Source organism: Lemur catta, chromosome 9 (assembly GCF_020740605.2).
Source record: "Lemur catta isolate mLemCat1 chromosome 9, mLemCat1.pri, whole genome shotgun sequence".
Lineage (NCBI taxonomy): Eukaryota > Metazoa > Chordata > Mammalia > Primates > Lemuridae > Lemur > Lemur catta.
The window spans coordinates 60925651-61069829 of record NC_059136.1 but is presented as its reverse complement, the minus strand read 5'-3'; the positions used below and the strand labels follow the sequence as shown (position 1 = coordinate 61069829).

General features: G+C 39.7%; 1 protein-coding gene and 1 non-coding gene across 2 annotated transcripts; one reads left to right on the top strand and one right to left on the bottom strand.

The window, feature by feature from the left end:
* The first annotated feature begins 34305 nt into the window (after positions 1-34305).
* SDC2 (syndecan 2) lies at positions 34306-135732 on the top strand. Its single transcript, XM_045561803.1, has 5 exons — positions 34306-35025; positions 121395-121506; positions 128503-128636; positions 133420-133555; positions 134457-135732. The coding sequence occupies exons 1-5, from the start codon at positions 34966-34968 to the stop codon at positions 134618-134620; spliced, it is 606 nt and encodes a 201-aa protein (XP_045417759.1). The 5' UTR covers positions 34306-34965; the 3' UTR covers positions 134621-135732.
* LOC123645303 lies at positions 132333-132437 on the bottom strand. The gene has a single exon (XR_006737496.1). It is a non-coding gene; the product is annotated as a U6 spliceosomal RNA (small nuclear RNA).
* Positions 135733-144179: the final 8447 nt, after the last annotated feature.

The window sequence follows — 144179 nt, the reverse complement described above, 5'->3', positions numbered from 1 at the left end:
GAAGCCCTGGCTAATAGAAGTGCTGCACCATCTGTGTGCTCAAACCCTGTGCTGGGCCCTGGGGAAGTGGAGACGAATAAGCCACAGCTGCTGTCCTGGAGCAGCTCACAGATTGTATCAGTCAGGGTTCTCCAGAAAGACAGAACCGGTAAGATTAGAGTGTGTGTGTGTGTGTGTGTACGTGCACGCACGTGTGCGTATACATGCATGTATATGGAGAGACAGAGACAGAGATTGATGTATTTTAAGGAATTGATTCATACAATTGTGGAGGTTGGCAAGTCCAAAATCTGCAGAATAGGCCTGAAGGCTGGAGACCCAAAGAGTTGTTATTGCAGCTTGAATCCAAAGACGCAGAATTCCCTCTTTCTTGGGGGAGTTCAGTGTTTTTCTCTTAAAAATTTCAACTAATTGGATAAGGGCCATCCACATTATGGAGGGAGATCTGATTTATTCAAAGTCTACTGACTTAAATGTTAATCTCATGTAAAAAATATTCACAGTAACATTGAGACTAGTTTTGACCAACTATCTGGGTACTGTGGCCTAGCCAAATTGACACCACAAACTCTAATAGGGGAGGAAGACAGGTCAATAGATATTTTCTTAAGATAAGCAGTGGTTAGCAATACTGATTCACATTAGAATCATCTGGAGAGCTTTATAAAAATACTGATTCCTAGGCCCCATCCCAGATCAAGGACATCAGAATCTCTAGGCGTGAAGCCAGACAGGGTATTTTCACAAAATAACCCCAATGCTTTCAACGTACAGACACAATTGAGAACAACTATATTAAGTGCTCAAAACTTAAGAAAATGCTCCGGGAAGACAGATGGAACCATTACCATTGCCTGGGCCATCACGAATGGCTTCAAGGAGGGGGTTCTGGGTTTGATAGATAAGCAAGAATTTATCCAGTGGGGAAGGCACAGGAGGAAAGGCATTCTAGGCACGGGAAACAGCATGGGCCAAGCCACAGAGCTACGAAAAGGCACTTAGGAAATGAAGTTCAATGGATAAAGCAAGTCTATTGTGCCACCTTACACACGTGTGCACACACACACATATAATTCAAATATAAGCAGTTTATCTTCTATCGTTATAGCAAGACTGCTGCTAATAATCTAAACCTACATAAAGCTATATCAAGAAACGGTGGAAACTATTTGGAGATAGGGTCTTATCAAGGAGGAAACATGCAAAGAGGGAAATTTCAGGGGTGCAAATTGCATTTTAAAAAGCATGTGTTATATGTCTCAGTTTACATATTGAGATTTTGATATTATGCAAAATTGTGCCAAGCAAAAAAAGTCACCCATAAGTAAATCCCACCAGAATACAGTATTTTACATTCAGCCTGGACTCTCTTGAGTCCAGAGATTTCTTCCCTATGTGGCTGTCCAGGTTCATGTCTGACTGCTCTCCCTCTGCTCCCCTCTGCCTCTGCACTCAGCAACCACCACCTTGTACTTGAAGCTTTAATAGCACTGAACAGATTCAGTGCCAGATTGTTGCTTCAGTGCCTTTGCTCGTAGCATGCTTTTGCCAAGAAGGTCCCACTCTTTGCCCCACTCCACCCTGGTTAACTCCACTCATTCTTCCGGCCTCGGCTCAGATAGCACCATTTCCAGAAAGCCTTCCCTGAAGGACAATGCTTAGGTTGGGCCTTGAAGATCTTTTACCCTGTTTGTAAATTCAGGACGCTTAGCATTTTTCTGCATTATCTTTGGGCATGCAATAAAGGTTTATAATTTTTTTCTTTCTTAATTCTGGAGCATAGGTCTGAATGAGATTTTTGAAGTTTATGTTATTTCAGAAGCTTTGTGGAGCAGCTGGAATCCCCAGTGGTCATTATTCTTCAGGAAGCAGAATTTGAAAGATTGTAGCAAATGGGTGTTTGTTTTTCTTGAGCACTCCAAGAAACATTGAGGAGGGCTTTAGAAACCAACAGGCTAAGCTGTGGCAGGTGGTGTTCTGCCAGAGAAGAAATTAGGCATTAATGAGGATGGTAACACTAGCATCAGATGTGTATCTTCTCTCCGTGTTAGGAAGTTGCTGGAAGGATGCCAGGGTGTTCCGTGGACACATTCTAGGCTCTCAAGAAACAGAATTGGATCTCAAGAGGCTCTTTAAGGGGAGAGAGAAGTTTTTTAGCCATAAAGCTGTTAACCAGAAGTGAAAACCCCACATAAATGTTGATTTTTCTCTCTCCCTGGAGATCCCAGTGGCACAGAACAGAGAGAGAGATAACACGTACACGTAGAAGTTTTAACAGAGCAAGGAATTTAATCTGGCAATGGGGCAACCATAGGTGGTGTGAATTTTTAATGATGAGGCATTAAAACTACCATCTGGGACAAGAATTGTTGAACTGAGTACTGCCCTGCTTAAAGGAAGTGAATGTATACATTCAAATAGCAGGCCGTGCTTGATAAGATGTTCCGTGAAAATAAAAGTAAGCTATAGAAGACTATATTTAATGTCATCCTAACTCTGTTTAGAAACAGAAACAAATACTGCTTACAAAGAATGCTGTGAGGAAAGGAATGTCATCAACATTTTAACAGTGGTTGTCTATGGGTGTTAAGACTACAAGTAATATTTCTGCTTGCTTGCGTATTTTGGTATTTTATATATTTTCTATACTAAACACAAATTGCTTTTGTAATAGAAAAGCAGTAAAATTTATTAGATAATAGTGAATTAAAATATGAGGATGTGTGTGCAGGAAGAGAGCCCTGGATATTGGTCTAGTCAAGCCGTGAAGTTGCAGAGCGACAGCATAGCCAAGGTCATTTCTTATTCTTTGCCAATTTGACAAATATTGTAAAAATATAGTAACTTATTTAATTTTGATTAATTTGAATAACAGGTGTTGTTGAACATTCTCTTTAGAGAAAACACTAAGGAAGCACCTCAGGCTTCTGCCAGAGCATGTCATCAAGCAGGATACCCACAGTGATCTCTGTACCCACAAAAGTTGTACTTTACATCCTCCGTGAACTTTCCTTAAAAACTGTGGATGAATTTCCAGTGAGTGCATAAATAAGCTTTGTGGAATTCTGCACTCCACCCGAGAATTGTCAGCCTTATGTGGTAACTCCATACTCCTGTGGTTGGTAGGCGAGGTGGCTGGGCTTTGGAGAAGTGTGACTGTCCAAAGAGGGGAAGGTGGCAGGCAGACAAGATTGCCCAGTTTTCAGAAGCAAGGCCAGCCTCTAATGAAGAGTCAGGGTTTGATCAGAAAATGACAAGTGAAAAGGAGATGACTCAAACTTCACAGTTATTTCTGCCATTGAGAATATTCCTAGGAAGCAAAAGAATCCTTCAGTCCTTTAAAGTCACACTGATGTGTCACTAGGGGCATCCCTTAGGAAGTCCTTGCCACATTTTAAGACATGACTTGCTGACATTCATGCCAAGGAAGAGAGTCACTGTTAATACCTGTTAGGCTCGTCCTATACATATGAACCCTTGAGAAAATGCTTCAGGGTTTCAGACTGCTGTTATCGTAATCGACATCATCATCGTCACTGTCATCATTACTAACTTAAAGTAAACTGACTGCAATCTTCATAGCATTTTATAGCTATCCTTAGCTGAACCAATTTTCTGAACAAAATCTTCCTAGACTGACTGTAGGATTGAATGAGGTTTTAACATGCCAACAGCAAAAAAGAGTTGGCATGAGCTTGGTGGGAGGTTTAGCAGGTTTGGGGAAGTGAAAACTAGGAATATACAAAACAATTAGACAACAATCAACAACTATTATTTACAAATAAACACTCAATGATAACAATATGTCAATGGCTAATTTTTATTAATTTTTATTTTTAAAATTATCATACAGTAAAATTGACCTTCTTCTATGGTGCTTAGTGCTATGAAGTTTAATGTATGTATGGATTCATGTAACCACCACCACCACTACAATAAGGATACAGAATAATTCCATCACCCCAGAAAACTCCCTCATGCCACCCATTTGTAGTCACCAGGCCACTGATTCAGTTCTCTGTCACTATAGCTTTGTCTTTCAGAGAATGTCTCATAAGTGGATCCTACACTACATAATCTTTTGGGACTGACTTCTTCACTCTGCATAAGTCCTTTTAAATTCATCCAAGTTGTTGCATATATTAATAGTTTGCTCCTTTTTATTGCTGGAGTAGAATTCCACTGTATACATGTAACACAGTTTTTATGCATCCATTGTTGAAGGATATTGGCAATTTTTGGCAATTGAGAATAGAGCTGCTATAAATATTTGTGTACAGATTTTGTATGAACATGTTTCCATTTCTCTAGGGTAAATACCCAAGAATAGGATTGTTGGGTCATATGGTAAGTCTATATTTAACTTTTTATGGAAGTACTTGAGTGGATGTACTCTTACCAGCACTCAGTATTGCCAGCATTTTTTTATTCTGACCATTGTATGAGGTGTGCAGTGATATCTCATTGTGATTTAGATTTACATTTCCCTAATAGTTAAAGATGTTAAACATCTTTTTATGTGTTTATTTGCCATTCTTATATGCTCTTTAGTGAAGTTTTCTGTTAAAGTTGTTTGCTTATTTTTAATTGGTTTGTTTTCTTATTGTGGACTTTTGAGGATTCTTATATATTCTAGATATAAGTCATTTGTGGAATATTTAATTTGCCAATATTTTCCCCCAGTCTGTAGCTTGTCTTTTCATTCTCTTAACAGTGTATTTCACAGGCAAAAAATTTGCTGAAGTCTAATTTATGATTGTCTTCTTTTATGAATCATTCTTTTGTGTCATGTCTAAGAACTAAACCAAAGTTATATTTTTTCTTATGGGTTTTTTAAAAAAGTTTTATAGTTTTAGGTTTTTCATATAGATCTTTATCTAATTTAAGCTTTATATAAGGTATAAAGTTAGGTCAAAGTTCATTTTCTTGCCTATGGATGTCCAATTATTTCAACACCATTTGTTGAAAAGACTATCCTTTCTCCATTGAATGGCTTTTGCATCTTTGTAAAAAATTAATTGGCTATATTTGTGTGCGTGTATTTCTGGACTCTCCATTCTGTTCCATTGATCTATGTGTCTATATTCCTTCACCAATACCACCACTGTCTTGATTACTGTAGCTATATAGTAAGTCTTAAAATCAAACAGTGTGATTTCCAACTGTATTCTTCTTTCTCAAAATTTCAGTGAGCTCATTCTCAATGAGCTTTTGCTATGAATCCAACATTATGCCAAGCACTTAACATGAATGATCTCATTTAATCTTCACAACAGACCTTTGAGGATGTAGGTCAGTTCAGGTCCACTAGGAAGCAGGTGGATTCAGAATTGCAATGGATTAATCAGGGGAAATGACTGTGGAGGATAAGGGGAAGAGGGAGTTGGAGAAAGCCTTCAGATTGTGAGGCTGATCTGACACCAGTGAAAGGAGAAGGGAAGGAAGGAAGCTCAAATAGGAGAAAACTTAGACTGTAGCACAGCTCTGAGATGGCCTCAGCCAAGGTTACAGGGGAATTCCAGAGCAAAAGTTTCCCATTAGAGGAGTTCCATGTTGGGCAGGACTCACCAGGCTCGGGTACTCACTGTGCTTAGTCATTTGTTGGAAGCAGTCTGGGAAAAGTGTGGCTTCAGTGTGAAAGCTCCAGAGAAATTAAAATCCAGATCTATGTGATTCTATCGATATTTACCCAAATGCACATTTCACCTTATGATTAGATGCAATTATAATATTAGAAATATGTTAAATAATTTGAATCTTCCTGGCTCAAAAATGAATATACCAAGGTTGGTAGAGTTATAAGTTTACAGTAGTTTTCTGCTATGCCAAGACCCAAATATTAATATATAGTCAGCCCTCCATAGCCACGGGTTCCACATCCACAGATTCAGCCAACTTCAGATAGAAAATATTTGGAAAAAAACCCACAACAATAAAAATAAAACAATAAAATGATACAAATAAAAATACACTATAATAACTATTTACATAGCATTTACATTTTAGTAGGTATAAGTAATCTAGAGATGATTTAAAGTATACAGGAGGGTATGTATAGGTTACATGAAAATACTACCCATTTTATATAAGGGACTTGAGTATGCACAGATTTTGGTATCCGTGGGAGATCCCGGAACCACTGTAGCTCAGTATAGTGTTTTTGTGATGGAATTTAGATCAATTCCCCTGGATAGAAATAGTGAACTGGACTGAGAATCTTTTTCTTGTCCTGGATCCTTGTTAGTTAATGTTTCTTTCCTTAATATTCTTGCTCATTACCATTCTTCCTTTCTTCTCCCTCTCTATAAATTTCTCCAAAGATCAAAGTCATCATCCACTCATGTCCTCCTGTCTGGTTAACAGAGGCCAGCTGTTTTCTGCTTTATTAAAATGCTACATTCAGAATCTCTTTAATCAACCGTCCCATTTAGCGTCTGTAATAAAGTGCTATATTCTTGCATAGACGAGGCCTCCATGCAAAGCCTATCACTGGCAGATGTTTCACTGCCCTCTGGTACTCTAGACACATCCCCACTGAACATTTTACAGCATCTCAGTTTGTGTAAGATGTTTTGAGGGTGTCCTAAACATGTATACTGAAAAGCAGCAAAGAATCATTTCTCCATTGATTTTTCACTGATCTTTTCTATTCTTTAAGAAACAGTGACAGATTTAAAAGGTATTCTTTTTAGTAATAACAATAGCATCAACTTAAATGTATATAGTTCTCTTTATTCTGGAATGTGTTTCCTTCTTTTAATCCTGAAATGTGTCTGGGAGGGAGGCAGGACCAGTGTCATCACCCCCTTTTTACAGATGAGAGCACTATTGTGCAGAAAGTTAAAGGGACATTCAAGGCTCAAATCATGCTCTCTTCTCTACACATGAAAGCCTGTATACAGCATCATAATATGTAAACACAGAAAATATACAAACTTTTAAAAAAGGAAATAGTTGACAGAAGGTTTTGAGTGTTTGTGAACATGGACCACGCTAGGCACATACATGTTTATGTAGGAGCCCTGTGACTCACGCTAACGAGAGAGTGGCCCAGAGATGTTCACTCTCTGAATGGATGAGTGAATGAATGAGTGAGGGACGGCCCCAGACGCACAGCCACGGCCAGCATAGGGGATCAGAGGGTAACTACAGGGTTCTACTGTCCCAGAACATCTCTTCCTGTGTCATGATCTCACCTTTCCCTCCCACTTTCCCTGAAAGCCCTGCAAGGAAGCCCCTGCTAACAGTCCGAAAATGTAGGCAGCGTGTTTTCCCCAGCCCTGGACAAAACACACTGTGATCTGGAAGGAAATGGAAATGGTGGATCAGCCTTTCTAGTGAGCATATTTATGGCCATTCAAGTCATCCGGAAAATGTATTGATTTCCTTATACCCTTTTCCCTGCATCACCACCCCTATCATTTAACTTACCACACTGCCTTTGTGTCTGTCTTCTTCATCATTTAGTGACCAACATGATTATAGGAATGCACTCACTCATCTTTATGTTCTAAAGTGCCTATCATAGTCCTGATGTAGTTGGCACCCATTAAGGCATTGTCCAAATGAAGGAATGAGAACTATATGTTAAGCATTAGGGCTAGATTTTTTTTTTTAAGCATTCAGATGAGGAGGAAGAGCAGGAGGAGGAGGAAGAGGAGGAGAAAGACAATATCATCAGCTAATATTTATCAGCACTTACTATACACCAGAAACCTTGCTACATTTTTTACATGCACGATCTTACTGAATTCTCATACCAACACTCAGGAGGTAGGAATTTTTACTAGTCACATACACATATTAGGAAATTCAGGCTTATTGGGGGTAAATAATCTGCCTGAATATGTAGCAGAATTATGTCTGCTGGATCCAGGGAATATAATCTTAACTTCTATATTGTTCTGCTGGCCACCCTGTCCACTTTAGAAAGCTGATGCACGGTCCATACCATGATCTTTCAAAGACGACAGGAAAGATTCCCTGGAAAATCTTAGAACCAAGTCACTTAGCTATAGGGGGAAATCTTACGTAAAAGGCAGAGTGCCATATTCAAAAAGCTTACAGCTGTAATAAGGAGATGAGACCAGCACACGCATTAATGAGAGAATGAACATGAAACTGTCTAGATAACCACTCATTTATCTAGACAGTGGTCCCTGTACCAGCTGGTGAGTGTAACCTATGTTAAGTGCTTTACATTTGTTATCTTAATAATCTTTCCAACAACCTTTAAAAAGTATGTATTATTCTCAATTTACAAATGAAGGAATTGAAATTGGGAAAAGTATGTAATTTGCCTTAGATCACAAAGCTAAGAACGAGTGGTGGACTTGGGCTCCCAAGCCAGGCCACGTGACTGCAGAACCCAGATCGCACAGCTCATCTTTCCTGCACTCTGAACCAGAAGGAGTGGCAGAGAGGTGGCCGCGATGCCACAAGAGGAGAGTGTCTCCAGAACATACTGCTAAATGGAGACATCTTTACAAAAAATAAGGATCATTAGAAAAATGAGGATCTGGTATAGACTAGTTTTTTCAGAATAGCCAGTAATTTAATCAGAATCTTATGGCAACGGGACACAGATTAATATTTTATCTTCTGCCCAAAGATGGTAGGCCTGTAAAAAGGCCACATGAGGCATCCTGAGTAAATGGGGTGATGACCCATGAAGGGATGGGGGTACGCATGGTCCTGGCCCATGGACCCTGGAAGTTTGAAGGAAGCAGGTCTGCAAGTGGGAGAGGGAATGAAGCCCAAGTCCATGTTTTAACAGGGGCTGGCCCTGCTTAAAGGAGTTGAAGAACTGTATTTTGGAGACTTATTCTTGGACGTTATTCTGCTTATTTTATCATAAAATGTATTTTTAATTAAATTTATTATTTATAAATGCATATAAATTATTTATAAATGCATAAAAATTTTAATTTATGAATATAAAATTTTATTTTATGTTTTTATAAAATAAGCACAATATTATCTAGTAAACAGCTAACATTTAAGGCAATTAACATATGTGCTGGGCCATGTTCTAAGTAAGCTTTACATGAATTATACCTCATTAAATCCTTACAACCATTAGGGGGTTGGCTCTCAACAAAGACAGTTTGAATAAATGAGTATTATATAGACTAATCCGTGGCTTTCTTTTTCTTTAACATAACAATATACTGGGAGCTATTTCTAGGATATAGTGATCTGCTACATTCTTTCAAATGGTCACACATTATTCTGTAGTATCAGTGTACCATGATTTACATAACCATTATCCTATTGTTGGATGCTTAGGACATTTCTATTTTCTTTATACAAACAATAAGCCAATGAACATCTTTGTTCATACAACCCTGTGTATGCTTGCCAATATTTCTATAGGATGGATGCCAAAAGTGAAGTGTCATAGTTCTTTTTGAAAAAAATCAAACTCCAGGCTTTATTAATTATTGAGCTGATGAACTCAATAATTGAACTCTTACTTCTGACCTATATTGGCTTTTGAAACATTCTTTTTCTGGTTTAATGTAAAGCTGAAAAACATCTTTTTAAACATAGAAGGTATGAATTATAGGCCTTCTCTTTGAGATAATAGACCAAAAAGCTATGTGTAATCAAAATTCAGCCATAAAATTCTATTCTTCTTTTTTTTAGCATGAGGCAAAAAAAAATTTTCAGAGTAATGAATATAATTTTGGATGTTTTGATGACAACTTCAAGCTTTATATTTTATAGTAATGCTCTTCACTACTCATATTTTTAATTTTTTTTGTAGATTTGTTTTTTCCACATGTCATACCAAAATATGGGGAAAATGTACTAGTACTTTTTTACCTTACTTTGCCTTACCTGTGAATGCATGGATTCAACTATCCTCTAAATACCTGAATGTGTCATTGCAGAATTAGAATGCAGTTGGTGGGGAGGCCCAGTTACAGATGAAAAAATAAAGGGCTGACCCAAAACGTTATCTGTGGGGCCCTGCTCTTGTAAAGAAGGCTCCGACTGTGAAAGAATTACAGATAAACAGACCAAATGTCCATCAATGGATGAATGGATAAACAAAATGTGGTAAATACACACAGTGGAATAGCGTTCAGCCCTAAAAAGGAAAGAAATCCTGACACATGCTACAACATGGATGAACCTTGAGTACATTATGCTAAGTGAAATAAGCCAGTCACAAAAAGGCAAATACTTTGTGATTCCACTTATAGTCAAATTCATAGAGACAGAGAGTAAAAGGGTGGTTGACGGGAGCTGGGGGGAGAAGGAAATGGGAAACTCTTAACACGTATAGAGTTTCATTTTTGCCAGATGAAAAAGTTCTGGAGATCGGTTACACAACGATGTGAATATACTTAACACTACTGAGCTATATACTTAAAAATGGTTAAGATGGTAAACTCTATGTTATGTGTATTTTACCACAAGTTTTAAAACTTACAAATAATCTTACCCAAATAACAAGGAATCTGCAGACAGAGATGCCTTGACTTTGCGTAACTGGCCCCCATGTGCTCATATTTAAAATTGCATTCTCAAATTTAGTTGTATTACTTGGGGTAGCCTACATCGTAGTAGCAAGTTGACCCTGAAAATTAATGTGGCTAAAACACAATAGAAGATATTAATAATTTATCTCTCGTGGTACACTCTATGGTATATGGTAAATAAATGCATACTAAATGAATAAATGAATGAATGAATGAGCAAATGAATATGGCTTATAAGACATGTATACAAGCCATAGCACCAGATATGGATCTCAAGTTACCAACTCATATGTGAACGTAATGTAACTTTATTCTTTCATAATTAAACTTAAAATATATTTTGACCCTCCCTCCTTCTGCTGGGTCAGGAGGCCAAAATTAAATATGAGACAACTTGCCACCCTATGGTAGGCAGAATAATGGTCCCCCAAAGATGTCCACATCCTAATTCCCAGAAAGTGTGAATATGTTACCTTACATGGCAAAAGGGACTTTGTAGATGTGATTACGCTGAAGATTTTGAGATGAGGAGATAATCCTGGATTATCCAGGTGGGCCCGATATAGGTGCAAGAGCTCCTTGTAAGTGAAAAGGGGAGACAGGAGAGTCAGGGGAGATATGACAGCAGAAGCGAGGGTCAGAGGCAGAAAGATTTGAAGATGCTACACTGCTGGCCTTGAAGAAGGAGGAAGTGGCCGTGAGCCAAGGATTGCAGGCAGCTTCTAGAAGCTGGAAAAAGCAAGGAGACAGATTCTCTCCTGAGCTTCCAGTAGGAACCGTGCCTTGCTGACACTATGAGATTAGTCCAGTGGAACCCATTTCAGACATCTGGCCTCCAAAATTGTAAGACAGTAAATCTGTGTTGTTTTTAAGCCACTACGTTTGTGGTAATTTGTTGCAGAAGCAATAGGAAGTTATTATACACCCTATCCCCACTTTCTTGGCAGTGAGAGCTGGATTCTGGATCAGGGAGGAAATGGGGAAACAGAGAGGCCACAGAGTACAGGGACTCAGTAGGCACCGCCTGAATCCAGACACACCTGCGTGGTGTGTACCCTCAGTGAAGTTACGTGACTTCTCTCTGTGGTAAGCTCCTCATCTGTCAAGTGGGAATAAGAACAGTATCTACCTCATTGTGTTATTGTAAGGATTAAATATGTTCATTGAAGTAAAGGGCTTAGTACAGTGCTGGCATGCAGTAAGCACCATAAAAGTATTAGCTATTGTTGTGGTTACTCTATTATTATCATCTGGTCCTAGGCCTTGATTAGTCCATCCTAGCAAACTCTGTTCCTCAGTCACAAGCCCATGCAGGTTTCGGCCAAGTGTGTCCTCACCCCAAACCACTGGCTGTCTCAGGTCTGCTTGTATTTCAGTGAATTCTGCTGCATAAATGCTTTCTCCATTCTGGAAACATGATGCTGATTCCCATGCAATCTGGAGGCAAAAGATGTTGATGCCCCATCTGTATCCGGTGGAAAGCCTCTTACCTATTGATTGGTGTGTTTGAACCCCCAGCTTCTGCAGATGCTTTGGCTGAAGGCTCATCCTTGCATCCATGGCCAGAGGATGGCCTTTTGGTAATGGAAGCCACCTTGCCCAGAGTTGACATGTCTTGATCTGTGTTCAGGAACCCCTGGGGGAGGATGTGAATGTCCTATTCCCTGTCTCAAGGCAGCATGGGCTCTGCAGTACAATTTATGCTCCAGAGCTTTGGAGGACCTGGTGGAAGCTACACCCCTCCCCTCCCCCATCCTGCTGCCTCACTACCCTACAGGTGTCTCCTGAGAGAACTTCCTTGATATGTCACTTGCACAAAAAGTTTTGTCGTAGGATCCGTTTTTAGGGAACGTGACCTAAAACATAGCCTTAGAGGCCTCAAGACACTTAGTGGGAGCTGTTTAGGCTCATGATAGGTAGCCCAGGGGACAACAAGGATCTGTAGGATTGCAGAGGAAGGAGAGATTCGGACTGGAAGGAGAGATTTCAGCAGGGAAAGCCTCCCGGAATGGGCTGAGCCAACATTCGGCACAGGTGTGCACACCTAATCAAAAAAGCACACATTTAGACTGGGCTTTGTTCTTTCGGCCACCTTCAGATGTCATTGTGTCCTATGCACACAGAATGTGTAATACTATTTTCAACCCAGCCTTAATTGTCACAAAGTTAATTTTTTCCCTCAAAAAGAGAAAAACAAGCAATATTACTTCCACCCATTAAGGCCTCCTTTTGTCCTGGATCTTAAAAGTAAAACTTAAAAGTTCAAATTTTTGGTGCACCAAGAAACCCAATAAAAAGTTTCTAAGACAAGTAAAATTATATTTGTAGTTTTTCCTGAAGAGAGAAAACAAAGGAAAAGATCAAATAAACCATTACATTGTGAGACATCACAGCAATTCATACTATTATCTTTTTGTTTTATTTTTCCTTTAGGTGATATACTGCTTAATATGTAAGCATTTACTGCTCTAGTGTCTCGGTACTTTATGATTTGCCTTCATTACATTTTCTGTAGTCTATATGTTTATGTTCCTTCCTGACTTCCCCCACTATTCAACTCATGCCCCAATTTCAACTCTTTTCTCACATCATCCATACAAATGCTGCTCCTCCTCTCCCCTATATACCTTTCTCTTTAAAAAACAAAAACAAAAACAAAAACAAAAGAGCTATGGCCATTGGCAAGCTACCCTGGGAGCTGTAAGAACATCACTTCTTGGATTCACTGAAAAATTGGACCGATTCACTGAAAAGGACACTGACTATATATTCCAGTGGGGGTCTAGACAATAAATCTAAGGGACAGCATCCTCCCCAGGACATAAAAGTGTGTGAAGAAAGGAGCTACCAACAATGACCAATTATCTGCCACTGAAGAGGGCAAGAAAAATGGTAATTAGTGACTCCCCACCACCCATTTGCTTTTAACTCCCTTCTTATCCACCGCCTTCCTATCTTTTCTGAACAGTTGCCAGGAATCAAACACAAACCAAACTGAACTGTGGGAGCTGTCCTGAGCTGACCCGGGGAGGGACAAGGCTCCTGCAGGCCTGCCGGGTGACTAGGGGTGACGGCCCTGCCTGGAGAGGCTGCCGCAGTCAGGGTGGCTGAGAGGTGCCAGTCTTCCCCGGGACAAGGTGCTTATGCATCAACGGTGGAACGTGGAAGGCAGGAAAGAGAAGTCCTGCCCCCTGTCAATTTCCAACTTAGAAACACACTGGTATATTTGTTGACACGTTTACATCAAAAATCTCCAATGTAAGTATTTGATTTTTGCCTTTTAGGGTATAAAGTTGAAACTTAAAACAAAGAAAAGATACTTTTACTCCTTCCTCTCATTTCTTTCTTTAAAATATACAGTAATATATGCTTTGGGGCTTTCATTTACAAAATCTTTTCTATAATTCTTTGTTTTACCCTTTTTAGTTCTGAACCGAGAATGGTGATAGACCAGACCCCGGATGCCTTACAAATTGCTTCAAGGGAAATGAAGAATTGCGTCAATAAACATAGCATACAGTACTTAATCATACCAAACTATTTTTATTTCTGACAAAGGCTTATAAAATATGGTGGTATCTCCATTTACTATACTAACAAAAAAGATGAAAAACAGAATCAAGATTCATCATATTCATGGCATAAGGCATAGGCAAAGACATCAAGAACTATTTGATATGAACCCAAAAGAGCTTGTATAGCTTCTAATTTAAGGGGGGAAAAGTTGTCAGTACACATGTTTGAACATAAAATGAAAACAGAAATATAATTTCTAGTCTATTGACTAATTCTCAGAGAATGTAGTCTCCAGTGTTAAAGTCTATTTCAACATTTGAATGGTTTTAGCACCAGCTTTGATGGAGCCTTTGTTTAAATTAACATTAGCAACATTACTATAAAAGAGATCTTCTAACAAAAAAGAAATTAAATGCTTATATATCTCCTTCCTCTCCCTACCCCTAAATGTGCATTACTGTTTCCTATTGTACATAAAAGCAATAAAACTATCATCAACAATTTCCACCTAAACCAATCAGTGCCTTTATGATTCACCTCTTGGATATCTACTTTGAGCCCCTGAAGAGGTGCAGAAGAACTCTAACTCAACCCCTATCCTTTAAAAAAAGTATCCTTTAGCTTATAACGAAGGGTCTGCTGTAAGAATGTTAAAGGCAAGCAAACTGAGAGGTACCAAGAAGAAAATCTTACCAGGGAATAAGAACATCAGAATATATGCAGGAAGAGATGAAAGAATTTATGGCCTTTCTTAAAATTATCAGGTTTGGGTAGGTTTCCAGGCTTATGTTTATTTTAATACTTTACAGATAAGAAGACATTTATCACATTTATTATCAGATAAAATATCTGTCCAAGAGAATGATCTTGTATTTAAGTTAAAAGAAGGGCTTCTTTTTCTATTTTCAGCATGTAATTGGTTAAAATAGAAGCTATTTAATTATTTTGCCCCTGCTTTTCCTGTTATCTAAAAACCTATGAATTCGATTTAAATTCATAATTTGTAATTGAGTTTTTGGTTGTCATCACTATTGTTATTGTTTAGAACTATTCCTGTTTCTAATTCCATCAGTATATTTATTGTCTTGTCTAGGTTCATTATGGCTAAACATAAATTGGGTTAGTCTTACATGAAATTAAACTGAATGTAATATTTTTCAATTGAAAAAAAAGACCCACCTATATTCTCTATACTATTAATGACCCCTACTATCAGCACATCAAAGCTATGACACAGTCCAAAAGAGAAGTAAATGTTTTATAGGCCGGTAAAAGTTTTTATGGAGTCAGGTTCAAAACCTTTATCTGAAATAATTTAAACTAATGTGAGTTTATGATCTTTGGGGAGACTGTGATACATATGCAAATTATTATTCCAATAAATTATTTCCCTATAGGGATTAATGTAAAGGAAATGAGCATGATTTTATGACTAGGCAGAGGGGAAACTTTCTAACAAAAACAATCAAAGGTTGGAATGAGAAATCTTTTCCCCGTGACATCTTAAAATAAGTCAGATACTTATTTGTCCTGAGTGATTTAGTTTAAGTTTCTCTGGAGGCTGATGAATTCTGTAACTCTAAAGGCTCTTCCCAGTCCTACAAATCAATGATAAATCTCTGGATGGTACATCAGATTTGTGTTCTCATAGACGGATGACATGGCCTTTGCCCCTTTGACTCTAATGAGAAAAATATATATTGAAAGGTTTTCTTCTTGGGCTTTCTGTCACTCTTTCTACTTGAAGGCAAAGAAGACAGACACATTATTTATAAAGAAAAAGGACAATAAATGAAATTGGATCCCTACCTCATACCAAATACAAAAATCAATTCTAAATGGATTAAGGATTTATATGTGAAACACAAAACTTTAAAACTTTTAGGTGAATACCTTTCTGAACATGGATCTTTTAAACAATATATCAAAATGTGCTGGCCATAAAATAAAAGCTTGGTAAATCCAACTACATTAAAATAAAGAACTTCTGCTCATCAAAAGAGACCTTCCAAAAGTGAAAAGCAAGCTACATGCTGAGATAAGGTCATTTGTAATATGATAGACAATAATATTATTAGAGTATATAGAGAACTCCTTTAAGTTAATAAGAAAAAGACAAATAACATAATAGAAAAATAGGCAAAAGATATGGATGAACAGGCACGTCACAGAAGAGATAATATACATGGCCAAAAAACGTTTGAAGAGATGCTCAAGTTTATTAGTAAAAAGGGAAATGCAAATGAAGACCAGAGTGAGATGCCATTTTATATATTTTCAGTTGGCAAAAATTAAGAAATCTAACACTACCAAATATTGGAAAAGATGTGAATTAACAGGATTGCAGGTAGGGCTGGAAATTGCTACATCCACTTTGGAAAACAGTTTGGAACTAACAATGTAAAGTTGAACATTCTAATATCTCATGACCTGGCAATTCTACTCCTAAACATATACTTGTGTACTACCTGAAGATTCATATTGATAGGAACACCAAAAACTGATCTTCACACTAGCAGAATAGATATATTATTCTGTGGCATATCCACCCAATAGAATGAATGAACTATTGCCACCCACAACAATATGTATGAATTTTAGTAACATAATATTGAGTGAGAACAGCAAGTCTGAAATATGAAATAAATAAAACTAAACAACATATGGTTTAAGTACATACAAAAAATGATAAGCACAAAACTAATGATGGTGGTTGTTTCTGTAGTTGAGGAAGATTGCATACAGGTAAGTTTAAATTGTAGGATAGTTATAATTTCAGATTGGATGGCAGGTTCATAGGTTTTAATTTAATAATTAAACAAAAACAAATAGAAAAATAAATAAATGAAAAGAAGAGACAGCTTACCTAGACCAAAGATCATGTTTGTGAACCAAGGATTGATTACAATTAACCCAATTTTGTACTTGTGCGGTCCCCCTATATATAATTCCCAAGAGATGAATAAAAATAAAACTTGTGATTTTATAATTGGTTTATTTGTACTTTTATGATATTTCAAGGATTATTAAGTATTTTACAAGTGTTAGTTCATAAAATCTATGCTACTTAAAGTTCTTTTGCCCTTCCCCCCAACACTTTTTCTGTTTTTCCTTTTTGGCTTATGGTTGGAGAAAGAGGCAAAAAGAAAATGCTTAAATGTTATTCTCAAAAATCAATGGTGAACCTAGAAAAATGACTTCCTAAGCTTTTATCTCTGTACCAATAATTCACCAGTGTGTATGTCACCCTAATAGCAGCAAGTGACATACAGTTTTTTTTTTTTTTTTTTTTAGTTTTTCATTTTTGCCTGTGGGGCTACTTAGATTTTAGCTTGTTTCCTCAAGGCTCTAACATTTACCTTACCACTAGAAATCAAAATGGTCTTTGATGCTGTTGGTAACTGAGGAGCTACTGGGACTTGAAGAGGTCATTACTAAGATATGGAGGGACTAGACATGGCAAAATGTTATCTTTTGAACCTTAGTGGCTGATCCACCGCCTCCCAACCCTCTACCCACTGGGCAACTGGGATGGGACCCAGTCTGGCACCTTACTCAGACTCCAAAGGCAGGCAGGTATTTTATCTGCAGCAGTCTGAACAGGTGGAGCAAGAGGTGAGTAGGATCCAAGTTTTTACAGTGTCTTACATGGTCAAAACTGGCAAATCTGAGTTTAGCCACCAAATCCACAGGCTGAATGGAACCAAAAGAAAAGGAAGACAAAGTCAATAGCTCAGGAACCAGTGAAACTCAGGTTGGAAATAAAGTTAGAGTCCTGGATCATCGCAAGGAAAAGGGTTAAAGTACCCTAAAATGTGAGAATGAGTCAGTTTAATTCAGTTTAGGTTAGTTTCAAGGCACAAAATTGGGGCTGATATTAACAAAACCCCCACTGTTTTAAGTAAATTCTCTTAGTTCTCTTTTCCAGGACTGCTTATTAACATAATTCAGACCTTGATTAGTAGCTAGTTTTTCATCTTCTTCAAATACTTCTGAACAGAGGCCATTGTATATTAAAAGAGGAGGGAAGATTCTATGATTGAAGCAAGTTAGTCAGGAACAATAGAAGAACAAAAAATGTTATATGGGCTCATGCCAATGGTTCATCCAAATATTACATTGTTAAGGACCATTTTGTGACATATACTTAATTTTTCCTAGGAAAGAAACTCAGTGTTTGAAGGACAATTAAAAGTAATTCACTGTAAGCATTTAGCCAAATCTGCAATGTTCCCAACAGCAATGTGAGGGTTCCGATTTCTTCACATCCTCACTAACTCTTGTTACTGTCTGCCTTTTTGATTATAGCCATTGTGGTGGGTACAAAGGGATACCTCACTGTGGTTTTGACTGTACTTCCCTAATGATTAATGAACTTGCCTCTTATTGCCTTATTCCTGGTTGTCTTAGTCTGTTCAGGCTGCTATAACAGAATGTTACAGACTGGGTGGCTTATAAACAACAGAGATTTATTTTCACAGTACAGAGGCTGGGAAATCCAAGATTAGGGTGCCAGCAGGTTCAGGGGCTGGTCCACTTCCTGGTCCATAAACAGCAGTCTTCTCTCTGTTTCCTTACACGGAAGAAGAAGCAAGGGACCTCTTTGGAGTCCCTTTAATAAGGGCACTAATCCCATTCATGAGCGCCCTGCCCTCATGACCTAATCATCTCCCAAAGGCCATACCTCCAAATACCATCACACCAGGGATTAGATTTGAACATATGAATTTTGAAGGGACAAAAACGATCAGTCTACAGCACTAATCTTAGAAGGAAAGCACTTAATATTTCATAATTAATACTTGTGTTCACTGAAGGTCTTTCAAAGCTATTATGGCAGATATTTTTCAAAGATGGCTGCAACAATATATTTTGTCCTTCATATTTTTCCAGAACCCTGTCACTTTCCCAGTAAAAGGTAGAGTCTATTTCCCCTTATCTTGAACTTGGGCAGGCCTTTGTGACAATCTCAAGTAATAGAGTATGATGGAAATAAAGCAAGAGACTTTGGAGGGTTGGTCATAGAAATTGTCATGCTCTTCTCCTTAGCACTTATGGGACTTTCATTCTCAGAACCCCATTGCCATGCTGTGAGGAAGCCTAGGAAGCCAGTGTAGGGTTCCATGTGGGAAGGAAACAAGGCCCTTAGCTCACAGTTCAGCTGAGTTCCTGCAGACAGCCAGTAACAACTTGAGAACCATGTGACTGAACCATCTTCAAGGAAGAGCCCCCAGCCTTGAGTGAAACTGCCCCTGCTCACATTGCATGAAACAAAGATGAATCATAACCATTGAGTCTTACTCAAATTGTAGATTTGTGAGTAAAAAAAATTGGCTGTTGTGTTTTTAAGCCAATGAGTGTTGGGGTGGTTTGTTATGCTGTAATAAATAACTGAAATAGATGCTCATTATTATACTGAGAAAGTTACTTTCTATTGTTCATTTGCTTAGAGTTTCTATGATAAATTCATATTTAAAATTTATCAAATACTTTTGTTTTGTCTATTGAAATGATAAAATGTTTTTCTCCTTTTTTGTGTTATGGTAAATTGCATAGATTGATTTTTTAAATATAAATCCATCCTTGCATTCCTTATTCTTTTAATATATTGCTGGGTTTAATTTTCTAATATTTTGTAAAGATTTTTGTGTTGATATCATAAGCAATATTTGTCTTCAGTTTTCTTTCCTTGTAATATCTTTGCTAGGTTTTGTTATCAGGAATATGCTAGCTTCATAAAATGAGTCAAGAAATGGTTTCTTCTCTTCTATTTTCTTTCTTTCTTTTATTTTTTTAAACAAAACTGAAGTTTTCTGAGTTTCTGTAAGATAGATATGAATTATTTAAATGTTTGATAAAATTTACTAGTCAAACCATCTAGCCCTGAATTTTCTTTGTGGGGAAGTTTTTTTTTCCTTAATTTTGTAATAATTCAATTCCTTTAATAGATATTGGTGTATTCAAATTTTCTATTTTTTCTTGAGTCAATCTTAGTAAGTTATGCTTTTCAAAGAATTTTCTCATTTTTTCCCTCAATTAATGAATTTACTGACATAAAGTTGTTCATATTTTCTTGTCCTTTTAATATCTATAGAATTTGTGGGGTGCCTTCTTTTTTGGGCCATTTGTGTTTTTTTTTTCTTTTTTTCTCAATCAATTTTGGTAGAGGGTTAATATTTTTACTTATCTTGTCAAAGAACTGATTTTTTTGCTTGTTAGCTTTGTCTACTGTTGTCTATTTTCTGTATTACTATTCTTTTATTTTTATTTTTATTTTTAGTTTTTTTATTTCAGCTCATCATGGGGGTACATAAGTTTAGGTCATATACATTGTCCATGTCCCGCCCATCCCCCCGAGTCAGAGTCCCAAGTGCGTCCGTTCTCATTCTCCAGACAGTGCGCCTGGTACTCATCATGTAGTCATACCTCCATCCCCTCCCCCTGTATTACTATTCTTGACTTTATTATTTCTTTCATTCTACCTATTTGAGTTTAACTTGCTTATACTTTTTAAGTTGGAAATTTAGGGAGTTAATTTGAAACTCATCTTTGTTTCTAATATGAGCATTTAAAGTTTTATAAACTTTAGTATTTTCATTTTCATTCTGTTCAAAAAATTTTCAATACAATTTATGATTTCTTCTTGATCCATTGGCTATTTAAAATTATGTTGTTTAATCTCTAAATATTTGGGCCTTTTCTAAGTATCATACTGTTATTACTTTCTAATTTATTATTAGTTTCTAATTAGTTTCTTCTGTGACCAGAGAACATATTCTGTAAGATTTAAATCTTCTAAAATTTATGGAGGCTTATTTTATGACCTAGCTTATAGTATGCTTTGGTGAATATTCCATGTGTACTTCAAAAGAATATGTCTTCTGCAGTTGTTGGGTGTAGAGTTCTGTAAATGTTAATACAGTTAAGTTGATTAGTAGTTTTGTTTATATCTTCTATATCCATACTGATTTTTAAAATCTATTTATTCTCTCAATTACTCAGAGAAAGGTATCAAAATATTGTCTTCCATTAGTTCTGTCAATTTTTGCTTCATAACTTTTGAAGCTCTGTTATTAGGTACATATATATTTAGAATTGTTATATATTCCTGATGAATTGACATTTTTAACTTAAGAAATTTTTCTTTTTATCTTGTGTAATACTTTTTGTCTCGAAGTCTACTTTGTTTGATATTAATATAGTGATATAAGCTTTTTTTTGGCTGTTTATGAGCCTTTTAAAAAAATTCTTTTACTTTCAACCTATTTGAGTCTTCATATATAAAAATAATTTGTTTAAACTGCATATAGGTCAGTCTTACTTTTTTTATCCAGACTGACAATTTCTGCTTTTAATTGGTATGGGTAGCCCATTTGTATTTAATGTAAGTATTGCTATAATGAGGTTTAATTCTACCATTTTGCCAATTTTATTTCATTTGCCTTAAATGTGAGATGGGGCAACCAACCATTCTGGGAAAAACATTGGCCCCAGGAAAACCATCATAGTTGGTCTCCCTCAGATCACATTATGCATCCTTACTTTATAAAAATCTAATTCAAATTAATATTTTACAACTACACATAAAATGTAAGAAGCTTACTGTAATTCAATTTACCTTCATTCTTTTTGCTATTGATCTCATTGATTTCACTAACACATACATTATAAACTCCAAACTAAAAATGTAATTACTTTTTTCTTTAAGTAGTCAAGTGTCTTTTTAAAAATTAAGAGAAGAAAACGGTTTTTTTAAAAAAAATTATGTTCCCACTAGGATCAGGAATAAGGCAAGATGTCTCCTTTCACTACTGCTTTGCAACATCATACTTAAAAGGTGTACTGATCGGGAAGGAAGAAATAAAATTGTCTCTGTATGCAGATGACATAATCATCTATGGAAAAAATTCAAAGTTTAACAAAAAACTCCTGAACTAATAAACGATTATAGCAAGGTTGCAGGATACAAGGTTCGTATACAAAAGTCAATCACTTTCCTATCTTCCAGCAATGAATAAATGGAATTTGAAATTAAAAATATAATACCACTTACATTAGCACTCTAAAATTAAATATTTACATATAAATTTAGCAAAATATGTATAAGATCTATATGAAACTTTGATGAAAGAAATCAGAGAAGAACCAAGTAAGTAGAGAGATATATTCCATGTTCATGGATAGGAAGACTCAATATTGTCAAGATATCATTCTTCCCAACTTGATCTGTAGATTCATTGAAATCCCAATAAAAATCCTAGCAATTTATTTTGTGGATATTGACAAATTATTAATAATTCTAAAGTTTATATGAAGAGGCAAAATACTCAGAATAGCCAACACAATATTGAAGGAAAAGAACAAAGTTAGAGGACTGGCACTACCTGACTTTAATACCTACGATAAAGTATTTAAGCTACAGAAATCAAGACAGTGTGGTATTGGCAAAAGAATAGACAAATAGATAAATGAAACAGAATAGAAAGCCCAGAAATAGACACACATAAATATAGTCAAGTTATCTTTGGCAAAGAAGCAAAGGTAATAAAAAGGAGAAAAGATAGTTTTTTTCAACAACTGGTGCTAGAACAACTGGACATCTACATGCAAGAAGAAATGAAACAGGTGTGAGACTCAGGCCTTACATCTTTTGTAAGAATTAACTCAAAAATGTATCACAAAACTAAATGTAAAATACAAAATTATAAAACTTCTAGACAATAGAAGTTGGAGAAAATCTAGGTCTGTGCTCCCCAACCCCTGGTACCAGTCCATGGCCTGTTAGGATCCAGGCTGCACAACAGAAGGTGAGCAGCAGGGGGAGCTAGTGAAGCTTCATCTGTATTTACAGCTGCTCCCCATCACTTGCATCACTGCCTGAGCTCCGCCTCCTGTCAGATCAGTGGTGGCATTAGATTCTCATAGGAGCACAAACCCTATTGTAAACTGCGCATGTGAGGGATCCAGACAATGAAATATGATTTAGCACTAAAAAGAAAAGAGCTATCTAGCATGAAAACAGGTGAAAGAAACTTAAATACATATTACTAAATGAAAGAAGCTAATCCGAAAAGGCTACATACTGTGTATGATTCCAACTGTCTGACATTCTGGAAAAGCCATAACTATGGAGACAGTAAAAAGATTAGTGGTTTCCAGGACTTGGGGGCAGGGAAGGATGAATAGGCAGAGGACAGAGGATTTTTAGGGCAGTGAAAATACTCTGTATGATACTATGACGGCAGACACATGTCATCATAAATTTGTCCAAATCCACAGAATGTACAATACCCAGAGCAAACCCTGTGCTTATTTTTGCTGCTTTTCTGTAGGACCTTCAAACTTCCTTTACACCTCTTTCTGATGCACAGCAACCCCAGCTGCACCTGGTACTCCAGGTGAGGATCCATTATAGATACATCCAAGAAGAAAAGAAACATCACATAGCAAAGATATGCTGAGTTTACACCTTAAGATCCTCTTTTGCTCAAAACACACAGTGATGCCAGATAGAAATATCCAAATTATGTTCTCTAATGGCAATACAAGTCATTTAGCACATGATAATAAAAAGATAGAATTTAAAAATTTACAAATGGGGAAACTAAAAATCACATTATAATACAAAACCAGAAACACCCTCAGTGAAATATTTATGAATTTTGCTCGAGCCTTTAAAAAGCTAACTGGTAGCTAATGCCTCCAATTCCTGACCAAGAATAATTTATGGAAGAGATTTCAGAAGACTTTTAAAGCTCCAGATACACTGGCTGGGAATCTTGGCTCTAAAACTTACTAGTTGGGTCAACTTAGGCAACTCCCTGAGCCATAGTTTCTTCTATGCATTAAATGCAGACATTTTTTGGTTTGCATGAAGTTTTCCCTGAAGTACTCACCTTACAAAGGATTCTTGCTATTTAAACTTTCTCTGTTCTCACTAAATGGGCTTCAAGCCCAGATCTATTTGTCTGAGTCCACAGCCCTTACCATTTACCCTGTCATCATTTTGTTAGTATATTTCCTTTTCAAAAATATAAAATAAAAGATAGCTTAGAGGGGTCCACAGTAGTGGTAGTCCTGAGCACACCCCCATTTCCCCTCATGTGTACCCTTGATTTCCCCAACAATGATCCAGAAGAGAAATGGGCTATGCAGTGTCTATGATGTAGGAGACATTGCCTGTCCCATGTGCATATGCTAAGTCTTCTCGACCCCCTCTGCAAAGCCCAAGAAGGGTCAAATCTTCCCTGCCCTTCAGGGTGAGGACCAAGGAAGGGAGAGGCTTTCTCCAGGTAACTGGCAGGGAGGCAAGAGAACTGGCAGCAGACCTGACTATTGGGGCAGAGACTCCTAGGCAGACCCCCTTTGCCTTCTACCACCTGTGCATCCCATTGCAGGGATACTCCATCAACCGGATCTGAGACCAAATCAGTCAACAAAGAAATACGACACCTCATCAGAAAGTACCCAGCAGAGAGAGAAAAAACAGAGAGAACAATTAGAACACACACCCAAGGAAATAAAACTGCTGGAGGAGACAAATAAAAACATAAGTTTAAAGAAAAAAATACAAGGCCAGGTGCACTGGCTCACGCCTATAATCCTAATGCTTTGGGAGGCCGCAGAGGGATGATACCTTGAGGCCAGGAGTCCAGGACCAGCCTGGGCAACACAGTGAGAACCTGTCTCTACAAAAAAAAAAATTTTAAATTAGCCTACAAAATTTTTTTAAAAAATTAGCTGAGCGTGGTGGCATGTGCCTGTAATCCTAGCTACTTTGGAGACTGTGGCCAGAGGATTGCTTGAGCTCAGAAGTTTGAGGTTACAGTGAGCTATGATTGAGCCACTGCAATCTATCCTAGGTAGCAAAGCCAGACACTGTCTCTAAATAAATAAATAAATAAATAAATAAATAAATAAATAAATAAATAAATAAAAACACTTAAAAAGCCTAAGTGCATCCATAAAATAAAGAAATAAAATTAATTCATTAATAATAAAAACCCATGATTTCCCATTAAAAAAATTCAGAAGGTTAATTAAAAGAGAGAATGGCTGGTGCTGTTAAGATCTGAATTAGTAGTGGGGAAATTCATGAATAGGATCAACAAATAATATTAGAAGTTGGAAATCATGACAGAAAAGATAAGGGATTTGGAGGATATCTATTCAGGACATTTAACATACAAATAATAGGAGTTCCAGAAAGAAAAAATATATTGAAAGAGAGAAAAAAATTTAAAAATATTAAACAAACAAGAAACCTTTTACTTGAAAGAAGAGCTGAGTCTGTAAACTAACAAATACTTAGTCATATCATAGTGAAACTCCCAAATTCTAAGGATAATTGGAAAATATTATAAGCCCCTAAGCAGTAAGGACACATTATCTATAGGGCAAAATGCATAGCCTCAAATGCTTTTATTATTAAAGAAAGACAAAATTAAAAGAATTTGCAATTTCATTTAAGAAATTATAAATAGATCAATCTTAAAAATAGACAAAAGGAATAAGAATTAACAAAGATAAAAGAGAAAGCAAACAAATACAAAAAGAGTTAGGATAAGTAAATGTGAAAGCTTCTTTTAAAATAGATTAATAATAGAAGAAATAAATCCCTCAGGAGCTTGATGAGAAAGAAGAGAAAGAGAGCCAAAGAAACAAGGTAAGGAATGAGGAAAATATGCAGAATAAAATAAAAAAATGAAAGAATATTTCTCTCTCTAAAAGCAAATGTATGACAGCAAATTTTAAAGCCTACAGGATAATAATGATTTTCTGGCAAAATACAAATGGCTAAAATTGACCCAAGAAGAAATAATGAACTTGAATAGAGCAATTATGACAGAAGAAAGAGTAGTAAAAGAGCTACCACTTAAACAGGCACCGAGACCAAATGGGTCTCTAGGCTGGGTGCTCTCTAAAGAACTGATCATTTCAATGCTATTCAAATTAGTCCAGGACACAGAGGAAATATAGAAAACTCCCCAACTCATTTTATATAGTCAGCATGACTTTAATGCCACAACCTGATCTAGTAGAAAACAGAACGAAAAAAATTATAGACCTATGTCAGTTTCAAATAGGATGCAAAAAATTCTAAACAAACATTAGCAGATAGACATCAAAGTTCTCAAAAACTGGTACATTAAGATCAAGCAAGTTTTATTCAAGGAATGTGGGAGTGACTTGCTCTCAGAAAATCACTCTCAGTTAACATCAACATAATCTATTACATCAACAAACTACAGGATAAAATCCATAGGATTATATACCACTAGATTTTGAAAGGGCTTTGATAAAATTCAACAACCAGTTCCAACTCAAAATAAATAATGAAACTTTTTAATCTACTAAAGACTATTCCCAAACCAATCATAACTGTCATTCCAAATTATAAAACACAATACACTAAACCATTTCCATTAAAACCAGGAACTTGTTATTAAAACTTCTGTTATTAAGTAACTGGCATAGACATTAGAAAAGATATTATAACCACATTTTTTGCTGATGATGTAATTGTATACCTAGAAATCTATGAGACTCTAGTAAAAAAATGTACTCGATTCATTAAAAGATTTGGTAAGATGGTAGTATATGAAATACATATTATGAGATAGACAGTTTTTCTCTAGCTGTAAGTTCCTAAATGAAAATGTGGGAAATTCTATTTATAATAGTGACACAGTATATATAAATAATGGGAATATATTTAATAAGAAGTTCACAGGATCTATAGGAAGACTGTAAAATCTTATGAACAGACATTTCAAAAAAAGATCTGAACAAAGTTGAATATAACATTTTTTTGGTTTCAGATGACTTAATATCATAAAAAATGTGACTTGTCCCCAAACCAATACATAAACTTAGTTTAATTCCAAACTGAATCCTAAAATAGTTTATTTTAATTGTCTAAAATATCCTTAGAATTTATACGGATGAAAAAATGCCCCAAAATATCCAAGAAAGGCATGGGAAGAAAACAACAATAACCAGTGTGTGGTTAGGGAGAGCAGGGAGGTTGGTTTTGGGAATATCAGAGGGTACTATAGAGTGTGGTAATCAAATGAATATTCTACAATATGGAAACAGACAAATAGATCAGTGGATAGAATAGAGAATTGGAAATGACTGCAGTATATATAAGAATATAAGATGGATTTATAGCACAATAATATTAATACCAATCATATAAGAGCTCTTCTAAAAAAAAAGTCACATTAACATGTAGAAAGATGAGGAAAGGATATGAACAGACAATTCACAGAAGACCAGCTCCAAATATAACAAACACGTGAAAATATGCTCTAAAGTACCAGTAGTCAGGAAAATGTATAGAGCACGAGCAATGAGCTGTCACTTCATACCCACCCAACTGGCTGACAAGAATGCTAACACCTACCGCTGGCTGGGATGTGGAGAGAGGAAGAGGATATTCTCAACATCACTGGTCCGAGTGTGAGAACTTTTTGTTGTTGTTGTAAAACTGTCAAGCAACATCTCATAAAATTAAAAATATTTAAACCTTTCAACCCAACAGTTCCACTCTTGGGAATCTAGCCCACAGACAGAAAATCACCAGCAATTAAGGAAATATGTAAAAGGTATTTCCTGTAATACTGTTTGTAGTAGCGGTGGAAAATCTCCACTGGAAACAGAAGGGATGCTCATGATAGGGAAATGTCTGGATCGAGTATGAAATGCCCATTCCAAGGGGTATTTTAAGGCAGCCATTAAAAACATGAATAAAGCTCTTATCAGGTGAGTTGGAGGAACTTCTACAAGATGAAGAAAGTGTGATTAAGGGGATCTCAGTTTTGTAAAACAAACAAGAATAAAGCGAGCATAAAAGCTCAAGTGTGTCGTGTATGTGTGAGTGTACACACACAGGGTTACAGAGCAGAGTGGGAAAAGAGGTCACTTCATATTGGGCTATTCACATAGGTCACTTTGAGGTGTGGGGTGTGCCTGTGGTGGACAGGGATTGGGAAGTATGGGAGAGACCCGCTTTTATAATGTGACGCTGTAATAAAGAGTGCAGAGAACTCCTGTCCTTTGTTGTTTGCATTACTAATAGCTACAAGAAAAAGAGCAAAAAGTAGACATTTTGAGTTCTGATTCATGATAGATTATATTTTTCCTTCCTTCTCAGGAGCATTTTCCCCCTTTCTATCTGAACTCAAAGGTGTGTGTTTTTTGTTTTATTTTGTTTTAACAGTTCCATACTCTTTACTGCTACTTCAGAATTTGCCATTTTGGAATTTTATACTCTTTTCTGGGTTTTTATTTGTGTTTAAATGTGTTATGGTGCATTTTTTTAAAAGATAGAATGGTGTGTGTATTCTTGTTTCCTATGCCCTTCCTAATACTATTCAGTTTTTTGTTTATAGTTTTAGTCATAACAGAGTGTGTTTCTAAGAGCCAGTTTTACAATGACTGAAATATTCTATCCTAGGTTATAACTAATAGATGAGAATTAATTATTTTAAAGGTCTGTTGTCCAGTCTAGGGGGATCAGAGAAGGCTTCCTGGAGGAGGTATGCAACACATAGTAGACATTCAGCTATTTGCTAATGAGGACACTTAAACTGACATTTAAGGGACAAGTAGAAGTTAGGCAGGAAAAGAGAGTTGAGAAAACACACAGGTTATTCCAGGCAGAGAAAATACTAAACATAACCGACATTTATAACAACTGGGATTTATTAAGAGAAAATACTAATCACCACAACTGGCATTTATAACAACTAGCATTTATTATTAATAAAAATTCACTATGTGCAAAGTAACTTGCTAAATACTTTATATGTAATATTAGCTCATAAGCTCCACATGTTAACACTATTATCTCCAATCTACAGATGAGGAAACTGAGGCTTAGATTTAGTGGCCTGCTCAGGTGTCAAGGCCTCTAAGAACACAGTAAGATGTAGAACTGGGATTCAAACCCCAGTCTGTCTGTTGTCAAAGCCAATGGTTTTAACCACTGTAAGGCACAGCCTACCCTAATAGTGGGGCAAGAGCCTACATTATGGCTTCTTAACATATTGGGTTACTTAACAACTCACCCAGGCATGACCATCCTACCTATTTCTCATTTCACTAGCTAGAAGAATTTGGTAACATTTTTGCACCTGGCTGTTTGTGTACTTTGCCTTCTAGATCTTTCAGAAAAATGTTCAATGAAGAAATTCCTGGCATGAGCTTGTAGGTGTTATTAATACTATTTTGTTCAGGATATTCTTAACATCACAGAGTATCCTAATATGCTATTTATATTATTTTATTCATAGAAGTACCTATGCATTCTACTATGGTTTTAGAATTTTTAAGATACCTAACTTTACATGGAAAACATTTCTCCAAAAGTAATTCAATAATTAAGACATCTTTTTTTTAAAAGTTTTTTCTCTGAAAATCTAAATAATTTTAATAGAAGTTTATTTCATTAATACTATTCTTTACCAATACATGCCTCATAAAGTACCAAATGGCAAGATTTCCATTCTATCCAGAGTAAAGATAAGATAGCCAACACTCTTTGCTTCATTTTCATCTCTGTCTTTGGGATCATCTGTTTACCAGGAACAGAAGCCCTCTTAAACTAGCTAAAGAAAAATGAGGAATTTACTTTAAGGATACCAGAATATCTTGTAGATCCTAAAGGAAGAAAGTTGATCTGGGCCTCAAAAGACGCTAGAGAAGGAACTGGAAAAAAAAATCAGAACCCTGTATTATTCTGGAGCCACATGTCCTCTGTTGCTGCTTCTGTCTGTTCACATGCTTTATTCTTCCCACTGCGATAAATCTTTTCTATTTTGGCAAACAAGAACCCCTTCTCTGTTTTGGATGACTCTCAGGTCAACATAAAATCAAGTTAAGACTCTGAGTCCCTTGGTTTAAATGATCTGAAAGGTGAATCTGATTGGCCACAGGACCACTCATAAATTGCCTCCCCCACTTCTAGCCCTGGTCTACATAACTGTGAACAAGGAGGTATGAAACCATTTAGTATGTAGCATGCTGGGCTCCCCTCCATGGCCTTGGAGAGGATGGATCGCTAAGAACAGTGAATGAGGTTAGGGCTAGCAGCCATTAAAGCAATAGTCTACAGACAGTAGCAATAAGAGTAGTACTGTCCATCAACAGATAAATGGATAAAGAAAACGTATGGGTGTGTGTACACACACACATACACAGAAGGAATATCATTTAGCCTTAAAAAAGAAGGAAATCTTGTCATTTATGATGACATGGGTGAACCCGGAGGACATTATGCTAGGTGATATTAGCCAGGCACAGAAAGACAAATAACACATCACCCCACTTATATGTGCAAACTAAAAAAATTGAACTCACAGACTCAGAGTAGAATGAGGGGTTGGGGGTGGGGATTGGGGAGATGTTGGTGAAAGGATATAAAATTTCAGTTAGACAAGATGAATAAGTTCAAGAAATCTATTTTACATCATAGTGATTATAGTTAATAACAATATATTGTATCCTTGAAAATTGCTAAGAGAATAGATATTACGTGTTCTCACACAAAAAAATAATGAGTCTGTGAGGTAGTGCACATGTTAATTAGTTGATTTAGCCATTCTACATACAATGTATACATATTTTTAAACAGCATGGTATACACCATAAATATATACAATTTCAACTGTCAATTTTAAAAAGTACCATTTTACATAAAATCAATTAAGATTAGATTTTTCTGTTTAATTAGATATATACAAATGAAATGCAAATAACTTGAAGATACCTCTGTGGTACCTTCCTAAATTTATATATCCAAATGTTTGATGCCCAAGAACAATGTTATTCTATAATGTTTTTCTTTAAAATATATCTGATTTTAGGATGAAGTTCATCACATACCTTAGTCAAGGACTTATGATTGGAGAACATCTCAGGTTAAACATGTATTAACTCTAACATGTTCAAGAAAATGCATATGCCTACCCAGTGAGAGTACCTGGCACACAACAGGTGATTCATACATGTTTGTTGATTGAATGAATGTCAAGTTTTGTCAGCCTTTTGCAAACCACATCACCTGGTTATATGGTTATGTTAGGGAAACTGATGCTAATGTTTTGTCTCTTGTCTTATTCAGATGATAATTTATGTATTATATAGTTCCTTGACTTTCCTGTCTGTGTCCTGCTGTCCAAAATGTGACAATTTTGTTCAACATCAGCACCATGGAAATTTATAAAACTCAAATTGGCCAACTTCCCTGGGAAAAAGTAGATGGAGGGGAATAAAGAGAACAGTGGAAAGTCTGAGGCTAAAAAAGTGTTTTTGGATTGCCTGTAGATTTTCGTTCGTCATGGCTTCAGCTCACTTGCCATTATTAGCAATGGGTCATTAATAGTTGGCTGGCTGGATTTCCTCTTACTCTCAGGTTTTATCATCTTTCAAGTGAATTTAGTCAGGGCTGATCCTACCAAATTGATTTCTAGCCTAGACCCGTGGTAACATTCCAGAAAGTGGCGAGTGGAACAACAACCAAGAACAGCAAAGAGGCATCTTTTTCCTTTTGCAGTTTCCCCTACTCTGACAACTCACCTTGGGACAAAGCACCTGCTTGTCCATGATTATAATGTGATATAATTAGGTACCATAATGACAGAGTCCAATATGTCCTCTTAGGTTAAAATCTCTGTCTTCAGCAGCTTTCATTTCTATTTTTTTATTTGTCTGGTTTTCTTTAATTCCTATTTTTTACATTTCTGCATCCTAGTCTCTATATTCTGTTCATTTTTTATATTTTCTTCTTAGAGTCTTGAAGTAGGGTGTTTATTCTTTTAGCAATCAGTGAGGCTATTCAGGAAGTGATTGGTTAAGCTGTGTCCCTGAAAGCATGGCCCTCAGACTGGAGGACATGAAGACATTTTAGCAAAGAACCTTCGGTTCTAGTCACAAGCTGTACTTAGCGTATTAGATATACTCTACAAAATTCTACCAAATTTGGGGCCCTATCAGTTTTTAAAAAATTTTCCAATTAGCAAAACACACAAACAGGACTTTACCGCTTTCAAATTTAGACATATTCCTGGCCAACACCAGTGGACGTCCCCTGCCCTCCACCCCCATCCTCCCTCAGCAAAGGTGACCTATTTGCAGCCAGCTCTTGTGTAAGTGCTTTTTACACTGACAGAGTATCCTTCTTGCCACACCTGTTAATATGTTTGAACATTAGACCTTGAATATTTATTTGTTTTCATATATTTGATATTGTGTGACTTTCAAAAGGGTACCAATTCCCTTATTACATATACTGTCAATGCTGCATTATCATCTTTAGAGAAACAAGTCACTGAGAGATTCATACACGCCAGGAGCCTAGGGGTGTGCCTTCAGGGCAGCAGACAGATGTGTCCCTTCAACACTTGTATCTACTTGTTCATTTTTATCACTGTCTGCCCAGGCTGAATCACAGAGAATCACCATGTTTCTTGTTAGGTGGATCCCCAATAAACAGCACTAACTGTGAGAGCCAGCGAATGAGTGCCTTTTCCTGTTTTACTAGAATTCTAATTTATTTAGTGAATTCTTTACTGCTGGGGACCATGCAGGTGTGTGATCTTACCTCAAGGCTGGTGAGAAGACCAGGTCCCTATGGGGACAGAAGACATATTTTATGGTTCTTCGAATTTCTCCCACATTGTTCATTTTCCTTTGGAATCTTCTTTCAGAAGTCTCCCCATCTCATGAAATGCTTCGACCTACAAAAAAATCCATCTTAAAAAGATGGCCATAGTTCATTCTTTCAAAAACCAATCTGAACTCACATTAGCACAGGTGCCAGCTCAGTGTCAGTGGAATGAGGAGCATCCACTTGATGTTACAGCTCCAGCCTCCTCTTTTCTTGGTTTCTTTCCCCTTTGCCCACCCTTCTATTCCTCTGTTTTACCTTTTTGGCTGCTAGTGGCACTTGTAGATTTGCCCATGGGCACTTACAGCTTATAAGTTAGCACACAAAACCAAAAAGCTGGATATCTCCAACTTTGAGTGGTAATTTTCCAGTTAAATTTCTTTCTTTCAGATTTGTTACAGTAATAGGTTACTAAGACATTGTAATTCTCACTTATAGTTCAACTGTATTTTATTCTAATACTGAGTTCAAAAATTATTATGGCCTTATATCTATATATCTAGATTTGTGTATTAAAGGCTCACAACTCCTATTTGGTATAGATTGAGCCTTAAAGAATAATTTATTCAAAGTATATTTATTGTGTGTCTTTACGTACCAGGAATGAGAATACAGTGGTGAACAAAACAGAAAGGTCCCTGGTCTCCTGTAGTGGGCATTCTAGAAATAGAATGGCTCCATAATACATTCCATAAGTCAGAGGAAAAAAATGGTGGTAGAAACTGGAAGGGCATATGCATTTGCCATGTTCTATAGTATGCCATAGACAGTGAATTGAAAGAAGATAAGTAACTTCCTAGGAAAATATTTCAAATCAGTTACTTTCATTCAGGAAATACATGTTCATTATTTTCTTCAAACTAGAAATTACTTTATCCCTCTTTTCTTTGAAGTTCTCTTAAATCTGTTATTATTAGGGGTTCTATCCAATTTCTCATCAAATTACCCTATTTGTAGCTTCCAAACCTTAACACTTCTATGCTGAAATGGAGCCTATAAAATGCCTTTGGGGCATAAACCATGTGTGAGGCAAAAATGGTATTTAAGCCCTGATTGAAATTATGAGCTTTGAAACTGCTGTACTTGGGTTTACAGGAGCCTTCCTCCACTTCCCTTTATTTTGGGGGGATGGGGGGATTCAGAAGGGTGGAAAATATTCTTACCACACACTTGCTACATTTATTGTCTTCTCTTTTAAAATGCAATTTTCATCAACTGGCGGTTTAGGAACACTGAACACTTCACATTGCTTGAAGGCATCTATAAACTTTTTTTTTTTTTCTCCTGAACTCACAAAGCGGTTTCTTTCTACTGGTCTAATTCTCAAAGGCAGAAAGGCTAAATATGTGTCTCGTTTCTTCACCTCTCTTTTCTCCAGAAACGTGAAAATGAAGAAAAAGAGAAAGAGAAAAGAAAACAGGGAAGAAAAGAGCGTGGAGGAAGAGAGAGGAAAAGGGGAAATAAAAAGGAAAAAGGGAGCAGGAAAATGAGGGCGCACTGGTTTGCGGATGAGCAGACCGACAGCAGCCACAGCGCGGAGCCGCCGGCGCCCACTGGTCCTCGGCGCTGCCAATCCGGGGTGTAATCCTGTAGGAATTTCTCCCGGGTTTATCTGGGAGTCACACTGCCGCCTCCTCTCCCCCAGTCGCCCGGTGGAGCCCGGAGTAGCAGGCTCGGGTGGGAGGAGGGAGGGAGCCGCCGGAGGAAAAGAGGAGGAGGAGGCGGAGGAGGCGGAGGACCCGGGGAGGGAGGCGGCGGCGCGGGAGGAGGAGGAGGGGCGCAGCCGGGGAGCCACTAGCCCCGCTCGGACGCGCTTCTCTCCAGATACTCCCGGAGCTCCAGCCGCGCGGATCGCGCGCCCCCACCGCTCTGCCCCCAAACTTCTGCTGCAGCTCCATTTCAAGCCATCGAATTTATTCCTTAAAATCAGAAACTGAACCGCGACACGGGGAAGGAGTCCGTGGAGGAGTAAAACCACAGCAGAGCAAGAAGAGCTCCAGCGAGCAGCCTCCCCGGAGCCCCAACTCCGTGTCGGGAGTGCAGAAACCAACAAGTGAGAAGGCGCCACGTTCCCCGGGCGCAGCCGCGGGCGGCGGGAGCAGGCGCAGGAGGAGGAAGCGAGCGCCCCCGAGCCCCCAGCCCGAGCCCCCGAGCCCGAGCCGCAGTCGCTGCGGTCACCCCGCTCGGGATTCCTCTGCGCGTGCCGCGCCGAGCGCTAGGCAGGAGGCTTCGTTTCACCCTCGTTGCGAGCAAGCGGCGGCTGGGAGCAGCCGGTCCCTGGGGAATATGCGGTGCGCGTGGATCCTGCTCACCTTGGGCTTGGTGGCCTGCGTGTCGGCGGAGTCGGTGAGTGGGCCAGGCGGGGGACGTGCGCGCTGTTTAGGGTGCTCGAAGCCACGAGAGGAGCCCGTGGCGCCAGCGGGGGACCGAGGAGCGCCACCTGGGGGACCCCCTCCCACGGCACTCAGCCCCTGGGAATCCGCCGGGACAAATGCGCTCACTCTTCCACCCCTTTCCCCCTTCCCTTCCGCAGAAAATTGCTGCTCGCTGGAATTGCCCCCAGCAGTCCCCAGGGATGGGGGCAGGAGAATTAGTTTTGCGTAAACCGCAGAGGCCCCTGAAGTCACTCCCAACTTCTTCGCCCTAGCGGTCGGGGGTGGGGGGGTCTTGCAGCGTGGCCCGGGAAGGATGGAGGGGAAAGGGTGGCCGGAGAGGGAGCCCGTGTGGGGCCCGCGAGGGAACTGCTCCGCTCTCCGAGACCCAGGGATGACCTGGAAACTTTGGGGACCCTTCGTCCGCACACCATCCTTCCACGTCAGCTTTCCCAGTCGACTGAATGCACATTCTGGGGAAATGGGGCCCAGATTTGAGAGATTCGCGAGTGTCCGGAGAGAAAAGTTTGCAAAAGTTCTTTTGTTTGATGCTCCCTGTGGCCGGGGTGAGGTAGCCGACACGGCGTGGAAACGTAGCCCGCGGTCCCTGAGGGCGGTGCGCGGGGTGCGCGGAACGTGCGGGAAAATGCCGGAGCGCCCGCCGCTGAATCCCAGTCCTGCGGCTGCCCCTCCGGGGTGAGAGGCAAAGGGCGGCCCGCGGGGCCCTGGGGGCCGGAGGACATTTTAATACGGGAGTGCGGCGGGCAGGGCCAGGCGGGTGCGTGTGACCCTGCGCTCGGCCTCGGGCCGCCGGGCCACTAGAGGACGGAGGCTTCCCTCCCGCCACGTTCGTCCCCTCGGGCCCCGGCGGGGCGCTCCTTGGCCCGGAGGAGTCTCTCCTCGGGCGGGGCCGGCTGCGGGAACCCAGCTTCCCTCCCCCGCCCTGGCAGTGAGAACTTGATTTTTCCTTTGGGTCGCGTTTCTGGGGCCAGAGCTTGTTTCCCTGCGTCGCCCAATGAGCGCCCTCTAAAGGGAACTGCCTCCCGGGCCTCCTTTCGTCCGCGGCTGCCCCTACCTGGTCGCCGGCAGCTCTGTGCGGCCAGGTGGAAGCCCCAGCACCCCGGATTCCGTCTGCAGCCTCGGTGCCCTCTGGGGTCTGGGTTAGGGAGTTCGGCTGTTTCTGCCCCTCTGGTTCCCCATGCCCCTCCCTCTGCCACCTAATAACGTGTCCATTGCTAATCAGTTGAACTGTCTCTTCCAAGACAAATTATATTATCTTTAGGTGGTGTGAGTTCCCCCCTGCCTTTTTTTTAGTTGAGGCAAATTTAGGATTGGGAACCCTCTTTGGCAGTGAGTAACAGATGGGCATTTTTAGTCAGTGTGGGAGTCTGTGTGTGCTAGCAGGTGCCCATACGTGGCTTGAGGTTGTTGGAAAGCACATAGAATTGGAAACTGTACAGACTAGGTGAGTATTTGGATGCTCAGGCTGTAAAATAGACCTTCCAGCCTTATCAGTATTTATTTCTCTTTGGCAAATGATGGTTTAATCCGTTGGGATTAGTAATCTACCAGCCAGTTTATGAATTTTGGCTTGTTGGACACAGAAAGAGAGCGATTCTGTGTTTATTTCAGAAAAACATTATTGCTCATCTTGTTGCAAAACAGGGCAAAGGAACAACTTTTATCTAATAAATTTCAGGAGAAGCTTGCCTAAAAAAATGTGTAGGGTTAAGGAGGACTATCCCCCCCCCCCCAGTCTTGTTGTTGGGGGATTTGCTAGGAAATGTTACTGTGTTGGTATTCTGGAGAAAGATTCTATCTTCTGCCCCTCTGGGTTTTTGCATAAATCTGACAGTGCTGCTTAAGGAAATTTTTTGGCTGAAGTATACCTGTCCTGCCTGGTGACATCTTTCCCATGAAATGTGTATCTTTGGGCTTCTGATATTTCTCACTTCAAACCAGAATTGGATGCTTTCCGAGTGAACTGCTTCATTGTGGTAGACACTGTTTTTGGAAATTGGAATATGATTCAAAAGGGTGATTAGATATTTTGAAAATGTCAACTTGGAGACTCTTGCAGAGAGCCTTTGTTAGGCAGTGAGTCAGTCTTTCTCAGCAGAAGCTGTTTCAAGGCCCAGGACGGCCAACAGTCCATTTAAATTGCTTTTCAGTTTCTATTTGTTTCATGCATAGCAGCATAAATATACTTGAAGTTGAAAGGCTTAATTTTTAAAAATTTAGCCCTTATAGAATATTATTTCCAGTACTTTGCATTTTAATTTGAAGATGGCAACTGTTTCCTGGGGTTAGAAGTGTAGTGATCTGTGTTTAAAGCCTCTCTTTAAAAGGAAGAAAGGAAAAATGCCTACAGTTAGTGGATTCTTGAGTTTTATACTTAGCTCTGGGTTTGAAAAAAAGAGATTCTCAGGGACTGAGGCTCAAAGCTGCCTGTGAAAAGGAACTGGTAGCCTTTATAGATGCTGTAGACAGCAGGGAAAGCCTGTTCCTAGTGATCCATTCATACTTTCCACTGGCAAGTTAGGACTTTTCGCTGCGGGAGCACCGGGCAAGGGGAAAGACCGACTGAGTGTGGCAGTAGTGATATGTTGCTGGTTTCCTATCCATTTTTTACGTGACTGTTTATCTTTAGAAATAATATATTGCAGACTGCTGTAAACACATAATTTGAACTGGAAATATGTTTAAGAAAAGGAAGCGTTTTGAACTAGAGGAATTTTATAAACATACTTAGATGTCTGTGAATTAAAAGAAAACTGTCAAGTCATTTGAACCCATGCATTATCTCTTGGTATGTTATGAAAGGCAGCTCTGGAAAGTTTGCATTAGAAGGGGTAGTAAAACTGAAATCATATAACCTTTTGCAGTTTTTAAAAAAATATAGTTTGGAGGCCAGGGCTGGTGGTTCATGCCTACAATCCTAGCATTTTGGGAGGCCCAGGCAAGAGGAGTGCTTGAGGCCAGGAGTTCAAGACCAGCCTGAGCAACATAGTGCGACCTCCTCTCTACAAAAAATAGAAAAATTAGCCAGGTGTGGTGGTGCATACCTGTAGTCCCAGCTACTTGGGTGGCTGAGTCCAGAGGCTTGCTTGAGCCCAGGAGTTCAAGGTTGCAATGAGATATGATGACGCCACTGCACTCTAGCCTGAGCAACAGAGTGAGACCCTATCTCAAAAAAAAAATTTATGTATATACTTTGGCGTTTGTAGTAATGAAATTACCTTTGATGGGGAATTTTATAGGAATAGTGGCTCTCTCTTAGTTGGATATTAGCAGTACACAGACATCATTTAAGAAGGAAAGATTTTATAAGGTCAGGCTTGCAGAACATGATGTCCAAGAAGGAGTTTGAACATGCCTTTCAACTCCTGTTTCTGGGACCTGGTATTATCTAGTTTTGATGGTATCCACCATTCAAAGGGCAGGCTGTTGGGGACTGTATAACATGATCATTCAAATGGCACCATGGATAATCATTAGTTTGGAAAGGATTTCAAAAGGTGAGCTAGTTTTTCCCTTGGCAAAACTAGTTTTCAAGTCCCCAGAGACATGATTGGCCAACTAGAGGTGGTTTGGAGTCTCCTTAGGTTGGCAAGGCCCTTGAGGCTGACCCAGCCACCCAGAGCCTGAACAGTTCTGTCATTAAGGTTTATAGAGAGTCTACTCAAGCCACTGTGCCATTGGCATGTCTGCTGGCAGTGATCCAGTGGGGCCTGTGAGAAATGCCATATGAGCTTAGTTCTCACTAGATTGTCCTTTCTCCATTGCCAAAAATCAAACTAAGAGATCTCGCCATCCTTTTCTTCTTCCCAAGTCAGAAGACCTGCCATTCATGCCACCGTCAACAGTGTATTCCAGTAGTTCAAAATCACCTAATTATTTCATTGACTAGAAGCCAAAATAAAGCCTTAGAGAAAAGTCAGAAGTAATGAAGAAGAGCCTTTGCTGAAAACAAGCTACTCTTATCTAACTTTTTTAGTCAACTGTGCCGGTAGTGTTATTTTATTTTATTTTATTTTATTTTATTTTATTTTATTTTATTTTATTATTTTATCTGTCATGAGACAGTACTGTTGTTTTAATTCTGGTCTTTTGGATTTGAATCTTGAAGAAATCCTTGACTCATTCATCTTTGTTGACTTCCACATCCAGCCTCTAAATGCACCTGTGCGTTCATTCCACAAATATTTATTTAGCACCTACTAGGTGCTTGGGATAAAGCAGTGAGCAAGGCAGGCAAATCCACCCTGCCTTGTTAGGCTTGCATTCTGGTGATCTAGATAGCTTTCCCTTCAGTTTTTCCTTTTCTTGGGGACTTGCCAGCTTGTGCCTCTATGTCAATAGCCTTGTAGTTGTCATTCCTGGCCCAGAAGCTTGCCTGCTTTGTCCTCTGCTACTTTGATCATGTTGCCCGTGGTCCAGAAAGCACCGTGTATCCTTGTTATCCTGGTGTGGAGTCAGTATGCCTCTGCCAGATTTGTAACTGCTCCTTAATAGTGCTCCTTCCTAGTTATCCCTTTGGTCACTCTCTATCATGTCTCCCAGCCCCAGCTGACTGGTGTCATTGTCATGAACACTCCTGGTCATAGCCACCTCTTCATTGTTTCTCCTTTTAAATCCTGTTGTTAAATCCAAGCTCCAAATAGCTTTTCATGGCTGATCCAGCCCTGTTTTTTTAATCCTGTAAATAGGCAGACTGATGATCAGAGTCACTGGAAGTATGTAAAAATACAGATTTCAAGCCTCATCATAGACCTGCACAATCTGTAGCCTGAATGGGGGTGGGAATGTGGGGGAATCTGCATTTTTATAAAGCATCTAAGATGATTCTAACGAATCAACCACATTTGGGAATCACTGGTCTAGAGCATAGTGTTACCCCTTAAGTTTGTGCTATTGTGTATTACTGCTAGGGCCTCAGCAGTAGCTAGGCTGAGGGCAAAAAGGGCTTGGGCTTGGGAGGTAGACAAATCTGGGTTCAAATGCTGGTAATCTACCACATAATGTGTCAGAACTTGGGTAAGATACTAAAGCTCTGAGTCACTTAAAAAATGTGTGTGTGTGTGTAAATTGGACCTAAAAATGCCTTTATAACATGACTGTTGTGAAATTAAATTGAGGGAGCCTATGAATGGTGTTTGAGACACAGAAGGTACTAAATGTTTTTTTTTCTTCCTTTCCCCTCTTAGCCTCTGTTTTTTGGTGATGAAATGAGGGAGCTGTATAAGATGTGGTTTAAGGCCTCTTACTCCTCTTATATTCTAGAGAGGTCAGTTTTCTCTGGCATCAAGATTGACGCTGAGGGAAGGGACCGTGTTTCCACGGCCTTGGCCCCAGTGCAGTGCTGAGCTCAGGTTGGGAGCTGGGTGAACACCTGTTGACGCAGGTGCCCATGGGCTGGGGCAGTCCAGGGTGGGCCGGCACTCCTGCGGAAGCTCAGTTTTGTGTTGAAGACCACCGAAGGCGGTATGTATGGTCTAGAGTCCGCAGAATACACCAGCCCCCAGTGAACCTGGGCTAGTTTGCCAGTTTTGACACCTCTGGAACACAGTCTCATCAACATTGCAGGGTTGGTGTGAAAAGTAAACAAGACGTTGATAGAAAGTCCCAGCACATCAGCAGTGCACACTCTTGCTTTCTCCTGTTTCCTGCAGCTGGGTTGAGATTCCAGCCCATTGGAAAGAGAGCGTTAGTCCTGCATCACATGCTGGAGTGCCGCTGGTCGTCTAGAATGGGTGGCAGCGGTGTTGAGTGAATGTTGGGGCACTGGGGGCAGAGAAAGGGAGTATTTGTATTTTTTAAGGCAGAAATGCGTGAAATTTCTCCTTTTAGTCATTTGAGCTTCAGGTCTTACTCTTAAAAATTTCAATTGCATTTTGATAAGTCTGTTTCTAGGGCAGCATTAGCTTTAGCAACAAGGCTAGAGGGGTGATTCTGCTTCTGAATAGGAAAGAACACTGTTGAAATAGAATTGTGAATGTCTGTTTTTCTTGAGTATCTCAAAGAATTGGGGGGACTGAGAGAAGCCTTTAAGTCTTTGGAGAGTTCCCATTTGAATTTCACGTCAGTGAAGTGAGGCCATCTAGCACGCAGCCAGTGATGTGATAGCCAATCCATGGTCTTGGACTCCAAGCTATAGAAATGCATTATTAAAGACAAGATACGTTTTCACATTTTTTCCTCTATCATTGAATCTATTTCGTGAAAAATATCACAAAGATGCAGTAAAACATGCCCTTTTATGAAGCTTTTCTTGTTTCTGTTTTTGAGACAGGGTCTCACTCTGTTGCCCAGGCTTGAGTGCAGTGGTGTGATCATAGCTCACTGTACCCTTGAATCCCTGGATGCAAGCAATCCTCCCACCTCAGCTTTCTGAGTAGTTGGAGTACAGGCGAGCACCACCATGCCCACCTAATTTTTTTATTTTTTGTAGAAATGAGGTTTCGCTGTGTTGTCCAGGCTGGTCTCAAACTCCTGGCTTTGAGTGATCCTCCCACCTTGGCCTCTTAAAGTGCTAGGATTATAGATGTGAGCCGCCTGTACCTGGCCCTACAAAGCATTTTGATGTTTATTTTTCTTTCCTTATGATTATACAGGTATGTTGAATACAAGTAGTACTGATATTTAAGGAGTATGTGCAATTAATAGAATTGAGTCTCATGGTAAGAATGACACATGAAACAAGATACACAATTATTAAAGGAAAATTGTTTTTTCAAGCTCTAAAAAAGGAAAAGTTAAATATGTATTTTTGTGTAACTTATTGTTAAATATAAATACAGTAGAATAAATGTACAGCATTTTATGTCAAGGCAAAAGTGTGATTTTACACATATAATTAACTGTCTTAACACTTTTGGGAACTCAGTTTCCCCATCTCTAAAATGATGGAGTTGAACTAGAGGAACTTTCTGTCTTTAATATTTACTTTTTCTGTGCTTCAGAGTATGGTTGGAGAAATGTTAAGATTAACCTCATCAATAAGTAATTTATTAAGCCCTTGTCAAATACTTCTGATTTTATTATAGAAGCAAGAAATTCATTCACATTACAGAAAGGCAAATCATTTCTAAATGCTGATGGTAACTTGTTTCCCTGAACTGAATATTCATCGTGTACTAGGATTATATACATTGTTCTGAATATTCACGATCTAATGTCTAGTGTTTTCCCATATATTTTCTGATATAAGCCACTGTAGCTTCAAGAACAGTTGATGTGGTGCAATTCACTTCCACTATAGAGAGAAGACAACATGACTTGTTGATGTCATTGGGGGTGCTTTTTAAGGCATCAGTCTCATGAAGCATCTCAGGCTCCTCATTTGGTTTCTGGCCTGGACCTCCATTTCCAGAGCGGAGGTTTTAACTGGTGCCTTCCATTTGGTTCCTCTCCAGAGCACTGGAGCCTGGTCTGAGTGCTGTGGAGCCCAGTGTCTAAATCAGCAGGGACTATGGTAGTGTTGTCTAGGTTTGAACATACTTACTGTGTAACCTTGGGCAGCTTTGTTTCTTAACCTTTCTGGGCTCAGTTGTCTCATAGGTAAAATGGAATATCCTAAAATAAGTTCTTAGGTAGAATTATGTAAGACAAAATGGCTAGCACAATGGCATATCCCTGCTCTGTGTCACATGTTAGTTATAGTTCCTGGATTTCTGCTTCCGTAAAAGAGTAGAGGCTTGGCACACACAGTAATCTGATGAGCTCCAGCCCTGAGGGTGGTTTAGGATGTGTATGATAGAGCCTGCTTAGTCATATCTGGAGCTTTCTACCCTGCTTTGAGGTAGACCAGCTCTCTGTTCAGATATCGGACATATGTTTGTAGTCAGCTTTTCTCGAAAAATGGGTGATGTGAGAAAATACGCCATTTATTATTTCTGGCTGATGAAAGGTTCCTTACAGGGACAGGACAAATCTGTAAATGTTAAGATGTGAAAAGCTCATCTTTTCCAGTAATTTTCTCTCTACAAATCTGTCCAAAGGAAATAATCATAGCCAGATAAACAGTGTTTATAAATGTATTTATTGAAGCCTAACTTAATGATAGTTAAAAAAAAAAGGGGGGGAAACAACCTGAGTGTACAAGAATAGAATAATGGTTAAATAAAAGCTTCTAATTCGTACATTAAATATCATATAGCTATTAAAAATGTATTTGAAAGATATTTATAACTTGAAAATGCTTTATAACAGACAAAATGTTGGATATAAAACTATAGTAAGACCTTGGTTATATTGAAAAAATTTATGTATATATGTATATATAAATATAAAAATAAAGGTAATACGTATATACAAACCTGCACCTGTGATAGAATTGTGTAGAACTAAATACACACACAAACACACACATGAATACAAATTAAACTGGAGAAACATAAGAATAAGATTGGTGGATTGTATCAGTGCCACTATCCTGGTTTTGATATTTGCTATAGTTTTATAAAATGTTGCCATTGGGGGATATTAGGTAAAGGTTACAAGAGATCTCTCTATATCATTTCTTACAACTGCATGTGAATCTACAATTACCTCTATAAAAATTTCAATTAAAAAATGGCACCTGAGCTAGATGGTTTTACAAATAAGTTCTGCTGATCCATCAAGGAGCAGGTAATTGTTGTTCCAGAGCTTAGAGAATGATAGAAGGCTATTCCTTTCCATTTTATGAGGTTAGCATCACTCTATGTCAAAACCAGACAAAAAGAGAACAAAAACCAAATCTATAGGACAGTTTCATTTATCATAGATGTCAAAATGTTAAATATAGAGTATTATCAAATTGAATGCAGTAGCTTATTAAAAGAATAATAATAAGTCCTTTATCCAAGGAATGCTTTAACATCAGAAAAGCAATACAATTATTAACAGTTGAAGGGAGATAATAATATGATTATCTCAAAAGCTACAGGAAAATCATCTGATGAAAGTGTTAATATAAAGGTCCCTAAATTCTGGTTAACTGAAGTTTTGCTATATTAGGGTTAGTACATCTGTGCTGGTGACTCAATTCACTTGACATGTTTAGGAACCAATAGGCCACTGTTTACCGAGTTGTTAGGCAACAGTCTCTAGTTGCATGGGTGACAGGTGTGTGACAGCCCAATAAAGTATGTGTTATAACATATATAGATTCCAGTTCACATGGAGTTGTAGTTCTAGTGTTGCCAAGGTTCAGTTTTGTGCTCTCCCAAATTAAGATAATGCGGGAGATGTCTTCAATATTTCACAATTAGGTAAATTGGGGTTCAGTTTCTGGTATTACCACTTAAAAGGCATGTGGCCTTGGGGAAGTTTCTTGTCATTTCCAAACTTGTTTCTTCAAACCTGGGGATTATAGTATTTTGCTTTTTGGTTATGTTAAAGATTAGCCTCAGTAATGACTAAGAACATCTAACAAAAAGCCTGACCCATTGTAGGTGTTTTAAACATATTTGTTTCTCTTTTCTTTTAGCTTTAAGCTTTGGGATTCTGGAATATATTATGTGTGTGTGTGTGTGTGTGTGTGTGTGTGTGTATAAAATATGTATGCATATGTTTTGTGTTTCTCACTTGCATTCTGACCCTTGACACCAAGGGACATGTATTTTAGGACCAGTTTATTTTTTAACCAGGCAAGGTGTGATGCTGAATTATACTTTTTCTTTCCCGCATAACCCACATTTCCTGGAGGTTACACTTAACTAAAACTTGCATACAAGTTGGAAATTTAGGTAAGACTGGAAAATCTATGGTAGTACTTGGGATTGTAATTATAAAATGCTTAAAGAATGGTAGCATTAGAACCTTAAATGGTGAATGCTAATCTAAGTTTACTAATGAATTCAAATCTTAACTTTATGTATGTCCCACTTCTGAATTCATTTAGGTAAGAGTGGTGTTTTGATTTGATTGTATTAGATTTGATTATATTTTGTAAAAGTTATCCTGATTAGTTATTGAATTAAGTTTTATGTTTGGTAAGTCAGTTAATAGTTGACACATTACTATATACCTACAGAGGACAAAGCTCCTTGCTGTTCTCTCATGTTAAAAAAATTATGGCATAGTACCTACCTTCAAGCAACTATTATCAATCTTTTGATTACTTAGGGTAATTGAAGATGTTTTGGGCCCACATTTAACATATGCATTATATATAAAGGATGTGTTGGTTTTTGCCTGAATCTAGTTGTTCATATCTGCAATCAAAACTGCCCAAAAGAACTACAACCAAGGAGGATAAGAAGAGCCGCTTGTAGAAGACAAGTCACTGCTTTCCTGGAAAAACAAAGACAAAATCTTCCTGGAAATGGCACAGTGTGTTAGAGAAAAATCAGAATTCTATGGATGACTTGAAAACATTCAGTTTTCGTATTTTTCTCTTTTTCCCCATCTGTGCGTCCCAAGGAAAGACTTCCGAATAGTAAAATGTACAAAATGTACAAAGAGCAAGTAATCGTTTAGTAACTGAATAATCTATTGATGTTTATATTAGGGGAGAAAGAAACCTTACATTTCTAGTCTGATTCTCCATATTCTGTAAAAGCTTTGGGCTCTTAAAAGTGAGAACCAGATCTTATGTGTTCAGTTAAGATCAAACAGTCTTAGCTGAGGAATGAAAGAAGTGTAAAAGTGTTGGGACAATTCTCATTGTATTCTTTTGGATTCAGCTTTTTCAGGCCTCCTAACAATAGATTTTAGAGCTAGAATTGACTTAAAAAATTTTTTTTTATTTCAGCATATCACGGGGTACAAATGTTTAGGTTAGGTTCGCAACGGTCTGGGAGATGGACACGCTAGAATTGACTTTTAAAAGGAAACACATCCAGAGAGGTTAAGCAGTTTGTCCAAAATCACACAGCTAATTACCAGCAGAGTTATAAGTTGAGCTTACGCTATCTCTGATGTATTAGTGTATTTTCTGACCATAAAACATTCCTTTTCTGGGTCCTTCTTCTCCCTCATTCCCCACGTTAATGATTAGCACCTAATGCACTTATTTCTGGCACATGTTTGATGAATAAACGAAGTACCAGATGGAGCATACAATATATGTTACACACTAACATCAATATGGTCATGTGTTTAGAACAAAATGAATAATTTAAGGTAATGTTCAGATCATTTCATTTCTCTGTTTCCAGCAAAACTGTGCTCCAGCTAATTCCTTTACTTGTTCATGAACCCTCTGGCTAATTATGGGAGGAGAGCTGAGATCGCTGGGATTTGGGAGACGCAGAGAGATCAGGGACTGAAATAAAGTTGATTTGTAAATCTTAGGAAGATTGTGGAGACTTGTAGGCAGAAAAGGAGATAAAAAGCTTCCTGGAGATAAGAATCAGGACTAGAAGCAAAATCCTCAGAAATTAATACCGCATTTTCTGGGAGGAGAAAGGCTGCTATTGTAGATTGAGGGAAAAAGAGCATTCCTTGGATTTTTATACTAAAAATATGTCAGTGCCTTCCAGGAGGAGAGTCTGGAGCACTTGTGGCTCAGGTAGAAGTGCTTTTTTGTCCAGTTCTTTTGCCAGTGTTGGATGTAGGTTAATCTTTTCTCCCAAAAGTTTCCTCTTGAATACTGCTTTTATAAATCTTAGCATAACAAAAATATTTGAGTCAAGCTTTTTCAGAAAAATAAGTCTATGGAATGAAATTTTTAAGAAAAGAATTTTATTAAAAGGCAATAATATTAAAAATTACCACACTGCTTCTCCTACTATGTACATAGAACTATGTTAGGCATTTTCCATTCATTATCTATAATTGTCTCACAACTGCTAGACGGCATTACTTGCCAAGGCTGCATTTTATGTAGCCCAGCACAAGTTAGATCGTCAGTTTTTCTAGCTTTAAATAGTCCTGCCATGATACTATAATCTTTCAAGAGAGCAGTGAAAGTGTTTAATACAGTCTAATGGGTTCAGCCCCAAATAATGAAGTGTCAGACTCTTACTTTGCATTGGTTGAGCATAATACTCTAGGTTACTCATATTCTGATTTCTTTACCAACATTTAGCATATTGCTTTGATGGTTTCTGTCTACAAGCTTCAGTCTGGTAATGGGAGAACTAACGGGTAGAATTAATGGGAACCTTTTTAAATCCCAGCTCTCCCAGTTTCAGGCTGTATGACTTGGGAAGGTTATTAATACTTAATCTCTCTATGCCTCAATTTTCCCATCTGCAAAAAGGAGGTTAGTTATAGTAGCCACCTCATGGAGATGCTGTGCGTGTTAATGAGGTAACAGGTGTCAGCACTTAGAAGACTGCCCAGTATAGAGCCTGCAGCATAGTCTCAGTGTTGGCGATGACTGGAATGGATGGCTAATTAGATGTGCTGATCAAAAAAGACAGGGTAGTCTTTCGAGATTTTGAACTTGAGAAAGAAAAAAGAGTGATGGTGCCACTGACCGGATAGGAAAGTCAGAAAGAGAGGCTGAATTTTTCTGTTCTTTTCTTCATTTCTTTTTGTGGCTGTTGTGTTTTGGTAAAAGGAGGAAGCATTTCAGCCTCTCTGACTTTCTCATCTGGAAAGTGAAAGGCATGTTCTAGATCAGTGGTTCTCGACCCTTGCTGCAGATTATATTCACCTGGGAGCTTTTAAACAGCTGTTCCTGCCTCGGCCTGGCCCCACCTCAGGCTATTAAATCAGAATCTGTGGGGTTGGGGGCCAGTTGGCTGTAAAAGCGCCACTGCTCTTAGATGACTTCTTGGTCTTCTTCAGCTTAGAGGGCTGTCTATGTCTAGCAGGTAAGATTTTGTATTCCTAAAGCATCTCTCTGCTGCTTGTGGCCAAGCCCCATGGAATGAGTTGGCTTTATAGGACTCATTTGCTGCCTGTCACAGTCTAAACTGAGTAGAATTGGGAAATGTTTTCTCCTTTCCGGCTTCTTCATTTTACCCTACTCTCCAACCTTTTTTCTGCTGGGTCTTGCTTTTTGGATAATTATTTTGGTGGATTATGATACATTTGAGAGCTCTTCAGACAGAAGACTGTATTCTATAAGTTTATCTGAGGGTGTGTTAAAAAAAAACATGGAAACATTTCCCTTTCCGAAGGAAAACTTTCTTTAGTGGAACAAAGGATACTTGTCCTCTTGGTCTGGTTGCAGGAAAGCATGTTTGGTCAGCCTATTAGATTTGCCTGAGTTCATGCTTTGAACAGAGAAATTGTGTTTTACTGATTGGAAATGTATTCTAGGACTAGTCTGAATTTGCTGATCATGTATAGGCCATACACGTGTCTTAATGATGGCTCTCTTATCATATCTGCACTTAAATTCGACAATTTGGACCTGGTTCAAGTTGCATTAATTCCATGGAGCTGTATTGTTTCCGGCTGAAGTAGGAAGAGAGTGCTTTAAGCTGTCCTGTGAACAGGACGTCTGAGTTGTATTTAGTTCATGCTTAAGCAAAAAAGCAGCAGCCCATTGCCTAATCTATTCATAGTTTACTTTGTTCAGATATCTAATTTGGGAGCATGTTTGCCTTCACTCAACTCTAAAACACATGATTTTCCATCTATTGAATAAAGGAGGCTATCTTTAATTGACTCAGGGAACAAAGCCTTGTTTAAGAATTCTGGATTTCCCAAAGCTTTTTAAAAGTTACTCCGCAGGATAACATTAAAATGGTGACCCTTTAGAAACTGCTACTCAACATGTATCTGTCCTACGATAGAGTAGGAAGAGGGATTATTCTGAGAAAATTGTTAAAATCAACCATTTACTATGATTCATAGGCTTTTAAATCCCCCAAATCTATAATATCTGGAATAAAATTCAACATCACTGTTTACCATTTTGGTGATGATAGGGTTAAATGTGTCTTTACAAAGTATTAAGCATGCACATAGACTGATCTTAGAAATTAAGGGAATAGAAATGTGAAACCTCTCCCCTCCTCTCCCTGTCAGGAGGGTACCCTTGGTAGATAAATATTCCAGAGTATTGATATAATACAATTAGGAGATAGAAGTGTGTTTTCTCTGTGGAAATTGAGGTCTATTCCAAGGAGTCATTAATTCTAGCATCAGGCCAGTGGTTCTCAAAGTGTAGCCTGATCAGCATCTTCTGTATCACCTAGAAACTTGTTAGAAATGAAGATTTGGGGCCTCAAAAATTCTGCTGGTGGGGCTCTGCAATCTTGAGTTTTGAAAAGCCCTCCAGGGGATTCTTTTGCATGCTACAGTTTGAGAACCACTAAGCCATGTTTCTCATCTCTGACAGCACAGGCACTATTAAATCAGAGTCCCTGGTTGTGGAGCCCAGATGTCAGTATTTTTATTTTTTAAGCTGCTTTGGTAATTCTCACACGCAGTCAGGCTTGGAGGCCGCTGCTCTAAGATGTTGCTACTTAAAATGTGGGCCCCAGACCTGCAGCGTGGACGTCACGTGGCAGCTCATTAGAAATCCAGCATCTCAGGCCCCACTCAAGACTTACTGAATCATAATTTGCATTTTACCAAGATGTGACTCATAAGCACATTAAAGTTTGTGAAACACCGATTTATAGAAATAGTGAGTTTCCTGACCTCTTAGAAGTCAGTCCATAGAATGCCCTTAATTTAAAAGTTTTGTGAACAGCTGATTTGGCTTCTGCCTGGTGGTGACTCAGGGAAACAACCTTCGGGGGAAAAGGGGTGGCTCCGATAGCTAAAGCTTGGAAGGACCCAAGATCATTTGGCATGACAACAGCCCCCGTAAGATACCATCAAGTGAGTGATGGCAGCCAAGACCCTTATAGGTCCCAGTAACAAAAATCCCAACTTAAATTGGCTTAAGCAATAAAAAGAAACTTTTTGGCTCAGATAGTGGAGAAGTTCAGGAGTAGATCTGTCTTTAGGTCTGGCTGCATCAAAGGGGTTATGTGATTTTTATCAGGCCTCAGGTTTTATATAACTCTCAGTTCAATCCTTCTTTGTTAAATTCACTTCCAGACCTTATAGAGTGAAGGTAACAGTTGTTATTAAAAGGAGATCCCCGAACCTAGTGGCTTACAATAGCTTTTTCTTAGACATAACAGTCCCAAGCCAGGACTGGTGGGATACCCCTGACATGCTCACATGCAGCTCTTACCTGTCAGTCCACGGTGGCTTGTCCACCCTTACTGTCCTCCAGTCAGGAAAAAGAGACAGGGAGGGAACATATCCACTCCCTTTAAGGCCATAACCCCCAAGTGTAACACCTCACTTTCAGGTACATCCCACTGATCAGAACATAGTCATGTGGTCACACAAGATGCCAGGCAGGCTGGGGAATGTCTCTACGTGGGTGGGATGTGCCCAGTGAAAATCTGGGGAAGTTGTATTTACTAAAAAGGGAAGATTTTTAGATATTGATGACAGCCAGGAGAGACCTCTACCCTGGTTGTGGCAAGATGGAGTCTGGCAACTCCAGGTTAACAGCCTGTCTTCTCAGCAGTTTCAGTAGGAAGAGCTTCTCTTTTCCAGCTATGCCAGTAAGAGTTTCAGAATAGCTTCCTAGTTTCTAGGAACTGCAGGTGGGTGGAAGAAGCATCACCTGAATCCCTTGGACCAATTAATAGGAATGGATTGGTTCCCTAGAGAGAACTATTTGGTTGGTGACACATTAAATAGCAGGCATAGTACCTAGAGAGTGTAACCTCACTCTTTTGTTAATTGGCATTTGGACCTACACAAGAAAGGGAAGTGGAGAACGCAGGGGTGCTAAAGCCGGGGTGGGGGTGTTTGGGGGTATTTACTATCTTTTGACTTAGCCGAGTATAGAATATTTGAAGATTATTGGTATATTAGGTAAAAGGCATTTAGGAACAAATTTATTTGTAGAGTTTAATAAACATAGACTGTAGCAGTGTTGGTAAGTATGCATAAAGCAAAAGATAAATTTGTTTATCTTTGATTGGTAAATGCTTTTTAAAAATGTTCTAAATTAAATGGTTTGAATCTTTAACTGCTAAAGATTGTCTAGATGCCTGTAGTGCATCAAACAATGATGAGTGTTAGAGAAATAAATTGAATGTGTGTTTACCATCTCCTTTTCAAGACTTTTTTCCTTTATTATGTTTTTTATATCTTACTCATTGTACAAAGGATTTGAGGTGATTTCCAAGACTGAAGACCTTTTCCACAAACTTTAGAAGAAATGATATAAATGATGGAATTATGCAACCAGAGCATTCTAAAAGTGTACTAGATAATGCCATTTAAAAAAAGTTTTGAAAGTCTTACATGATAGAAAAATAATATGTAATATTTAAAACAACATGCTGTTTCCAAGCCTCTCAACTGAATGCCTATTGTCCTTTTAATAAGAATGTGGATGGTAGGCACATCTGATATAAATGTATTAAAATTTCATTTGCCCAGAACTTTGTGTATTTCGGTAATAAGATTTACCCAAAACACTATTGTTGGCTTAATAAATATTAAGAGAACATTTGTGACATGCCTCCTGGCGTTTGCTGTTTCTCTTCTTTGAGCGTTAACTACTCTTGTGAGTCTTTACGAGGCTGCTTTTGTTGTTTTGTGCCTTGAGGTATAAATAGAGACAGAAAACCCAGAAGATTCAAACAAATTTCATGCTGTAAACTGTTTACAGATGTGTTTAGTATTCATTTAATAAGACCTTTTAGTTTATTTAATATAAAACTATTTTCTTTTAGTATTCTACATGTACAAGGGGTTCAGTTCTTGTTTTACTGAAAATTTAAAAAACAATAAAAACATATTCTGGAAGTATCATCATCTGACAAGCACCAGGAAGATAATGACTTGTACTTGACCCTTTGTCTTCCTAGATCTTATATTGTTTTGGACAGTCAGAAGGGGAGGGGTTGGGATGGGGTGGAGAGGGGTGGAAACTTCGAAGGAGACTGATTTTGGTTGAATAAAGGGAAGACCTGCCTGAAAGGCAGTCAGAGATGGAACAGGCCACTCCAGTGGTAGAGAGGACCTGTGCCTAGAGGTAGGCAGGCATGTGTTTGCATGGCCGTGTTTTGGGGGATCTTTAGAGAGGAGATTCAAACCATCACTTCGCTGGGGAGATTAGGTGACCTTTACAGCTTTCTTCTAACCTTAGGAGATTCTTTCTTAACAATATTTTGGAGTGCTGATCATCTTAAAATATATTTTATTTTCTCATAACTTGGTTTGACCGAGGCTAGAAATCTTTTGTTACCTTTAGTTGAAGGAGTATGGCATTCTAGGACCAATTTCCTGTTAAATGTTGGCAAAGCCTACATTTGTGAAATTGAGGGGACTATGTAACCATTGCCTCAAACTTTAAGGGACCCTAACGGGTACTTAATCAGGTAGAGTAGCCAACCTGACTGCCCGGTGTGAGCCAGAGAGGTTGTGTACCTGGAAGAAGGAGGCGAAGTCAAGACTCCGGGAGTGGCCTTGATGGGGCAGGAGGAGAGCCTTCAGAGGAGGAGCGGCAGCATGAAGATTGTAAAGGGACAGGGGCCACTGTCCCATCAGGGGTTTGGGAGGCACTCTTAGTTTCCCAAGCGTTCACTTAGTTTCCCAATCGTTCACTTATCCACACTTTGCTGCATGGACTAGGTAACCCTTAGACTGGGCAGGGATGGTGTTGCCATGCCTTGATCACCCATGACCCATGGGTCATTGTGCAGAGCTTCCTGGTGAGGCTCAAGTGACTAGTGTGAAAAGCACCACCAAAACAATGATGGGCAGAAGGATTCGAGGTTATAAACCTTTTCTCCACCTCTTTATTGTTCCCCTAACAGCACTCACTGTCATGTTTCCTTCTTTATTCTGGGTGAGGCAAAAGAATGGTGGAGAGGTAACCAGAAGACCTGGGTTCTTATAGGCTGGCCTTTCTCTGCCAGTAGCCAGCTGTGACCTCTGACAAATCACTCAATTTCTTTTGCCTCAGTTTCCGTATTTGTAAAACCAATTGGTGTCTGAAGTCAAGTCATGCATTTTTTCTTTCTTTCCTTTTTTCTTTCCTTTCTTTCCTTTCTTTTTTTTTTTTTTTAGAGATAGGGTCTTACTCTGTTGTCCAGGCTGGGGTGCAGTGGTATGATCATAGCTCACTGTAACTGACTCCTGGCCTCAAGCAGTCCTCCTGCCTGACCTCCCAAACTGCTGGGATTATAGGCGTGAGCCACCGCACCCAGCCTGCTTTATCTTTTCTTAAGGAAATAACTTCTTTCCTACTTTCTGCCTACTGCCTGGGAATAAAAATTTTAAAATTCCAGTCCAGACTTTAACACTGTGCACTGTCCTCCTCTCTTCTCCTTTGCCAGCCAAGTAAGTTGGTTACAGTTGTCATTTAGAATGCAGTAATCTTTCATGACTAACCATTTCCTCTCTTAAAGATGCCACTTCATCTAGCTGCCATAGCTCGGGTTTCTTCCTCCCAGATAGGAGAATGGAGCTTGGTTTTGATATGGGAAATAGAAGTAGGAGAAGGAGGTAAAGTTCTCACTGTTGGGGGAAAATGTCTACCTGTTAGAGACAGGAAACAACTGGGATGTGAAAGCCAGCTGTCCTGTTCCATGGATGAAAATTCCCAGCAGATTTTTTTCTGCATTTTAGGCTCTGAATATTATACATTGGGTATATGGTCTTGTTGCCCTGGAATCTAATAGTTCTCTTAAAAACTGGGCAAGGGAATGTATTCCAAAAAGGTCATGAGGCCACAAATATTGTATTCTGGGGGTCTTAGGAGTTGATGAATATCCTCCTTCAAAGACTAACATTGCACCCAGCATGATCTACCCAGAAACTTTTAAATTTGAAAATCTACCAACTGCCTGTGCGATTGATGGCAAAAATTATTAGAGGCAGGTGAAAAGTGCTGCCCACTGTGATCATGACACTCTCACCAGCTTAGGGGTCCGTAGCCTCAGGACTGACTGCAGAACTCAGCTCTGGGCAGAGCCCATCTCCTTCCAAGCCCATTGATGGATCTCCTTGCCCCAAGAGCTGTCCTCACACTGCTGTGTTAGGATCGCCTTGGGGCAGGCTGGTTTGTTTAAAAATGTACATTCTCGGTTCCCACCCTAGACATTGCATTTTAATGTAGCCTAAACATACTGAAGTTACAGAATCACTGCTTTAGGGTGAAAAACTAGAAAGCTTGGAATGACTTCCTGTGGATCCCACCTCTCTGCTAACCTTCTCAGGGTTTTTAGTTCCAGGTTTAAGGTCCTCTATAAAATGCAAAACTTGACACTGAGCTAAGGATCAAAACATACCTAGACTTATCTGGAAGTTATTTCTTCCTGTAAGAAATAAAGTAGTTTATTTAGCCATGCAATAGGATAACTGTCAAATAATATTTTATGGTACTTACAGTTGATGTATATACATGTATGTAATATTTAATAGCCTTGAGATATAATTCACCATAAAAATTCACTATTTAAAGTATACGGTTCAGTGGTTTTTAGAGTATTCACAGAGTTGTGAAACAGTCATCCCAATCCAATTTTAGGATACTTTTATCACCCCTCCCCACCCTCCAAAAAAGCCTGTACCAGTAGCAATCACTTCCTATTCCACCCCCCACCAAGTCCTAGGCAACCACTAATCTACCTTCTATCTCTATAGATTAGCTTATTCTGGACATTTTGTAAAGTGGAATCATACAGTATATGGTCTTTTGTGATCGACTTCTTTTATTTAGCATGTTTGCAAGGTTCATTCATGTTGTAGTATCAATACTTCATTTCTATTTATTGCTGAATAATATTTCATTGTAAGCATATATACCCCCTTTGTTTATCCATTTGTTAGTTGATGGAAATTTGGGTTGTTTCAATTTTTTATCTGTTATAAATAATGCTTCCATAAGCATTCACGTACAAGTTTTGTACGTGGGGAGGTATGTTCATATGTTTTCATTTTTCTTGGCTATATACCTAGGAGTAGAATTTCTGGGTCATATGGTATAATAACTCTGTTTAACATTTTGAGAGACTGCCACACTGTTTTCTAAGGTAGCTGTGCCATTTTCCATTTCCAGTGGCAATGCACAAGGGTTCCAATGCTTCCACATCTTCATTAATACTTGTTATTGTCTGTCCTTTTGATTATAGTCATTCTGTCGGGTGTGAAGTAGTATCTCCTTGTGATTCGGGTTTTCATTTACCTACTAATTATGTTGAGAAAGATGTCTTCATGTGTTTTTATCAGCCATTTGTATTTCTTCTTTGAAGAAATGTGTATTCAAGTCCCTTGCCCATTTTTAAATTGAGGTATTTGTCTTGTTAATTGAGTTTTAAGAATTCTTTCTATATTCTGGATAAAAGTCCCTTATATACATGAATTGTCAATATTTCTCTCATTCTGTGGATTCTTTTCATTCCCTTGATAATGTCCTCTGAATAGTGTCCTTTTAAATTTTTATGAAGTCCAATTTATCAGTTTTTTCTTCTGTTGCTTCTGTTTTTGGTATCATATGTAAGAAACACTGCCTAACTGATGAAGGTTGCAAAGGTTTATTTCTGTTTTCTTCTAGTTGTTTCATGGTTTTAGTTCTTACATTTAGTTGCATAATCCATTTTGAATTAGTTTTTTTGTACGTGTTGTGTGGTAGGGGTGCAACTTCACTTATTTTTTAATTATTTAGTTTTGCTTGTGGTATCCAGTTGTCCCAGTACCTTTTCTTAAAAAGTCTATTCTTATCTATTGAATCATTGAATTGTCTTGGCAGCCTTGTTGAAAATTAGTTGAGCATAAATGTAAGGGTTTATTTCCGGACTCTCAGTTCTATTTCATTTATCTATATGATTTATATGCAGTACTATGTGTACATATTTGTGTGTATGTAAAACCTTAAAAACAAACTTGGTGACTGGTATTTTGCCTTTGGCCTTAATTTAGGTGGTTAGGGAAATGGGACAAGCTAAAAGGTAGGAATTTAAGACCATATCAAGAGTCTTGTCCATGAAGTCCCTCCTACTTCCGTTGAACCCACTTGTCAGGGATACAAAGAGTAGGTAGTGGTTGGTTTGCTGTTAAGTTTTGTTCTTTTTCTCTTCCTCCCTGAAATGGAATGCATTACGAAATCTCTTGGAGTGGAGCACATTTGAGATGTCTCTGGTCCTTGGCCGGTGCTGCTAGTAAAGACTTGGCTGAGTTACTTAATGAGTTCTGAATGTCCTCCACCTTTACGTGGCCAATTCTCTAAGTTGTTTAGTTTCATGGTATAAAAAGCCTAGTCTTGGTCTTTGTAATGTTTCTTGGTTATTTTAATTTTTAATAATAAAAAATGCATGACATAGAAAAATGTAAGACTTGGCTATGACACTGTGTGCATCTGCCTGTAAACATAGTTGGAGAGACTGCCTTACCTTGAGAGCCTTTAACTACTGATAAATAGCAGAAACTTCTTGCAAAAATGTCTTAATTTTATTCTTGGATCCGTGGGAATTTAGAAATATAGGCTTTTAATTGTTCACAGCTGGTGCATGAATATAGTGGTAATAATAATTAGGAATAACATGGTTCACCTCTTAAGCTGTTAGTTTTAATCCATTAAATTGTTTTGATCTGAAGTCTGGCAAAGTCTTCAAGTGAAACCGTTTGGAGGAGGTCAATCCTAGTTTTCAATCAGGAAGTGTATGAGTCTGTCTTGTCCTTCTAATTTGTTAGAATGATTTCGATGGTTTGATTTTAATGTCTTCCACCTAAAAACACACACACAAAACCAGCCTATGCTCAACAAAATCCACCGCACATCCTCACTGCAGAGCCCTTGAACAGAAACAAGAACTGTGAGCCTGCATCCAGCCTTTTAGGGAGCTTGTGGCCTCCGGCTGGCCCTCTGCAGGGGGAGGAGCCTTGTTAGGGGTGAGAGGGTGTTTGCTCTGAGTCTGTTGTGAATGGACGCTGAACAAGAGTGTGGTGCTCACTGAAATTCCCCAGATTGTAGTCATGGAAATCATAAAGCTGACTTAATAAAGTTATTTATCTCCCCTCCCCCACCATTTTTTGTGAAGTTCTCAAATTTCAAAGTATTAATACAATTTTTTGGTGGAATTGATGTACCATGGTTTCTTTAACAATCCACAGTTTCAAAATGCTTCACAGTAATATTTGTTAGAGAATAAGTATAAAAAAAGATAGTGTCATCACTGTCTTGGAGAGTGATTTGAATGGAGGTTGTATTCTGGGAAACTTTAGCAACAACGACAAAATAGATGTGATATGAGAACATGTAATTATATCAAATTATTAAAAGATACCTCTTTTCCCTTAGGTAACCTGGGGAGGATAAAAGTCCTACATTTACACTTTCCATGAAAAAAAATTAAATCTCAATTAACTTTATTTTATAGAAGCAGTAGTATAAAGTTAATGATATCAACAAGTTGATAGCTTCTCATACCTTACGCTAGCCACTCATTTGACTAATTTATTAAACAGTTGTTACCCGGAACTAAGTAATTCTCAGCATCCTCTTCGACTTTCTCACAGGACTTGGAACAAGATTACTTTTGCCAGGTATAGGTGGTATTAAAAGTAGCCAAGAAAACTGCAGTGCAAACCTTTTTACTTTTAAAAGTATATAATGTAAAGAGCTTTCTTAAATCTGCAGATAGAACCCATTTTACTAAAGGTAGGCTGTCACATTGTATTTCCAAGAAAACATGGTATAATTCTTTTCACTTTAGAGGGCTATGGGATTGAAGTAGAGAGAGGTTGTGACTGCATGCAAACACCAGATCAGTATTAGAAATTACTGTGAGATCTATATATTTGGCAATTTCTAAAAGTGATTTTTGGTGCTTCACTCACTGTTTCCTGAAGTACTGCTTGTCAGGGTGAATAGAGAAGCGGTAATAATTCTGTTAATAGGGAGTCTTACATCCCTGCCCCTCAAAGAGCCTCTTTTCCCATCCCAGGCCGTTTATGTATGATGTTCAGCATGTGGACACCATGAGTGCTTGTGTTTTAAGTATTTGCTTCTGGAGAGCCAGCTTAAAAAAGCAAAACAGAAAAATCCATTGGCATTTTGAGAGTTGAATCCACAGAAGATGTTGTTTGCAATGTGCTGAAAACATAAGGTCCAAACAGCCGGAACAGGCCTGGTGCCAGGCAATTTCACTTGGAGAGAAAGAGGAGGTCTAAAGCAGTCCTCTAAGGATTATCTCCAACTCAGCAGCTGCTGTCTGAGTTTGATTATGCACATCCTGCTCTAGGAGACCTGCATTAACCCTTGGGCCTCTGGGGAACTTCAGGGCTGTCTTTTAAACAAAAGACTCTTCCCCTGGACACCCAGGGGCAAAAGCCAAAACTGTATGGAGGTTAAAAGAAGGTGGAGCTCTTGAAGACTGGATTTAAGGGAACAATCTAGGAAGGAAACAGATTGCACAATTTCTAAATTGCAAGTGCCTTTTAAGACCCTTTAATTTTATGGATCAGAGAAGTTAAGTGACTTGCCCAGAGAGAGCCAGCAGAACTCAAATCCAGGTCTCCTCATTCCCAGCTTGGAGCTGTTTTATATAGTATCACATCCCTGATGACATGATTTTTATATCATTATAAATATTAATAATATGTTGTGTGTTTTTGAAAATCAAGCCAAGAGGGAAGAAACTTTAAGAAAGCATTTTGGAATTATGTGTTAACAACTTTTTATAGACTGTCCAGGCATATTCAGATTTTTCATTCAAGTAGCATTTTATCGGTGTGTAAATCTTAACAAGTGACAAGTCAATAGATCATTCCAGTACATTCTCTGTATGATTTTTAAAGGGAGAACAGGCATACTGGGAAAGTGTTGGAAGGGAAAGCTTGAATCTAGGAACACTGCTCTGAAAACAAGGAAGGATGTTTATGGAATGAACTCTTTTGTTCAGCCATGGTGGTGTCTGGATCAGGGCAACCTTGGAGGATTTATAGCCTCCAATCTGGAGAAGGTACGGTGGGCTCATGTTATCTGTGTTGAAGAATATGTGTGTGGTCTTTGAGCCTAAGGATGTCCAGGTAACAAAAGGCTTTGTCAAAGAATATGTCTATCTAGAGTTCTTTGAGAGTAATATGTTGCTGTTTATTTCACATCTGTGTTGGGTACTGAGAATTTTCCTTGCTTTGTGGCTGTAACAAGATTCCCAGCTTGCTTTCTTTTAAAGGTTGGGAAGCTGATTTTTTGTAGGAAATAACATATTAAATCCAAGGATATCACTAAAACATGTGTGCTTTCCCTTTTTTGCCCAGTTAAAGGATTGAGCTGTTAGGGTTTTGTTTGATATAATGAACGTTGAACATTGTTGACCTTGAAGGGTTTTGACTAACCAAGAGAGAAAAATCAGGATGGTCTTATTCACTAAAATTCCAAGTAAATTTGGAATCTAATTTTGTACTTTCTAATGTGGGATTTTTAATTGCTTTATTCATTTTTAAAGGTTGAGTGTAAGCTGAGTATGTATCTTTTTCTGTGGTCCCACCATCCTTTCTGTAAAACTTAAAAAAAAAAAAATGCTTTAGTTAGGATGCTCTATTGCGATACAGTGGAATGTCTTTCTTTGGTTGCAGTTACTCTTTTTCTAAGATTTTTGTTATATTCATAGCTGTAAATAAAGGGGAAAGGGAGGCTTTGATCACATAGTAGGATGAGAGGTCCCAAATAGGACAAAAGAGTCTTCTGTTAGAGCTATGCCTTGGGAAGTGGTTTTTTTTTTTAGTAGCCTAATCAGGACATGCATGTGTCCGTTTATTGATTGATGAGCTTTTGAAGTACCTATTTGCCTGAAAGTGATTTTTCAAGTGGTTACCTGATTTTTGTCTCTGTAGAAAAGTTAGGGCAGAAAGGAAAGCTTTGCATTATTTTTGTAGCTGTTAGCTAAAAACAGTCTTGGGTACTTTGGAAAGAAGGTATGAAAAGGCTGTTAATCCTTTACTCCTTTTTATCCTTAGTTGGTGGTAGTGTCTCTTCACCCCACTGAGAAGCACTTTCTTAATGCTGTCACTGTGCTGTGATGACATCAGAGGAGGCAACTACAGTGATTCTCTCTGTAGGCAGTTATTCTCATTTATGTGATGTATTATAAAGCTTTTGGGGAAAATCACTGTTTAGACTACTAAGGTAAGGAAAATAGCTTAAGAATCTGTGATCTATATTTGAAATAGGTATTAAGGTATGTAATTGGATTTTTAGAGTGTAAAATGAGCAGGTTCAGGATGTAAAGTATAAGATAAGTCCTGCACATGAGCTGCTTTCACATTGTCACCTCGACTAGAAGTAACATTCCTCAGGTGGTGGCTTTATCTAGAAAGGGGATATGTCTATTTCTGGATTAGCTTTATACAAATGAAGTGTATTTCCCACGTGCTGCTTTTGCCTGAGGTTGGGATTTTTCCTTTTTACTGCTTGTTACTTGGTGTTTGGATGGAAATGTGTCCTCCCTTTCATAGCCAGAAGTTTCTATGTGATTCATCAAGAAAAATTCCTCTAAGGAGTTATTAATTCATTTGCTCCCTAGTAAATGGCTCATACTGCAGTGATAAACCTCTGGATTTGACATCTTTTTTTTTTAATCTTTCTGCAAAAAAAGCATACAGTAGATTGCTGAGCATCTAAAAATCTCACACTGTTTAGCACTGTCATTCTTTGTAATCGCTTTTTAGAGGATTTGGTGTTGTTTTGCTGCTTAAGCTAAAACCATGTTAATATGAAGTTTAGACTTTTGTAGTGTAGAAAAATAACGGGGTATCTTTCAGATTTCTTTGAAGAAGAAAGATGAATGTATGGTGAATATATATGAATTTCAAGTATTTGAAAGTGTTACTTATTAATTTTGGTTGGAAGTTAAGCTTGCCCTGATGGATTGGGCTTTGTCTAGTGGTAGCTCTTGGAGTCCTAGGTGCTGTTGGAGAGGAGCCTTTCATTCTCTGCATTCTGGGGGAGATTTACATCTGTAAGCCGGATAAAAATATGTGAAAAGGTGATTAGTTTAATTGGCCCACTATTATAATTATTCAGTAGGAGGTGACTGTGGGACTACTATTATAGCTCTAAATGCCTGGTAGGAAGGGGAGGAGACTCATTGAAAATAAATAGCAGCAACATTATAAAAGTTGATGTAAATGTGCATTTAATAACAAATTACCCTGGCACTTTAAAAACAGAGGAATTTCTAACTATTTGGTACGAGAATCCATCCAAAAAAGAGGCAGGTTTTTTTGGGGGAGGGGGGGAATTCTGCTAGTGATTTCTTTTCTCTTAAAATATTATATGGGAGAACAGGATTTAGGTAGATGTAAACTCACTCAATGTGTTTGTAACTTTAGGTTAGTTTCTTCTAAGGTTGTTGCTATAGACACTCAGGGTGGCCACGATGGTGGTGGTGTTTTAGCTTCTTTCAAAAAAGAAGCCCAGTCCAGGGTATCATTGTAAAGTGGAGTATTTTTCTTTCACATCAAAGGGCAAGGAATGTTTTACAGACAGTGAGCTAAGAAGTAGGGCACTGGCATTTCAGTACTTGCATTGGGAAACTATGTGTGGAATGTCATAGTTCATGGACCAGAGACCCTGAAGTGAATCCAGGTGCCTGCACGGGGCTAACTTTTCTTGCAGTGAAATGACTGTAGGCAGAAATTGCAGCCAGATGAACCCAAAATAAAATTGATGGCTTTATTGAACATTCTTTTCATGAGATTTAACTTTCTAATGTGCACATATATCACTCTGGGAATGTCATTATAAATGGCTGACCTTTTGTTTGGGAGAGCTGCTGCTTGCTGTCTGTGTAGCTCTGATCAGCTCAGCTTTGATTCCCACCCACATCTGTTGAACATGTGAGATATATATATATATATATATTTTTTTTTTTTTTTTTTTTCCTCCTCTGAAGCACACTGACAACTGGCTGAAAAGATTTAATGAAAACCATTCAGAACTAATTTCAGTTAGATATTCCAGTTTAGGATATCAGCTCGTCTGGATTCAGAGGTGGAGGTTAAGGCTTCCTAAAAGTCCTTGTTTGTTGAAGGCAGCAGCATCAGGAAATCTCCTTGGGCAGGGCACTGGGTTTCTTTGTCTTAGCTCCCCCAACTGTTGCCCAGGGTTAATGATTGTAGGATGGCTGGGAATAATGAACCAGTGCTGCAAAGCTTGTTTTCAACATACTCAAGTAATATTTAAAAACCATTCTTCCTCTTTTTTTACTCTTTCCAAGAGAAGTCAGAGCACTGCTGTGGTTACACCTAATAAATACTGCAGGCTTCATTGAGCTATTTAATGGGACCTAATGTAGTGTCATTTGTGCACTTCAGTAGGTGGTTCCTATTTTTTTGTGTGGTTTACTGCTCAGTCTTAGAAAGATGTGGGATTTGAGGACTTTCCAGTTATAGCCTTTCATGGAACCAGAATTTGAGACAGACAAGACTTTGGCCATTATTTAATAGGTAACCTGGATTTCCATATGAGCTATGAGGATACTGGAGGAATTGGGTCACAATAATATAAAATTGTACTCTGCCCTTCAGCTCATTCCAGAGGAATAATTGAAATCCCTGCTCTCCCTCCTTTCTGCATGCAAACCCAGTCATGATTTCAGCCTCTGCCCACGTGTTCCTGAATGTGCATGGCTGCCCACTCACCCTCCCCATGGCATTCTCTAGCACATCTTTTGCTGTTCTGGAGGTGAGAAGTGGTGGGGCTTTTGTTCAGTGTGAGATGTCACTTAGGGCAGGAGATGGCACTGCCTTGATCCTGATCATCCTGGAGAAGCTTCTGGAAACCTTGGAAAGCCACCCTCCTTGGTGCTGCTGCAGCCTCCTCTGCTCCTCTTCCAACAGCCCCTCTCCCTCCTGTGGGCACTTGAACTTGCAGGTCTTGCTTCCTATTGCACTGGCGTGCTATGAGTGTCACTGGACACATTCCTTATCACAGCCCCTTCCCGTGGGAGTGAGGCTGCACCCCAGCCCACCTTTCCCATCCTCCTTGGCTGCCATTGTTTGTGAGCTGCCAGGGGGCATGGAGAAGGTTCTTGCCCTGGGGGCTAGAAGCCAAGCCCAGTTCCTCCAGTGTTTGTCTTCTCCTATAGAGCTTTCTGGTGACAAAACCTTCCTCAGCTGATCTACCCTCCAGGCAGGTTAGTTGAACTCAGACTGGTGCTTGGAAGGGTTAGAGGACTTGTGTGAGAGGTACCTTACTGGTAAACTGTTAATACATTCCCAAGTCTATTGATTTCTGAGGGCTTTCCCTTGATTTGTTGGATTTTTTTGGTCCTGGAAAAAGCACTGCTTGGGCCTCACTTTCTCTACATGTAAAATCAGAATAAGACCACTAATTCATATAATTGAAGGGGACAGTCCCAGGAAGAAGACTGAGATGATGAGAGCCTCCAAAGGAAAGGATCTGGGATGACATTTTCGGAGCCCTTTCCACACATTGTCGGGGTTGATCTGCACAGTAGGCCTGTAGGGCAGGCAGCATGGACCTGTTTCATAGATGATCAGAGTAAATCCCAAAGAGGTTGAAGGGGGCCTTAATCAAGTATTTGATTAAGCATTCAGTTTGAAGTTTGTTTAGCGTCAAATGATAGAGGTAGTCATGGCTTTTGGATATGACTGCCAGACATGTTTTTGCCTGGTGGTTCTTTCCAGTTATTTTGGTCTTATGGACATCCCCAACATGGATTTGTACGTATTTTTATTATAGGTTTAAGGAAGTTAGAATTCTGTGAATCTGTAGTAATTATTTGTGATTCTGGATTTAAACATAGGCATCTTTAAAGGTTATGCAGACTTTAAGTTTTATAGTAAATGAAGCATCAAAACTAATTTTACAAAGACAAAAGAAAATAATTAGAAGTTTACATGCTTGATATACAGAGCTCATCTCCGTAAAGCAATTGCAAAAATTACTCAGTTATGTAAGATTATTTCTTGTTATGTAGCATATTGTCAGTAAGTGACATGACCAAATATTTTATAGTTATGGAAATTTTTTTTCTTTCTTTCTTAAAGTTTAAAAAGGTAGATCACATGTCTGCAGTGTATTTTCAAGGAGTTGGGAAAGACACAGGAAGGTCTTTCTGGATTGCAGGAGTGCCAACATAGGTTGTGCCAAGAGAGCCGTGGAAACCCTTGGAATTAAGGAATTAAGTGCGTGAAAAGTGAAAAAGTCCTTTCCCTTTTCTTTTTGAGAATTTTTAAGGGTCTTCATAGGTACTTGGTTTACCTAAGCAGAGACCAAGTGCTGAAGGGTCAAGTCAGGGAACCAAAAATTGGATTCCGTATTGACGCCCGGGTAGCTGAGGCCAGGGCTCCTGATTCCCCTCTGTCTCCAGTGATCCATCTGAGAAACCAGGACAGTTGATGCTGCTGTCTGGTGTGGGACTTGGACCTGCCTGGGAGATAGGGGACTGGCTACTGGCCTGGAGGGGTGAGGCAAGTGCCCTCTGTAGAGGTGATATCTCCATGCAACAATCTGTTCTCGATGTCTGGGTGACTCCGTTTCCTAATACTTGGCCCCATTTTTGGATGTTGGAGGCATATTCTTCACTCTTTATGACTCCTGCTGACTTTTGGCATTGACTCATCCAGGATTTATATCAGCAGCTCGCGTGGCACCTGGCCCATAGTAGGTGCTCAGTGAATACTGGTTGAGTGAGTGCACCCCCTGGGGGAAGAGGGCAGACTGTTCCACCTATCAGCATGGTGAGGCAAGAGACCATGCTCAGGGACAGGTTGGAGAGCTTCATTATTTCTGCCTTGGGTGGGTGAATGTACCCCCTGTTGCAATGGGGGCAATGCTGCAACATGATAAATTCCACTTGAATCATTCTTTGTTCTTCATCATCACTGCCTTGTCACTGCTGCTCTTGTAGGACAGACACTACAGGAGACTCCTAATGTTCTCCCTGCCTCTGCTGGGTGCTTGGACACTGACTAGCCTTCTAGTCTCACGGCTCTGTCTTCTGAAACGGAAATCTGATCGTGTCACACTCCTGCTTACATGCCCTTTAGTGGCTCCCCATTGCCTTCAGTAAAATCCACACTCTTTACTGCGGTGGCCTACGGAACCCTCCGTGACCTGGCCCCGCCTGCCTCTGCAGCAGCCAGTCCCAGGGCCTCATTGTCCAGGCTGTTCAAGTGGGGTGTCTTAACCTACCAGACGTAGTTAGATGTGTTGGGTTTTAAAACCAGGCTATTTTGAGCTGGGTCTCCAAATGACCTGGGAGTCAACATATTTAGGACAGATCTGCAGGGTACATTTTAAAAAGGCATTGAATGTTTAGAGTAAGTGTTCAACAATTCCTGTTAAATAACCAGAGGTAATTGAGGTATTAACGGATCTTTGCATATAGTTTTTAAAAAATCAATTTAATAAAGTCTGTTTTTCAACTGACTCTGTAGTTCATTTGGAAGAATATATGAGGTATATGGCACATCCATCATATATGCACCTATGAATGGTATGTATTAATTTAGAAAAGAAAAAGAATGAATCAGAAACTTGTACTACCAGAGATTAAAATATATTATAAAGCTATGATAAAGAAGATGTAGGTATAAAAAAAATAAGCAAATAATCCAATAAAACAGCACTTCTCAAATTTTCTAATGTATAGAATAACTTAATTATATGATAAGTCATTGGATAAGGAGCAGATTATTTGATAAAGGGGGTTGTGAAATGAATATTTTTAAAAAATCTATTTAAATCCTTCTCTCAGGTCATATACCAAAATATCATTCATGTGGATTGGATTTAAATACATATATTTAAAGCCCTAAACTTAAAAAAAAAGGTGGAGGATATTTGATTTCCAAAAGAGGATTTTTTAAAAAACCTGAAAGCAAGAAATTATAAGTGATTGTTCAACTTTAGTATGCAAGAATATTCATTTTACTGAAGAATTACAACTAATCACTAGAATCAAAAAAATGAAAAAAGAAAAAAACCCTCAAATATTCATTGACCTATTATCAAATTAGGAAAGGCTTAGAAAATAGAAATACTCAGCACATATAAGGATATGGTTAGACACTCTAGAAAGAAATGAGTTAAAATACATATTAAATACAAATATTTTTAAATGGTTTGGTTTTTACATGTACTAGGAAAACTTAGTTTAAAGACTTAATTATTTTAAAATGAAAATCCCTTTAATTTTAGTTTATAATCTTGGTTTTTTTAATTTAGTTTCTTTGTTTAAACAAACTTTTAGTCTTTGGGCTATATAGAATTATAGATTGCATATCTATAATTTGCTACTCTCAATCACACAGTTCTCCATATAAAAAATGACAGAGATAAACTGGGAATATAGGTTCTATGAAGGGAATTTATTATTCTTAATATCTGCGAAGACCATAATGAGGCATCCTATGTAAAAGGGAAGTCATATTAGACTCCAGTTTCTGAAATGCTCAAATTATAATTCATGGTGTGCCTTTGAAGAAGCTACTTTACCTCTCTGGGTCCCAGTGTCCACATCTGTGAAATGGGAGGGTTGAGTTAGATCAGTCTCCCAGATAGGATGTCTTGGCACAGCTGTGCCAAAATTCTGATGCCCCGTGGCCCTCAGGACTCCTGGACAGAGCCCAGGGTGGAGGCCCCAGGTCAGTCACGTCCAGCCAAGAGCAGCCGTTCGTTTTCCCCAAGAAGCTGAAAATACTACCACAGATCACATTCAGTACACTTGCATGCATCGACTTGTTTTACTCCTAAATTCCAGAGGTAAAAGCTAGGTGGGAAGAGATGATTTCAAATCCCACTCGATATTCAGTAGGTGTGTCGACAGATGAGTAGAAGAAAATACATCAAAATGTTGTCAGCAATTATCCCTGGTGATTGGCTTATGGATCATTTTTATTTTCTTATTTATAATCTGTATCTTTCAGATTTACAGTGTTAAGAATGTGTTACGTGGCCAGGCATGGTGGCTCACGCCTGTAATCCTAGCACTCTGGGAGGCCGAGGCGGGTGGATCGTTTGAGCTCAGGAGTTCAAGACCAGCCTGAGCAAGAGTGAGACCCTGTGTCTACTAAAAATAGAAAGAAATTATCTGGACAACTAAAAATATATAGAAAAAATTAGCTGAGCATGGTGGCTCATGCCTGTAGTCCCAGCTACTCGGGAGGCTGAGGCAGGAGGATTGCTTGAGCCCAGGAGTTTGAGGTTGCTGTGAGCTAGGCTGACTCCACGGCACTCTAGCCTGGGCAACAGAGCGAGACTCTGTCTCAAAAAAAAAAAAAAAAGAATGTGTTATGTTTAAAAAAGGAAAGTTATTAAAAACAAATCCTCCCTTGTAGCCATCCTTGTATTCCAAAACTCTGGAGTACAAGTGATGCTGTGGCTGTCTAACAAAAATAAAACAGCAAACATGGCCTACTTCTCCTCTTGGAGATAACCTGGGGCATTTCCCAGGGGTTTCTCCTTCAGTGCTTATTTCAAGGCTGGTTTGAGGAGTGAGGATAACCTTTGAGCAGAAGGCCTATCTGTAGAATGCCTTGCCTTCTTACTTGGGGAAGCCTATCCCCAAAGTCGTCATCTTCCCCATCTCCCTCCCTAAATGCTTTCTTCCCTCATTTTCCTTCCTTGTGATCCCTGGAATTGCTGAATAACTTTTCTTTCTTTGTTCTTCTCAGTCCCCTGTGTGTACTTAGTTAGATGTCTGTGGTGCCCACTTAGCTAAGCAGGGGAGATTCTGTTTTTAACTTGCCCCTCATATGCTAGCCTGTCTGGTTCCTGGTCATTACCATTTTTTTTCCCTCTCCTAGCTCCCTTCTGCTTATTTGCATCTTTCTGCTAGCAAGATGCCTAGAACTTTCCAACGTATTAGTTGAAACCAGATTTAGAAAAAAAGGTGAACTTTTTCTGCCCTTTGTTGGTTTTATTTTACTTTGTTTTTCTTTTCTTGTCTTTTTTTTTTTTTTTTTTTTTGAGACAGAGTCTTGCTCTGTTGTCCAGGCAAGAGTGCCGTGGCGTCAGCCTAGCTCACAGCAACCTCAAACTCCTGGGCTTAAGCGATCCTACTGCCTCAGCCTCCCGAGTAGCTGGGACTACAGGCATGCGCCACCATGCCCGGCTAATTTTTTCTATATATTCTTAGTTGTCCAGCTAATTTCCTTCTATTTTTAATAGAGACGGGGTCTCACTCTTGCTCAGGCTGGTCTTGAACTCCTGAGCTCAAACGATCCACCCGCCTCGGCCTCCCAGAGTGCTAGGATTACAGGTGTGAGCCACCACGCCCGGCCAGTTTTATTTTACTTTGAGATAAATGCTATATACATTAAAGGTGTTTAAACCCCATTTCCTCTAACTTCTTAAAGAGTTACCTTTCATCGACTCTCCTAACATTTTAGTTCCCTGAAATGCGATTGTTTTGTCTAACTGGTGGGAGTGGAGGACATATGGAGAATTAGAAGTGCCGTTATAATTCTTCAGCAAAATCTTAGAACGATTAATAGCTAGGTTAACATGTCATATAGTAATTACCTATAAAAATCAGAGTAATACTACAATATTGTTAGTATTAAAACTGTGCCAAATATAGATTACTTTCTTTTATGTAACACTTCAGGATCTCACAGTGTTGCTTAACATTCAGAGCATAGGTAATAAATTAAGATAATAAGTACTAGAAATTTCTAGTTGGTAAAGTATTAATCAATAATATTGTAATTATATGTTTAATTTTTTTAAAGTAATGTTGATTGCTTAGTGATGCCATTGCAGTTAGAACCATCCTAATGAAGTTTTGAGTGCCTTATATTTATAAAGCACCATGCTCCACAATGCAGATGATGGAACCACACAGTAGTTGGCTGTGAGCAATATCTCAGGAAGACTTATAGTCAGAAAGTGACAAAATGTCAGAGCTAGTATGGATCTCAGGGTCACCTAATCCAGTGCTTCTCAACCATTTTCACATCAAGGCACACATTGAAAAGTTCCATAGCACACTGAGGGGAAACAAATGGTCGCTCTCGGCTGGAGGTGATGGATCTGGGACCTCCATCGTGGGCTTGCTCTAGCTGCCTTGAGGGCTGCATTGTATTAGAATCTTGGCACAGCTGTGCTAGGGCATTCTAGTTGGGGAACTGAGATCTAATCCAGATGAGGAACATCTGTATATATACATCAAGACCCAGAGAGGTAAAGTAGCTTGTTCAAGTCACACAGTGAATTAGTGGTACTATAGTAAATAGAAATTTGAGCATTTCAGAAACTGGAGTTTAATATGACTTCTCTTTTCTATGATGCCTTGTTATATTGTTCTTTTAGGACATTAATGACTATAAAAGTTTTTTATAGGGCATATTTTCACTAAAGTTTTCTCTTTGCCATATTTTACATGGAGAAGTGGGTGATTAATAGTAATAAATTATAGATATATCTCTTTTGGACTACCTGAAGAATAAAAGGCTGTTTTAAAAAAACCAAAGTTTAAGTTAAAATTTAACATTACAAAGCTAAAAATAGTCTAGTATATGTAAAAAAAAAAAGTGGAACTATTTTAAAATATTTTATCTATACAAATGAAGAATGTACTCAATCTATAAAACCTGTATGCTGGTAGTTGCCTTGCTTTTAAAAATCAAGAGGTAAAAGTAAGATGGAAAAGGAGATTAAAATTTTAAACATCTTAATGAACCATCACTACGCCCATTCTTAGATTTCCTAGCCATGAACTATTTAAACCCTTTAAGAATACTAGGAAAGTGGTCACTTGGCATGGCTTTATAATTCAGTTCTGGTGACTTCTAAATTCTCCCTCACCTCCATGATGATTCACTGATTGGCATAATTGTGGCTTGCTTCAGCCTTACATGTGTGTGTGCCAACCGAGATCAAGATGTACATGGAAACATGACATATCACCTTTAGTTTTGTCTCTGAACTACAAGCTTTATGTGCCAATTCAGGACAATTATAGTGTGCTAGGGTTGTGACATCAGATTGACTTGTTCCACCATAACCTTAAGATAGGTAGGTCTAGACTAGCATCACCTACCATAAACAGCTGTGTGACCTTGGAGAAGTTCCATAATCTCTCTTTGCCTCTGTTTTCTCATCTATGAATTGGGGGATAAGAGTACCCATCTGCTGAGGTTTTTGCGTGGATTAAATACATTAATAATAAATGCAATGCCTTAAGAATAACATCTGGTACAAACAAATAAAACAATACCACAGGGATTTCTGTGATTTCAGGGTATGAGATATATATTGACTTTGATTTGGGAGATCAGTTGATAAATGTGAGGTGTCTGTATTTTGAGATGAATGTGGGTGAAAGTTAACAGTTTTATATCCATATGCCTGTCTACGTCCATTCAAAACTTAGAAAAATCTTCCATACATAATTCACAATCCTAATGATCAAGCATTAACTGAACAGAACAAAAATGTCTGCCTTGAAGTATGTTTGAATGAGTTTTGGGGATGGAGACTTGAGACCCAACATCGAAAGATGGTCATACCGGTTAAGTATAACATGAGGCAGTTTTATGGAACGTAGAAGTGGCTTTTTCATGCAGCTCAAAGGCATGATGTTGAAGGAGAGAACCCAAAAAGGAATGATTTGTGTTTGTCAACCCACTAACATGTATGAAAATGTCCATGTGGAATACCGAAGTAATCAGATGACATGGACTTGCCCCTCAATGAATTAATTTATGGGTGAGAAATTTGAAAATAGAATGACTTATCTCGGCTTTTCTTTTCCTTCCTTTTGTTTCTTTTTAAAGTTTTCCCCTGTGAAAAAAATAGGTATGCCACAGCTGTAGAATAGTCAAGTGAAGGTTGGCAATGACATGGAGACCCCAGGGGAGGCTGCACTGATGATTCAGTAGTATTTCTTGAGTACCTTCTAGAGTGGGTAATCATCATATTTGAGTGCCTTCTGTGGGCCTGGCATGGTGTTAGGTGCTGAGGATGCAGCAGTGAATGAGACAGGCCTGGCTCCGTGTAGCTTGTGTACTGTCATTGTAGGTACTTTGAGAAATACAAAGATAAACCAGGTAGGAAGGGAATTCCGGCCTCTAGGAGCTTACTTAGGGTTGATTATCTGTGCTGTTTCCCTCTGTGGTGATTAGAGACACAGTCTGCTGTTGGCCAGAATACTTGGCAGATGACTGTGCATTATTATTGGAAAAGCTCATCAGACCTCAGGTCCCCCATTGAGTTTTATATCAGAATCTTCAGTAGCCAGTCCAAGCTGACAGTGCAAGCTTCATTATGTACCTATCTTTATAAAATCATAAAGGCATGTTCCATCTCATGTCAGATAGAATGTCTCCTAATACAGGTGCACTGTCTGTAGCTTTGGGGGAACTGTTATGAAAACTAGTAGAACTTGATTAATCATAATGATATTTTGATCAGTTGGGATAAAAAGAATGTACTATGACAGTAAGGTTTTTCCTCCCTTCCAAAAGAATTTATATTAATAAATGGTGTAGAAAAAGAAAGAAGGCTAGAGGTTTTGGCAATTCTACTTTTTTTTTTTTTTTAAATAAGGAAAATACCCTGATTCTAAAACCTCATAGAATTTGAACTCTTGCCTGTGTTGTAAAAGCTGCTTGAGTTGCTTGGGATCCCCAGCCTGAAGTTTATAGGATGTCACAGTGTCCAGGTATTTGAGAACAGTCATAAAGTTCTCAGCAAATTCCGAAAACAATATATTTAAGGAACAAATGCATTCAGTGGAGTATTCTTTAGGGGTAGCAGTGTTCTCTTTTGGGAGAAATAGCAACTCAGGCATTAATGAGGTGTTATGTCAAAAAGACTGTGTAACAATCAGCGGTTTTACGTGTTCAGAGAAGTTAAAAGAAATGAATAACTTTCCTTCAAGGTTTTTGCTTTGGGATATTTTGGTTATTACCTTTCTTTCTTTTTTTTTTTTTTTTTTTACTGATTTCAAATGCTGTTTTAATGAGCACATTATTTTGTGGTGGGAGCGTGAATTTTAAGGATAACTTAGAAAAAAATTCATTCTTCTATTCCTTAAGGGCTAATGCACTTAAAAATATCTGTCAGTTCTGTTTTTAAAATCTTTTTATTTACAAGTGTCCCCTGACATCAAGCTAATTGGCTCCTGAGAATTTATTCTTGAGGCATGGCCATAATGCACTCTTATTTCCTATAGGTTGTGTTATATATAAAGCTTGTGTTGTATATTGGGCTTCCATTCCTGGAAGTCTGTTTTATAATATAAAAATAACAAAGTCGATATGAAAATGTATGAAAAATACAAATGCACTTTTTTGGGGGGGACAGGGTTTCACTCTGTTGTCCAGGCTACAGTGCAGTTGTTTCATCATAGCTTACTGCAGCCTCAAACTCTTGGACTCAAGTGATCCTCCTGCCTCAGCCTCTCAAGTGGCTGGAACTACAGGTGCATGCCACTATGCCCAGTTAATTTTTATTTTTATTTTTATTTTGGTAGAGTTGAAGTCTCACTATTGCCCAGGCTGGTCTTGAACTCGTGGCCTCAAGTGATCCTCCCACCTTGGCCTTCCAAAGTGCTAGGATTACAGGTGTGAGCCACCGTGCTTAGCCCAAATGCACTTTTTAATGCAAATATTTATTAAATGCTTCAAACCAAAGATACTAAAGATAAAAACATTTTACTGTAAATGTTACTTTTGGGGAATTTTTTTCTGCTCAGGCTGAATTGACTGAAACTTGTAAGAGTCCATTGTTAAATCTCCGTAAAGCGTATATAAAGGTATTTTTCCTAGTGTTTCGAGGACCTTCAAATTGTGTTAAATAGGGTTATCTGCTTCAAATTCTATCGAGTATAAAAGTGTAGAAATGCCGCTAAGTTTCTTAATTGCTAAAAGTTGAAGGAGGGGCGGTTTCCATGGCAACTTCTTCAGCAACTCATGCTTTGATATTTCAGAAGGATCTTTGCTGAGCTGTGAATGCAATGCTAAGAATTCAATCAAGTCTTCAGAATGTGAAGAGCAATTGCTAAAGAAATTCATTTGCTCTAAGCACAATTAGAGCAAACAGCTAGCTGGATCTGTACTGTCCTCAACTGAGTCAGCCTTATGGGTCCACTAACCAAGGCATTACCTTTGGACACAGTCCTTAGTTGGTCTGATAGTCATCTGGTTTGGGTCATCCCTGTGAAAAATCTTATGAGAGGCAGTCAGAAGTTGAGCTTTTGGGGGTTGGGTCTGATGCCTGAACATCATTAGGGTGTATTCCTTTAATCTATATGTGTTTGGAAATGATTTGTTGGTGTGTCTCAAGAAAGTAAGCAAAATATAAATTTTGGCTAAAAAACCAAATTTATTCTGTAATCGTTTTCTGGTTTTCTTTTTAAATAAGGGGACAGAGCAGGACCTGACATTATCTTGCAATAACCAGTACTGACTATGGACTTTTATGTCTGTCTATGCCTACACGAACTGTAGGAGTTCCTGCAGAAATGACATTAAAGGGAGATCTTTTATCTCCCATGGTTTCAAAGATGAAACACATCTATTTGTGAATGAGATGATATGAAAGTATTTTCTTCAAACATTTTTGGATACTTATTTTTTCCTACTGATCTTCCCAACGAGATTTTGTGCTTTGTAGGGTTGCATACGTAGTAAAGTACTTAAGTATTTGTGGATTTGTAATATGTCCATTCTTAACTCATTTTCTGGTTAGATTTATATTTCTTAAAAAATTATTAAATTATGTTGAGACAGGAAGAGAAACAGCAATCTTGCATTATTCCTAATAATCAAGTGAGTATCAATCTATAAATCAACACATATTATTAAGCATAGTAGATACTTGCCTAGCACTATACTACAGGGATCAGAAGGAAATGTAGAAAATGATCCCTGCATCTTTAAGTTGCCTGTCTTATTTCCTGACCACTTACTCATGGTTAAAAAGCAATATGACATGAGTTTAATTAGGTTTTCCCTACAACGCAGTCTACTCATATTTTTTCATTCATTCAGTTTTCTTTGTTAGATAACATTTCCAGTATTTGTAATCTTTGTTGATCCCCTACCCAGGTTTTCGAATTTTCTAAGGGTCATTTCTGGAGCAACATATAATTTAACCTTATCCTATCCTTCAAACACCTTACGATAGAAATTAACACAAGCAGTTTTGGCCAATTAACTTGGTTGGGAAAATGGGGCCATATTCATAGAAGAAACAAATCAAGCCTCCAAGAAGTTCCAAGGAACAGGAAGAAAAAGTGTAGTGTTCCTTATGAAAGTCATAGGTGATTATGCCTTTCTGAGGTCTGTTCAAAATCTCAAGATTAGGGGAGGAAGGAAAACCAAGCCACTATAAGTACAGCCTTGACTATCAGAATTATACAGTGACTTTCAGCTGGGGCCTACCTGTGCTCACCTGTCTGTCTTTGGAAAGTCACTCTTGTGGACACAGTGGCTGCCCACAGGTCTCCCGCCTTCTGCACACCTTTTTTTTTTTTTTTTTCCAAACTTACGGGGTTATGGAAGCCAGAACTCAAAAAGATTTGGCAGTGTTTTTTTATTATATAGTGTTTTTTTCTTTCCAGATGAAGAGGCTATCCTCTTGGCCTTTATGAAGTAGGTTTTACTACAGCATTGAAACAGAAGCATTAAAATACAAGCTGATAAAAAAGCAAAGTATTAATAGTTTACCATAAAAATTTCAGTTCACACAGGCCAAGTGGGTTATTGAGTTACGCATTCTCCTCGAGTGGTAGGAAATAGAAGAGAGCCCTTGTGGAAGCATTTGCTTACTTGATATATTTTTTTTTTTTTTTGAATTGCCAGTTCATCTGTGTTTCTCTAAGATTTCAGGTATTCCAATCCAAGAAAGATTGGAAATTCTGTCAGATTAAGGAGACCGTGTTTCAGTCTCTGAAGTATAGTTACTTCACTGATTCATAAGGTATTTATTATGAATAAATGAAAGTATTTATCATGGATATGTGTGGATATTTATTACGGAGACATACAGTGGAATATTATTCAGCCTTAAAAAAGGAAATTCTGACATGTGCTACAACCTGGGTGAACCTTGAAGACACTATGCTAAGTGAAAGAAGCCAGGCACAAAAAGACAAATACTGTATGATTCCATTTATATACGCTACCTAGAATAGTCCAATTCACAGAGACAGAAGGTAAAGTGGTGGCTGCCACGGGCTGGGGTTGGAGCGATGGGGAGTTGGTGTTTAATGTGTACAGGGTTTCAGTTTTGCCAGGTAAAAAGAGTTCTGGAGATGGATGTGGTGTTGGTTGCACAACACTGTGAATGTACTTCATGCTGCTGAGCTGTTGACTTAAAATGGTTAAGATTTTAACCATTTGAGCTGTAAGATTAAAATGTTTAAAAATGGGTAAGATGGTAAATTCTTGTATTTTACCGCAATCTTTTAGAAAGGTGTTTATTGAGCAACTGTTCTTTGGTTCCAGTGACTGAAACACAAGCCCCCAGGAGGGAGCTTACAAGTCAATAAGAGGTGAGAGTGCGATGCTGCTGGAATCGGGAACACAAGGTCTTGTCGTGGTGAAGGATGCTTTGGTTCTCAATGCAGGTGAACCCACACCTAGCCATGAAAAAGGACCAGAAATGGTTCTCTTTGTAATTCTCACTTCTGCCCAGCTTCCGCAGCACAATACTTAGTGACGTCTCACTGCTGCATCCCGAAGCCAATGCCTTGGGATCATTTCAACCAGCTTCTCCTTTAACTGTTTTGTCTTCTGCTCTCTTCCCAAGTCCAGCTCTGCTCTTCCTCCTTGGCCTGCCCTTTTAAATCCCTTATTTGATGTGTGTATAGCTCCCGTTTTATGGACCACGTCATTTTCCATCTTGAACTATAAATTTAGAGAGGACGTGGGCTGTGCACTTTGACCTTTGCAGCACCCAGCACAGTAAATCATACTTAATGAAGGTTTTGGACGAGGATGAGGCTCTGAAGTTGGAAGCCGACATGCTAATGCCTATTTAATTGAAGGTTATTAATGCCTCTTTAGCAGTGAAAGACAGTCTGCTGTTTACATCAGAGAATGAACAAGCCCTCAAGCTTTTTCCAGTGGTCCTGAAGAATTCTGAGTCGGGTATTGCGACAGTACAGAGTGACCTGGACTCAGCATCCCAGACAGAATGAGAGAGACACTTGGAGCAGTGGGGCAGCTTTCCTTGAGAAGACAAGGATCTTCTCGTATGTGTGGTTCCAAGGTGGGAATTCATTGCTGGAGTAAGGCAGAATATTTAAGTACTAGTTCAGCTTATTAAATAGGAGATTTTCCTTCTCTTCCTCAGTGAATAGACTTTTCCCTCTGCCCAGAATAATAGTTGTAAGTAGGGTGACCATACGTCCCAGTTTTTAATACGTGTTTCCCTGGATTAATTATTAATACCTCCCCCTTTCAATCTCAAAAGTGCCCTGGTTTGGATGGTAAATTTTATTGCTACCCTAGTTATAAGAGGGAACATGTAGAGAGAACCAGTTACGAGGGGAAGGTGGGGAGAAAGTGGAAGGGAAACAGGCTAGTAGAGATTGAGGAAGTAAGGAATTTCATAAGTAGCTGTGTAGTCTGGCATGTTAGAGATTCTTTGGATGGAAAAAAATTGTTTGGCTTTTAAACTATAAGCATCCTAGTCTAATATGTTAGGATTTGAAAGTCTTGAGGGCTGCATAGTATCAAAGGAAGATTTATTTAGTTAGTCATAGGGTCTTTTAGTGCAGGTTAACAGGTTAAGGTATTTACTTAGACCTTAAAATGTTTTTATGGCTAATGGCAAAAGAGTTCACTGTAAGGTACAAATGTGTGTATATATCTTGTATTTGTTCAACTACAAAAATGAATTTGGTCTGTTAAAATTCTGTTTCATATGTGTATGTACTTAGATAATTGTGTGGTGGACATTCAGTATTGATTAACCTTAGCTATTGGGAAAAGCCACACTGGTGATGAAGGAAATTTGGTAGGACCATATTAACTTCTATTTGTTAAGGGAACGTCATATAATCTGAACAAAATAAGTGTTTTATAATCAAGTACCATTAGGAATTTTTATGTTCAAAGTTTCCGTATAAACCAGTTTGAGCTGGTTTTCTGTGAAGAGGATGTGTCAGTTTAAATAAATGGAAAGTCTAGATGTAGGGTGCTTTTAGGGTTGGTCCATCCAGCAACTTACTGACTGGCTTCTCTATTCTAACCTCCACTTCAAAGACTTAGGCTCATCCCTCAAGAACCAGCTGCAATGCTGCCACCCCAGTGATGTTTTCTCTGTTCTAGTAATTGCCCTTTTTCCCCCTGAGTTCCTGTAGTACCTCGAATTTCTCTTATGGCCCTTGTCACACTCTGCTTTATACCGGAGCTATTTGTCTTTATTATATTCCTACCTACAAGATTGTGGTGAGCTCCTTAAGGGCAATGACCATTTCCCATCCGTCTTGGAGTCCCCACAGCACTTAGCACAGGGCTATATCCCTAGGAAATTTTGCAGTCCATTTTTTTGAATAAATGCATGGGTTTAGAAATGGTTACACCCACTCATAAGATACGAGGTGATTGTAGATTTTTAAGGCACGTGGATATTACTGGAAACTTTGTATTGGTATAATTATCGCCTAGTTTGTGCATAATTAAAAAACATAATTGTATATTTTTATGCAGTAGGTTATCATGTCCTGTTTTAAGTCTGTACAATTTTTTATGGGCCTACCATTTAACTAAATTGCATAAGTGCTCTTGAGAAAGCTGCTGCGAAGAAGTGCAGAGCGGAGATCTTTCTCAGAAGCTGGGTGAGTGGGCTCCTTGTGCTGTCTCTCTATCCAGTTAGGCTAAGCCTCAGCACAGCTGTCCCCACCTGACTGGCTTTCCTCCTGTGGCTCTTGCTGGGTTGCATTAGCTGAGAAAATAGGTTGTAAGATTTTAACTCTTCTCTGCCTAGCCTGGATTTCAGAAATATTTTAGAGAGTTTTTGAAAAGTAGAAATTCAATAGACAAGACTTCGGTGGTTTTGAGAGTTTTCTTTGTCGTTTTAACGTTTGCATGTTTACATTTCACTCCATTTTCTTCCAATTCTATAAATCTTGGACTGGCCTAGGAGCTGGCATTTTTATTAACGTTTCCACTACCGCCATCCCCAACAAGGTACTTCTGATGTCAGGACCAGAGAAAAATTCACGTCACAAGACACCGGAATAGATCAGTGGGGGAATGAAGGACTTTGAGATTGGCCTTTTAAAATGAACAAGATTTAGGCAGGTGGAGAAGAGACTATTTCCTTGTAGAGGTAAGAAATAGAAAAGTTGAAGGTGAGAATGAGCATGTGATATTAGGAGGGAAGGCTGGCAAGGAGGATCTTAACCACGTTTCAGTGGAAGATTAATTTAGAGCAATGTTCTCAAACTGTGAGTGCATAAGAAGTGTCCATTGAGCTTGTTAAACATCCACATTCCTGCATGCTACCCCACCCTGAAATTCTTTCAGTTTGGGTGTTCTACAGGTTTAGGGTATATGGCCTGGGCATCTGCGTTTCTAACAGATATCCAGTTGAACTTGGAGTGATAGAATCCCTGCTTTATGGATACTCTGACAAGGCGGCAGGGATTACATCTTGGCAGTCCTTAGATTTGGATTAGGTTTTTGGATTTAAGATGGGGAGAGGCTGGGCGCAGTGGCTCACGCCTGTAATCGTAGCACTCTGGGAGGCCAAGGCAGGTGGATTGCTCGAGGTCAGGAGTTCGAGACCAGCAAGAGCGAAACCCCGTCTCTACTAAAAAAAAAAAAAATAGAAAGAAATTATCTGACCAACTAAAATATGTATATAAAAAATAAAGTTAGCCGGGCATGGTGGCACATGCCTGTAGTCCCAGCTACTCGGGAGGCTGAGGCAGTAGGATCGGTTAAGCCCAGGAGTTTGAGGTTGCTGTGAGCTAGGCTGACGCCACGGCACTCACTCTAGCCCGGGCAACAAAGCGAGACTCTGTCTCATAAAAAAAAAAAGAAAAAAAAAGATGGGGAGAGTAGAGCTCTAGCTGGGGATCAGTTCCACGGCTGCTGAGTAATTCTGGTGAGATGATGCATGCAGCAAGGGGACACCTATCAGGAATTAAAGGGTAGAACTTGTCCTTGGAAGAAGGTATGGACAGCTGAAAAAGGAGTTTATTTACTCTTCTATAAACTGCTAAGAAATTGCAAAGAAATTTTCCATTTGTAATCCACTGACATTTTTAAGAAAGGTAACCTTTTTAATCCACCCCTCTAAAGGCATGACAGTGGTCCCTTATAGACATCCACAATAGCCTAAGATCAGAGATCGGTTTAGGTGGAGGATTTGACTTGAGGTCCATGACTCTGGATGGATTTGGGGGCTAGTGAACCAGGTCCCCGAAACTCTAGAGTTTCTGTGGACACATGTTCTAGAGAGAAGGTCCATAGTCTTGACCACATCCTCGAAGGTGCCCTTACTGCAGTTTAGGATGAGATGATTTAGTACTTGGGTGATTGGCTGGCTTGCTTTCTCCTCTTGTAAAAAATCCAGAACAAATTCTTTTTAGTGGGAAAAAAAAATAGCTGAAAGTACAAAGAAGGCTCCAGTCCATAAGATGGAATAGTAGAAGAGCTCTGGATTTTCCTACAGAAGACCCTACATTTGTTTCTGCATGGTGGGTGTGCCATCAGTAATAAACTAGGGATCACTTCTTGGCCTTTTGGCTAAGATCAAACATAACAATAAACTGGGGGAAAGGGGGATCGGGAAGCTTTTTGTAGTATGTGTGATTAATTTTTCTGTTCCTTGTGAAGCAATTTTAGTGATCTCTGCTGAAGTACGCAGAGAGGGCTGTTCTAACGGCAGAGGGATGAATTACTAGTTATTGCTACCAAGTTTGGAGCAGAGGGGAAAAGCCCATGAGTGAAACAGGACTCTGTGTGAATGGATTTCTCAAGTGTTTCATTAAAGCTTCTCCACAGTTAGCCCTCTAACCGTGCTATAGTCTCTGGCTTCTGATTCCTTTGTAGAATTAAAAATGCGTTTGGGAAGAGGGGGTAAACGAGGCTTTTGTTTGGATTTCCATCTATTGATTAATGGACCCAGTAGAGCATCCTGCTGTGAATTCAGTCTGCTGATGGTGACTATCACAATGAGCAAAGCTTTTCTGAACTGGCAGTTTCCATGTAGCCTGTAGGCTGCTATATTAGGTATGACAATTTTTAAACAGCCACAGTGCTAGAATGAAGATGGGCCATTTCTGCATGGCCAATTGACTTGCAAAATCTTTTTGTGTCAGATTGATGGTCTCATATCTGAGTTGAAGGAGAAAATGCAGGCTATTTTAAATTTGTTATTATTGTGTTTTAGAGGTTTGAGTTGACAATGTTTTGGTGGTAGTGTTTACCTCCTGTTGAAAGGTCTACTTGCATCTTATGCCTTGGTTATACATGTAAAATCTGGTTCATTAGCTTACACTATGAAAGACTTATACAGCTCCACTTAGTGTGAGTCACCGTCTGTAAATATGGATCTAGAAGGCCTAATTATGACTCAAGCTTACCCATAAACTTGGGGACCACCTCCCCACCAACGCTCTCTACCAGGCTATTTATGGAATAAGTCTCCAAGAGTTGGTAGGTGGCTCTCTGTGCCTGGCCGACAGGGTCTGTATTCGTTTGCTTCATCACAGTATTCAATCTTGAAGCTAGTCTGGGCTCTGCGTAAGAGTTACAGACGGTAATAAGCTGTGTCTGGGTGTACCTGGGGAGTATATGTTTTTGCTTGCTGATACAGGATATCAGGGTGGCTCTTATGCAAAAGTGTGGGGGTCTGGGTTTAAAGGATTTTTTTTTTTTTTTTGGTCTTAATATCTGGGCTGTCTTGATATGGGTCCTGGTTTGTTTTTTTTTTTAACCACGTGATGCAGCTTTTGTAGATGTTTCTTACTTTCAACAACAATAATAATCATGGTAAATAATAAAGGTAGTTGAAATAACTACTGTTCGCTAGGTGTTTCCCCAAACATGAAGGGTCAAGGGGAAAGAAAGTTCTAAGAATCATAAATGTTTTTCGCTGCAGTTATGTGATGTGATTTATATTGACAGACGGATTGTTCTCATTTTCAGGCAATCTTCAGGCGAGAGAGAGCGAGGGGCCACCCTTTAAATTGTTTTTTACTTGTTATTTTACTTCATCACTTCAGTACTTCCTTTTTCTCTTCTTGAGGTGTCACAAATCTTAGTGTGAAAGGTGAGGAGCTTCTTAGAAAATAGCTATGACCAGAAAGGGACCCATGAAATTCCTGGTCTGAGCCTTCTGTTTAAACTCCCAATTTTGACATTGAGAATCTGTTTTGCAGTGAGTGTGAAACAAGGCGTTTGCAGCCTTGAGGGCTGTGCACCTCACTGACTTGACGTCAGTGTTGGTGGTAAGTAGGACCACGGCAATAAAAAACCTTTGACCCCGATTCTGCATGAGACAGAACTTCCTGGGGGGTCCTAGGAAACAGTGTACACGTGGAGCAGACACCATATTTAATGCAGCGTGATAGCGTGTTGTGTAACCTTCCCTCGTACCACTGTGTTCCAGTGAATTGAACTCCAGCGTGCCCGTGTACTCTTCATCTCTCGTATAGCAAATTGTACTTGTCAGAAACATTTCTCGTCTGAGTATAGGAATCTAAAAACTGAATGTTTAACAGAACACTCTTGTACTGAAATTGAGAAACTTAGTTCCTCAGACTTAGGACGACGTGTTATTGTGTTATTTAAAAACAGTTATTTAAAAACAGTTTTGGGTATTTCTAAACTTTCTCATTTTTCCTTCGTCACATTTTTTTCCCCCCAACCAGAGGCCTTGACTTGGAGAAAATAAATAAACAAAAGCTTTGTTCCTTATGTTTCCTACTCTTGAATGACAGCTCCCCTGCAAGGTATGGGATAGGTAGAGGGTAAATAACAAAAACCTTATCATGTTGATGACGTTGCAAATGGGGCTGAAGTCTTTGTCTTTGAGAACTGTCCAGTGACTGCCGGGAACTGAGCTGCATTATTAGAAATGAGTGGCCTCTGAGCTGTCAGGAGGGGAAGGTTTGATCCTAGCAAAACGAACACCATGAAGCACTGAGACAGCTGATAGATAGAACTAGTTGTCTTTCACCTAGAACTAGTTGTCTTTCACCTAGGTGGCTAATTGAGCCAATAATTTGGAGGATGTTTATTAATTGACCTTGGTGTGTTTCTTTGTTTAGAGTAACCTAATCCAGCTGTGTTACCGTGATACATCCCATCAAGGAAAATGTGGTTTTAAAAGACTTTATATCAGTTTCTCTTCTGAGGATAGGAGTAATAAATAACTGATATGTTTGCATACCTTCAGATAACTTTGTTTAGGCAGTCAGTAAGTATTTACTATTGAATTTGATTTTTTAATTGAATGAACATGTTTAAAACAAAAATTATGTCCTTATTTAAAAAAAAATTTTTTTTGTAGAGATGGTGTGTCTCTGTGTTGCACAGGGTGGTCTCAAACTCCTGACCTCAAGTGATCCCTTGGCCTCAGCCTCCCAAAGCATTGGGATTATGGGCATGATCCCTGGCCCTTCCTTATTTTGAACTAGAGCCTAGAAAACTGTTATAATGTAGTGTCATATATACTCTTCTTTCAGCTGAAAGAATAGTTAGAATAACCTTTTCGAATTCATCAGTTTTAAGTGTTGAACCTGAAATCCAGCTCACCTTTGAGGCTGCTCTCTCTTCTAGGTTTAGAATTTTAAACTTGGAATTTTGGGGTTTCCCTAGTAGTATATGGTACTTCCAAATACAGACAACATAGGTAGGCTGGGATCTCTTTTTGAAAATGGGAACCCCAAAGTTTTCAAAGGTCTCATATTTACAAATGAGTAAGTGTAATATAAAAATTAAAATGAAAAACAGGATGGTTGCCCAGTCTTTCTCTAGAATTTTGAGTAGAATACAGTTACGGGGCATCCCAAATCCTAAAATCTGAAATCCGAAATGCTCTAAAATTCAAAATTTTGAGCGCCAACATGACACTCACATTTTGGATCTTGGATTTTTGGATTTGGGACGCTCAACCGGTAAGAATAATACAAACATTCCGAAATCCAAAACACTTCTGGTCCCAAGCATTTTGGGTAAGGGATACTCAACCAGTATAATTCAAGCACTTGACAGAGAATGCCGACAGTCGTTCCCAGAGGTAGACAAATTCCACTGGAAAGTTTAATGATGACTGACAGTGTTATCATTGCTGACTCAACGCTGTTGTCCAAGGTGCTTGTGGAACAAGGAGTTCTGATACTCTCCAGTGAGTCTGTTGACTTTAGCTGGTTCCTACCCAGCACACAGATTTCCAGAACCCTGGGGAAATTACAGTAAGGCAGCCCAAAACAAGATGCCTGACCTCTGTTCTCTGGGCACATTTTATTAAAAAATAAAAAATGGTCGTGGCATAGGATGCTCTGTAAGGTTCTGTCTCATGTGGAATTGTAGTCTCTGGATTTGGGCAAACAAATCACTTTAACTGGTGCCCATTTAAAGTTTTCTACAGTGATTCTTAGATTAACTGATAAATCCTGACAGTCCAGTGCCCTTCTGTGACTGTCATCAGCATCTGGAGCCCCAGGGGCCTCCTGTGTAGATCTTCGCCCATGGAGTGACAAATCAAATCGCACCCTGCTGGGGGGTGTCCTGATCTTTTTTTCTAGGTTTGGTATTACCAGCTCTTGGTTCCTTCTTGCAGTCTCTCTGATCATCTGTCTCGCAAGGTCTCCAGGTGCCCCCAGCTCGCAAGTTACTGTTGAGGAAGACTTGAAGCTTGCCTTCTGCCCAGCCAGAAATTAGTGTGTTCACGCAAGTCCCCAGTGGCAAGCACGGCTGCCAGGTTTGCAGGTGGCTATGCCTGGGAAGCTCCCCCTGGTTCAAGCACCGTTACTGTGGGGAGGATTTCTTTGGCCCACACCTGGCCTGGGCAGGTTGGTGTAGGTGCAGAGATACCTGTCATGCCCTTGCAGTGGGTTGCATCACTTTCCTGCTATGAGTCCCAAGAAGATCATTTGTCATCCACTAAATGGGATTGAGAGAAAATATGCCCATGGTTATAATTTTCCTGATCAAAACCCACCTCTTCTTCAATAGGACAGTTTAAAACAGACCAATTCCTCAGTAAGTAATGAGTAGTGACTAACACTTATGTACTGCCTCTACTAAGCGCCAAGCACCTATTCTAAGCATTCTGTGTATTTTAAGCCACTGAGTCTTCATGGCAAGCTGCTGAGGCAGGTGTACGACATCAGCCTCATTTTACAGGCCAGACAACCAGAGACACAGCAGTTCAATAACTTGCCCCGGGTCACCGGGCCTGTGGAACTATGAATAACCCATCTTGCTCCACAGTCCTGCCTCTAAGCTCTCATGGCTCTCTTCACCGACTATAGTAATGTTGGATTTTGATGCACTTTTCAGGTGAATGAATTTAATCATTTCTGAGAGCAGGCAGGTCATTTTCTAAATCTGTGGAGGACATATCCCAAGAAAGAGACCTTACTAACTAAGTGCATTTGGCAGGCCTCAGTATTCCGAGACTTTCTCTGCTTCCCCCGTGAACTTGGGTGGGTGGCAAATCTTCTTGTGCCCATTTCCTTTTTCTTGGAATAGATTTTCTGAGATAATATCCATCTTTCTCCCAATTGTTTCTTCTCTTCCTCCTTCCTTTTCCTTAACAAATTGACTGCCACACTAGAAACAAAAATTTTTCCCCCTGGGGCCATGGTGTTTTAGTAAAACAAAATGATCTTTTCTAATTTGTTGGTTTTTGTTGTTTTCTGTGCATGTGTTATATGCAACACAGTCCACGTTTTTAGAATTGTCAGTATTAATTGTAACAATAAGAACATCAACAAGTAAGATTTTCATGAACCAACTACAGGATTCATGAGGCCCTGGGGTCAAAACTGGCATGAGTTAAATACAACTCACATGAAAGTCAGTGTGTTAAGACCAGCCTGTTTATTCCTGGGGCAGGGTACATGTACCCAAGAGTCGGGGACTTGATTGGCAGGCGAGGTGCCAGTTCACGCTGCCTCCCTGGATGGCTTGAACTTGAATGTCTCCAGATTTGGGCAAACAAATCACATCATTCTACAACAGAAGCAGCAACATATTGGTGTGCATTTGTCTCACATCGGATTGGAGGTTGCTCTTCTCTTGCTAGGCTCGGCCAAAACCCCTGCTTTACCCAGGTCTCGTTTGAGTTAACATCTCAGCCTCCAGGTGAAATAAGGAGTGAAATACAGATTCTAGTATTCAATATAAAACCATAACTTGTTTTTACTCTGAGCTCTATCTTGGAACTATATTCTATCCAGAGACCCTGAGGGACTACTTTCCCTCCTTTGTTTTGATATATTAAAGTTCTTGAATTATATCCCGTATTATTGATCTTGGCAATTGTGGATTTCAAAATTGAGAGAGAAGTAAATGGTGCTGTGTTGTTACTGTGTATTTGGCTGAATTCTGTTCAACCTCTAAAGGAAAGGAATTATATCAGGACGCAAGCCGCAGTCTTTTAACATAAAATCACTTTACACTTTGCCTTTCAAAAAAATTGATCCGTTCAGTACATTTGATGTGTGATGTGAGCTTACTCTGATTCAATATCATTGTAGAGTCCTAAATTTTACTTCAACAAAATTTTTAAATAGATGCACTTTCAGGCTGTCTTCCTCTGTATTCAGGACTGAAGGGGACAAAGGAGCTTTTAGATTTTTGTCACTGATTTATAGCATATAATTAGTTTCATACTGTCTTAAAGACTCAGTTTTTTCTTAGTTATATGATTCTTTTAGAAGGAATTTTTTTATAATCATTTAGTGTATTTAACTTTTCATATAGAGTGGTATCCACCACCACCCCCTCTCCAGGTTAGGAGACTGAATGATGAAATTCCTCTGGTGTCTCGAAGCATCTTGTTAGAGAGTAATGTTTCTCCAATTCATTAAGCTTCTAAGAGTTTTCTGGTATTGAATGAAAAAGAATTGTAGGTATTTCAGGAATTCCTGAATAGCTGTTTTATAATCAGACTGATGAAAAGAAAGCAGTCTTAGGCATGAAATTATATGTAATACAAGTTTCAAATTTTAAAAATGATGCAAAAATCTGACACTTATTTTACAAAATGCCTCTTTACAAGGAGGGAGAAATTGCTGAAAGACATAAAATGTCATCTGATAAATATATGAAATAGAAATGTGTTTGTGAGGCATAACTTTTAAAATAGATGCAACCCCTGTAAACCAGTATTTCTGTTGGGGGTACTAATTTCAGAAAATATTAATAATCATTTGATTTTGATAGCTGATCTATAAACATATATTTTATCCATGCAAGTTGTATATGAGAATGCATTTTTATTTTAATGAGAATAAATTTTAATATTTTATTTTGATTTTTAAAATAATTTCTGAAGATTCCTGTAGCATGTTGTTAACTATAAATGACCCAGAAGTTACACTTTTTTTACATAAATTAAAAGGATTTTATTTTATGGTTTTTGGTCTACTAAGTTTGATTGCTTTAATATCTTCCTTTTAGGAAGAGATAAGGGTAATGGGAAGTTGTAGATATAAGCTAAACTTACACTAACATAGGTTTTAGAGCACCTTTCTTGCTCTTTTTTTTCTTGCTATTTTTTGGCAATAAGAACTGCATGCACCAATAGTTGAGTAGGTAATATAGCAATTTATGTATCTTAAAGAACCACAAATGTTATTCTTTTCTTTATGCTTTATTATTCAACTTCACAATACTGCCTTGAGACTGTCAGAGCCACTTGAACTTATATTTAATTTTATATAAAGATTCTTAATCTGTCTAGTATAGCTCTAAGCTCTATATAATAGAAGACATACAATTCTGGATTAATGCCAAGGATAATTTTTTTCTCAGGAAGTTTACATGGTGATTACTTAAAATATAAGATTCTGGTATGTTGAAATATATATAAGCATTTAGAAGCTTGCCATCTGTAAAGTAATAATGCAGGTTGACTTCTCAATTTTAATAAAGTCTTGATTTTTGTGGCTATCATTCCCTTCAGGGAAGCTCAAGTATTAGGGTGCTCTTTTAAAACTGTTACTGCTTTGGTCACATGTTTTCTTAATTTGTCTTTGATTTTAAAAGGAAAACAGGTTTTAAGCAGGTCATGGTTTATGTTCCAGCATTTAGTTAAAGAAAAATCTGTAATCTTATAATGCTGTTAATTTGCTGAACATTTTATCTTTACAAAGCAATTTCACATATTTTTATCTAGTTAATTCCTCACAGCCATGCTCCGAGCAGGGTGTTACTATCTTCGGTTGACACACTGCTGGGATGGAGATTGGGCCCCAGGATGCCAGGCACCCGTCAGGGGTTGAACTGGCACGTGGTACTCAGGTTTTCTGATTTGGGATCCAGTCCACTTTGTCCTAGGCCACAGCAAGCCTTTTGGTTTTGTTTTTCTTCTCTTTTATGGTAAGATAAAGACAACTCCTTAACCAAGGCTACAGGTCTGGCCTCTGCCCACTTCTGCTCCTGCTCTGTCCTCTCAGCCCGTGTTCCCTGACCTCCTGCCTTCTGCAGCAGAGGCTGCTTTGTGGCTTTGCCCATTGGGCCCAGCCTCCTCTCTCCAGAAGCTTTTGCATACGCTGCTATTTCTGCATGGAACTCTCTTCCCTCCTCTTACCGCTCTTCCTTCCTTTCCTTCTTCCCAACTTAAAGCCTAATTACCCTCAGGTCAAAGCAAAAGTCTTTCATGATCCATCCTCCAACTTTCCACACTGCACAGCCTCATGACTCTACTTCCCTCTCCTTGGAAGCACTTTTTTCTGCAATTTATTTTTGTGGCGCTTGATGGTCCCCCTCACTAGACCGTTCTCTGGAAGGATGGGGTCTTTGACCAGTTTTTACCCATTGTATTCTCTGCCCCCAGCGTGATGCCTGACATGGAAGAGGTACCTACATATTTGAGTGAATGAATGAATGATGCAGATTCTTCAGTTATACAGACTTAGTTTTGTCTCCTTTCTTAGACATTAGAATCCTGGGGAGCCCACGGAATTCAGTTAGTATCCATTAGTGGTATAGCACTGAGCTAGATTTGAACGAATTAGGAATCCTTTGTTTTGTTTAGTTCCAGCTCCAATCGATTAACCAATATTTATTGAGCACAAGGCAAGGCTTGAGGCATTGTAGCTCTGTTGCCTTTATTTCTCTATCTTTCATGTTTACAGAGCAGTAAGAATGATTCAAGTAGCTGGTGGAAGCCACCAGGTCAAAGTGCGCAGAGAATAAATATCAGTACGAGGGGAGCTACACAAGCATTTAACACAAACTGTATGTCATCGGTAGAATTTAATAAACTAGGCTAGATTTACAGTTTGTCCCTTTGTGTAATGCTTCATGGTTTTGAAAGTTTTCAGAAAATGGAGCCATTTCTCAGTTGTTCCAGATAAAACTTACTCTTCAAATGTAACAGCATTTTCTTCACCAATGTCTTTGCTTTGTTCATCTTCAGACTCCCTTTACTGACCCTTGGTGCAGGGTGGGTGCAGACTGAGGCACCCATATGAATCCACAGATTTAACTTCTTTGCCTGCTGCAGGGAAGGTTTGAGATCGTGTTAATTTTCTCTTAGTCTAAGAATAGTCTGTTTCTAGCCTGAACAATAATAAATTGGTAAACTTAGTGAAAGTTATACTTTTCAACTTCTTTTTAAGCATTGGTTGCTAAAATATGGCATGTTTGGAGTGAATTCTCAAAATACCACATATACACACATATGTAAATGTGATCAAATGACATACTTGAAAGTCAAACTTACTAGAAAGTTTATGGTTTGGATTATTTTTTCATGTTTTTTTCCTATTTCCCACCCTTATGTTCCCTTCTTCGGGGCTGATACTTTGAGAAGTTAACTACATATTAGCTTCAGTTAGAAATTTTATTATGTTTAAAAGAAAAGAAAAGAAACATAGAAATTATTCCTCCTTAACAACCCCCAATCACTTTAACTAGTTTTAGGATTTTATCGATTAAACATTTTGCCACGTGTCTGGTCAGCTGGTGTCTTTATATGAGAATGGTGCCATTTCTTAGTGACCAGCAGTATTTTTGTCTCTTTGATGACTTGCCCTAAACCAAGAACATACTGTTGTGTAGTTGGAAGGTCCTAGAATGCCAGGCTGAGGATTTTCTTTAAAGAAAGATAGATGTGTACAGCAGGAACACAAGTACATTAAAGTCATCCTGAGGATAAATGTTAGGGTGTGTCTAAACCATGTCTACATTCCGGGTACTTTGTAAATAAAGCCCATAATTGGTACGCATGAGTAGTTAGAGCAGTTCTAATTGCATGAAACCCGTCTGAGAGAAGGATCCATTCTGTTCTTGGCAGTTGAGAAGATTATAAGTGTAAGGTAGAGCTGTGTGTCATTTAGAAATGGTTTGCTAGGGTTCAGACATGCTGTTTTTCTGGTGGGTGGAGATGGGGTGAAAGGAAAGGAGCTGGATTTACCCTGGTTCTTGGGAAAGAAGAGGGGATTTGTGATTCTGACTCAAGATTTGGGTAACCAGGAACAATGTTTAAGCAAAGGAGGTGGCTAATGGTGGTTTTGTGGCAGGCAGGCCTTCACTGATAGGTATGCTGTCTATGTAGGTGTTTTTGGTTACATTCTTGACATATATGGAGAAAATCTTTTTAAGGTAAACCTACAACAAAGAACTTCTGAATTTCACCTCCTGAGATAGGCTCAGGGTTCTATCATGAAGTTCCTAACACGTAGTAAGTGCTAAGAAATAGTTACTGAATGAATAAATGAATGTGACTTTTAAATGGATTAAGTCCCTGTAAATCAAGATCCATTTTAATAAATCAAAGCTTTGGTGGATGGGTGTGGTGGCTCATGACAGTGATCCCAGCACTTTGGGAGGTTGAGGCAGGAGGATTGCTTGAGGCTAGGAGTTGGAGACCAGTCCTGGACAGCATAGTGAGACCCTCTCTCTACAGAAATAAGAAAAATTAGCTAGGTATGCTAGTATGTGCCTGTAGTCCCACCTACTTGGGAGGCTGAGGCAGGAGGATCTCTTGGGCCTAGAAGTTCGAGAGGTGACAGTGAGCTATGCTCACATCACTGGATTCCAGCCTGGATGGCTAAGTGAGATCCTATCTCTTAGAAAAAAAAATAAATTTTGTTTTTTTCAATAAATCAAAGCTTTGGTGAACCAGACTGTGTAATAGGTAAACTAAGTGGTACACTTTAGTTAAGTACCTGAGAGAAAATCTCTTAATGCAAACATTATGTTAAAAGTTACAAATGAAGATAATTTCCAGATTATTCATGGATTGCTAGTGGAAGAACTGGCTTATTGTGGACTGTTTTTGCATAGTGTAATTGGGGAATAAATTTACAGTAATTTAATGACTCAGTCTACTTTCTGCTCACTTCTGGGCTGGGTGCTTGCTATGTGGGATTTTTCCAAGGATTAATGATGGAAACAAAGTTGCCATATTTAATGTGAGGGGCTGTGGGGACGGTGTGGGATGTGATGACATGAGAGAGGAGAGTCAGGGCTGAGTGGCTGAGCAGGTGAAACTCAAGGAAGGGCTTGAAAGATTTAGAATTTCGACAGCTAGAGGGGAGAAAGGAAGGGGTTGCCGGAGAATCTCCACTAACCTGGAGCTGAGTGGGAGACAGTAAACAGCGTGACCCACCTTGTGGAGGGAATCTGTTGGTAAAGCGTAGAAAATGACATGGGGTTGTGGGGCCGGCACAGGACTGGGATCTAATAGAATAAGTAGTAAAAGGAATCCATTGAAGATTTCTAAAGAGAACAATGAAGCTACAGTTTAAAGAAGCTTGATTTGCTGTGTTCATGAGTATGTTCCATGACATTGGTATAATTTGCAGTTTACATAGCTGTAGACCAAATAGTGCCTACAATAGGCCTTTCCCCTCCTACCTTGTTAGTGGATGGCCAGTGATAATTTAGTGATTAAACCTTCTTAAGTGTTAAGTTTTGCTTTGATTTGATACCTCTTTGAGTTAGAGTGCAAGCACGTATTGTAATCCCCATTCTGCAGAAAGGGATGGATGAAACTCAAGTTCTGCAGCAGATTTCTCACCAAGTTGGAGTCATTCCAGCGATGGTAAGCCAGCTCTTCTCTTCCATGTAGTACCAAACTTCCTAATGGGAAATGAATTGTAAACACTTGGGGAAACAAAACACCTAGGCCCAATGTTTGAGTCGGCATTACTACTTTTAAGGATGACAAAACATCAAGAATTTATTTTCCCCCTCAATTTTTAACTGATTTTTTAAAATAGTCTTTTTTGAGATGTAATTTACACACCATATAATTCATCCATTTAAAAAGGGTACATTTCAATGGTTTTTAGTATATGCAGAATGTAATGTTAGAACTTTTTCATCACCTCCTTAAAAAGCTTGTGTCCGTTAGCAGTCACCCCTCCCAGCCCTAGACCACCACTGATCTAATTTTTCTCTGTAGTCTAATTGGGGTCTTTCTAAACTAGTATTTTACAGAATGTTACCATGGATTTTGGCATCAGAAGACGGTTCAAACCTCAGTGTGCTAGTACTGTGACCTTCAGAAAATTTCTTAACTATGTGGAGTCTGTCTCCCTATTTGTACAACATGGATGATATTCACAGCTTATTGTGAAGAGTAAATGATATTTATTGAAAAGTGTTTTGTTAAGTGCTATGACTTAATTGTTCCATAGAAGGTATGTAGCTGAATTATTTTATTAAATGGTCTCATAGTGGAACATAATGAAATGTTTGGATAATAAATGTTTGCATAGGAAAGGACAGATTTTATGTTTTTAAGACCATGGTTTTATTATGTATGTGATTTTTACGGTTTGACTTTTAAGATGGAAGTTGTTTTTCAGAATTTCCCTGTGGAACTTAGTATAGTTGTTATTTATTGCTGTTTATAGATCATAAACCCCTTTGAGAATCTGAGGAAAGGTATACACATACACTTGATTTTACAAAAAAAAAAAAAAAAATCAGGAGGTTCGTGGATCCCTTGAAACTATCCCTACAGTCCCTATACCAGGTTAAGAGCCCCTTGATCTAAAAAGGGAGAGAAAATAGGAAAATAGCTTTTCAAAGCTGGGCTAAGCAGTTCCCCACATTGGCAGGAAAATACAGCCAATCATCCTGAGTGTTTGTTTACTCTTTAATTTTCCAGTATGTCGTGTTGTCCGTGTAAAAGCGTGTCCAGTATGTGCTTGCCCAAGCAAAGGCAATTTTCTTCTAGGTATGAAATTGTATGTATGTCTAACATACAGAAGACACGAAAACTGGTACCCCTTCAAGACAGAGCTGGTGAGAGGAAGAACACAAAACCAGAGTACCTTTCGTACTGTGGCAATACCCCCGGGGCCTGCACATTATAAAGCCCTCGTATAAACAAGCACTGGGCTCCCCAGGGACATGGGGGGGGGGGTGGGAATTCTCAGCAGCCTCACTGTACAGGGTGTGTGGAGTGGCCTTGATTGAGTTTATTCTCCAGATAGCTGCTGTTCGCAGGCCACTCGATACCACTGTTGTTTATTTCATAGTTGTTAAAGGGCCCAACAGTGCAGTATCCCTTAATAGATTTAACAGAAATGTTCTAACCGTGTCTAAAGAGCCAATTTCTTCCTTACCAAATCTGTTTTCCCAGTTGTTTCCCTTAGCTTGAGATGCGTTGTTGTGGGAAATATTTGAGTGCCAGTGGTGAAAGGATCCTGTTAGAGCAAAGCTCAGGGGGCTGGGAAAGGGAGGAAAGATGAAGCGAAAGCCAGATAAATACTAGTTGAGAGTGGCCAGGTGGCCCCATCAAGTAAGAGGGCAGAACACCTGCTGTACAACCTTTGGATGACAGTCTTTTGTCACATATGTTTTTTGCAAATATTTTCTTCCAGTCTGTGGCTTGTCTTCTCATTTTCTTGGCACTGTCTTTTGCAGAGAAGTTTTTAATTTTAATGAAGTCTAGTTTGTCCATTATTTCATCCATGGATCATGCTTTTGGGGTTGTATCTCAAAAGTCATTGCCATACCCAAGTCATTTCTATTTTCTCCTATGTTAATCTCCTAGGGGTTTTATAGTTCTGCCTTTTACACGTAGGTCTGTGGTCCATTTTGAGTTATTTTTTGTGAAGGGTGTAAAGTTTGAATCTAGATTCATTTCCTTTTTGCATGTGGATGCCCAGTTGTTCCAGCACCCTTTCTTGAAAAGTCTATCTTTTCTCTCTCCAATGGCCTTTGCTCCTTTGTCAAAGATCAGTTATCTGTCTTTGGCCCACAACCTTTTTGTGACTTAAGGATGGACAGAGGTGGCATCTTTTGCTGGAGCGGCCTCCCTTGCTTGCCCTTGGCAGGTCTTCCTAAGGCCGTGGTCCGCCTGGGGAAGTCTGGCTGGCAGGGAGCCGGCACGGAGGGCTCTCCCGTGGGTCTCGATCGCTGTGGGAGTGAGCACTTTCCTCCTCTTCTCTTCTGCAGCCTCCTCGTTTCCAACACATCATTCTCACTGACGAGGTAAAGCAACGTTTTGTGTAACGGCTAGAACCAGGGATTCCACTGAAACAATGATAATTGATAATCCTCACCTTCAATTCTTAATTCTAGTGAAAACTAAAAATCAGTGTTGTTTCAAGCAAAGCTTTTGTGCTTAAATTAACCAGTTCTCTTTCATAACTCCAGGCTAACCTACTACATTCCTGATTTCCCATTTGGGGATGTGGATGATTCTCCTGTGGAGGCCGCGGTTAATCGAGGGACAGGGAAGTGACTGAGAGAGGAGATATGGTCACAGTAGAATTCTGTTCTTTTTTTTCCTTTACATTCCTTCCCTCCTGGCAGTGTCACCCGACTTCCTGGCTTCAGACTATCATTTTCACGTGCTTCACCCTTAATTTGTTTTTCTGGCTCTGTGCTCTTCTCTGTCTAGTTGCTGTCCTGTTATTCCAGCCCACCTGATGGACATTTTCCTTTGACATGTGTTGTCGGTTCCTCATACACTCCAGCGAAATGTCTGTGTTGCCAAGTCCTGGTGAAGGTTCCAGTTCGAGAACGTTGCGAATCCCTGCCTTGCCTGGATGCAGCTTTATTCCACCTGATCTTCCCAGCTCTTCCTAACCTGCCATTCGGACAATTTCACTTCCTGCCTCTTTTCAAGAGCTCCCAATTTTCACTTAGAGTTTGGGCTTCCTAGGCTAGCACTTAATGTCTGGAATTTCCTGGCTATTACCTGCCTTTCATCTTTATTTCTAGTACATCCTCTTATACTTTGTTACCTAACTAAGCTGAGTGCTCTCCATTCCCTGTTTCCCATAAATATCTTGTACTTTTCCACTTGTATGTCTTTGTTCTCAGACTTCTAAGCTAGCGGTCCTCAAACTTAAGTATGTATCACACTCCACCTGGAGGGCTTGTTACCATGCATGTCACTGGGCCCAACTCCCAGCATTTCTGATTCATTTGGTCTGGGGTGGGGCCTGAGAATTTATATTCTTACCAAGTGTGCAGGTGATGCTGCTGCTGGTACTGGCCCCAGGAGCCCCACCTTGAGAACCATTCATCTAAGCAATTCTCTTCTGATGCATTTTGCTCAAAAAGACACATCAAATTCATAAGGAGGCTGTTGGTTATTCAGACCTGTGCATTGGATTTTATGTACAACAGTGTTAAAGTTGTTTTGAACATAAATACTTTTTTTTTTTTTTTTTTTTTTTTTTTTTTGAGATAGAGTTTCACTCTGTCACCCTGGCTAGAGAGCAGTGGCAACATCATAGCTCACTGAAACCTCAAAGTCCTGGGCTCAAGTGTTTGTCCTGCCTCAGCCTCCCAAATAGCTAGGACTACAGGCGTGCACCACCATGCCGGGCTAATTTTTCTATTTTTTGTAGAGACAGAGTCTCGCTTTTGCTCAGGCTGGTCTCCAACTCCTGAGCTCAAGCCATCCTCCCACCTTGGCCTCACAGAGTGCTAGGATTACAGGCATCAGCCACTGCCCCCAGCCCACAAATACATTTTGAGCTCCTATTTTGTGCCAGCTGACAGGTTGTTTGTTCATAAAGCTACTGTTGAGTTGAGGGTTAAACTTCTATTGCCTCTCTGCATGTTGGATGAGGACACTTACCATATTTAGCTATGGGCCTCTGAAGGCTACACTGTTATTACAGACCAACAGGCCCTACAGCCTGTCAACTGCCAATTACCAAACTACAGGCCTGTATTCCAAAGGCAGTCGAGCCAAGGTATGCCAGCGTGTTGGTTATTCCTGCTGTTACCAGATCTAGGCATAGTCTTGTAACTTGATGGCTTGGTAATTGCACCCTTTTAAAGACTCAGGTGTCCCCAGTTGTACTAGTGAAAGGTTTTACACTGTTGTGCTACTGTTCAATGTAGAGATCATTCCCTCATCTCATTCAAAATGGAAGTGTCAGCCACCTGTACCATCAGTGCCGGTAGGGAAGGAGGTGTGGGAAGTCACTGTGGCCATGGCTTCTGCCCAGGCCTGTAGCCTGTTAGAGGCACTTTAGTACTTTTAACTTTGCAAGGGAATGGAATGTCCAAGGGTGAATGTGATTTGAGTAGGACATTTGGAATTTTTTAAGAAGATAATCATTACCTAATAGATTTTTCACTTATCGTGATTGCATTTTGCTAGTCTAGGCCATAGCCCCTTGAGCATAGAGCTGTGCTGGTTTGCATGTGGATTAGCCTCACATAGAGAGGTCAGGGACCTCTAATTTAATGGAACTTCTCTTAGGAAGGATTCAGAAGTGAAATTGTATAGGCTGCTCTCTGATTGGTGACTGTACCTAAAATGTTTTCCTACATACTTTTGAACTTTTTATATCTGACCTGAAATAAAACTATCCAAGGAAATGCCTTGAGATTCCAGATTTTTTCCTGCAGTTCATTTTAAAAGTGTTTTTTCTACAGTTCATCTTACTTCCTATCGGAAAGTGATGAAGTCTGCCCTGCCAGTGCCATGGTTGGAAAGCACCTTACCCACTGTTTTGGGAGTTGAACTTTCTGATCGTTTAGAAAACTAACTTAATTGTCAGCTGTTGCATTTTAGTCTATCTCTGTACGGTCTTTACTTTGCTTCATAAATTTTGATAAGCTAGCAATGGGGTATCCCTTTCGGCCCAGGCATACTTACTTATTCTTTAAAAATTGTACATTGAGGAAAGTAATATTTAGGAAAATCAGTGTGTTAAGCATGTGCATTAAAGGCATGAAACATAACAAGTATTTTAGTTACAGTTTATTATCCTCAAATGAGAATATGCATGAATACATTCAGCTCTTATTTCTGAAGTTTGTTTTAGAAATAGGATATCTGTTTAGTATTAGCCTGGTTAGGTGAGTCTGTAATTGTTGTTTGTGAATTAATCAATTTTTAAAAAATGTCCAATTTTTTCTAAGGTGAAAACTTTTAGAGGTGTTCAAGTCCAATCTCATTGTATAGATGGAGTACAGTGAGGTTCTGATAAGTCATACTATCATTGAGACCATCTTAAATCTGACTTAATCTTTGATTCAGAAGATCTCAGGGTCTTATAGGATCATTGTACTGAAAAGAGTCTTCTTTCTCTATTCAGAAGAAATGAATTTAGTCTGAGTCTTAATAGGGTTTTAGATAAATAGTTTAACATACATAAACCCTATATGTATCTGGGGTCTTGTCTTAGGTAGAGACTTGGTGGGAAACGTTGCATGGGGGGACAGAATTGAAAATCTGGGACACCAGCAGCAGTTGCTTCAGTAGCTGTAGTGTTGAGCATGTTACCTTTGCGCCTGTGTCTCAGTTTCCCCTGCCACTAGTCATGCTTACGTTACACATAGATTGAGAAGGACTGCATTCCCTTTGTAAGGCTTGCTTGTCTGACTAGAAAGGCTGCATAGATAACTGCAGTGAAGAAGTTGGATACAATTTGGATGCAGTGGCCTTCCTCCTGGGGATGGCAGTTGAGTGATCAATGGTCAGGGAGTTGTGTTAAGAGTTTTGCAACCAGATGCCATAGCTGAGTTGTTAGCCCCACAGAAGATTCATACTGTTAGTGGACATGCCACTCAGAAGACCTGGGTTTGAGTCTTCCTCCTTTGCTGCCCTATACACCACTTACTAGCTATATGGTCTTGGGCAGGACCTTAGACTCAAAGTCCTTTTTCCACCTGTAAAATGTTGATGATCACTGCTGCCCGGTCTGCCAAGTAAGCATTAACTGGGATGATATGAAAGCACGTCTTGGATGTAAAGCAGCAAACTGAAAGGTCTGGTGGTTTATCATGGTTATTGTCCCGTTGGCTGACTTTATCGTGGGCTTCTTAGACACTTCTCTAAAAGAAATGTGGAATTTTAATTTGAAAATGCATGTCATGTGAGAACATTGGAGTTGACCTTGGGAAATTCATGAATTTAAACACTTAAACTCTCTCATGGCCTTTAAATATTTCTTAATTATTTAAGACTGTTTACTTTGTTATAATGCTACGGAGTTATAAGACCATTAATGGTATGATATCTCTGGAAGCAGACACTACAGCTAATTCATTGGAACGATAAAGGAATATTGCGCAAGAATTTTCAAGCATTCTATGTACAACATATCTGGGCAAATAATGAAATGTTAACCATAACAGATTTTATTGGGGCATATTTTCATGTCTAAAGGAGCTCTTATGATAACTATCATACTTGCCAGTTTTATGTGAAATACAACTGGTGAGCATATATACATGCCAAAAATATTTTTGCTGATTGTTCTTAGTTTCCCTAAGATTGTTTTATTATTATTATTATTATTTTAATCACTCTGACCTTGCAATTTGAGAAGCATGGGCCCTGTTTTCATACTTTAATCCCATTGTTAGCATTTATATTTAGGGAGGGTTGGTTTATGTGTATGTTCAAGTATATCTTTATTTTCTAAAGTTTACACAAGTGATAGTTTATTAGTAAGCTTTCTTTCATTTTGAATAGAAAATAACAGTTTCTATTCAAAATGTAATCAAAGCCAAACTTCAAGAATTCTGGTAGCAAAAAAACAAAGAAGGATTCTCATTTCTCAATGGTAGGTTGAAGAGAAAATGGCATCTTATTTTAATACTCTTAAGTTTTGGCAGGTTCTGCCACCTCTAATCTGATTAAGAATTCACAAGAATAATTTAGTTGTCACAGATATTTTTTTCCTAAATTTATTTTTACCATAAAAGCTTCATTGCCCACCCATTGTCTGAGAAGTGGAAGCCACGTCTGTTGAGCACCTAGCGTGTGCCAGGTGCTGCCGGACACTTACAGTGCAGGCGGTTACCGTGACCACCATGGAAGGCAGTGGTTATTATCTTCACCTCTTAGAGAGGAAACTCCTATAAAGTGTTGCTGTTGTTCAGACCCAGGTCTGGTGCACACTAGAAGGTCCATATTTTCCCCTGTGTTTCCTTATATGAAACAATTACTGGCTCTTTACCTAGTGCGTGGCAGTAAAGCTTATTGTTGTGTTTTAGCATCAGTGAACTTAAGGAGAGTTGCCTCAGTTTTGTTTTGTATTACAAAGTTATACGAGGTTTGAGCCAGGTAAATGCTCTGTCTCCAGTAAAGCCTGTGGGTGTTTCTTCTCTTCCTCAGGAGTTCTTAATTACCCATGGCACATCTTGTGGTAAAAGAATACATCTTGTGGGGGTGGAAGATGAAATGTTAACTATAATCAATAAAATTGTTGGCCACCCCGGAATTGTTCGGTTTAAACAAAAAGGAGGAATAGCTTGAATGATTCTTGTTTTCATAAGATTCCATTAAAACATGACCAAAACCTGTGAGAGATACTAAACAACTCTTCGATTGCTAAAATGGTTGCATTAGGACTTGGTGATGGAGTCCCAAAGCTCTGTCTGAATTAGCTAGAGAGGCAAGGTAGTTGGAGGGGTGACGTATGTGAGTCAGAGAGGTGCAGTAACTTGCCTAGTGATCATAGCTCACTGTACCTCAAACTCCTGGGTTCAAGCAACCCTCCCACCTCAGTCTCCTGAGTAGTTGGGACTTAGGATGTGTGCCACCACCTGGCTAATTTTTTAACTTTTTGTGGAGATGGGGTCTTGCTGTGTTGCCTAGGCTGGTCTCAAACTCCTGGCCTCAAGGGATCTTCCCACCTCCCGAAGTGCTGGGATTACAGACATGCCAGCCACCACGCCAGCCTTGCTTGTAGTTCTTGATTCATAGGTAGTAGTAAATACCACAAAGACAAAGTTAGTGCCATCCTTTCTTGTATTTGCAAGTTTGGACACTGTGAACTGGACAGATACTGTAAACTGAGCATGGGCCTGCTGAGCCTGGGGGCTGGTTAGCACAATCCTGGTCCCATATCTCAGGCCACCATTTCGGATATGTGTGTCTTTAGTCCTGAGAGAAACTAGGGGAAGAGTAAATTCATTCAGTAAACACTTACTGCTTCATGGTAGAGAGACAGGTAAATGGGGAACTGTCTGTTTAGGGTAGGCACACATAAGTCAGCGCGTTGCAAGTAAGAGGTATGAAGAGTAGTGCAAAGTCATTGGGTTCAGGGAAGGAAAGTTTCATATGGCTGGTACTTGGATAAGAGTGGTAGAGTGTTCTTTCATGCTCCCTCCGCCTTCTTCCTTCTTCTTGTACTCTCAGGCTAGATAACCTTTCCTCCATGAAACGTCTTCCCTGAGCGCCACCCCAGAACTGGATTATGTTCCCTTGCTGTGGGGTCCTAGAGTACAATGTACCACCCTTAGCAGAGCATCTCCCCCCTGGCTTATTACTGGCTCTTATCTGCCTCACCTACCTGACTGTAAGAGCAAGAACAACATAGACACAGTGCTTAGTACATAGTAGGTACTTAAATATTTGCTAACTGAATTTAGGTGAAGCTATAAAAGTTGGAGTCCAGGTGTGGAGGGCCCTTTAATAATATTGGATGATATTTATTGAGTGCTCACCATGTGTTAGCCAGTGTGAAAGTACTTGGCAAATATTAACTTAATTTTTCAACAACCCATGAAGTAGGTACTATTACTACTCTGTTGTACAGACGAAGACCCTGAGGCATGGTAAGTTGAGTGTCTTCTCACAAGTCGTTCTCTTTACTCCCTGCCTCTGGCTGCCCTGCTGAGGAGTTTAGACGGGGTCCTGGAGGCAGTGGGGACTGTTATGCTATAGAAGGTGGGGTTGGGGTGAGCATGTGTGCTCTCTGGGAAAGGAATCCTGACGCTGTTGTGTAGATGGACTTGTACACAAGGGAGAGTTGCCTGGAGCAGTACAAAGTCACCCTTGAAATGGCAACAGGAAAACATTAGTGTGATTTATTGACCTAACGAACACTCAGGGCACTTACTAAGTGCTAGTTACTGATCAAAGTATTTTCTAAGTATTAACTGATTTAATGCTCTTGGCAGCCCTGTGAGGTAGGCACTGTTCCTATCATCCCCACTTTATAGATGAGGAACCTGAGGTTCAGAGAGATCCCACAGCTGATAAGCAGCAGAACCAGGCAGGTCTGGTGCCAGGCTTTCGGCTCCTGTCCCAAGCTGCTGCTTAGTCTTCCTGTACGAAGGGAATGATTACTAATAGTCTCCAGTGATGCTTCTATTCAGGATAGTACAGGATCACAGGGCTATTTTGGAGATAGAGCCATTTCCAAAAGCGTCTGCTTTAAAGACATTTGTCTAGAAATATTTATATGATTATATTATATTTAATACTTGCTTGGCTTAGAGGAGGAGGAAATACACCCACAAGTTCTGCCCTTAGGGAACTTATATTTGGCTGAAGGGAGATAAAGAGGTATGTAGACTTGTAAAGAAAAAAGTCATTTCAGATGGATGAAAGGCAAATGAAGAAAACAAACTAATGAAACAGACCTATCCTGCCCACTGGGATGGCCACTAAGCCATATATATTCATTGAGCATTTGAAATGGACTCAGCCCAAATTGAGAAATGTAAAGTGTAAAATATATACGGGGACTTGAACTTAGTATGAAAAATATAAAATATCTCATTGATAATTTTGACATTGATTATATCTTAAATTTTTATATATTCAGTTAAATAGAATGCATCATCAAAATGAATGCTAAGTAAAATAAACTAGACACAAAAGAAGAAGTAATATATTATTTCACTTACGAGGTACCTGGGAGAGTCAGACTCACAGAGATGTGGGATGGTGGTTACCAGGAGCTGCAGGGAGGGAGAGTAGGGCGTTATTGTTTCCTGAGTACAGAGTGTTGGTTTGAGATGATGAAGAGGTCTGGACATGGGTGGTGTTGGTGCTGCACAACATGTGAAGGTACTTAATGCCACTTAAAACTAGTTAAAATGGCAAATTTTAGGTATATTTTACCACAACTTTAAAAAGCCAAAAAGGAAAGATTTCACTTTTAAAAAATGTGATTACTAGAAAATAAAAAATTACATATGTGGTTCACATTGCATTCCTGTTGGGCTGTGCTGGGCTAGAAAGTAGCGGGTAAGATGGTCAGGAAAAATCTCTTTTGAGGGGGTCACATTTGTACCCTATGACATGAGAAGGAACTAACCACACAAGAGGCTTGAGGGAAGAGTTTCAGGCAGAGGAAGAGCTGTGCAAAGGCCTTGGGGTGGGTACAAGTTTGTATGTTTGGGGAGGTGGGAGGAGGTAAGGATGGAAGGGGCTGGGGCCCGGATCATGCAGAGCCTTATGGGTCAGAGTAGACACTTTGGATACTGTTGCTCTGCTTTTAACTTGAGACAAGAAACAGCAATGAAAAACTCCAATTCCCATGTAGATTAAACCATATGAAATTGCTGATATTTCTGACCTATAAAATGGCACTTTCTTACAGTTCAACCTAATATTGTGTTTGTAGTTTGGGGATCTGATCATTTCCCCAGTGCTATGCCCGGTCCGCTAGCAAAGAACACACTGCAGTGCTTTCTAATTATTTGTTCATTGCTGGGTACCTCAGAGGACAGCAATCCCTCCTGCCGGCTTGCATAACACAACACCCAAAAACAAATCTGTGTTGAAAAGGAAGGAAACCTAGCTATTCACAAACTAAAACTGTCACAAGTAATAAAAACATCCCAAAGGCAGAACCTCAAACATTTCCTATTTCATAAACCTCTGTCTTTGTCAGTTTGGTGGCTTTTGGAACCCAGAGGGAGAGATAATAGTATCATTAGCGCCTTTGGATCTTGGCTCTATAAAGTCACTGGGGGCATTTATTATTATTGCGCAGGTAGACTTTTCTTTCTGGAAAGGTCTTGGCTCAGGACAAGTAAATTGAAGGGTTGGCTTTCTCGGCAGGGGAGGGTTGTTAGGAAGGTAAATTGGAGTTTGTTTATCCTTCTTTTGAAGGCCATTGGTGCTGGTTCAGGCAGTCTCGAGGCAGCAGCTGCGACCCGTTCTGTTCCCCAAGTCCACCTTGGTGGCCTCATTGTGTGTTATTACTGCTTTTCCTGGAGCAGGAGGTCTGGGACAATGACAGGCGACCCCAGAGGAGGTACTGCAGAATGAATCTTTTTCTTAATGGTTTTTGACTCTCGAGCCCCTGGTGGAAAATATTTGTTCATATTAAAGGGGAAGACAGTTAATACCCAAAATCTTTCATTTCATGGAAACATTTTCTGGGATTTGAAACATCTCTGGCCGCCTGCCGGGGACCAGTGAGTCCAGCCAGCGATAACGCTGCTGCCTTGCACGCTGGCCTTTTGTGAAGGTGTTCTGTGTCATATTTGAACTCCCCAATCAAACGGTTCTAGTGGCGTCTCAGGGGTATAAAATGGAAAGGTGACTGCATGTGGTTTCCTCAGACTGTGTTGAGTTTAAAAGTTGACTGGATACTTTTGTGCTCTCGGGGGATAACTAGATATTTCCTTATAGCCTAGGTGCTGTGTAAGCTAATTGGCTAAAAACAAAAAAGGCTTGTTCTGCCCCATGTTATGTAATTGGTATCTGCGCCACAAACCAGAAATCTATGCCCAGAAACCATCCTACAATTTTTTTTCTTAGCTCTGTACATACTGTAGTCTATTTCTGCAGGATCACTGTTGTGTCATTTGTGTTTACTGTCAGATAGCCAGCTAATATGTCATTAACTACATTAATTGAGCACTTTCTAACTTAAAGGAACTCCTTATTGCAGTAGACTTACATGAAGGTGGGGCTAGGTTTGGGATTAGCTACAGATCCTTTCTTCATTTATTTTTTCAGTCCTGATTAGCTTAATTTGTTTTTTGTTCATGTCAAGATTGGCCAGATCATTGTGACCACCTGGCTTAGTTATAACAGACTAAGAAAGCTGTGTGACCTCCCCAGAGGTGGCTTGAGTTTGAGGAACTGTCACTTTTTTTTTTTTTTTTAACATTTCCCCTTACCTGCCTAATAGAGCAAATATGTGTACACAAATATAAACGTATTTCTTAGGGTTTACATTAACTGTTTCACACATTTTATCTTTAATCTTCATGTGAAATTCAGGAGATTGACATTATTATTTTCTCATTTTATTGATGAACTCAACCCCAGAGTGTTAGTCCCAGGTGTTTTGACTTCAGGGTGGATTCTCTTCTCTGCACCTCCCAACTACCATAGTACTAACCTTCTGGCAAGTGGCCAAAAGGACTGCAAGAATCCAGTCATTTAACGTTAAGTGGAGAAAATGGTCTTCTATCAGGTGTCATTTCTGTTTTTCACTTTAGTAACTCCCACTGGTAGGTTCTGCTTTCTCATTCTTCCAACTCATTATGTCTAAAACTCGACTTATGAAGGACTCTGCCCCTCAGCCAGGAGCCCAAATCGGAAACCTGGGTGCTGTGCTCAGACTTCATGTGTGGGTGATGATGGGCAAACAGTGTGATCACTAAGGCTCAGGTTCCACAGCTGCAACATGGGGCTGGTACCTGCATTGTTGGAGGATTTGGGGCTGGGGAATCTCATCCATGTAAAGTGCTAATAGTTCCTGACACACTAATACTCTATAAGGACAGCAGCGACAGATCTTGTTTAAAATAATAATAATAATAATAACAACATTTCTTCCTACTCATTCCTCATTCAGTTGGTTGACAGGACCTGTAGATTTTACCTACTTCAGTACCATCAACTGCTTCCTGGCTGTTCCAGTCCTTCTGATTTAGCACTTCTTACCCAGTTCCTGCCATAATTTGATATCACCCTACCTCCAGACAAGCCCCTCTCAGCCTAATCTTTCCAAACACACAAGTTTGACCTTCTCCTTGAAGGTCCCTCATTTGCTTACAGGATAAAAATAAATTCCCCAGCTTTTCACCAAAGGGCCTTCATGATCAGCCTGATCTCACCCCATCATTCCTGAACACACACCCTACCCTCCACCATGCAGAACTAGGACTCCTCTGAATCCTTCATCCTGTCTTGGCCTCCTGAATGCCTGCATTCCCTGTGCTTTGTTTCCCCCTATTTCCTCCTTGCTCTCCACAATTCCTCCCCCCTGCATGGTTAGCATCAACTCATCTTGAGCTTCGTGATCTTAGCACCTTGCACACACCGTGCACATAGTAGGTGCTCAGTGAACCAATGAATTAACTCAACTTAAAGGGATACAGAGTGGCTAGCATCTTTAGCCTAGGGAGTCTCTCAAGTCTCTAGCCTTTCTGGGGGGTTGGAAAGGCTAGACACAGACTAGATCTTCATGGGGAGACCTCAGGTTGGTAGCAGAGCCACCAGAAGACCAGGAGTCTGCACCTGGAAACCTGAAGTGAAGAGAAACGAGATCACTGTCACCACAAGTCTTCTGCTTTATTAGCAGCAAGAAAGCCTACCTGTGGTTTATGTGAGTTCAACTCTGTACCAGTATCTGTCCCATCAGGAACTTACCTAGATCTGCCATTTGGCTATTTAGAATTTAAACCATAATTGCCTGCTAAATATTCTCTGCAAAAGTAACTGTGCTTCCCCCCAAGCAACAACCAGGTAAGCCTGGTTATCTGTAACTACCAGGTGCAGAATCTCCACTAGCTGAAAAATAACACAGCCAGGCCTGCTATCTGTACAGTCTGTAGGACCTCATTCTGTGTGATAGGAGTCACACCTGTCCATAGTTACCTGATAGCTTTCTAGTGAAGACTTTGAGGCTCTAGTCTGGTCTCACTGCTGTTCTGTGAGAAAAACATTTAGAACCTCCCATCTTTATTTTGTGCTTTACTTCTTTGGAAAACCCAAGAACCATGGAAATTTATTGCATTACGTGTATGTTCTAGACTACTAGAAATCAAAGCCTTTCTCCCTCATGAAAACTGTGAGGATTTGCTTTGCTCTCAAAAGATGCAAAGCCTTCTAATATATTCCTGAATGAGTATTGACATCTCTTTGACTTTAGTGCTCAGATGCATAGGTGTGCCTGAAAAAGAACCACAAGATCCACCTGCTGTGTGTCTTGGAAATGTATGTAATTGAAAACCTGTATTAACACATTAACTGCCATGAGAGTTGTATTAATATTTAACTCACTCTAGTTTTGACCCCGGGGCCGTGTGAAGCAAATGTATTAATAAAATCTTACTTGTTGATGTTCTTATTGTTACAATTAATATTGACAATTTAATTCTAAAAATGTGAATTAAATGAATATAAGTCTATAAATTTCATCTTTCTATTTATGTTTACCTTCAAATTATACTTGAAGTTTTTATTCTATTTTCTTAATAAAACACTGTGGCCCCAAGGAAAAGTTTCTGGTTTTTTTTTGTGTGGCAGTCAGTGTGTTAAAGAGCATGCTGTGATGAGGAAACAAGTGTTTGTTTTCTAAGACTCAGACTTTCTAAGACTCTCTTTATGTTTGTTTGTTTGTTTGTTTTAGTCCACTTTTCACTGAAATATAACACAATCAGAAAAGTACACAAATCATAAGTGTACAGCTTGAATTTTCAAGTTGTCCTTTTAATATGTTAATATATAATACATGAATAATTTAGACATTGATGCTACCACCAATTTCTTGTTTAATTAAATTAAGAGGATGGAGATAGGAGTGAAGTTCTGAATGCCATTCTCTTGACACAGCTGTTTAATAACTTCCCCCTTCCTTGTTCAAGGAGGCAATGTTTTGTTTTCCCTGGTAGTAATATCTGAGCCACTCACAGCCTGTAATTTTTACCTCCAATTCTGTTTCTTTAGCCTTTTGAATACATACATGAATTTCATTAAATTGTTCACATATAAATTGTTCCTCTTCTGTGTGTCGGGTAACTTGTTACAGTGAAAGGGCACCAAAGAGCTTGCTCCATGTGTAGCTCTGATAAGGAAACAAGTCCTTGATTGGATTTGTTTTCTCCCCTTACGAAGATGCCTCTCTTGCTTACCTTTACGTCTTCCTCTTTTCCCTTTAGAGCCCTAGCTTATCGGTCAAGTTCATAGCTACCTTTTCTCCTAGAATATTATCTGATCATCCGCCATCACCATCATGCAGTCCTTTGTGGACCCAATTTGTTTAAGCCAACTAACCACAGGCTAGTGTAATTTTTAGTGAAGCTCAGCTCACTCTTCCACCTGGTGCGAAGACGGCACTTTGTGGTCCCATTAGTGATGAACTCTTTGCCTTATAATCAGCTTTGTTGTCACCTGAAATTTTTTCAACTAGAGTTCTCCCTACCCCCTCCAACTTTTAAATTATGAATTTTCAAATATACAGAAAAGTCGAAAGAGGACGGTGTCCTTCACCTAAATTTGATAATTGGTAGTGTTTTACCAGTTATTTGCTTTATTCTATCATATATATGTATTCTTTAACTTAGCAATATACATTTAAAGTTCCTCCATGGCTTTTGGTGGCTTGATAGCTCATATTTTTTTATTGCCAAATAATACTCCATCATATTGCTGTACCACAGTTGGTCTATTCACAAGGCTTGCTGTTTTACTTTTAAACAAATGATAGAACATTTCAGCACGTAGCAGTTGTCTGATAAATAGTCATTAAATGACCCAGTTAGATAGACTCCTTAATTTTTCTGCCAGGTATATAGTGTCGAGGGAGAGTTGTGATGGAAAAGGCAATTATGTTGTTAGGCATGGACTTCTGCTAATGTGCAGTTATTATTTATGGAGAGAGCATTTAACCCTTAGAGAGTGGCTTAGCCCAGCAGAGGTAGGTGGCTTTTGATGTATCCAGACTTCCAACAACAGTTTAAGAATTTGGACAATGTATATGACCTGAACTTATGTACCCCCATGATGAGCTGAAATAAAAAAAAAAAAAAAAAAGGAAAAATATTAGCAAATCAAAAAAAAAAAAAAAGAATTCTCTTTAGAACTGCACTGTGTGGTGCGGTAGCCAGTCACATGTAGCTATTTGAACTTGACTGAAAGTAAATAAAACAAAAAATTCAGTGCCTCAGTTGTACTAACCACATTGCAACTACCGGGTAGCTGTATGTGGCTAGTGGCTATTATTTTAGAGAGTGCAGATGTGGAACATTTCTGTCATCACAGAAAATTTTATTGGCCAGCCCTGATTCAAATAGAAGCATTCAGATGGAAGGATGGGATTGAAATCAGTTGACCAGGCTGATTCTGGTTTCTCTTTAATGCTGAGCTCTTTTGTGCCACAACAATTTTACAGTGGAAGAGATGAAGCCCAAAGGTCTGTTTGCTGGAGAACAGTAGCTTTAAGGCGACTTACTGGGGATAGAAAGGCGGCTCAGGCCAGTGAAGCTGAAGCTGTGAAATGCACCCTGTGGGACAGCCCCAGGCAACATGGCTTGAGGACATTTTAGGCCCTTGATTAGCTAGTGTTAAGGAGTTTTACAGAGCTCTCGGCTCTTGCTTATTTATCAATGGTTTGATTTAAAAAAAAAAAAAAAGCAAGGGGCTTCTCTAATTTGAGGAGCTGGATGGCTGTGGAAAGGGAGCTAAACTTCTCAACTAATAAATTTGTAAATTGTGTGCCCATCCCCTCAGTAAACTCCTCTGGTTGCTGGATACCAGGAATGTGAAACCTGAATGAATGTCAGATATTTGCTACAGAAAGTGTAGTTCACTCCCTTGGAATTGAGATTACACTTATTTGGGAGCAAAGCAAATCATGGTTTTTGCTTTTTTTGGTCAGCTCTTTGGATTTGATCAGATCTAATTTCATCCACTGGTAGGTGCCATGCTGACACATAGTATTATGGGCTGTCAATCTATTTAAATTTCAGTTCTGTATTCTGAAATTTTTTGTATGGCATTTTAATGAAGTCTTAATTTTTTTCCTTCTAAACAGAAGTACAGATAACAGACATTACATTAAATTGTGCTTTTCCTTAATGTCTAATGTGGAAATTGGCTGTTGATGCTGGTGAGGGTTTTTAATATACTTTTTAAGTGAAAGTGGCAAATTGCTCTGCGCATTATAGCTTTACATATTGACTTTTTGCCTTTTGAAATGCTTGAATTTCTAAGAGGGCTAGTGTGAAAAGGCGAATTTGGCAGAATAATTATTCTACCATAATTCCTGTGAAAAGACTTAAAATATTCTGGTATTTGGAAGTTCAGTCAGGATGTGACCACTTGGGATCATGACTGTCCTTAAACACAGGCTATGAGTTGATAGTTTTCTCTAAGAATAGGCATAGAGAAAATAGTAAATTATTTTATACATTAAAACTTGGAAATGCCAGATCTCAAATGAAGAGATCCTCCCCAATCTTGTCAGATTTCACCTTACAAGAGTTGCTGAGTTTTAATCAGTATTTAATAATTACTGAATTTGTTCAACTGACATCTGTTTTTTTAAAAAAGCAAACATGTCCCTTAAGTGAACAGCAGGATAATGGATGGGTTTCTTATATCTGCTATGATTTTTGTGTAATTAAAAAAAAGACATTTTAGTTACTGTTTCATGTTAGCAAAGCCTAGAAAAATTGATTATGGTTTCTTAGCATGGGATTGTTTTCTTAAAAGCCGTGAAAGGGGGAAGAATCAATATTAGGGCTTTCGGAATGGCAGCTTTTTACAGAGCACCCCAGCACGATTGATTACAGCTGCTTTTGTAAAGGATTTTAAAAAGAACAATCTGTATTAAAAACATCATTCTTTGGTATGAGCTTGAACAGTTCCAAATGGGTTTCCATGGGGGCTGCCCTGCAATGCGACCACTTGAAGGGATTGTGGCCGTCGCCGGTGGGCCGGGCAGCCCCCGGCAGGGGAAGGCTCTTAGGTGAGAAGTTGCTGGCATGCATGCCGAAGAGGTTACCTTGGCAGCTGCAATCATTCAGCCACATTCTTCAGCCTCCAAAGCAGGAGGGGTGAGACACATGTCATTTTTCTACAGGCAGTGTGTAAGGTTAAGCAGCAGGAAAGGAGTGTCAGAAGGATGTCTTTGTTCCAGAGCATTGGCCAAAGCCAGGTATGGCCTGTCACAGTTAGGGATAACAGAAGGTGATAGCTCCCAAGCCTCCATGTCCTCAACTGTCGTCTTGAGACCAGTGAGGAGTGGACATGTCTTCATTTGGCATTTTACATGTGAGGACTGTGACCATGTTCTTCTTAGGCTGCATGCTGATCTCATACCAATTAAATAAACTCTGCTCTCTGGTAGAGGCACTGTTTGGAAGCGGTTAAATCCATTAGAAACTGGTCCTATCCCCACAAGGCATGTGACAGAGCCCAAGCGAGAGACCATTAATGTGGACTGGGCTCTGGAGTTTAATTCTTAGTAAGACTTTGCACGCTCTAGAAAATTGAGACATGACAGGTGGTCCAGGTAGCTTTCATTCTAAAAGAGGTGGGGGACGGGGGGAGGGGGTGGGGAGTGGGGGTTCATATTGACCTTGCCATTGGCTGCTTTACAGAGGGCATTTGCAGGAATGAATGGGGTGGCCCGTTAATGTGAGAAGGATTGAAGATCCCGGAGAGTGCGGGGATTTTTAGAAATAGTTTAGAGTTTCGCATCATCGCTTTTTATTTAGCACGCTTGGGCGCTGAATCACCACGGAGGCCTGCAGGGTGGCTTGCCACAGAGCTGGTGGAATCAGCTGATGAGCCTCTTTTATTACTGGACTGAGTTGGAAAAAAGACAATTCCTGAGATGATCGGATATATTTTTGACTCAAAACTATTTGCTTTTCTTTATCTCCCATATTTTTAGAAAACTAAATGTTACATCTCTTATGAAATGGTGCTTACTAGTGTTCCAGCTGAGCCTTTTAATTATCACTAGTGAATTACTATAAATGAGCTTCCTCCTTTGAGGGCAAAAAATGATGATATATGCTTTTTTTTAACATAGTCTCAAAAGTACTTTTTAAATATTATTTTTTAATTGAGCATATAATTTTACCATCTTGCAAGTTCTCTCCTTCCTCTCATCCTCCACAACCCTCGTAAGGATAAGAGCATACGATATGGTCTGTCAGCAGAAGGTCAGATTGTCTTCATATATAGATTCTGATGAGGTGGATCAGAAAGACAGAAGGTAGCACTGGGATGTATTAGGTGACCTTTTGGATTTTTGAGGGCTTTAGCCATGTGTCAGTTTGTATAGCTGAAGAAGAGTTTATCATTGGTGGAAAAAAATATTACTGTCCACAGCTTTCTTTCCTCCCTCGTTTAGGAAGACCCTAAATGTTACCGTCAGATAAAGTACTTGTATAGGACATTCTGGCACACCAGTGGAGGTGCTTTCTGAAACGCGTTTGCTTTGATGGCACAGGTGGTGTGGCCATCAGTACGCTCTGTGTGAAGCACGTGCATTTGCCTGGCGCTCATGCCTCTGCCCCTTTCTGTGGTGAGCTGGGCCGAGGGGGTGGGGTTCATTCCCTGGGGACTTTCACACCGTGTCTTTGAATTTCATAATAGACTTTAATACCTTGAACTCTTTTCCTGGTTTTTTTCAAGGAAACCGTTTCTTTAAAAGCTGGTTGGCTGTCATTGTTTATTTTACTTGGTTAAAAAGTTTGGTCAAGAACATTTCCTTTATATAACAAAAAGAAATACAGGGCCTGGGGCTATGGGTCTTGGGCAGAATCAGAGTGCTTTTCCCCTAGATACCAGGAATGTGAATCATCCTTTGGGCACCCAGCACAGCCTGCCACGGTCACTTGACGCGAGGTATTGAAAGCCCGCCGTTCAGAACAGATTTTTTAACTTCAGCTTTGAAATCAGTGGTGACATCACCTCTCATTTATCCCTTCTTTTCTAGCTTTGTTGCTTTTGTTTAGATTTTTACATTTTTTCAAGGTTTCTTTTGAAAGTGCTGATACCTTTTCAGTCTCTCTATTATAAGGAACCAGCTGTAGATGTCATCTTCTTCATTTAAAAAAGCTCTCCTAGGCTGGGCGCAGTGGCTCACACCTGTTTCCTAGCATTTTGGGAGGCTGAGGTGAGAGGATCACTTGAGGCTAGGAGTTTAGACCAGCCTGAGCAACATAGCAAGACCCAATTTCCACAAAAAATAGAAAAATTAGCTGAGGGTGGTGACATGTGCCTACAGTCCCAGCTACTTGGAAGGCTGAGGCAGGAGGATCACCGGAGCCCAGGAGTTAGAAGTTGCAGTGATCTGTGATGATACCACGACATGCTAGCCTGGGCAACAGAGTGAGACTCTGTCTCAAAAAAAATAAATAAATTAAAAAAAATCCTCCTAGATCAGGTAGTCACTGTGTCAAGTCAAAGTCTGTCCTGTAATTAGCAGAAGCAGAGGCTGCCATTACAAACAGAGGAGGTAAGTGTAGTAGAAGAGATGCTGAAAACAAGGAGCAATGGGGAACATCTGCCCAGCTCACTGTCAGGTCAGCCCTGCAGGTGTGTCGGGACACAGGGCTTGAGCAGGCCTGACCCCCAATGGCTGGGGCAAAAATGGAAGGCAATTTGCACACCAGAAACTGAGTAGCCTTCCCTTGACTTGGAGTGGCTTCTTCTGCTTGACATAACCCAGGAGCAAGGAGTAGCTAATGAGATGGGTAATTAGACCTAGGACTTTTTAGAACCTGGGGTCTTGCAATTAAATACCCATTTTATTAGACCCTTTTGCCTTTGTGATCTCAGACGAAATGGATCAGGAGTGGCCCATGTACTGTTCTGTAATTCAGTGACACTTTCCTGAAGTGTGATATTTTTTCTTCTTTTTTTAGTACTTATCACGTATACTCCCCTTTATTTCTATGATGCTTTCTTTAGAGTCTTTGTACATATACGCATATGTCTATGTTTACATGTATGAACTGTTATTAAGTTTGTTTTCAGAAGTTCATTTGTACTGTCGATGTGTAGAAGTTGTCCCTGGTCATTTGTGCCCATGACTCTTTAGTATTGTGCCTTCCATGCTTTTGGCAACATATATACATTATAAAAACGTAATAGTAATTAATATACCAGTTAGGACCCACAGACCCACCACACTAACGAGTTACCTTTGTTCATTTTCCATTCCCCTTTCAGTGCTTGGTCAAAAGTATATGAAATGTTAATAAATGGTTATGATATTAGAAAACATTTTTAAAGTATATGCTTTTTAAATTTAATGTGTTGTCATAAACATTTTTCCTTATTGCTGTTGGTATATGATTTTTAATGCTTTGTTGAGAAAATGTGTTAGGTATCAGACATAGCCACCCCACCGTAGCTGGTGTTTAGGTTGTCTCAGTGATTTTGCTTTAATGCAGTAGTAAACACCCTAACTTTACTTGTTTTTAGAATCTTTCCTTAGCATAATTCCTGGGAGAATAAATACCTGGTCAAATCACATAAAAGATTTCATAACTTCTTAAAGCACATAGGCAATGCGATTTCCAAAGGTTCTGTGCCAATTTCTTTTAGTTGGCATTTCTTAAATAGTGAAAGCTTCTCTTTACAGACCAGAAGCAGAGTGACATTGAAACTCAGTTCTAGCTTAGACCTCTGAACTACAGGTTCAGTTGGAAATTCCAGCCATTGACTATGGCAAGCCTCAGCACTCAGATTCTTTCTCCAACATCAGCTGGAGCCTAGAAGGTGTGGTCTGCCCTTTAGACCCAAGATCTTTCCATTTTCCTGTCCCATAAGCTTCCTGTAGCATTCTGTCAGCCCCTGTGTAGGGTGGAGAATATATGTGGTTATGCCTTGGGGCCTAAAATTGTAGCAGTTGAAAAACTCTTAAAGTGAATTATTAAATCTAAACAAGAGCCTGTTGGCTTCCTGTGCTTGACTTGGAGTCTGTTCCATTATGGTAGTTTTTACAAAACATTTCTGAATAAGAAATAAATTCCAAATATCTTTTTCCCCCCTTCTCCTGCCAAACTCCACCAGGAAACAGAATCTCATTACTTCAGTTAGAATTTATTAATACTGACCCTCTCCGGCACTTAGAACTTTTCAGGTTAGGCTCACACGGTTTCTATTTTTACTCTAGTCTAAACTGTGGTCATATGGATAGCAAAATAAATACTGGAATATTCTAGTTTGGGAGGGGGAGAGGCAGCCGTGCTTATAATAACATGGCTGCAAACCTCTTGTGTCCCTCTGTTTGATATTCCAAAAAAGGAAGAAAGCACAATCTGGAGCACATCTGTAAGTAATGAACATTTTCCTTTTGTGTGTCATGCATATTCAACATAATCCCACTCAAAGTCCCAGGCATTGTTTTAGTATACATTGCTTCGTAGATCTCTATTTTTGTTGCCAAAAAATTTAATTCAAGGCAAAGGTTGTTTCCTTTTCTCTCTATGGATCAGGAATCTGAACCCATTACTACCAACAGAAGTAAGAATTGTCAGTGTGTTCTGCTCTTGCTTTTTTTTTTTTTTCCTCCTGGTTGCCTTTTTCCTTGTTGCTGAGGAGGAAGACTTTTTTAGTGTGAGCAATAAACCAATTTCAGCAAGGGTATTTTTTTAAAAAACATATCGATTGAATTTTGTAATGCAAGTGTTTCGAAATTCAAAAGTTACGAAAGGGCATAAAGTGAAAATTCCTTCCAGGTGGGATGTTTTGCTTTTAATTAGTTGTTTCTGTAATTATTCCAGGTTACAAAGTATGAAATGTGTCAAGAATTTGGGTGCAGAGGTTTAGATTTCTTTCAGCTGGTTTTATTCGGTTAAGAGCTCTTCATCGTGAGGTGGTGGCAATAAGCACTGGATCACGGGGGTTTGTAGAATGATATGCTGGTGATGGGATGGTTGGTGGATGAGTGTTATCTCAATGAGTGTGTGTGCTCAGGCTGCTCGTTGGTACCAAGCTCTAGATTAAAGAGAAACGAGATGGGGGACTTGCATCCTGTTTTGTGTGTTGTAATGTTTGGGAGCAGAGGAAGGGTACACCATTCACTTAAATAAGCATACAAGGTCTTTCTGGATCATATCCGAGATGCTGTTTTAAATTTACCCAACAAACCACTTCCTGAGCCAGGTATTCTATAGAATCAATAAACACCTTAGGAAGAAAAATCATTTTGTAGCACCACATGCACCAACCTACGTGAAGCACCTTTTCAGAAAATATTGATTATATTAAATCATAAATACAAGTTTAGATGATCCAAACAATCCTCTAGAAAGATTTTTTGGGGTGAGGAGGGTCACTGCTGATTATTGCACTGAGCATTTTATTCAACAAAGATTTTATTTGAGCTCTGTTGGCTTGGGAAATCTAACTGCTTTGAACCAAATTTAGTTTTTTTGTTTTAAAACAAAGAGGAGAATTTCTACAGTTAAGTATACTAACTCAGTGTTACTTTTTAAAACACTTTTGTGCCATTTAAGGGCGTTCTGCAAAGACTGGTGCTGCGCCTGGCTCCTTGGAGCATCCTTAATGAGCCAGGGATTTCTTCCAAGGTCACACCTTTCCTGGCAGTCCTCCTCACAATAAGGCCAAATTCTAGCTTGTCCTTTTTTTAAAAAAAAAATCAGGTAAGAGAATGTTGATATATTTCTCCCAGATATGGGGGTAACTGGGTAACTTCTTTAAAAGGCATGGTTATTTCCTTTCACCAAATGGCTTAAACCTGGGATTCAGCCCATCAGAAAAATTTGACTTCTTCCACTTTTTGCTGAGCCTTTGCCATATACTGGTTCCAAGAGAACAATGGTAGGCAAAGGAGAGGATGCAGAAAGTACTAGGCCTGGTCCTGGTTCTTGGACCTCTTCAAGGAACATACCTTCTAAATGGTAAGACCCCTTACTCTATAGGAGGCATCGAGCAGGAAAGCCCAGCATCAGTGGTTGGTTCAGACCCGAAGGACTATAAATAAATACAGTAGGAATTCTGTCGTCTCCCAGGCCTTGGGTCATTTCAAAAGCTTCATGGAGCTCGTGAAATTTCTCCAAAGTTGCCTACAATTTGACATTCTTATGACCAGCCTAGTCATCATTGTGGTTCACACTTCATACCCAAATGTGATTTTACATTTATAACCTGATTTTTATTTTTCAGAAGTGGGTTTATTTTCCTAATATACGTGAGTAAATCATTTATTCCCCACGTTGTGGAATATGTTGAAGTATTTCTTAAAAGGCATTAACTTTCTGTATAACTAATTAAGGACTATAATAGATGTTTGAGGCAGTTCTGAACTAAAGACTTTTCTTTAGAATTTCTTAAATAGGGATATTTAAGAATTTTCTTTCATGTGTGACCTCACCTTTGACCTCAGCTTTTTTCCATTGATGGTCTGTATGCAGTATATACAGGATAGTAAGACAAACCTGGGAAGTTATTAGGTACCAGATAGTTCTCTGTAAATATACCCTTAAAACAAGTGCTTGTTTATGTTGTCGAATTCTATAGAAAAAATAAAAAAAACATGTTTGTAAAGACACAGTATGTGCTTATAACTCAGCCATATCTAACATATTTAAGGACAGGGGTATCTTTTTCTAACAATAAATATAGGCTTCTTTCTTTCTGTTACATTTTTAGTTTGGATGGGGCACCTACTTGGAAGAGATGAAAGTGTTACTAAAACTTAATGAATGGCAATTGGTGTACATGGCTCTAGGTATCCTCCATGTAGGAAATTTGCAGGACATTATACAGAGAAGAAACTGTTAAACCAGACCTCTAAACTGTTGATGCTATTTTTCCCCCATCTGTGATGCCAAGAGTGCTAGGTCTGAATGATGTGAAGTAGATATTCTGGGGGAAGAATTTCCATGGTCAAAGTTTGAAACCACTGGATTAAGCACAGTTCAGCATGGTTCTTTATTGCAGTCTTTTCGGGGCCTTTGTTATGATTATGTGTGAATCACAGGAACGGAGCGGGGAGGAGGCAGACGCAGCATGTTGAACATTGTCAGTGGTACACACTTGGAAGCCCAGACTCAACACTCCTGAGCTGTCTGACTCCAAGCAAGCGTCAGTTCTTAGGTCTGTACTGGAGATTGTCAAGATGATTAGATGAGCCAATGCTTATAAAATGCTTAGCACAAAATGCCTGGTACATAATAAGCACTTAACAGTTCGCTACAGCTAATCCTTTTGAACCCGAGGCTGGATGGTCTGATGTCACTCATGTTGTGGTGCCCTGCGGTGCAGCAGAAAGAGCCCAGAATTGGGTGTCAAGAGCTGTGGGCTCCACTTTGGCCACCAGCTGGACCAGATGATTTTGAGCCACTTTGCCATGGTGGTCTGTTTCTTCATTTTTGAAATAAATAGATGATCTTGGTGCCTGTAATGTCCAGTCAAACTCTAAAATTATATATTCCTTTGGGCCATACCTAAGCCAGAATTGGCAAGTTCACCTTACCCACAAGTATGTCATCTCTGAATGATTGTGTGGGTGAAGAGAGATTTTTAGCTAATTACTATTTCCCTTACAATGTGTGTTAACTAGTAATGAAATAGTTTACTAAGTCACCTGTGGAAAGATAAGCTAAAGTTACAGCCTGTTTGGTACTTTGTAATCACCATAAAAGTTAATACACATTTGAGTCTAAATTAGGGCTGGATGTGCCTTTATCCTAAAACTAAGAGGCATCATCTAGGTGTTTGTTGTTTCTGATATGATACAGAAATGTATTATTAGGCCACACAGATATTTTATTTTTATGTTCAAAGGCTAATTTTCTGAAAATTGGGTCTGGGAGTCTGGGGTATCCATAAATGGTTAGATTTTCTCCTTTCTGATTTTGTTAACCCAAGTTTAAACCATAAAGTTTAAACACCTGTTGCTTTGAGGTTTAATTACTTCGATGATCACTGTGTCAGTTGCACTAGTTTGCAGCATTTGGGGGACATTCACTCTGTAGGTAAGGCTGTATCTTTCCAGGAAGGCCTTGGATTTCCAAATAACAGATTCCTACACTGGCAGTTTGAAACGTGGTATTTGTTCAATGTAGGCTTTACCTCCACAAGAAAAATCAACAAAGTCGATTTGTCCAGTTGCCGTCACACAAATTGTCTTTGCTGAGAAAATGGATAGGTTGGCAATGTTTCTCGCTAAAAACCAAGACTGATTTGATCTTTCATGCATCAAACATTTTCTCTTGTCATTTTTATTACAAATATCGTAAGTTTGAGCTAAATCATTTTATCAAAATCTAGTTTTTTCATCAAGTACGGAAAACCCTGATCACCATTGCTTTCCTTAATTTTCCGTCCTAAAAGGAGTTTATTTCCTCTTAGGAGTTTTATATGAAGGAAATTGCTGTCACCATGGCTCCTCATGCTTTTTGTCTTGGAGCCTAGGGTTTGGGTGGAGCAAGCAGCAGCAGCTGACACTGGAACTGCAGGTGAGGCCATATGGTAAAAGAACTTCCTTCCAAGCAGAGGAATTTTTATGTCATCCTATAGGTGACAAGGCGCTAGTAAAGGGTTTTTAGCAGGGTAGTGATATGATTGTGTTTCAGAACGGTCCTTTTGCAGAGAATGGCTTCAAAGACAAAGACCTGGGCAGTGACCAATTCAGGAGGCCTTAGTAATGGTCTAGGCCCAATATGATGAGGTTGCTGACATAGGAGGCCTGGAGAAGGAGGGATGGAGTTGGAGACAAATACGTATCTTGCCTTCCTTCTAGGTATTGTGGGTATAGAAAACTGAGCCAGAAGTGCATTCTCCTCTGGAAATTTAGTCTGCGAAGGCAGTGTAGTGCTTCAGTTTCCCTGGCCGAACATGGCATTAAGTGGAACCTTCTATCTCTGTGGCAGGTTTTCCTCTTCATTGTACCTTGTTGCTTTCCGCAGCTTCCTTTAACTCCCCTGCATTCATGTCTTGCATCAGCCAGAGGGAAAGGTCTGAAAGACCAGCTTTGTTTTTCTTCCAGCCGTACTCTGGACCGTGTTAGCCAACAGTGTTGGCACTGCCTCACAGCAATGGTCGTTCCCAAACCAAACACTGCGTTATGAAACCCTGCACTCGGGCTGCGGCTTTGGACCTCTGCTGTGTGCCTCTGTGCGTTTCCCTCCAGTTTACTTTTGTCAGTGGCTGTGCCCCATGGAGCAAGTGAGTGTGCAGAGCGTGTCCCAGGGTTTTCTGCTCAGTGAGTCACATTTGGCCAGGTATAAAATCAATAGTTTTGAGTCGCCCCTTTTCATGGCTGGCAAGAGGTGCACATCATCTTGTTCCAAGGGAACGTCGGTGCATAATCCGTTTTCCTCTCCAAACACGTTAACTGCAAAAGTCCTTTCAGCACAGAGCATAGAATCTTCATAAAAGGAATTTGTCATGTTTGAAAAGGTGTTTTTTTCCCAGGGAAATACAATGGACATATTTTTTTGAGCATTATGTGCTACAGAGTGAAAAGGGCCCAGCTTATTATTAAATTGGAAGGAAGGATTTTGGTAGTTTCTCTCATGTTCTTGATACCCCTGAAATCAGAGTGGGAGAAAGCTTTTAGTATGATGTTGAAGTTATTGGCAGCATACTGGCTGACAGAGAAACAGAGACTTTTAGCTGCCTTCAAACACATTGAACATCCAGTCTTGCCCAGGACCACCCTGGAGCCCTGAAACCACGAGTGGCTGAGGGTGACCTGGCTTCTCTAGACATGCGCTGACCTCCACCCCGAGTCTTGTAGCAATACACCTGACGATTGTCTAAGGAGCGGGTTTTCCCGGGGAAGTCAGTCAGCTTCTGAGGCTGCCCAGTGTGGCCGAACAGTGAGGTGGCTCCAGTTGTCTGGGAGACATTTTTGGCCCCTCTGCCTGTTGGTGTGGCAGATGTGTCAGTTTAGACAACTGGGTTAATCGAATGCATTAGAAGTTCAGTTTACACATGGGTATTAAATAGCTCAGTATTACCCTCGCCACATCAAACTTCTTTGACAGAGCCAAGAGGAAAAGGAATGTCATTCAATCTTAAGAAAAGGGAGACAAGTTTCTAATATGTAAAGGGAATCTATTGCTTACTCTGAAGACTCTAGGTTGCTTAAGTAGATATAGCACAAGGTATGAGAAGTTCGGGACAGATGATCGCTCAGCCTTAAAATTGTGAGATTTTAACTATAGGAATCCTGGAGGCCTTGTCTCATGTGTTAACTGTGAAACCGGAGTCCAAGGCCAATTTGGTTTAAGTAATCTCAGTCAACAAATATTTGAGTACCCATGCACTTTGAGAGGGCAGAGAGCACACACAGGTCATTTGAGACCTGCCTTCAATGAGTTATACTCTGCAGAGGGGCAAGACAAATATTAATACATGAAACAGTTTTCCACGAGAGTTTGTCTTTAACTGTTCTACAGAATCCTAACATAGTACAGTTTATAACTAGGGAACATAGGAGCTGGAGAAGTCAGAGCCTGTTTCACAGTAGACAGGATTTGAGAGAGGAAACCAGAGAGTCCTCCAGATGAAGTTAACAAGACAAACTTCAATACAGGCAGGACTAAGAATGGCTTTTAGGCAGGAGCACAAACAGTGGTTCAATCCAAGTGGTGTTTACTGAGCACCTACTGTGTGCCAACCACTGTGATTAGGAGAGAGAGGCTCCCCCCTCAGAGGAGCTGATAGTCTAATAGGGCTCAGATGATGATAGAGCTGTGGAACGAGGGGCTCCTGACACGGTCTGCAAGCTTTGGGAATTACGGTCTGGAATGATAAAACCAGAGTAATGCAGGATGGCCTCAGATTGCAGAGTTAAGCTCTGACCGTTCTAGCAGAAAAGTTCCAGCGCACTCTCGGCTTAGGGTGGTCACCCGATGCCGGTAAGCCAGGCCACTGGAACACCAGTCCCTAAGGTTTCAGTGCTCAGAGTAGCTCAAGCGAAATAGATTCCCGTAGTTTTCTGTCAGTTGGCACGGGGGCCTGGTGGAGAATGTGGGCTGAAACTTGAGAGAATAAAGTGGTACTGTTATGGAGGTGGGACCTGTCTGTCCTCTGAGGAAGGTTCCAATCACAGTGACGGCTGGAACAGAAAGTTTTATTTTAGGAGGAAATTTAATGAAAGCCAACAAAGTAAGGGAAACATGTTTTATAATTTCTGTTAGGAACCAGCATTCAATTTGATTTTTAAAAATAGGACAATAATGAGTGTCGCCTGTTTCCAAACACAGGCATCGTTTAGAAGCTGCCCGTCTGCTTTATTTGTTTCTGGGCTTTTGGGAGATACTGGTGGTAAAATATCAATTTACTAAAAGCGTTTTTTCAAAACTTAGACCTCTACTCTGTCTCCAGTTCATGCACGTTCCTCTTTTGGCAGGATTAGGTTGAATTTTAATACTAAACTCTTACTGAAGAGCTAAGAAGCTGTGGAACTGGTATACTTAGTGACTGATCCCTCTCCATATTAAGCGTGTGATTTGCTGTTACCAACTGCCAGTAATATAAAAAGAATGTGCTCATGTGGGTTTATCTGTATTTGTCATTAAGGCTCTGCTAAGCCAGTGAGCCCTAGAAGCAGGCACGCCGTGGCTTTCACCCACGTCGGGTGAGCCTCGTGGGCATTGCTGCTCATGGGGCACCAGGTCTGGCATCACCACAAACCTGGGCTGTGGCACAGAGCTCTGCATGGCTGGGGGACCAGGCAGCACTGTCTGTAGCGATAAAGCTCTGAGCCCAGCCAGGCCTGCAAGCATTCGCCAGGCCTGGATGGATCCCTGGGTGATTTTTTTAACCTAAGCGCTGTAATATCTTTGTATGTATCCCCAAGAAAGTCTTAAGTGTTTTGTGGCCTTCCAGTAAGAGTGTGACCTTGTGACAGAGAGAATACCTACGATGGCTTATAACAGCATTGGGACAGCTGAAACGAGTTTAGTGGAATGTAACGAAATAAGCCCAAGATAGGTTTTTAGATCTCCAAGCTGTCTTCATTCTACTGGTTTAAGCTGCCTAGGCTTCCCTCGGTGGCATTATTCTGTGGTCAGCCCTTGATTTAATGCATAGTCGTCAGGGTGTCCTGAGGATAACTATGGTCAATTCTAGTCACCGCGGTGTAAACCTGAACAGTAAGATAAATAAGCATGCTTGTTAATCTCTTACCATCCTGAATCCCTTGTTTTTTCCTCTCTCAGAGAGCAGAGCTGACGTCTGATAAAGACATGTACCTTGACAACAGCTCCATTGAAGACGCTTCGGGAGTGTATCCTATTGACGATGACGACTATGCTTCTGCGTCTGGCTCAGGTGAGGCTGGCTGCTTCTAAACACTGGACTCCATTTTCCACACATGTGCATACACACGTGTTTTGCTGTGTTTACTTCAAGGAAACAGGATGCACAGTGGCTGGGAGTGTGATCTTTGGAGTCAAAGTGCCTGGGTGCGAATTCTGGCCCTCTACCACTTAAGCTGTGAGATCTTGGGAATTTGACTTTGTTGAGCCTCAGTTTCCTAATTTGTAAAATGGAAAGGAATGCTAGTCCTTACCACACAGGGTTGGTGCGAGGATTCAAAGGAGTTGTCACATCTAAAGCTCTTAGAGTGATGTGTCAATTTTATTATTAAGACTTTGAGAGAGATGTCATGGATACCACCCTTAAAGAAATCCCTCAAACACTGGTTTCATAAAACCACCTACCCTATGTTATAGATGAGACCAAGAATTTATACTTTTATTCCCAGTGTGTTGCTCAAAAGTAGGACGGAAAATGTAGCAGCCAGCCAACTTAAAATGATTACATAGTGATATCCTCAATGGCCTTGGTGTGTTAGTTATCTATTACCTCTGTTATGCTGCATAACAAACCACCCCAAAACTTAGTGGTGTAAAGCAGCAATCATTCATTTAACTCATTGTTCTGTAGGTTGGCAATTTAGGCTGGGCTCCCTCACATGTCCGCGGTCAGCTTCAGGCTGGGTAGGCAGCTTTTGGGCTCTCATACCTCTGGGGCAGCTGAGCAGACTTGGCTCTGGTCTACATGGTCTCTCATCCTCCAGTAGGCCAGCCGTGTGTTCACAGGCAGAAGGCGCAGATCCCAAGACAGCCAGTAAAAGTGTGCAAAGCCTCTTGCAGCCAAAAGGCTTAGAAGTTGGCACAGCGTCACTTCTACCACATTTCATTGGTCAAAGCAAGTCAGAGGGACTCCACCTCTTATTGGAAGGAGCTATAAAGTCACATTGCAGACGATGTGGACCCAAGGAGGAATGAAGGATTCTAGCCACATTTGCAATCTACCTGTGCTAGAAACAGCCCCGAAGAAGCCGAGAAAAAGGAAAAGCTTATCCACATATATGGGCAAGTCAGGAATTTGTGGCTAGCAGCATGCTAGGGAAGTCTTATTCAGACCTCTTTCTTGCTTAGGGTTTTTGTAGATTCAACAGATGGTAAAAGTTATGCTGAACGTAGATTTTTCTGACAATCAGATTTTCCTGGGCTTCAGAATAACCCAGAACAAATGAAAATCAGTTGTGTCTTTGGTTGAAATCTAGTCATATAAAAGTGAATGTTTTAAGTTGGAAAACAGTAAGTCTGACAAAGACAAGAGGTGCTGGCTGACCTAGTAACGATGAGCTTACAATGCAATCCTAATGTAAAAATAACTCTAGTTATTCTTGGGAGAGTGATATATATCACACACGCAGAATGAGTGTGAAAAAAGTTGTTCTCCGTAGCCCACAACTCTATAAATATCTTTCACTCATGGCACCTCTTTTTTCTTTTTAGCACCTCAAAAGTGCTTTGTAACTGTCATCTTCAAAATGTCCCAGGAAGTAATAAATATGGGTGCTTTTTTTGTCCCCATTTCACAGATCTTAGCATCCAAAAGTTGTTAAGGATCTATAGAGGTTGTCCAAGTCATTTTGTTGACTTCTGCCAAGATTTCCCTTCAGTTTAATTTAAAACAGGTACACAGTCCTACGCTACATTTTTCTTTCCATGCAGGTGAAAGGGTTGGAGCGGGTCATCTGAAATCATGAACCCACTAATCAAATAGATCATACTGAGGCTTAAACTTGGCCCCTGTTGCTTCTGCTGTGGTTCTAGCTATGGGCAGATCACTTCTGTGAAAAAGTGGAATAGCATCATTCTTAACTTTGGAAACCACCTTGTGCTGAGATGAGGATGTTGTTTTTCCATTTAAAGGTAGCAGTACTTGTGACTAAAATCTGTGAAGCACTTACTTTGTGTCAGGCACTATTCCAATCCTTGTAACAACCTTGTAAGGATAGATATTATTATTTCTATTTTTCATATGAGAAAACCTGAGGCACAGAGAGATTAAGTAACTTGCTTGAGGTCACTCTGTTAGAAAGTAATGGAGCTGGGATAGGGACCAGGGAGTTGGCTCTCTTCCAGGCCTTTGCTGTGCTGTCTCCTTGTGTCATAAAACCCCATTCTAGAATTGAGGCCTTGCCTAGCTGATGCCCAGTCCCAGCTGGAAACACCTCAGGTTTTTGGCCAGTATACCATCTGTCCCAACTCTTATCCAGCCATCCAGTAGAAGAGCAAATGGACTGGAGGAGAATGGCTAAAGGCCTAAACGGGTCTTCCCCGGTGAGGAGATGAGGCCATGTTATATATGTGGGCTCAAGTATAGGCCTTAGTGAAAACCTCCACAGGCATCTACACACACTGTGCCATGTTCTTGGGACACAGAGATGAGAAGGACATGGCCCCTATCCTGAGGCGGCCAAGAGTCTAATGAGAAAAATGTAAACATGAGCAATAATGGTTGTAATACCATGTGTCATACATAACATGGGAAAGTGCTGTACAACAAAAATTTAAGAGTTAAGTATACGCCTTTGGTTAAGATGGCAGATTGAGCACAGCTACCTTCCAATACCTGACTAAACTGACAAAAAAGGATTGGGACATAAACTCACAAGGGCAAACAAAGCAGTAAAGGAGAAAAAAGCCACAGCATTTTGAAAGCCGGGAAGCAGATGGGCTAGTATTAATAGTAACAGGCTTGGCCGACTTGAGAAGGCCAAGTTAGCCAGCAGTGGGGACAGCCAGGAAGCAGCCCAGTTAACACAGCAGAGTCTGTGGGGGCCCAGGAATTGGTGGCACCAAGTAGAGGATGACAGTGGTTCTAAACTCAGGACAATTGGTTGGAAGTCTGTTTAAATAGCACATAGATCTCTGATTCCTTTCCTCCATCGTGCAGCAAAGGGACTCATGCTCCCCGATCTTGGTGGAAAACTGGAAGTTTAGTATCTGGAGAGGAAAAAACACAGGGCCTTTGGACTGGGGTATTTTGGGAACAGATGGGAGAGATAAATTCTTGGATTAAGAGTTATTCAGTGCTGAACCATTCCCAGTTTCTCCCAGTGAGCTCCCAGAACATAGGCAGCCTGTCGTTTGCCCTCTGGGTACGGGGATGGGAGGCCCTCTTCTGGGGCACTGGACCAACTCAACAGAACAACGCAAAGATAGCGTCGTTGGGAGCTCTGCAGCAGAACACACAGCTCTGTCTTAACTGATGATGCCCACATCTGGCAAATCTCCTGTGTGCTCAGAGCTTCTAGTCAGCTTTTCAGTGTTTCCCTCTTAAATGTGAAAAGACAACCAAGACCCCCGAGACATTTAGGAAAAACTTGTAAATGAAAGGGAGAGACCTTCCCCAAATCAAAAATTGAGAGAGGGCAGAAACAAGAAGAAGAGAATTTATAGAAAAACTTATTAAATTCAGAGAGAAAAGAAGATGCTTTAACAGTGGAACAAGAACAGGATATTATAAAACAGGAACATTCTGAGAGCACAAAAGAGTTCTTGAAGAGCAGAACTGTCCTGATGAAAGTGAAAAACTCATTAGAAGATGAGAAGATGTAGAGGATATTTATTTGTTCATTGACCACTCACTACATGGGGGACCAAGCACCTTTCTAGGAACACTTCAGTAAATGAAATCTAACAATATTTTCTCTGGTGGTGGGATAATTCTATTTATTCCTTTATGTGTTTTCTGTGTTTCCAAATGTCATTCATGAAAATGTTTTCTTTCTTTTTATTTTATAAAATGTGTTTTTATTTTGTAAGTTGCCTTAATCCATTCAGGCTGCTATAACAAAATACTTTAGACTGGATAATTTATAAATAGCATAAATTTATTGGTTTTAGTTTTGGAGCCTGGGAAGTCAAAGATCAAGGCACCAGCAGATTTGGGGTCTGCTGAGGGCTTGCCCTCCTTCTCATACATGGTGCCTTCTTCTCGCGTTCTCACGTGGTGGGAAGGGGCAGACAGGCTCTCTCAAGCCTCTTTTACAAGGACACTAAGTCCATTCGTGAGTGTTCCGCCCTCATGAACTAATCACCTCCTAAAGGCCCTTCTTAATACTGTCGCATTAGGGATTAGGTTTTAACATACGGTTTTTTGTTGGATGCCAACATTCAGATCAGAAGTAGAAGAAAGTGTCATTTTTTAAAAAGAAGAAGAGATATAATGAGCAGTGGTAACAGAGAGTTTCGTGATAGATCAAGGAAGGCTTCAGAGAGGGCATGGCATTGATGCTGGAGGTGGTAGTATAAGAAGTCCCCCCGGTGGAAACAGGCTTTGGGGTGGTATATTTCAGACAGAGAGAACAGTGGGAGCTGAAAGTCAGGGATGAGGGGAGAGGTAATCAGGCTTCTGGTTTGGGCAAGAGCGTTAATCTTTTTAATAAAGATAATGAAAACAGCAGAGCCACCTGAGGCAGGTTACTCATCCGTCTCCAACTAAAAAGTGTTAGCTTGCGGGGCCTTTCTACCTTATAAACCACCTCCTCTCTCAGATTCTCCCCATGCCTAGTTGGATGACTCACTCAGATTTGTAACTCTTGTGAAACAAGGGAGTCTTGAAAGCCCTTAGTTGAAATTTTTCATTTCTCATTGAAGTTTTATTCTTTGTAAGAAAATGATTCACTATAGGAACAAATAAAGCATGTTATATGTAAAAGTTGATGCATAATCAAGTAGGCTGATATAAAAGAGCATCATGATTCTGGAACCATCATTAGTTATGAGTTATTATTGTCCCCATTTTAAAGATGAATATACAAAGACTGAAGTGTCACTTGACCAAGATTACAAAGCTAATAAATACCAGAACCAGTAGTAGGTTCGTTGGTTGCTAAACCTGTATTTATTCCAATATACCCTGCCATTTCTTCTCCATAATAGCGAGTATATATGTTCTGAAATTAAAGGAGACAGTTGATATATTAAATGAGCCACAGCCATTGCACTGTTTCCAGCATGTTACCTCTTACTTTCTGAACTTATTACATAGATAGAATTCTGTGGAAAATACCCATTTTCTTTTGTTTGAGGAATTTATGGGTATTCATTCATTCATTCTTACCTGAGGAAGCAGGTTAGTTTGGGTTACAGAGGTTGAGTTTGTTTGAGTTGTTACAATTTGACAAATGATCAACTTAAAAAGAATGTTGTATTTGAATGTCAGAAATTCTCAAATGCTATTCTGGTGAAAAGGCCAAAAAAAAAAAAAAATTGCCCAGGTGGAAAGTTACTTACTGAGCAGATACCAGATCAGAGCCTGTTAATGTCTTGGATGCTATATCAGGCACTCTGGGAGGAAAACAAATGCAATCTCTCACTTAGCCTTATGGAGTTTCCAGTTTACACAAATTCACAATTACACATTTGTGATACATGCAATTAGTGTAAGAAGGGCGGTGACATTTAACAGCTAGTTGGGAAGCTGAAGCAGGAGGATAGCTTGAGTGCAAGAGTTTGAGGCTGTGGTGTGCTAAGATCGAACATATGAATAGACACTACACTCCAGCCTGGGCAACAGAGTGAGACTCTGTATCTTTAAAAAAATAAAATTAGATGGAAACAATAAAAATCATTTAACGGAGGACTCTGATGTAATATGGAGGGGAGGTCTTCCCCAAGATCGGGAAAGTGGGGATTAGGAATTAGCTAGGTGAAGACTTCTGCAGAAGGATCAGGGGACCACAGCTGGAGCACAGCAGACGACAGAGAGAATGATGCTCAAGGGAGCTGCGAAGGTGGGCCGGGCCGACCACACAGGCTGGGATGAGCCATTTCTATTTATCCCAAGAGCAGTGGGGGCCATTGTAAGAGTTTTAAACAGGGACGATGAGGTCATAGACAATTTGTGGGCAGTGGACTGGACGGAAAGGGGTCTGTTAGGAAGAAGGCAGGTACAGTGTGGTTCATGGAAAGGTCACAGTGGCTTGCATTATGGTGGTAGCCCTGGAGCTGTAGGAAGGTGTTAGAGTGGAGAGAGCTTTAGAGGGTAACATTGACAGGACTGGGTCTTGGATTCAATGTGGAGATAAGGAAGAGGGAGTCAGAATTCTGCCATATAGAAACAGAAGTTTCTGGTCCCTGTGAGGTAACATGGGAGAAGACCAGGTTTGTGGAGGGACAGGGAGGGGTTGTGAGCTCAGTCGAACAAGTTAGAGGTGTGTCGTAGCTCTAAGTCATTCAAATGAAAATGTCAGGCAATTGGATATACCGGCCTTACTTTGAGTGGGCTGGTGAAAGCTAACAGTGTAAGTTTGGAGTATCTTCTGTATTTAGGTGGTTAATTGAAGCCCGGAGAAAGAGGATATACCAGGAAGGAGATGGCAGTTGATAGCGTCCAGAGGTGCTAGGAAGCTCTGATAGAGGAAGATGACTCTGAAAAATGTTATTGGGTATGGTGATGTCGAGGACATTGGTGGCCTTAACAGAACAGTGTCAATAGTCTGATGGCAGAGAAAATGTACCTGAAAGGGAGTTGAGCACAGAGTGGAGAAGATGGTGAGGATAGGAGCTACTGAGCATCCACCCGCAGTGGAAAAATCTGCCTATAAAAAGGGGAGAGAGGTGGTGTTCACATGCGATAAGGACTCAGCTATGGGAGCATTTTCCTTTTTTGTATTTTGTTTGTTATGTTCCCAAAATGGGAAATGGAGCATGTTTCTGTGTAGGCAGGAAGAAATCTTGTCAAGCAGGAGAGATTGAACATGTAAGTGAAAAGAGGGCTACTTGAGAGTATTTAGAATAATACAATAGAAAAAATTGCCCGGCTACCCAGAGATCCCCTTTAAAAATCACTTGTTTATTGCAGTGAAAACCACAGGAAGGCTTGCGCTAGAGTCTAAAGGAGGTAGCGCTTTGAAAGAACGTGGGTCTGTCAGCATCAACATTAGACAATATTGCCTGCTAATGGAAGAATCCGTGTCGTGATTCACAAAGATCAGCGCATCTTTGCTTATTTTTCCAGGAGCTGATGAGGATGTAGAGAGTCCAGAGCTGACAACATCTCGACCAATTCCAAAGATACCGTTCACTAGTGCTGCTCCAAAAGTGGAAACCGTAACACTGAATATACAGAACAAGATACCTGCTCAGACGAAGGTGTGTTTTGCATTGTATAAATGGTCCTCTCTTCTGATAGTATACAACAGTCCTTTTAAGATGCCCCCGTTAAAATTGTGTAAATGCAAATGGTCTTTTCATTATATTGTTGAGTGGCTCTTCCTTACTCTGTATGATCATTTGGGATTTACCCACTTATCACCCAGGCCTAGCTTATGTATGAATATTTTTTACACAGCTCCCTTCTTAAGGAATTTCTTAAGAAACAAAGTCTTGTTTATTTGGCTTAAGCCAAGAACACTATTTTCACTTTATAGAAAATGTTCTGAGTTTAAACCATTGTGAACTTTACATATGCTGAAATGTTATGGAATAAGGAGACTCCGGGTCACGTCCTGATGGTAGTAGTCTCAATAAGGCATTTCTTAAAGTCTCCTTAGACCCCACTGTCAGTAATATATAAACTTTGACCTCTTTTAGTGGTAATGATGAACCTGAGTACATCTGCATGTGTTCGTTTTGAGAGCTGACTTATTAAGAATAAGGTCTTTGGCCTTAGAACAGAGTAAAGCACCCAGCTAATTAAAACTGTGAGCTCATGATTTTGGCCTGTTAATATTGCAATTAGCTGACAGTCCACTAATAGGTAAACCTTTAAGTTGGAAAATGCATGTTAAAGACTGGAGAAGGCCTAAGTTTCAAATCTTGGATTCAGTGGAGTTTTTTAGCTTCTGAGCCCATTTCTCGTGGCTCCTTACGATTAAATGTGAGTGCCTGTAGCATGGCACCTGAGACCTAGCAAGCAGTCTATAAACGTTAATTGAATGTGGTGGAGCAGAAGAGACCAAGCCAATTCACCAAGTGAGGACTGGTCATAACTGCAGTGGTAGACTTTGCAGACAGTTCAGGGGTACCATGCTGCTTAAGCTCACTCTTCTGTTGATTGGAAATACAATGCTGCTGGGTGTTCGCAGCAGACACGATATGGAAGGCTGTTTCCTGAAGGTAGTGACTGGCCTTCTCTGGAGTAGGAAGTACCCCTGCTGTACGTAGGCATGCAGGTGGGCTTTTCTTACCCTTATCAGAGTGCCTTTGTTCTTCCTCCTCTTCCTCCATCCTCCCAGTGCACATGGCCAGAATGGTGAATGACAGTTGGATGGGCTTTTACAGGTGTGGAGCAGCCAGGAGGTCAAGCCCTTTCCAGATTGGCGTGCTGTCTGTATGACTAGGAAAGGTCCATAACTGTTGGTGGCAGATTGGCTTCACAAGCCAGGTCGTAGGCAGGCCAGGAGAAGTACCCCAAGGACTGAGGCAGACATGCCTAGAATGTGCTGGCTCCATGTGTGGAAGCAGCTCCATCCATCCATGGATAAGTAGGATGAATAGAAGAAGGGGAGAAGGGGAGAGACAAAGAGTACCAGGTGCAATTGATGGTAGGATGGCTGAACAGCTCAGAGTGTCTGTGGCACAATTAGCTAGCATGGCCGTGGAAAGATGCATTTTGCTTTTACCACATTTTTATTTGACCGCTTCTCATGACTGTATCCCCTGTAGTCAGCGACCATTAGGATTCACTAGCTTGAGGCAAGAAACTCTCCTGGGTGAGTTTTGACTTTTAGTGATAAAGAGTTGTAGCCTAAGTAAAACCTAATTTGATGTAGAGTTCTGGTTCATTGACAACAGTGGATTGAAAATTGATTTAAGTTTTTTTAAATTGGCTTTAAGAAAGTAATTGCATAAAATATGGCAGCCTAATAAAAATAAATTTGACAACTAAAAAAAAAAAAAAAAAGAAAGTAATTGCATCAGATCAAGACTTTAAGAAAATAGATGTTTGGCAGATAAGTTTAGAAATTAAGGATCCCCCAAACATTCTAATGTTTATATTCCTACTATCATTTGTGTTCAGTGTAGTAATAGTAAAAAGTTCATTCACTTATGGGAGATTTATTGAGTGCTATTCATTATGTGTCAAACGTTATTGTAGGCACTGATAATGATAATATTGATAATGAATAATAGCAATTAAATTTTCCATTTTGTAGTTTACATGGTACAGCTGAATTAAACATTGCCTAAAGGATACCATTAGTGTAGATTTTGCTTTTGAATGGCTCTCACAGTGGCCTTATGTCACTGTTATAGATATTCTATCTAGTTTGTTGTAAATTTATGACTAAAAATTAAATAAAAGACAGTTATTTGTTTAAGCAGAGCATCACTCATAATCTTCCATTCCATTTCCATGGCATTCAAACAGCCAGACATTGGTGTGACAGATCTTAAATTGGCCTTATTTAATCACTCATGCTACCTTTTTGTAAATTCATTTTGCACATATATACAACAGTTAAGGTATTTTAGATTAATTCTATAATGTAGATTGATTTCTTCTTAGTTAAGCCTCTGCTTCCAAACAATAAAACTTCTTGATTTAAAAATGCATGTTCCCTCCAGAGCAGCTTAAGGCCTGTGCACCTCTCCGTGCAGGGTGGCTCCAGCTCTGTGGAGACCTTCTGTCCCCACGCTCTCAGATCCCTGGAATGCACACTTATGTCTGCCTGCTGGACAAGAAACTGAGTCAGAGGGAACTGAAGAGGTCAGGTGTCTTAAAAGACTTTAGGGACTCGAGAACCCCCAGGTGAAACCATGTGATTAGTAATAATAGTGGGGCAAAGATAATGTGGGTAAGTTCAGCTCAGTCTCTAATATTACAGTAGCTACTTATGTCCAGCTCATGTCCCACCAGAACTTGTTTACTTCTCTCCCTAGTTACAAACCTGAGTATTCACCTGTTTGAGATTTTTCTTCCCCTTCCTAACCTCATAGCAAAGCAGTGCTAATGAGCAGTGGAAAGGTTCCTAGATTAGAACCCAGATAATCCATTCTTGAACTATTGAGTTGTCTGTCCCACTATAGGCAGCCAGTTAGGAATGGGCTTTCCATGAGAAGCACGGAGAAAATTCAGGCAAAATGCTGCCAGTGAGCTGCTCTCTTCTGCTTTACTTTGGAACATGAAGGCCTGGGAAGACTTCATATTTTCTTCTATCACAGTTACATAGAGAAGAGTGAAATTTTGGGTGCATATGTTGCAATAGGGAAAGGATCATTTCTCTATGGCTTCTGCTTTTTGTAAACCATGACAGGTTGAGGTTTAGGCTGTATAGGGTTTCTTGTGGGGTGGGAAAGACAGTCAGTCACACTTTATTATAATTTATTAAATACCATCTTCAGTGGATGCCTAGTGTCTGGTCAGAGAGAAGGACCTATTAATCTCACATACCCTGGAGATTAAATGGATCCACCTGGTCTAGCTTGTGGTCCTTCTTAGAAATGAGGGTGACTTTAAGGCAACCCAAGGAGGTGAGGTCCCCTTTTGTCCTTCAACCCTCTAAACTTAAGTAGCAGGCTGCCATTGTGGATGAACTCCAGCCTTCAGAAAATACTCGGTTGCTTTCCTGGGCCATGGCACATCAGACTCTATAGAGTCCTAATGAAGATGGTTGGATGCTCTTAGGAAGAGTTGTGGAAAGTAGGGATTGTTGTCTGCAGTTTTTATAGCCCAATAGAGTCAACAGTGTTTGTCATCAATAGTGTTGGCCAAAAGGTATTTGTTCACCATTTTTTATGGCTGCATAATACTCTAATATACATAATAGCACATTTTATTAATTCACTCACGTATTGATGGGCACTTGGGTTTTCACATCTTAGCATTTGTGAATTGTGCTGCTAAAGAATATGGAATGCTTCACAAATTTGCATGTCATCCTTGGGCAGGGGCCATGCTAATCTTCTCTATCATTCCAATTTCAGTATTTGTGCTGCCAAAGTGAGCACAGAGCCCTTTTTTTAAATACCTTTCAGATTTTCAGGTTTCAGTGTAACCGTACATGATTCACACAAAATGATGCTGAGTGTTAGGCAACAGATAATTTCTGTGTTGGTGTGGTAGACTGTAAAGAGTTCTGGGGTTACAGCCAGGTGAAAGATCAGAGAGGACTCATTAAGGAGAAATAGACAGTGGAAGAAGTGAAAAGTTTGGACTGGGGATACAAGAACTGCATGAACCAAGGCACAGATGTTAAGAATCGGTTTTGGTAATGAAGAGATCATGGAGGTGGCCTCGCAGGGTTGTCACTGGAGAGTAAGTGGTAGACTGGAAACTGCCCAAGGCGTGCATTTCTGAGATTGATGCAGTAATTTGGGTGTGATGTGCTAACAACCTGAACAAAGCTGTGGACATGAAAACTCAAGGGAGGAACCTAATGTCATAGTCCAGGGTCCATTGAAGATGCAAGATTAAGTGGAGAGAAGCATTACAAAGTAAGGCTGGGGGCTTCTCCCCACAGAGTGGGAACAGGAAGAGCCCAGTTGGACATGAGACAATGCCTGAAAGGGAGCTGTCATCACAGTGCCCTGTGCAACAAAGAGATGAAGGAGTGGGAAGAGTTGGGGCAATGCTGTTGGGTCGGAGCATCCAGAATGGAGATGGTGACCTGAAGTCAGAAGAGTGGTGAGGAAGTAGAGATCTTATGAAATATCAATGAAAACAACCTAGCCATGTCATTAGCGTTACTATAACCTCACTAACTATCCATCTTGCCTGTGCATGTGATGGGTGTTACACAAAGCCATGAACTACATGGATCCGTCATGGAACTCACCTATTGGTATAAACTTCACACAAAGTGATTATTCCAATTACTTCCTAAACTCATTCTTTGAAATAAAGGAACTTTCGAATATACTCATGTATTATTTCTTCTTCCCAGCACATTTTTTAAAAATCAATATAATCTTTCCCTTTTCCCCATAACAGTCACCTGAAGAAATTGATAAAGAGAAAGTTCATCTCTCTGACTCAGAAAGGAAAATAGACCCAGCTGAAGAGGATACAAATGTGTATACTGAGAAACACTCAGACAATCTGTTTAAACGAACAGAAGTCCTAGCAGGTGAGTAGCCAGGTACGGGTCAGGTGGGAGGATGCTTATACATAGGCCTCTGTTTGTCCAAGTGATAGTCAAGGGTATAGCAAAGCTTGCTGTCACCTTTCTACTGAAACAGTCTTCAGGGTCCTTCATTCCACAGTGAGAAGCAAGAGCTTAGGCAGATGTTGTCTTTATTTTCTGCCGGTTCCTTCAGTTTACCCCTTGGCCAGCCATTAGTAGCTTAGAAGAGGAAAGTTGAGATCTGAATTGGTCCAGAACAACTGGGCATAGGGAGATAGTGGGGTGTGAAGATCAATCAGTATTGCTCCAAGTAATCCCTGATTTCAAATTAAATTTAAGAGAAGGAAAAGTTCTTTGGAGTACTGACCAAGGCTTTAAGAAGGTTGTCTTTATTTTAACTTATCTGAAGTGCTAACATTTGATTTTGAAGGGGAAGGCTTGCAAGATCTTTGAACACCTAATCTTTGAAAAGATAATCTCAAATCCAAGATTGGAAAGAAATTTGTATGCTTTTTTTATATTTACTCTTAAAAAGTTTAAGTCAATTATATCATGTTTTGTATTTTTACTGAAAAAGCAATTAGAAGATTAGAATATGAAATTTGAGTACTGAAAAGACAAAAGTGGTTTTAAAGTATGAAATTTAGTTGAGGTTGCAGCCAGATTTTTCTTATTGAGTTTTTCGGGTGATATTATTAATACAATCAAAGAAAGTTTTATACCTTCCTGAGGAATGTCAGATTTGCATAATTACCTGGTTACTTCATTGAATCCAGTTTTTTTTTTAAATTGACATTTTCAAATTCAGCCTTTTATAAAAGTGTAAATAGGTTGGGCTTGACAAAGCTAATTTCTGCAACCCTTGAATCTCTTCTAAAGTAATCTTCCTTTTGGTGTGTTTCAGCTGTCATTGCTGGCGGAGTTATCGGCTTTCTCTTTGCAATTTTCCTTATCCTGCTGTTGGTGTATCGTATGAGGAAGAAGGATGAAGGAAGCTATGACCTTGGAGAACGCAAACCATCTAGTGCTGCTTATCAGAAGGCACCTACTAAGGAGTTTTATGCGTAAAACTCCAACTTAGTGTCTCTATTTATGAGATCACTGAACTTTTCAAAATAAAGCTTTTGCGTAGAATAATGAAGATCTTTGTTTTTTGTTTTTTTTTTTTCATTAAAGAGCCATTCTGGCACTTTAATGATAAAAATACCAGTGTATTTAAAACTTTTCCTGTATTTCTTTAGAACAACATAAAATTAAAATTTAACATCTGCAGTGTTCTGTGAATAGCAGTGGCAAAATATTATGTTATGAAAACCCTTGATGTTCATGGAATTGGTTTAAACTTTTATGCGCAAATACGAAATGATTGTTTTCATCCTACAGTTCAAAGATGAAAGCTGTTTCATTTGTGTCAGCATGTCTCAGATTGACCTTGCCAAGTTGGTCTTACTTTGTTAATTTATCTGTTGTCTCCCTCTTCTCCTCTGCCCTCCCCTCTTCTGCCCTTAAAAACAAAACCAAACCCTATGCCTTTTGTAGCTGTCATGGTGCAATTTGTCTTTGGAATAATTCAGATAATGGTAATTTAGTGTATATGTGATTTTCAAATATGTAAACTTTAACCTCCACTTTGTATAAATTTTTAAGTGTCAGACTATCCATTTTACACTTGCTTTATTTTTCATTACCTGTAGCTTTGGGCAGATTTGCAACAGCAAATTAATGTGTAAAATTGGATTATTACTACAAAACTGTTTAGTCATATCTGTCTAATCAGATCTTCTTTTGGGAGGATTTGATGTGAGTTATTGACAAGCCTCAGCAAACCCAAAGATGCTAACAGTATTTTAAGAAGTTGCTGCAGATTCCTTTGGCCACTGTATTTGTTAATTTCTTGCAATTTGAAGGTACGAATAGGGGTTTAAAGAAAAATCAGTTTTTGTTCTTAAAAAATGCATTTAAGTTGTAAACGTCTTTTTAAGCCTTTGAAGTGCCTATGATTCTATGTATCTCGTCGCAGACTGGTGTTAATGAGTATATATAACAGTTTTAAAAAAAGTTGGTATTTTATAAGCACAGACAATTCTAATGGTAACTTTTGTAGTCTTTACGAATAGACATAAATTGTAATTTGGGAACATAAAAACTACTGAATAAATCATGTGGCCTAATATTGAAAATGTCACTGTTATAAATTTTGTACATTTTCGATCAAATGTACATCTCCCCTTTGCTAATGACCGTCTGCTCTCAAGGATGACATGGGTTTGATTTCTAAGTGTTCCACAGTGTCTGTAAATCAAGACCAAAGAGCAAGTTGATGAGGCTGTTTATTACAGACTCACTTCTGAATTGGCCAGAGGAAATCTGAATGTATCATCCTGTGTGTGTCTGGGTACAGATATTGGAAGGCTGCCAGGGAATTTTGAGGTTTGCAACCTTTATAGAATAGCTGATGGCAATATTGAGACAGATGCCTGCTTTTGCAAATAAGTTTTAAGACTATAAATTCCAAAGATCTGAAGGGGGCTTTCCTATAGTCAGTATCCAAGGCTTAGGTCTATAGATTGATTTACCCTTGAAATTGTGCTCCAAATCTCTCCTGAAGCTTATATGAAGAACTAATAGATGGAATACCATAGCTCACATTATGGGAAAGAGGGAGAGGCAGGGAGGCTCTGTGTGTTAAAATGAGGGCCTCACTGCTTAGTTCTGAAATGGTTGGAAAGAGTGATACCTGAGGAGGAGATGGAGGCATGAGGGTACCTGGCTGGTACTTACTGTACTGAACATTTCCGTTTTCTGTTTTATCCATTAGTTTTGTTTTAAACGGTGAGCTGCCAAAGTAGGAAGAAGACAGCAAGAACAGCAACTTTTCCATCATATAATTTACTTTTAATAAAGTGTGAATACTTCATTTAGAGAATATTCCCTGGAATTGCCACAGAATTCATTTTAAAAAATATTTTTTTAAGCAACACTGAACAGTGTTTACTTAAATCTTAATGGCCTTAATTCTCAAATTCCTGCCCCATCACTTACAGAATCAATCCACTTTAGGGTGATTAAAAGGAAATGATAGCACCTTTTAAAGCCACACAATGTCCCTCAATTACAGAGGTTAAGAATGTAGTGGGTATACCTCTAACTGCAAAGCAGAGTGAAATTCAATTCATAGAATAACAACTGCTTGGAATATCCGTGCCAGGAAAAGAACATTTCTGGCAAATATTTTGTCACTGCTGTAAAGCAAAATATTTGTTAAAGTGCCAAAATAAAGTCTGTCATGCCGAAAGTAAATCATTGTATAGATTGGCATCCAGTTTTCTTCAACTGTACATTTTCTGCTTATTTTACTTTTAAGATGCAGTAAATACTATAAAAAGTGTTAGTAATGAGTACTGAGTTCAGGGAAATTTTGGTAAAATATAAATATTAAAGCCAATGTGAAAATTTCCTGTTTTCTTAACCACATGTAAGTGATTTCCCTTGTGTGAATGCGGCTTTGTGTTTGAGAGACTTGGCAATATTCAAACTGTCCCATTTTCAGCATATAGGGGGAAATGGGATGAGCTTGGTTTTTTGTTTTTTTAAGTTTCAGCTGCAGGTGCTTAGTACCCGACTTTCAGGATTAGGACTTGGTTTATAAAATTAAATTTAGGTTGAACGAGATTGTAGAAATTGCCATCTCTTAATGTTAAAAGTTGATAGTTTCACATGAAATGTTTAATGAGTTGATACTGTTAATGCACTTTTTGCAAATTAGACAAAATGCCCTTGCTTGTTGAGAATGTCGTCTGTTGAGTATAGAGTCTGGAAGGGTAAGCTAAATAACATAATTACCTTACTTGGGTGGCCCTAAAGGAACTAATATGTCCTACAAAGGGTTCTTGTTACTGCACGAATGGGCACAGTAATAACTTCATAGTTTTATGGAGCTTATTTCTTCAATATTTGAGACATTTTGAAATCTCTAGGAAAATTTTTAAGGGAGGAACAAAAATATAAAACCTAAAAATATTCTGGGATTAATTTTATAAGTGGGATCTTTATAGGTTTATTACAATTATACAATGGGGTGGTTGAAAATATATGCTTTTAAATATATTTGGTGGTACCAGAAAAGATAATGATTTTAGCAACTACAATTTCTAACGTGAGTTTCTAAGTTGTAACCCTCTGACAGACAACAGGGAGACCCTAAGAGGTTTCTAATTAAAATTAATCAAACCATATGATAAATGGAGTAGTCTGAGTTGGGTGATCCCTAAGGTTCTTTTCAGTTCTAATATTTTAGGCCAAAATTTGAGACTCGGCCATTTCAGGGAATTAGATTGAGCCAGCATAGGAAACTTTAAAAAGGGTAAAACATCTTTTAGTGGTAAAAGCGGTATAAAAATGAATTCTGTCCCACTGTCTCCTAACTCTGGGTGACTTCACTCATGATTTATGGTTGTAAGATTTCATTTCTTTTTGTTTATCTGCTCTGTATAGTCTTTAGCAGGGCCTTTTCTGACCATGGAATCGTGGCAGCTTTGGGAGCAACTTGGTTTCCTGTGAATTAGCTGGAAGGGTGTAACCCAAGCTGTGGATCCAACCCACAAATAACAGTGAAGCTTTAGGGTTTGGTGTTTCAGATATGCTGAGTGTAAGATGCATTTATTCCAGTTTTATTGGAAAAACAGCATTCAAGAAATGCTTATATGTGCTAAGCCATCAAAAGCTCAATCAACAAATATTTGCCTACTGACTACCCACTAGACACTCTTCAAGAAGCTGGAGGTATAGTGGTGAATTACATAGGACCAAGACTCTGTTCACATGGTGCTTGCATGAACTTGGGGAGGTGCACAGTGGAAACAAAATGAGTAAGTGGAAATTATCAGTTGGTAATTTCCACAGTGGACACAATACAGGCAGATGTGAGGGACTGAGGGCTATAGCAGTTCAGGTAGGCTAGGTATGCTGTAATTACGATCTCAAAATCTCAGCAACCTTAAAACAGCAAAGATTTCTTTCATGTTTCTGCTGTGTACCATGGGTTGGTGTGGAGAATTGTGCTCTGGATGATTGTCATCCTCACTCTAGGCTCCTCAGGCTGATGGAGTAGCCATTATCTGGAATACTGCCTGCCAGTCACTGTGGTAGAAGGAAAAGGGCTCCTAGAGCGTCCACCCACATTTCACTGGCCAAAGCAAGCCATATGACCATAGCTAATGTCCAGGACACAGAGAAGTGTACTCTACTTTGTGCCCAGAAGGAGAGAGGGGATATTTGTGAACAGTGATGACTTCTATGGCCTGATCAGGAAAGATCTCAGAGGGTAAGGCCTGAATAATATGGAGCCAGTTGTGCTAAATCAGGACAAGCATTCTTGTGGGATGGCCCTAAAGAGGGAACAAGCCTGGCATATTGGAAGAACAGGGAGAAGACCAATAGCTGGCAATTGAGGGGACTTTGGTAGAAGAGGTGGTAGAAGAGGGCTAAGATCTGTAATCCTCTCCTAACTTGTCTTCCTTCCACTTTATTACCCTTATGTTTTACATCCCACAAGGAAGCTAAACTGATTTCATCAAGATACAAATTAGGCCAGGTGTGGTAGCTCACGCCTGTGATCCTAGCACTTTGAGAGGCTGAGGTGGAAAGATCACTTGAGCTCAGGAGTCCGAGGCCAGCCTGAGCAAGAGTGAGAACCCATCTCTACAAAAATTGAAAAATTGGCTGAATGTGGTAATATGCACCTGGAGTCCCAGCTACTTGGGAGGCTGAGACAGGAGGATGACTTGAGCTCAGGAGTTTGAGGTTGCAATGGGCTATGATGAATAATACCACTGCACTCTAGCCCAGGAGACAGACCAAGACTCTGTCTTCCAAAAAAAAAAAAGTTTACATCCTTCCTTTCAATGGCTCCCATAGCACTTAGAATAAAGCCCCTGCTTCTTACCCTTCCTTGCCCTCAAAGTCTACAGGAACTGCCCCCTGAACAATGCATTATACAGGGACACAGTGGAAGTTGCATGGCCAGTTCAGAGATCATTATAGTCACCTAGGGGAGAAATAGTGGTGGCTTTGCCTAAGGTGGTCATAGTGGAGATGGAGAGGAACTGTTTGGGGTGGTAGAATCAACAGGTCTTGCTGAAAGGTTGGGAGGAATAGGGAGTAAGGAAAGAAAGGAATCAAAGATGGCGTACATAGTTTTGGCCTAGCAGTGGCTGAATCATGTTCTGAGAAGGGGAATACCAAGGGAAGGTGGCTAGTAAATCAAGAGTCCTTTTGGGCCATTTTAAGTTAGAGGGGACCACTAGACACCCAAGTGAAGGTGTCAGGTAAACAGTTGAATATAAGAATCTGGAGCTCAGAGAAGAGGTCTGAGTTGGAGATATTAATTTAGGAGTAGTGTTTGTGTCCATCCTTTGTTGACACTCTCATTCATTGTCTGCTCTTCCCTGCTCTGCTCCGTATGGCTTGGGGGTGGGTGGAACCAGGGAGAGTGGGGTGTGCAAGGTTGACCTGTGCAAACTGCATTTCCCAAGCTTCCTTGCCAAGTGGCCTCTGGGAGAATTGGGGCAATGGAAAGCACTGGCAAAAGACTGCAGTCAGGACGAGGGGAAAAGCTGGAGTACCTTCCCCTCTCTTTGCTGTGGGAAACATCTCTAGCATTAATGCACCTCTTCTGTGGTTGCATTCCCATTAAGGCCCTCCTCCATGGTCTCAGCTCCCACTGTTCCTAAATTCTCATAATCCCAGTTTGTCTCTCTAGCCTTAGGGAGGGTAGCAACTCCCAGATGTTGTTGTTCTCTGGGTTATCTCACCATTCCCAGTTTGCTCTTACAGCTGTTCCAGCATCTTGGTGACTGGCCCCGGTATTAAATCCTCTCTATTGCATTACCTGACATGGGTTCTATTTTCCTTCCTGGACTCCAACTGATGACGGGAGTGAATAGCATGTAGACGGTATTAAAAGCCATGGGACTAGATGAGGTTATTTGCAGAGGTAAGTACAGTACCCCCGCCCTTATCTGCGGGGCATACATTCCAGGACCCCCAGTGGATGCCTGAAACTGAAGAGAATATCTAGTAGCTACCGGAACAGCTTGCTGTGATTGTCAGACTAGTTTTACCCATTACCGTCACTCACCAATCAGAGCTTGCCAGCTCCCCAAAAACTTTCCTAGTGCCAATGAACTTTAATTTGAAACAATACATAACATTCCCCCTTTTTATAAAACTTCCAATCTTCTCTTTGTTCAGTCTGTGTATATGCCCTGAGTTGCAATTCTTGCTTCTCAATGTTTTAAGTTTAGAGATCCGTCTCTACATTTTATTTGACTTTGACAACTGTATTTACTATGTTTTTTTCCCTACACATGCATAAGTATGACAAAGTTTAATTTATAAATTGGGCACTGTTAAAATTAACAGTAATTTTAAAAAGAACAATTATAACAATATACTGTTCACAATTTCAATTTCACAGATGAAGATTCATTCTTACTATAGATCTTAGCAATCACAGCATACAATTTTTTTTCTTTCCTTATTAAATCGAGAATTTTCCCTTTTTCACTTAAAGGAAGCACTTTATGGCTTCTCTTTGGCATATTCGAATTACCAGCATCATTACTCTTGCACTTTGGGGCCACTATAAAGTAAAATAAGGGTTATTTGAACAGAGGCACTACAATACCGCCACAGTCAATCTGATAACCTAGGTGGCTACTAAGTGACTAAGGACAGGTGGTATCTACAGCCTGAAGATGCCAGACGAAGGATTCACATCCCAGTTGGGATGGAACAAGACAGTGTGAAATTTCATCACTCTACTCAGAATGGTGCACAATTTAAGCCTTACAAATCATTTCTAGAATTTCTCATTTGATATTTTTGGACAGTAGTTGACCAAGGTAACTGAACTGTGGAAAGTGAAACTGTGGATAAGAGGAGACTAGATAAAGAGAGAGGATGGCCCTGGGTCTGCCTTCCAGCAAAGTCTGACTATCCTTTTAGATGAACCACTGCCAGATCCACTCTTTAGCACTGGTTTGCCATGTTGGTAGATACTTAGCAGAGAACACAATCTTGCATTAGAAGGGAGGAAAATCCTCATAAAGCGTCACAGCACATTTTTGAGCGAATTATTAAGTAGGTTAAAGTATCTACTTCTATTAATACTTGGTCATTTGTAACAAAATATGAACTGGGATTTTTTTTTTTTTTTTCTGTTCTCTCTCTCCCTCTCTCTCTCTCTCTTGAGAATAGGCTGGTTGGGGGTGGCAGAAGTTGGCAAAAACACAAACAGGGAAACTAATGAAGCTATTGCAGTACTCAAGGAGGGAGACAATCATGGTGGGTAAAAGTGATCAGATTCTGGAGAGCCAGGGTAGCCTCAAAGCCTTGAAACTCAGGTGAATACATAATATAAATGGTTTGTTGACATTACAATACCTGATAGCATATGATCCATATTTCCAGACTTTATGGCCATCCTATTTTTTGAAGGTATAACCAAAAGGATTTGCTAACAAATCCTGGGTGATATTCTCTGCTTCTTCCAGATGGCTACAAGCTCTAGAATCCTCCCCTCTTCTCAGGATAATAGGAATCACTGTCATTATCCAGTCCCCCAATCAACCTCATTCCTTTCTCTTCATTCCAATAACCTTGAACATACACTTTATTCTGGCTTTGTGATATATGTGCTTGCTTTTGCCTTCAGTTCTAACAGTACTGAGGACCTAGATCAGGTTTGATTCATTTTGCCATCCCTTCCTTAGTACCTTAGCCCAGTTCCTAGCAATGCATGTATCATCAGATCTCTGTTACTAGCCTTCTACTCGGTTCCTCTGTGAAACCTGATAGGACACCATATGTCTGAGAACTTCAGCCAAGCAAAACAAAAGAAACAATCTATATTGTGTCAAAAGTCTAAACAGAATCCCAGTAACTAGGTGTCCACAGATACTAGTTAAAACCTCGGGCACTTCACCCACATAAAGCACAGAAAGTACTCTGATACATTGATGGTTTTCTTGCAAATACATTTTAGCACTTTGCAGATAAATATTTAGCATTTATACAGAGAGCTGATTAGTGTTTTCTTCCTTTGTTCTTTCAATATTTCCGTCATTGTGCCACATAATCACCATGCTTGGATCCAGGCTGTCCCTGAGATCAAAAACTACCCTTTTTATGACCCCCTCTCCCATTTATGTGAAGGAGGCTGGGCTGTAAACATGGTATGAAAAAAATTCTTATATGCCATCTTGATTGCTAACATCTGTTCAAATTTCCATTCATAAATTTAAAATTCAGGCTTCTGCAGCCATCTGTTTTCTTGCAACAATCTGAAAAGAAGAAAAGCCCAAGGCAGATGTGCAGGTGGGAGAAGAGCTTCTGCCTGGCTTGGCCAACTTTTTGTGAGTTTTTACTTTGCTTTGTTCCAGCTCCCTAGCAGAACAGGTATGACTTTACTTGCTTCAGAGTGGGATTTCAATCCCCGTATCTCAGGTTCCCATCACACTAGGAGAAGAGATTAGGAAATGTCTTTTTTCTCTTCCCCCTTCCTAGTTCCTTCTTTCTCTCCCTGCTCTGTCTCTCTGTCTCTCTGTCTCTGTCTCTCTCTGTCTCTCTCTCTCTCTCTCACACACACACACACACACACACACACACACACACACAAAATACCCATTTTATGAACGAGAGACAGGAATTGAAATCTTTCTGCTGATTTGCTGAAAGTTGTCTGGCAATCTCAGCAGACACTGGCGAACTAGAACCCACTGCTTGCCTAGATCAGAGGCAATTTTCTAACTTGCTGGGCCACTGGGCCTCTCATTGGGAATTTCTCCACGGATTACTTTGGCATGGTTAATGGATATGATTTGGCAGCTGCAGGACCCAGATGCCAAGCTAGGCAACGGCCCTTTTTTATTTCGCTTTTGGCAGTGTCATCTATGTCTAAGGGACTGGGCTTCTTCTAAAGCTGCTTGGCTTTGTTCCAACAGTGCTGTTGCAGCAACTGTGAAATGCCTTCGAAAGCTGACATGACATTTTGGGGGCCTGCTGGGCTACAGTACTCTCTTAAATGCAACCTAACTTGGGACTCAATTTTAGCTTCAAATAATTTTTTTTCCGGTTTATGTCGAGAAACAAGTCCTTAGCAAACCACATGCAAAGTCTATTTTGCATCCTAATGTCCCTTCTGAAAACCTCAGCACTATGAGTGAGTATCCACCCATCCCAAACTTCCATTTAACAGTCCTACACGTAAGCTGGTGGTTTGTGGGATAATCTTGCTGGGTTATGTGTGCCCATTTTCATTTTACTCTGACATTGCTTTTATATATAACTCATGACTGATGTTCTGGGCCTCACTAGGTGAGCTGGAATGAGTCATTTAACCGTTCTGAGCCCAACTTCTTCAAATGGCAATGGAATAGAAGATGTGGATACCTTACCTCTCTTATGCTTGCTAGTGAGTGGAAGGATCACTGGGGTGATATTCATGATGTGACAAGAAGGGTTTGGCAGGCATTGCTGACATGGGAATACTTTTGACTTATAAATTACCCATACTTCTGAACAGCTGTTATTCCCTCATCAGAGCTGCCCCAGCCATTGATTTCAT

Excerpts from the sequence above, each read along its gene's own strand:
- SDC2 (XM_045561803.1), top strand. The coding sequence starts at position 34,966 with ATGCGGTGCGCGTGGATCCTGCTCACCTTGGGCTTGGTGGCCTGCGTG. Across the intron at positions 35,026-121,394 it reads CCTGCGTGTCGGCGGAGTCG|AGAGCAGAGCTGACGTCTGA; the intron begins GTGAGTGGGCCA and ends TTCCTCTCTCAG. Across the intron at positions 133,556-134,456 it reads ACGAACAGAAGTCCTAGCAG|CTGTCATTGCTGGCGGAGTT; the intron begins GTGAGTAGCCAG and ends GGTGTGTTTCAG.